Below are 121,896 nucleotides of genomic sequence, written 5' to 3' on the forward strand. Positions count from 1 at the left end.
TGTCTGGGCCAGACAATCCAGTGACTGAAATCATGAGCATCGGTCCATGCTATTGGTCGATGTAACTACTCGTTTCTTTGTGCTGTATTAATACTGTACACGGTGTGTCATGGCACGGAGCTCACAAGAAAAAGATTCGTCAAGTAGAACCAACTTCCGCATAACAGCCCCACGAGGAGTATGTCTTGTCAGGAACATGATGCCACGTGTGAACAGCTATAGTGTTCGAAGCATGTGCTTTAATCAGTGTAATATGTTTTAGCATGCTTCGGTGGTTATGCATTGCGTCCGTCAGAAGTTGTACCCTTATGGGAATCGAACCCGGGTAATCGGCGTGACAAGCGACCGCAGGCGACCGCCCAGGACCATATTTTTCACAACTTGCAATCCAAAGAGATGCTATTTGAAACATGCTATTTGACTGTATAAATGACATGTCAATAAATTAAATACTATCATTCGACGGGCATTATTTAGGTAAATGGCGTGAAAGGGCTGTGGGCTAGCTTAGTGGATACGTTGTTTGTTCGTCGAATCCTCTGGTTCGCCTGCCATCATGGGTCCTCTGTCATGATGTTGTATGGGTATTGCTTAAAGGCGGGTTAAAACCATATTCATTCATTGAAGGACATGGCGCTATTTTGTGCAATCCAGCTCCTCCGTATATGCTTCTATTTGTAACACAATGAACCATAAAGAACTTACAAATGCCCACGGTTGACTGATGCGGTGATACAGTATCAATTAGTGCTAAATGGCATGTCTCATAGACAGTCTAGACGTGCCATATTCCCATAGAGTATTACTGAATTGCACCGATACGTCCAGTCACAGTCCTGATGAAGCTCTTAAAACGGTCGTGTTGTTATTGATCTCATGGTAATTTCTACAAACGCCTGGTATAAGTGAAACCGTTATTATCAATACCCACAATACCATTTGCCTAAGAATCAGACCCATGAACAAATAAGGATATTGATGAAAGTGATCTGTTTTGCCCGAATTGAAAAGCGAGTCAATTGTTGCGTTCGGTCGATCCGATCAAGTATATGACCAAGACCTGGGTGTCCTAAACAGACTGCGCCAGCGTGTTTGTATGTTATATACATCGCGCAAAGTATGCTTCCGACTGTATGACAGCAGTCTGTAAACTTTCGCGTCTGGATAAGAAATCCGGGGGTTGACATAAGAGCACCTATCATAAGCAATCGGTACACGATGACATGTGGCAAGCAAGATCCCGTTAGTCGCCTCTCACAGTCAGTGTACGAAAAGTTTTAATGAAACTGTAAACTGATACAGTGAGAATAACAAAACGAAGCGCGAGGACAGAAACAATTGAAACTGGCGCTGAAACGATCTGAGTCATCATTGATCGGGGGCCATGAACGGCCGCCAAATGAGGAAATGTTGTAGATGGACGCTGTCGCCAAGGATTCTGTTGCGCTTTATGGAGGATATAATAGACCGTGGGATAACGACTAGCAGCGACTAGCAGCGTATAATCAGTGACAATTAGATATGAAATTAGGTACATTTATTATGAATATGCAGCTGTAAGATTCAACTAGAAAAAGTACAGTCCTCTCATTCTCTTAGGTTCATCCGTCATCGGCCATTAGATACTTGCGACGTACAGCTTGGTAATCAGTCTGGTGAAATTTATTATTTTCAAACAAACGCATTGCAGTTGGTACTCTGAAGACAAAGCATTGTCGGATACAAGATATTGTGACATTAGAAGAGACACGTCGTTTAGATGTCTGGGCGTTTGCAGTTTCAAATCTAGTGGCATTTAATAAATAAAAAAACAATCCCAAAACACATTTGCTGCTTAGGCGTGGCGTGACATGGGAATGACGTTGTGTCGCGTCGGATTTTGCTGTGTGACAAAAAGCACGTGATCTTTCCAGTGAAAATAGACCTATTTGAGTGGTGTGGTGTGGTGTGAAACCTCAGCGATTCTGATAAACCATGAACAGAGCGATTTCGAGTTTTGCTCAGCGGACCTAACTGGAGATGTTAGAAGCAGCACCTTAATTAGATAAAACGGCAACGCGTTTACACAATAATTATTCTGAAATTACATATTTTAAGCTTTACACAATGTTTAATAAGGACTTGCTATAACCCAAGCAAAACAAAGACAGCTGTGTAGTGCTACTGTATACTTGTTTATGTTGCCGAATATAACCGTCAACATGACTGGTGTTTATTTTCTCATTTACTTTGTTATGACAGGACAACAAAATACACTGTTACCATAATGTTTTCGAAAGAGGATCTGCACGTATCTGTTGTGTTGTTTGTTACAAATAGTTCATGGATGAAAACAGTAGACAATTACAGAAATAAAACATACACAATACCCCCGCCAGAATATACAGCTCGTGGAGTAAATCAGTTTATGAAGTCACATATAACAACCATAAAGTAATTAACGAAGTTTTTCAGCCGAGTTCCCCACTAAAGATTTCTTTCTTTAGATTTCCGACTCCAACTCTATGCCACACTGCAACTCTGTCTCTAACTCATGTAACACTAATATCTCCATCAAGTAATGCAAACAAACACACGCGTATATACATTATTGTATAAAGACTCTTTGCAGTCCTAGTCCGCACAGGTGCATCGTGTTGATAAGGTATCTCGTTGTGGCTTTGATCTTGCCGACAAAGAGATGTATGGTTGGGTGGTGTACACCCTACTGTAACAATACACGGACAATTAGGCAATGCCAATGCTGTGATGCAAGACAGTTTATGTACGTGGGCTAATTAAATCATCATATCCTTAGAACAACGCACAGCGTCAGCATTCTGATATTTGTCGAAGTACAGCAGTATTGGTACGTGTAATACTGTTAATGAACATGGCATATGTAGTCTGTAAACTCCGTGATCGCAAAAGATTTAAAAAGGAATGATAGAATATATGTATTTTATGGTAAGTACATAATATACGCTATAATCCATGTTCAGTGGGATAATTAGTAATTCATTAATATCACATGCACACAATGTATCACATAGTATAGAAAATCTCAAATCACAACAACTATGGTACATGTATATAGCTAGTAGCCCACAGTGTACCTGATGCCGTCGGGTGTTCCAGTAAAAGTATATTCAATCCACAAAACATGCCAGGAAAATACCTTTTGTCCACAAATATTTAGTTTCAGTATCAAAAGAAAACAAATGTTGAAAGGAAATCCGCTTCATTGTGGCTAAATGTGTGTTGTTCAACTGGGCCTCCCGAGCACCAGTGACTCCGCAGAGTAAAGCTGGCCTGAAGTGACTCAATCCTGCATAGTTCGATGGAGATAACATCTTCAGAAAGCGACATGTCTTTTATTCGTTATGTAGGCGACCGTGAATCATCCTTTGGCCCAGTATAGGACACTCGTGAATTTCTCAGTGCGTGGGAAGTGCCAGTCAAGGTGTAGGATAATTACTTTTGTCGTCAAAACACTTTTGTCGTCAGAAACTTAGGTGTGTCTGCGTGAAGATGCAATTAATCCGGGTAACACTTCATTAGTGTGGATATTGATTTGTGAAAGTATCGGTATAAGAGTGCATGATATATATAGTGTATTTATGTATAAAAATATTTTTTTACGAAAACAAACAACTAAGGCAAGTAATAATCTCAAAACAATGTTCACTTGTCATGCCCTGTTTACTAAATGCCACCCTTTCTTACCCCACTCGGATGACAGTGACAAAAGCAGATGACGTCACAGTGGCTTGATTAAACCTGTCGCGTTTTGAAATAAAGTGTCTATATAATGACATAAGGTCTATGGGAGGAGCATTTTGAAAGGGTGATAAGATTTCCCAAAGTTGTACTCAGTTCGTATGTATATATATATACTCTCTGTGTGGTATAAATACCTTATTCATGAACTACCGTGACGTCACAAGAACCCTCTGATACTCACCGGAAGTGACGAGCCGACTCACTGCTCATTTGCATGTGAACAGCTTGGTGCACATGAAGTCAACACTGGAGTAAGTTGGCTTATGTCTACTACACAAAGAGGATGTTCAAATACAAATTTCGTTTGAATGATGGCTAGTGAAGGGCCAAGGAGGAATGGACCCATGAAATTACGTCTTACAGGTAAAATCTAACAAGCATTATATGTTATATTGCCCTCTCCGTGGGCAGACCGAAAAGCAACACATTTGAGTCAGTCCAATGAAACATGGCTGCCATTCTCGACTGGTTGTTCGAGATATAGTCCTAACTTTCACATACTGATACTACTTTTGCCCACTGCCGAGCATGGTACAAGGACACAAAAGTACGTTGTTATATTTCTACCAGCAGAAGTAAAATGTCAACACTGTCATAGTTCCATCTTTCAGTAAGCAATAATCACGACAACCCAACTTCCGCAAGCAGTCAGCTATGGGCTTATTGAACGATTGAAAGATATGAAGTGAAGAATTTACTTGTGTTAGACGGGCAAATTATGAAACATACAACTTTAGTGAAGATTTTTCCGTGTTAGAACTTTAGCCAGTTGTTGAATATTTAAGTTATGTTTTATTGAGCGACAAGGATTCTAGTTATCTGTCACCCAGTGGAAATTCGTCCACTTTGTTATCAGGTATAAAATGACTTATGCTTGACCAAGAGCTCCGTCGTAGGAATTTGTGTTTGTGTACTGTAAATTCTTGAAATTTAGTAATTTGCCTGTGATTACAAACAATATTGTGTCCGCTTCAGCTCACCTGGAAAAGTGATTTCTTTCCTTGTGAGGATGTGGCAATTAGGAATGAATTAATCTGTCAGCAGAAAGTCATTAGTTTGTTGAATCATAGCAGTGTTTGGAAAGGTATGAAAGACAGCATGTCATTGGAACTTATTATTCCTCATGACAGACAATGGAGGTGGATGTAGGATGGTCTTCTGAAACACACTTAACTAGAGATACACAACACAAGAATTTTGTTTTTCTTTTGTCAGTTACTTATTGTTGATCTCAAACAGACATGTACGTGCTAAATTTTCATTTGATAATTACCTATCTCAGGCCCCCCTAAGTAATTGAAGGAATTACAGCAAATTTGAAGGAATTGCATCTCAAATGTAAACAAACGCAGCCCACTCGCGAAACAATTGCAGCGATATCGGTAGTTTAGCGGTAATAACAGAAACACATCGGCCCTATCGGAAGCAATGTCGGTAATACTGGAAACACGCTCGGCCATCTTCGGAGATTTTTCGGTCGCGAACGGAAACTCACGCAGCAAAACATGGCGTCGTTGGAAGAAACACCCGTCTCGGTGAGTTGTGTTTTTAGTTCCTATTATTACATTTTTATACTTATCCATCTTTGACCACCCGCGTTGAATGCGTTTAGGTATGAGGTGTTGTCGGGGCAATAGCTTATGCTTTTAGGAAAAGATAGTCACTCTAGAAGAGTGTCACAAGTCATGCCCCTGGAGATTGTTTACATCTGAACATCGAAGTCGTGCCGATGATTACGAACATCATGAACGTGCGCCATGAAGAAGTTGATCAGCCTTAATTTTTCTTTCTATGAAGTGCAATTGACAAATTTAAACACATTTTACAAAAAAATGATGTTATATCTAGCGCACGTTCGTAATCATCGACACGACTTCGATGTTCAGATGTAAACAACCTCCAGGGGCATGACTTGTGACACTCTTCTAGAGTGACTATCTTTTCCTAAAAGCATAAGCTATTGCCCCGACAACACCTCATACCTAAACGCATTCAACACGGGTGGTCAAAGATGGATAAGTATAAAAATGTAATAATAGGAACTAAAAACACAACTCACCGAGACGGGTGTTTCTTCCAACGACGCCATGTTTTGCTGCGTGAGTTTCCGTTCGCGACCGAAAAATCGCCGAAGATGGCAGAGCGTGTTTCCAGTATTACCGACATTGCTTCCGATAGGGCCGATGTGTTTCTGTTATTACCGCTAAACTACCGATATCGCTGCAATTGTTTCGCGAGTGGGCTGCATTTGTTTACATTTGAGATGCAATTCCTTCAAATTTGCTGTAATTCCTTCAATAACTTAGGGGGGCCTGTATCTCTAAGTTTCATAGACAACAAAGTTTTGTCAATTCTGGCACTTTGGATTTTAGGGTGCACAAAATGTTTTCTCCTCTACTGAGTTCATGTCTATGTGTTGTTTACCCATGTCTGACTTTGTTGGTCGCCATGCTGGTGACCATATAGTGTGTATTCCATTGGCATAGCTCTGAAACTAGTTGTCAGACAATTAAATGAATGATAACTTTAAACATGTGGAAAGAACAAAACCTGTCACATATATATTGTATGCTTCAGTTGTTTCCTTGATGAGCCAGTGTTTTGCATATTTATCAGAAAAGTCAAATGGTCCTTATAGTGTTTGATGAAGTGTTATTGGAATGAACCTATAGGCTTTCAAATAACCCCACTCTCAAATCCAGTCCATTTTCACTTTTCCATTACCTGTTCTATATGCCACTGTCTTCAACCATTCATCACACATTTGTCACACTCTGACATTGGTTCATCTAACATGGGGAGTTGAGGTAGCCAAGTTGTTAATGTGTTTGCTTGTCACATCCTAGACCCAGGTTCAGTTCCTCATGTGGGCACAATGTATGAAGCCCATTTCTGGTGTTGCAGCAGTGATATTGCTGAAATATTTGCATACTGATCATCGTATATCCTTGGTTTGTGTCAATACCAGGGTTGACGCTGAGGCACTCCGTCGTGTTACTTTACATCACCCACAAATAATTTCCTATTCAAATATGAACTTAACAACATGTTTTTTACCTTTTATGAATCAAAATTGATAGATGCACAATTCACCTGTACTTGTAGTAAAGAGATTATGTTCAACATGTTGAACATATTTTGTATGAACACTGAAGCTGTCAAGTGCTATCAAACCATGACATGCCATTCTGATAACCTCTTATTTACTGTGTGTAATCATAGCCGTTGTATGTGTCATGGATTAACTGTCAGTGGAACCCTAGTTATGTCAGTCAACAGTACACAAAGGTGAATGTCTTAGAAGATATGAAGTCATTTGCATACAAGAATCTTAGAATTAGGTACATGTGGTAGGAAGACATGGAAATATTTCTTAAGTGCAGACTGATTATTTCAGATAGCAATGAATATTATGACATTCTGATAATAGTATTATTACTATGGCAGTATGACATGAATTCGGTTATGTAGAATTCTTTATTATGTATACAGGGGACTTTTGCTTTTTTACTGAGAAATACAATGCTTGACATTTTACTGCATTTTCTGTTTACACCAAATACAGCGTATACCCTTGTATCCTGAGGCAATTTATAAGGCAGTGGACATTTGGGTTGAACTTCTGGTCGCTAGAGGGCCTTGGGCACTGATCCATGGAAAGGTCTATGTCTTTCCATCCTAGACCAGTAAGGGGTGATCTGGCTATTAATCTGAAACATCCCTTTGTTTTCACTGATAAAAAGTCACATGGTCATTAGTTAGTTGGAGCAGTGTGTAGGTGTAGAGACTGCCACATTTAATGTTTTCCTTTGAGCTAAATATACATCAGTTATATTTAAGGACTATAAGTACATTACAAGTTGTGTAGTCCAGGGTATGTGTTACCAATGTGTGCATGCAATCCCTTGGAAACATCCACATCATTCAGTGACCATGGTAACGTACTGTTTGTTAACATTGAGTTCAAGGATCCTACATAATATAGTGAATATAGATATGTTGACTGTACATTTTTTTGATTTGCTTGAAACTGCCATCAACATGGCATATCATACTTTGAATATGTAAGAACCACACTTCCTTTATGGTAACAATGCTGCCTTGGATTGTTTTGAAAAGGTTACATTTTCATTGGGTGAGTGAGTGAGTCAGAATCTTACATTATAAGGCATTCATGTACAGTTTGGCACTTCATCTTATTCTGCATAATTTGTCCCATTATCATTGAGAAGAATGTTACTGGGTAACATCTTCATAACATCAGTAATTACATGAATTGCTGTTTTAAGTCTGTATTGGTGGGGTCGCTCACATCGGCTTCAGTGTCTGGGATGAATAATTCACACACAGCTTTTAAGCAGTGCACTAAATTACCCAAACATAGTGATAACAAAAAGCAATATCTCCTAAAAATATTTGGTTGTCACTTAGGAAGTAGAATGCAAAGATATCTGTTGTTAGGACATGGGGCCTATCTTACTCTCTTGCAGGAGTCATTCCTTGTCATCAAAAATAGAGATCTGAAAGTTTCATTTTTTTGGTGAGTATAGTGTAGGATTGAGTTGATGCCCACAATCTAGCTATGTTATATCAGCCTCCAACCTGAAATTACCTATGGGCCTGTTCGATTGGATCACCATTACCCCAAACTCCTCACTGTTTGGATTTGATCAGTTTTAATTTCCTATCATGAGGTCCGACCTGCTCAGACATGTGTAATAGCAAGTTGATTCTCTATTAGGAAGTCATCTGGATAGGCAATTTAATATTGCCCATGTCTACCTGCACCTATTTTACATAACCGCTTCTCTGAAACCACCATGGACTACTTTAATGTGACCTGTCAAGCCATCGTGTATGTACAACATGTTCAGTTGTCTGTTTAAGAATGAATAACACATGATAGAGGGATCAGCAAAACAACAGGACAACACTGTTTCATTTCCTAAACCACCAGATTTGACCAATGATATTTTATCCTTATTAGTTATAATGGCTATGGGTGTGTTGTTAAACACTGCCTTAATTCTGCATGTCATCTTTTCAAAGATATTCATCTGATCACTAGCTGAACTATGCATTCATGCAACACTGTGGTTTAGTCATCAGCATGTCATTTTGTAAAGAGGAAATCCTCTCATTATGAGTAAAACATGCAGGTCTGAATAGGGCCTGTCTCTTACCATGGATATTATGGTCTACATAATTCAAAATTACATTGTTACTGTGTCTGACCCCCTCTGTCATGTTTGTTAAGTGGCATGTCAATCAATCAACATTTTACAGCTTAAATTGCAGTCATAATGGTAGGTCTGAACTGTTTGTGGTTTGGAAAAATACTTTCCTCTGACATGCTTGATGACTGATGCTTCAGGTGATGAAGAGACACAATGGTTCATAGTCATCAGAACCTTCTCACGTGTTTAGTGAATGGACAATTTAGTAGCAATAGATTTTGTTTTGGCCTCTTGTAGTGTCCCTCTGCTGACCCTGAATCACTAGTGTGCAGGTTGCTATGATATGGCTGTGATATTGTGGCTTTCCTACTGTCACCCCCCACCCCCCCCTGAACCTAATTGTCACACTGGAATTTATGAGGAGACCAGGTTCCTTGGTCTAGTGTCAAGGTCAATATGTTTTGGTCACCACCGTATTTGAAATTGGGATGCCATTATTTTTATTCGTTCAGATTACATGTGTGCTTTATAGGGACTCTAAAGGTGTGCATCTCATATTGTTTTTATTTTTTCAATTTAAATTGCCATTTGAACTTGCGTGAATTTTGTTGAATTTCTCTCACTGTTGTTATAGGGCAGATGTACATTTTGCAAAATTTCTCCATGATGATAGCGCAGTAGCCTAATAGGGGATGAATAAGGGGTGTACGTTATCCACTTCTTCTCAAAAACTACCTTATGGAATTTGTTTAAGGTTTAGATTATGTGTGTGCCTTATATGGACTATTGATTTTGGATTTATAGGTGTACGTTATCCACTTCTCAAAAACTCCTTTATGGAATTCATTTAGATTACACATGTGCATTATTAGGATTCTAAACAGGTGCATCTCATATTTTGAGTTTGTATTTTAAAAATTTTGTTGAATTTCTTTCTGAATATTGTGTCTTAGGGGATGAAGTCTATCCACTTCTCCACCAAAGCAGCTCAACAGAATTGATTGAGCTTCTGCATGTGTTTCATTGAGACTCTAAAGGTGTTCGTCTCTCTCATACCCTGTTCATACAGTTTCTTAATTTTGTCACCTCTACAGATGTTTGAACTTAGTTGAATTTGGTTCTATTCATCCTCAGTGGGGTGTACTTTATCCACTTCTCCTCAAAAACCACTGCACAAAACTCACTTAGCTTATATATGTTTTACATAGAGACTCTGAAGGTGTGCATCTTCATATTTTCTTTTTGTATTTTATATTTTTTATATGTTTAGACACATTTAAACTTTGATAAATTTTATGGAATTTCCCTCTGATGATAGTGAAATAGGGGATTGAGTCTTTCCACTTCTCCACAAAAACTGCTCAAAAGAATTGATTAAGCTTATTCATGCATTTCATTGGGACTTGAGAGGTGTGCATCTCATTCTCATAGTTGCATAGACACGTATTGAACTTGTTAAGTAGAAAGTAATCACCAGAGCACACTGGAGCAAATATATCCAAGAAGCCCACACAGGTCTAGAAAGTGTGGCAAGTCTAGATTTCCTTAGTTTCTGAAACTGAAGAAAGTCTCAGGGCTCCATTATATTATTTTTGTACTGTGAACTTTTTTTAGCAAAATATGTTCATTTCAGAGACTAGTCTAACTAATGTGGGTAATGCTTCCTACAGCAGCTGGGGTATCCATGTCCGTAGATACAATTTTGTCTTGTTTTTTAATGGGTCCAGTCATTGACAAGATTTTATAAAATTTTGTGTTTTCTGACCATTAGACTGCTGTTACTTCACCTTTCCCTAGCCTTATCTCTGTACAGTGTGAACAGATCTTAATGCATTTTGATACAATTTAACTTCCTGAGCTTGTTATGGGGTTGTTAATAGACTGTTATTCTAGCATTGCGTATTCAAAGCAGTAATCTAAAAGGATTGACAAAACGACTTTGACCCTTACCTGTTTTTATTTTGACATAAGATGTCTTCATTGAAACACTAGAAGAATACTGATCATGGTCGAAATGTTAATAATTGATTCACATTAATTACAATTTTGGAATACCTAATGCAGATTCGGGGCCTTATATCAGTCTGAGCAGGCGTAGATAAATACCTGATCACAATCTTAGTACGGAGGTATATATATTATGTTTTCTTCATAGTATATCTAACAAAGTGTGCTTTGTCCATATGTTGTGTGGTATATCTGGTTGCCCAGGGGGACATGGCTACCATTGTACAGCATGTGTTTTATTGGAATAAACCAAGCTTGTATCTGGTCACTTTTGCGGAATTGTTTGCAGAACTAACATAGTGCTGAACATATACTTTGATATTTCATGATAATTTGTATGTTACAAAGAGATGGACAACAAAACTACAACCAAAATATACAAACACTACAAGAAAGATCTGTCACTAATATACCACGTGATGTTCTGGAAAAACTGTTGAATGCCAGTGAAAGTTGAAAACACTTTCTTGTATATGAGACTGGCAACGATTTGTGAGCAGTGCACATCTAAGTGGGTGACAGTTATGAATTGTGAAAAATACTTAGGAGAACTTCTTTATTCAAGTTCATATCAAATATAATTTACTAATTAGTAAGTGGCAGTTTACTTGTCCCATAGACTGGTCTTTATTTTGCATTCTCTTTTTGTTAGTTTTCGTCATCAAGATGTTTTGCAGCTTACACATAAGTGTCCAAAGGTGTCACAATTGCTTCCTGTTGATACAAAATAATTTGTGTAGCCCGGTTTCATGTAACCTATGCCCTGTCAGTTTGCACCTGTGTGGCATGGTCAAGAGTGCTTCAGGTCTATTCAAAGCGACTTTTTATAGTTGGTTGTCCAAATTATTTCACACTCAAAACTATTATTATGTATTGTGTAAAAATGTTCAGAAACATTTGAAGAGGTTGGTCAGGCACTTGAGTTGTTGAGTCTTGATGGCAGCCTGGCTGATATTTTACTTTATCAAATCTTGCTTTCTCATAAAGGTTACGATCACCCAAATCTTTGATGTTTCATCTGCCAACTAAAGAATTAGGTGATACTTAGGAGATAAACATCATGTGTTGGCCAATTTCCGGGTGTTATTGAGTATTTGAAGCACAGGAATGCATTTGGAATGCATTTGGAACAGACGACGTCAGCCGGAGGTTTCAGATGAAATATTCCCGTGCTTCAAATACTCAATAACACCCGGAAATTGGCCAACACATGATGTTTATCGACATTGTAAACAAAAAAGTAAACCAAAGGGGCTTTACTGTCTGCACTCATTTACATCGAGTATGAGTACAGCAGTACAGTGTCATCAGCTGGCCGTTTCAGCTGGTTCCCATGGTAGCATCTGGAGTTGCTCATTTGTGACGTCATTCTAACTTTACGTCACAATATGATTTGAATGACGTCACCACTGTTGATGACACAACAAAACAATTGTTTACGTGTAAATTCGCAGTGAATAGTCTTGCAGTTTCCGGGAATCTAATACCATTTGATCATGTTTTTCAACCAATCAGATTACAGAACACAGTGACGTTTGGTTTCCAATTAACTTTATCATGTGATACAGTGAAATACTCATTTTACTTAAATCATGCTTTCTTCTGTTCATTTGTTTTTGAATTATGTGGCCTCACATTTCATAGGACATTATGTTTGACTGGCTTTCTCTTTTCATGGCTAAATGATGAGAAAGGGAGAGGCAGTTTTTCTCCCAATGCATGAAAGAAGATACACTCTTGAGTTTCCTTGTCTGTTATTCCTATGCTGACAGTGCATATCTTGGTATCTACATTTCTCTTGTCATTTCACACTGGTCTGTGTTATATGAACTATGTAAATCTCATTTTGTAAGTTGGGTTTTCATCTACCTTTTCTCCAAAATTTCAAACTTTGTTGAGTTTCGTAGTAACTATAAATAAGTTGGTCATGGACACAATTGATTGAGTACACAGACATGATGTTCTCTGTTTAAGTAGGCAGTGCTAGTTCAACACTGACAGCCTTCCTACTGTAATCACCAAACATGGTACACATTCCCTCTGCTGAAGTAGATCAAAGGACTGGTCATTTTATTATTGGGAGATGGTGGATAGGACTTTTAAGGAATATGGTTCACCCATCAAGAAAATATTACTGTCTGTTGGGGAGGGTCATAAGAATAATGCACACATTTGGGAAGGATTGTTACAAAATGTACAAGGACATGTGGGGGGACATCGAAGACTAGAAAAAATAATTGGAAGGTCATTATATTGCAGGCAGTATTGCCCAAGGCAGTGCCAAAGGTCAGTACAGTCTGTCAAGGATTGACCAAAGGCTCTTGACGTGGATAACATCTAAACAACCATTAAATAACATTTAATGCCATCCATTTATGATACACTTTGTAGTACTTGTGAGGAATATCAGGAAAATAAACATAACAGTATTCCTTACTTGCTATAACAATTTATGAATAGAAAAATAGCACAATAGGAATTAGACAAAAGAGTGGATTGTGGGTGCAAAAATTGTGGACTGGCACCTACATCTTATTCTTAGTAGATCTTAGTAGAGGGAACATATTAAGATGACTTACAGACTGGGACCTGTGAAGGTCTAGGGTAGAATAGGCCTTCAGCAACACCATGCTTGCCATAAAAGGCGACTATGCTTGTCGTAAGGGGTGACTGATGGGATCTGGTGGTCAGGCTTGCTGAGTTGGTTGACATATGTCACCAGTCTCCAATTGTACAGATTGATGCTCATGGTATTGATCACTGGATTGTCTGGTCCAGACTTGATTGTTTACAGACCACTGCCATATATCTGGAATATTGCTTAGTGTGTTATAAAACTAAACTCACTCACACACTTGCAGATTGGCAAAGGAGGGACAGTAGATGTCTACTACAGCAGATGCAGTTAGTCATTGGCTGTGAATAATTAGTTTCATTAACATTAAGAAAGTAACTTGTCCTGACCAATTTCCTCTTGCCATGATTTTTATGACATCATCATGATGATGACAGTATGAAAGAATAAATCAACATGGTATTTGATGTTAATGTTTATTGGACTATTTATCGAAAATGTTACAAATAGCCAAGAAAGGTAACCTTACTTTATTATCACTGAGAAATTTAATTGCTACATTTTGAGGAAACACGAAGTTTATTTGCAGCTTGAAACTGTAAGTGGAAATTATGTAGTAGACCAAGGACAAGTAAAATACAATTATTCCATTGCCCAAAATGAAAACTGACTTGTTCCGGGTGTCGGGTGATGGGATTTTGGAACCCTTTCTCTTTTTTTAAATTTTCTGTTTATGAAAAAAAAATGAAATTTGAGGAGTTTTTATTTGAAGTTTAATGTTCTTTTGTGATTCAATGATGAGTCTGAGTCATCAACCAGTGTTTTGTCACTCTTGTTCAGTTCATTACAGGTTGTTATTGCTTCTCAGCACATGTACAGATTTAATGATCCTGGTGATCATTTGTCGTTTGAAGTTTCTGCGCTTGAAACCAAGGATTTCTCAATTTATGCTCGAGTGGTTTAGGAATGGGTTTACACTGAACTCAACTCGAACTATTTGATTAACATCATAGCTGGAAATTCATATCAATCAATAAACTCTATTTCTGCATGACAACACGAATATGGGACTTGTTTGTTTTCAAACAAAGGATATTAATATCTGTGGATTATGGTGTCTGGATAGAGAGCAGGCTTGCTCTATCTATCAGTAACAATGAATTACCTCAGAATTACATTGAATACTGTTATTGTACAACACATAATAAATTGACAAGATTTAAACAGCTTCTTAACAGTGCACTTGGTATGCTGAAGCCTGTATTGAACAAATTCTGGTGGAAGTCCAGGTCACAATTCATAGCTTGTGATTGCAGGTTACGCTCTGATTAGCATCCAAGTACAGCTGTTTCCTGTTGAATGGCTCTTCTACCATTTGATAAAGCCATTAATGTGTTTCCCCAGCTAACATTTGATGGTTATAACCTTCAGCAGTCAGCCAGGCCGCAGAGTAAGCATATCACAAGAATGCATGTAGACCAAGCCTAGCCCCCAATACAGGCCCTTGACAGACAAGGTGACTATATTACATAAGTACCACTGTTTGCACTGGGTAGCCCAGATAAGGTGTTGCTGACCAGGTCGAAGGAGGCTAATGGTGTTGAAATGATTTATGGTATGCGAGCAGGGACAGACTGGCTGGCCTCTGATAATCAGGCCCAACTGGACAGACTGAGATCTTGACAGACTGTTCAAACATCAGGAGAATTAACAAGTACAATACCCCTGCCTCTTGGCTGTGTCTGGGACCAGGCCTGGCTGTTCTGTACTGTTACTGATTAGCTGGCCAGACAGGTCTAGCCAACATGGTCAATACACTGTGGCAGCATTATGATTTTTGGACAGCATGATTTATAGTCTTGGCCATGATTATTTATCGTCAGTATTCTGCTCATTTTGAAGTGGTATACTGGAAGAAGAGAATCATCATTGTTTGATTTCAAGATTGAATCTACTCGATCTCATCTCATCATAAACTGAGTCACCTATTCATAATTGGCTGTGGTGTTGGTTCTGTATACTTGATGAGGTTGAAATGTACTGGAGTGCCCTGACTAAAACCAGTTTATTTGTCTCCACTTAAAAAAGTAAGGTCACGATTTGCAAGACATGGGTAATCTAACCATCTAGGTTGTATTCATCTCAGTATTGTTCAGCACTGGAGGTTAGATCTTGTAGCACCAGTGTTGTATCAGCAAGTTTTGGCTGATTGAATTTGTTTTCAGTGTATTTTACAGTTTCCATAATTTGCCATTGGACATTATGAATTTTCATACAGAGCATATGCTATATACTTGTAAGATCCGTGGTAGAATAGGCCTTCAGCAACCCATGCTTTCCATAAAAGGCGTCTGTGCTTGTTGTAAGAGGCGGCTAACAGGATCGGGGGATCAGGCTCACTGACTTTGTTGACACATGTCATCGGTTCCCAATTGCACAGATCGATGCTCATGTTGTTGGTCACTGGATTGTCTGGTCTAGACTTGATTATTTACAGACCTCCGCCATATACCTGAGATATTGCTGAGTGAGGCGTAAAACTAAACTCACTCACTCACTCACTCACCAAAGCAGTAAGCATCTTAGACTTGCATCAGCAGGGACTTTCTTCCAACTAGAAGCTGACTATTTATATGCCATGGACATGCTAAACCCACTTTATTCATATGAAGTGATATTTGTCACCATTGTGTAAATTATTATCTTATCTTGCAGTCAACTCAAGAGAGATAGACGGACTGAAATAGAATTAGACTTTGGTTAAACTTGGTAAAAATCTAAAGGGATCTGTTATTTTTCATGAATCTATTTTTGAAACAAAGGCATTTAAAGAAAAGAAATTGATCTGACATTCCTTTGACAAACATTGGACAGTGATGTTTCATATCTTTATTTTGTTTAGAGGAAGCGCATGACACCATTTTACAGATCTCTTGTATTAAAACAGTCTGTAACGTACCAAAACAAAATTACACTTCCTGGTAGTGGTACAGTGTATCAGATGCATTGATATCAAGTATTATGATATGTGGTGTGTTTCATTGACAGAGCTCCAGACAAGCTGTATATTTGCTGAAAAGATGCAAACAAAATCACCATAAGCAAATCAGTTTTGCATTACTTGTCAGTGTACAACTACACAGGCCGAAACTTGATATACCAATAGTAAGTATAATAACACTGCACGACTCAATGCAGCATTTTCAGCTTTGTTACATGACTGTCTTTGCAGAGCTTTTCTTACTGCTTGAATTCATCACATCTACATGAACACTAAACTCAGCGGTTACAAACGCAGAAGTCTGTACCATGTGACTCAAGGGGAAGCACATGTATAAATGCAAACTCAAATACACCTAAATAGCACAAAAGTCACCATTTGCATTATGGACTGTTCAAAGTACAAGTTACATGACAGTTTTCGTTAAATGTTACAAATAACAAACTATTGGGTCTTTCTTATTCATGAAATGTTATGGGAGTTCTTCAGATTGAGGGTTCTTCAGATTGAGGTAATAAAATACATGTGAACACTGAGCAATAAAACTGGTTCTTAGTAACCTATGCTCACAATACAGGGCAACTGAAAGGATTGAGTATGAGGACTCGGTGACTCGTGGATTACGTGTCAAAGTACCCCTATTGTGTGGATAGATGTATTCAACGTTAATCACTTGATTGTCTAGTCCAGATTGTTTTATACTGCCAGCATTTTGCATAGGATTGGTGTGACATTAACTTGTAGACTTGAATAACCTGCACTAAATAAGATTCTTCCTGGATTCTGTACTAATGGATGAAATGAGAACATGTGAATGACCTGTGAAATGCGAACAAACCATTTGTGCACTGTATGGATTTATGCTCAGGTGCTGATGAAGACTATATCATCTGTGAAAATATACATTATTACATGCGCTCAGAACATCATGTCGCTCGCATTTCCGTTAAATTTGAACCATCTGTTGCAGATGAAAGCATTCTGTTTGCATCAACATCATGTGCTTACATGCATATCCTGAAGTCGCTGTGTTCATCCCATTTAACAGAACTGGGTAGTGGGAATCTTTTACCACCTTTGTATCAAATGTCACGTTGACCCAACTCACGTATACTTTATGGTCTTGTTAATCTGTTTGACAGCAATAATCCCTAGATAGGAATGCATGTCTACTGTAACTACAGAATGTGATTAATAAGTCGTTTGTGTAGCCTATACATGAAGCATTAATGACTGCATCACGCTACATGTCTAAGTGAGTTGTAAAGGCTCTATGACATGAGATGGCTGTCTTCTCCAGGGCTCCAGTGTGATCACGCCTACTTGAATTCCATAAGTTCTCACTTGCATTATATTGAAGGGTACGTTCTTCATTTGCGCAGGCCTGCAGGGGATATTTACTCAGCTCTTAGGTACTTCCTTGAACATGTTCATCTTGGCTTTTTATACCTGTGTGGAATGTTGTGATTTTAGAAATTGAGAAGACAGTGTCTCATGCTTTTTAATTGTTAGACAATTTGTTCTGTTTAACTTCTGTCAAACGTATGGAATATGATTTACTTCAGCTTGTTAAGTGTCCATATGACGCTAGTTTGTTCCTTGAGGAAATTAGAGTGGTTTGAAAGTATGAATAATCAATTGATTTTTCAAAATGTTAGGAAAAGATAATGTCCTTTTAAGCATGCCAGGCTGGAGACTCTTATTGTTGGTGTGTGTTACTATGTCATGTGACTGTTGTGGAGATAGTAGACGGTGCGTTCCCTTCCCTGTTACACCATGTACTCAGTTTGTGTACTCTACTGCATCCCTCAGATGTTTCAGTGATTACAAATATTGATGCGTCTCATGGGCTCATTTAGGTACAGCAGTGTGTAAATGACACTCTGTAAAATGAGTCTTGCAAACTTCTCATGTTGTTAGAACTTAGAACTTTCGTGAATTGAGATCTGTTGGTTACATTACAGTATCTGGCTTGTTAAACATCGCCATACTCTATAGCATGGATCATTGATCACATTACTGGTTTGTCTAGCTATGACTGCATAAATTGCTCTAAAACCTAAACATGTAGGCCACACCTACTTGTACTCAGAGGTCTTCTGATTGGCTTCATACAGACATAGCGTTGAAAGATGTCATCGTTTTTTTATTGTTTATCATTGTGATGATTGCATTGACAAATGTTTTGTTTTTTTATTGTCCGTCATTGTGATGATAGTAGATGTAGTCAGAGTTGGCTTAGTGTTAAGACTGTGTTCACTTGGCAAATAAATTGCATTGCAAGATACCACAAGTCTGGTACATGTATTAATCCTATTGCATAATATTAGGAGCTATAGCACTGACTGTGACACTGATTGTACATGCAAATGCCGTTTTCTACATACTAAGGCTATGTAAATGCATGTTATGGTTTTGATAACAGCAGTTACAAAACTAGGTCTCACAGTTATACCATATACAGGTTTTCAGAAAAAATATTGCACTTTGTATCATTTGAGTTTTAGCAATAATTCAGCAATATCACAGTGGGTGGCACCAGAAGTGGGCCTCACACATTGTACCAAGTGCCATTTGAAACGGTATACTGGGATTCCAAGTAGTATCTAGTATCAAATGTATTTGTATTTGCACTATCAGCAAATTTTGGTAGTTGGTAGTGGTTAGGTACAAATGTTGCAATTTTGTATTTGTAAAATCAAATACAAATGAAATAAATGAGTTTGGAAATTTCTGTTATACAAATGATTAAATCTAAATTTAGAAATCAAATTGCAGGAAATAAGTGTATCATGTAAAAAGATGTAATTTTTTTAAAAAATAGATCCTTTTCATGGAATGATAGATAGAGCATAGACAAGAGAGATCGTTTTTGTCTTTTTGGTACTATGAATTGTGAAAAAAAGGACCAAGTCTTTGTGGTTAGTGTCAGTCACTGTCTAACACACCAGCTTAGAATATATACAAAATATATGGCAGTATCTATTCCTATACAGACCACTGTCAGTCTTTTCATCAGTAAACAGCCCTATCTTTGAGCAACGGACATTGGCTCTCAACATATTTGTGTAATTGTTTCATTTGTTGTTACTATTGAGAGTTAAAACATTGGTTAGGTATCACAGTGTATGTACATGTTTGTAATCATGCCTACACAATGTCCAGTCCAATGAATGGTTACACATCTGTACAGTGTCACATAATATGTGGAATGCTAATCCTAGGTCTTTTTTTCTCATTTCAGTATTGTGTGCCAAAAACTTGGGCAAGAAGGACTTTTTCAGTAAGTACATTTGACATGTTATGGCATTTGTTATCAGTTCCCAATCGCACAGATCAATGCTCTTGATGACTGGTTTTAATTAATTATTTACAGACCACTGCCATATTGCTGGAATATTACTGAGTGCAGCATAAAACTAAACTTGCTCACTTTGCTGACTTTTGATAAGCTTGAAAAACAGTAGTGAGTGAAGTGTTAGTGGATGGCAGTAGGCAAAGGGAGTTAACTCTTCCAGTCCTCTCGGTCACTTCTTTCAGGTTCACATTCAGCTGCAAATGCCTGAAGTGAATTAATTCTTCCAAAGGTTTTAGGCTAGGATATATCTTTACAGAGCAATATTTGTAAACTGCCAGCAAGATGTTGATAAATCATTAGTGTATGTTTTAACATATTTGCTGACTTCATTTGTGTTGACATTAAAGTTTAACCCCATTGGCTGGATTATGAAACAGGTACATACTTGTCCTGGTGTATTTTCTAGCTGTATTGAATACAACTTACCCAATAAGCTCAACCTTTTGATCTGGGGATTTACAACTGATTTTTTTTGGTCCCCTTTGATATAATGGTAACTTACATGCCTTTGAACCTGTGAAGGTCCCGAGGTAGAAAAGGCCTTCAGCAACCTATGCTTGCCATAAAAGGCGACTATGCTGGTCATAAGAGGCGACTAATGGGATCTGGTGGTCAGGCTCGTTGACTTGATTGACACGTGTCATCGGTTCCCTATTTCGCAGATCGATGCTCATGCTATTGATCACTGGATTGTTTGGTCCAGACTTGATTATTTACAGACCTCCACCATATACCTGAGATATTGCTGAGTGAGGTGTAAAACTAAACTCACTCACTCACTCACTCGCATGCCTTTGTTTTTCATAATTTTGTTTGTTTTTTTTGTTCCAGGATTGCCTGATCCATTCGCCAAGATCAGCGTTGATGGCTCAGGCCAGTGCCATTCAACTGACACCTGCAGGAACACACTAGATCCAAAGTGGAATCAGCATTATGACCTGTGAGTTCCTGTGCAACATATTTCACTTATGTTGTCGTATGTCATGTTTATTATTATTATGGGCAAAGAATCTATATTGGCTCTCTTTTAGTTTGTAAAACTCAAAGTTAATTTCTAGACTCATGCTAAAGACAAATATAACAATTGTACTAGTCTTCCCAAGCTAAGTATGGTGCTGCAGTTTAAATTTTGTGCCAACTTATCTACGGTATAACCCCCTATAGGCTGGCTGCTTGGGATAAAACATATTTTGCTCATAGTCAGAATTTTTGGCAAATCTTGTTATCATAAATTCTAATGTGTTTTTATGTTTTTAATTACAGTATTGTAAACTAATCATTAGAGCAGCATCCATCAACTATGTTATGTGACACGAATTTTCTCTACAGGTCAATGGCAGAAGTTTTAGGGGATCCAAATATACATTTATTGCAGTGTTGGATATCCCCATCTGAGCATGTTTAGATAAATTCCCTCTCGAGTCTCATATGCTTTCTGCTAAGACACTCAGCATTTACTGAGGACCAAGGTCCTCTTCAGTTCAGGATGTTACCAGTGTTCACAAATAGCGTCTGACCCTCTGACAAATCTGGCATATTCACCAGTGGTCAGATAGCAATCACCAACCCGCCAGTCCCAGTGTCTGACTTAATATTTCACAATGTCTTTGTGTAAAGTTATCTGTGGCATGTGACACTTGTTTGCTTTTTAGAAATCTTATGTTTGTTATCATGTAATGTTAATAATTTCAATGCCAATCATGAGAAATGTTAAATCTGAAATGTTTGTTGAAATTTATTCTGTGGGTCTTGTGAAGTTTCAGTGGGTCAGACAGATATCTGAAACTTACAGGACCCAATGTCCTGCTACTTTGAAACACCATCGTGAACACTGTGTTACTTTTATCATTGTTACAGTTAATGTCATAGCATGATCTATAAACTTCGAGTTTATGCCCAGTTGACAGAAAATGATATTTCTGTGATGCTTACCTTAGACTGCTTATAAACCCAGATTACTTGTGCATTTAATATTTGATTCATGAATTTGTGGAAAACATTTCTGAACCACCTTAGTTTGTGGTTTATACACAATTAATTATCTCCATCTAGTCAAAATTATGATAAAAAAAATAGGCAGCTGTTCTGAATAGGAAATATGTATTTTCTCATCTGGGCTCTGTATTCTCAGAACAATATATTGGTGCTTGCTGCAGATGGGGACTTCATTTTTTTTGTGTACCTAACTTATTATTTCTTAATCCATGGCCCCAACTTTTGCATATATCAGTTAATCTCAACTTAATAAACTGTTGCATCCTGTTGGTCTTGAGAACTAGCTTCGGGTGCATACATTTGTTGAAATGCCACACTTAGTTTGCACTTTGCGGAACCTGTTGGAAATATGATCAAACCACTGCATCCCCAGCTTTAGTGCAAAGGTTGTACCTGTCGGGCGGTCGGGACCACAGAGAGTTGCGCAGGCACTAAGTGGAGCACAGTACATTCTTGTGGATGTCGATAGGGGATAAAAGATGAGGGTCTTCCAAACAGAAATGTGGCATTCTTGCCACAGTCTGCAGCCCCATCCAACATTACATAGAAAAGTGTGACATGAAAGAATCGAATGTTATTTTGGCTTCATACTCAATGGGAGCTGATGAGAGTGAATCAACTAAATGTCATGCAACCACTTGGAACAACATTGCGGACTGGGGTACACCAGAGATGGCTTCAATCACTGGCACAATCCAGCACAGCACAGTCAATATGGTCCCTATGAAGCAGTCTTTGCCCCTCACGGCATTAGCTTTTATGGGCTAACATGATCAGCCTGTTTCATCTCCATCCTGGTGCCACAAATAGTTGGGGAATATAATATTGTCTGTATATATAATAGATACCATCACATTTGTATACATGGTGCTGTTTTATCTTCATCTTAACGTTCAGTGTGTGGAGAATCTGTCAGGACAGTGAGTAACCAGCTTTAGCAGACCATGGGGGCTTGCTGTGTTTCAAGATTGGCTCTGACTTCAATAAACTATTTGAAGAACATATTAGATCTAGAACTTGGTTGTCACAGGATGAAATGTTATTGAAAGATATGCGGATGTAAATGTAAACTTTGAATTCCAAGTGTTCTGGGTTTCAATAGTGAAAGAGACGTCTGTTGAGATGAATAGCTCAATGTGTTGAGTTTTATAGACAGTGTTGGTGGTATTTTCACAGTTTCTGGTGATAGACTGGTCAGGTTGAAAGATATGCTCTGTTTACAATACTCAGTTGTCATTAAGACACATTAACTTACAAAGGCAACACTTCATAATATTTTCATTTTTAGAGTAAATATAACCAGAACTCTTGATCTGTATCACAAGATGACCTCAAACATGAAAACAAGAGTCTTAATACATAATACAGCAAAGTCAGAATATGATGCTCTGGTGTTAAGACATCTTTTCAGTGTTAAGGAATTCTTGAGGCAACTAGTAATACCTTAATTATTTAGTCTGAATTGTTTTATTTCTCCTTTTATATAATATGACAGATGTCTTTTGAAAGAGTGGTGTAATCTAAAAATCCAAACATTACAGTTTCTGTCTTTGAGAGAGAGAGAAAGAGAGATGCAGTCCAAAGAGATGCTATTTGACTGTAAAAATGACATGAGAGAGAGCAGTTTAACTACATTTAATGTTCATATTCCATCATGCTGCTACTATGTTGTGAGTTTGTCATTAGAAACGAAAACATGAATTAATGATCAAGCTTATGTAAGTAGTATATCACATCTAAACACAGCAGTCTACAATATCAGCAAATGTGTCACGAACACTATGTTTGCAGACATGAACTTTATTACTGACAGACAAAAAACATTATCATCTCTTGCTGGAATACTTAAAGAAATCAGTCAGAACTGAATCCATACAGGGGTTTTTGGATGTCCCAGGGTGAGTTTAATGTTGTGTTGAACAATGCCATCTGAACAATATTACTGTATGCCCATGCTGAATGTCAGTTTGCTTTAAAAAAACATATCCACAAAGAGCTGGGTTTTTTTGTACAAATGGGAAACATCATGGATTGTTTCTGGCAGCCTAGGTGCTGCTTGAGGGTAGAAATGGCAAAACGTTGGTATTCTTTGTCTAATTTGTTTGTCTTGAACTCAGTTGAACTGTGTTTTTTGCAGGTACATTGGACCGAAGGATTCCATCACAATCAGTGTGTGGAATCACAAGAAGATACACAAGAAGCAGGGTGCCGGCTTCCTGGGATGTGTGCGCATTATGTCCAATGTCATCCAGCAGCTGAAGGACACCGGCTGTAAGTGTGCAGTCATTCTTACATTTGTCAGATTTTGGAGAGCTGAAATAGTGTAAAATGTTACGGATGTCAACCCCTATGTCTCCCTCTTTTGTCTCCCTATCTCCTAGGGATGTCATGATACAGTTGCCTGATGATACTATTCGTGATACTGCATAGCTGACATATTTCGCATAGCAAACAGCAATTACCTTGATGGCAAGTTGATGGCAAGTTGATACCATAGCTCACCAGTTCCCAGGTACCTGTTAGCATTAATTAAAGTCATATCTTTTAGAGATTACTCATCAACCACACACACGCTCACCAAGTCAAGTCATTTTTGTTACTCTGTATACTGAAGTTACAAGAGACAAATGTGATAGGCCCACTGTTTCATAATATCTGCCCTCTCGTCATGGTAAACTGGAAACTTAACTTAATACTCACATGTGGAATATACTGCACTTTAATATTTCTACAGGAATATTATACTAGTGTAATGCTGCTAGGTGCATGATGTCATGACGCTTCACAGTTATGACATCACAATGCAAATGCCGCTGTCACAGTGGTACTAGACCTTGTTTGATTCATGGAAAGCTGAGAGTCCACACACTGCAGGAAATTTCTATCAATTTTTGTTGGAGAGTAATAAACAGAATACTAAACTCGCTTCCGTGAAATGTCATTTTTATTACACTAGTGAGAGGTTTAATATCAAACTCGCTTTCACTCGTTTGATACCAGATCATTAACTCATTTGATAAAAGTGGTATTACAGGGAGCGTTGTTCAGTATCCTCTATATATTTCTCAAAATAATTGATATGTGTCAAAATATGAATAGATTATATGCAATAATTAATCAATTATAAACAGTATTGTTCAAAGTTTGTCGATGATGCATCAGTGAATTTTGATGTAACAAGTAGTTTCCTCATGGTTTGATGTAAATAAACAAATCTGAAGACACATTGTATCATGACGTTGTATGGTGATATACTTTGTAATGTCACCTAGCCATTGTTTTGTTCCTAGTGGTCTATCGTGGATTGATGTCCTTTCTGTCAACCTTAGGTTTGCATGTGTAGACTGGTCTACTTACCGGCTGATGGAATACTGCTGACGGCCATGTAATACAACATCTGACAGTCTTCCTACTGATAGTGACACAGTTAACATGGCCACTTCACAATCAACAAATGTCTACCAGTTGTACTACAGACTGGAGTACATATTAATGCAGTCAGCTCAATGCCCTGTGAACACATCAAAGATACTTGTCTGCAGCTTAGGATCATCTTGCATTCACTCAACTCGTGAAGGTCCAGGTAGAATAGACCTTCAGCAACCCATCCATGCATTAAAAGGCAACTTTTCTTGTTGTAAGAGGCGACTAAAGGGAACGGGTGGTAAGGTTTGCTGACTTGGTTGACACTTCATCAGTTCCCAGTTGCGCAGATCAGTGCTCATGTTGTTGATCACTGGGTTGTCTGGTCCAGATTTGATTATTAACAGACTACCGCTATATAGCTTGAATATTGCTGCGTGTCTTTAATGAGTGGAGTTGGCATGGAGTTCTCGTCTTGTACTTTTTCATTAGACTGTGGGGGCAGAGTTCTGTTAACTGGACTTTGTAAGGTAGTAAATCTGACCTAAGACTGTTAACTAGTAGCTGATGTTGGACTGAGTGAACTATGTTCCTCTGTGTAGGTTCTGTAGTGACAAGACCCGTGAAGATCCTGGGGTAGAATATGCCTTCAGCAATCCATTCTTGCCATGTAAGGTGACTATGCTTGTCTTAAGAGGCGACTAACTGGACCGGGTGATCAGGCTTGCTGACTTGGTTGACGCATGTCATCGGTTTCCAATTGCACAGATTGATGTTCATGTTGTTGATCACTGGATTGTCAGGTCCAGACTCGATTATTTACAGACAGCCTTCTAGCTGGAATATTGCTGAGTGTGGCGTAAAACTAAACTCACTCACTCACTCACTCTGTAGTGACAAGGGCTAGGACGGGTCAAAATTTGCTATCCGGGTACCCCACCCACTATAACTCTACGTAGATACCTGTTATGTTAATCCTTGACATCAAATTTGTAAGAAATGGCAATATATTCTTCAGCTCTTGGGCAAACATTTTGATCTTTCCAGTGACTTTATTCAATATTGTATTCAATAGAAACTGGTGTAATTTGTCTAAATCATCAAAGACACTACACTGACAACCTTTTGATTGCGAAAGAATTACATATTACATTTTATAATCTATTAGTCACTTGATTAAGATAGGTCAAGGTATTGAGATGAGTAACTCATTACCCATCTGTCACGGGTCACAATTACATATCACAATTACGCAATGGCTGTGTTTTTCAGACTGATATTACTGTACCAATTTGTATCTGCATGGTGTTACAAATACAAATACATTACAATGGACACATTTAGGTAAAGAAAAAGACATATACACATACATTCAAACAAGTCTATTGTATTACCTGATCCTCTTTCAAGGGATGGGCTAATCTTGTGGCACAGGCAAAAACAAAGTAATTTATCTGAAAAAAACAGTGATGAATATCAATGTTAAGTTCCCAGCGTACTGTGGAAAAGTCTGCCTCACCCTAAAATACATTGTGATGGATCTTCAAAAACTCTGCTGCCTTTGAGGGTAATTTATTTTGCACATTTTGAATAAATATTATACAGATTATGTTGTATAGTTTTGTGAACTGAATGTTTACCTGACATAAAATGTGAAATTTAAATAGCGTAAAGTCATTTACTAGTGAGGAGATCCATGTAAAAGTATTCATTTGGAAAGTTATCCTGAAAAAATTGGAAAAATTGACAGCTGGATGACATTAGGATTTTATTACTGCTATAAGTAATTCTCCATATTAGATCTTTTTGTATTGTCAGTAAAACAAGGATACCTGCTTTCACTAATCAGTCTTTACTCAACTTGAATAGCAATATTTAACAAGTAGGTTTTTGAATGTCATTGGTCTAAGCCCAGCCTGACAAAATGTAGCAAAACATTGCTTGAAACTTTACCTTGACAAAGCAAGCAAGAGAAAACGTAACCTTTAGGTAAGCATTTGCTTAAATGAGCCACAACCCTGAATTTTCTCGAACCTTCACACAGGTAAATACTTACACCAACAGTGCCTCCTCAATATAGTGCTTCAAGGGTAATCACCATGAATCAAGACTCATGGTCATGCAGTGACTCAACTTGAAACAAAGCAGACTGGATTATCTTATCACCCCCTTGTTCATAAGCTGTCTGACTTATTTGTTTATAATTGGCTCTAATGGCAAAGATGGGGTGCTATAGCGAAGAAGAGGGGTAGTTGGTTCCAGCTTACAGGCTGTTGGTAATGCGATCTGTAGCTATATGCAGCTCCCAGTGTGATCTCCCTTAGTCAGTAGCTGAGGAAGCTCTTCATCTTGCAGCTAGCCAGCTTGCTTGTGTACAGCGTAGATACATACATACTGTTACATACATCAGGACTATCACACTGTGTTGTACCAGCACACTGGTCGGAACAACGTTCTGACTACCGACCTGCTGTCATGCTCTCACTTACACATGGAATTAGCACATTTCTACAACTAGAGTGAATGATTACGGTTACACAGCCCCAGAATATGGCCATTATACATTTTCGCCGGCGTATGAGCACACCTGCTGTTCATGTTTCAGTTCAAAGATTGGACTTGACGCGGCAGAGTCAAGATGACAGTGAGACTGTCCGTGGACAGATTGTCATCAGCCTCATCTCGCGGGACCGTGGAGGTTCAGGGCCCATGAACACAGATGCTACAGGGATACCTCCGTCGATACCGTATGATCCAAATGAACTGCCAGAAGGGTATGTACAGCCTTCACTCTCTTTTCTCATAAGGATATTGTCATTAAACATAAGTTACCTGTTAATAATGAGTGTGGCCATGTATTTGTCATAGGTCCATGACTATTTGAGATGATATTTTGACATTGCGTGTATAAAACAGGGACAGACCTCGTCAGATGATGATTTGGCATCATGTCTGGCTTTAAGAATCACAACAGTGGAGGGTCAGAGAATTGGTAGCAGGTCCAGATGTTTCAGCTTCTATATTTTCTGTGACAGCACTCTACTTTGTAAAGAGAATTCAACATAAATTTGAAGTAAATGGACTGATTATTTAGTACAGCCTTGGCTGAAGGCTATGTTGTCATGTACTTTGTGATGTAAATGATATACAGGGGTCCAGTTGGATTTGTTTACAGAAGTAATCAGGAGTGGTGTTACGGATGAGATGTGTTGGATCCCAACACTAAATTAGATTTGTTCAATCTGTAGAACCAGCACAGTGTCGTTCCTTTTAGTGGTGACAGCCGGAGTTTACTCATTTCATGGAATTTGTGCAACGTATTTCCAGCTAGGGGAAAAACTGTCATTGACAGGATGTTTTGACATTATGCCAGTCTTGAGTCAGCCATATTGTTGTTCGTTGAAGAACAATATAGTGGTACATTCTATCTGATACTGAGACAGGTATCTGTGAAGAAAAGGTTTCAAATAAAGTATTGGTACAGAAATGCATAAATAAAGTTAAGATGTCGCTAGTGGATCCATTGAGCCTTTCTCACCAGTACCTGTGTAACATTGGAATCTTGTCATGCAGGAGAATTGAAAGACTTCTGTTGTGATAATAATATAACCAATGTGTGTGTAATATGATGCCTACTAAATGAAACATTCAACATATGATTATAATATTATATGACCCACTCCTTACTGCCTTGTGCACGTGGAGTAGCACTGGTTGTGTGTCTAAACGTTTCTGAAGTATCTCACAGAGAGATCTCCCCATAGAGCCATGTTAAAGTATGGGTGTTATGTACACCTTTGTGTTAATATCTGTGGGGTAGATGAGGGTTGGGGAAGGGGTCCATTAGGTTCTTAGTAAAAAGCAGATGAAAGAGTTAATTTTTTAAAATTATTCTTAAAAAAATATTAATAGTTTACATTGCCAACATTTTCTTGCTGCACATTTGAAACACTGTACTTTGATCTTGATGAGCGTGAAATGATGCACACAAAATGTTTTCAGTGTAGTTCTGCCTCTTAATCTATCATTGATATTTGTGTTTCAAAGAAGGGCGATGGGGTAGTCTAGTGGTTTAGCAGTTATCGTGCCGAAGACCTGGGTTCGATTCTCCACATTGGTGCAATACGAGAAGCCCATATCTGGTGTTCGCCGCTGAGTTATTGCTGGAATATTGCTCGGGGGTTCAAACATTTTTTTATAAGCCACTTGCCACAGGGCAAGTGATTTCAAGAAAGTAACTTGTCCTGACTAATTTTCTGCTGGCCCTGATTTTATGAGACAATGTTTGATGTCAGTGTTTACTGGACTATTTATTGAAGAGTGATAAATTTCAGAGAACAATAGCTCTACTTCATTATTATTGTGAAATTTAACAGCTACATTATGAGCAGATATGGAACGAAATCCAAGTTTATTTGCAATTTGAAACCATTAGTGGAAGTTATCTAGGAGTCCATGGACAAGAAGGATACCATTATTTGATTGCCCGAAATGAAAACTTGACTTGCCCTGGGTGTCGGGCAATGGGATTTTTGAACCCCCGATTGCTAGAAGCAGCTTAAAACCATACGCACCCATTTGAAAGAAGAAGAAACATTAGCAACCTGAGCGGTTTCAACTGTTGGTACTATCAGTTTTGTTTGATATCCAGCTGTCTTAAGTTCAACCATCTGCTGAGGGATTAACATCATTTACTACTGATGAATCAGTTGTTTAAACTGCGGGAAATAAAGATAAGATATGCACAAGGAAGTGCAGAAAAAATGGCCCAGCAGTGAATCCTGGTGAGTCACAGTTTGGTACCGTTGATTGCCAGTATCAGATATTGAGGAGGTGATACGGGAGTGAGATAACAGCCTGTCTGGCAGTATTCTTAATGCAAACTGTGATATGTCTCCCTCCCATCTTAGTGATGTGCACATACATATATCTTGACTGGTTCTGTGGTATGGCAGAGCAGAACTATCATCATTTGCTTAACTTCCTCAGAGTGTTTGCAAGATGTATGCCCCCACCTAATAAGTCACATGACTGATTGGTGCTGAGAACACAAAGATTGTATTGTGAGGTGTTTTGAGTTGGTTTGAGTGATTGCTGATTTGTCCCTTCATACAGGTGACAATACAAGTGGCAAGCCTAATGTATATCTGATGCATGTCCTCCCCAAGTTTTGCATTGATACACTTTCCTTACATATCTAAAATTATCAAACATGAGGTGCATAGTCAGTTGAAGCTGTCAAAATAAAAGAAAATTATGCATATTGTAAATACTAATTTTTCTTTGTTTACATTTCAGACCAGTGCATTTTTTAGCACATAAGTTGTTTTGGCTAGATTTCACATAGACACTTGGTATGGATGACAAAGACCATTTGTTATTTAATGGGCAATAAATGGGGAGCTGATTTGTTAATCAAAACAAATACCTGTGATGACTAATAGATTTTTAAATGTTCAATTCTGAGTAAATATTCAATTGTCTAGATTATAAATAACATTTAAAGTTACTCAACAGTGTGTCAAGAATTAGTCTAATTTTGGTATTTTTTCCTTCCCAACAATGATTCTGAACTGTAAGTACATATATGTGCTTGTATTCCCAAGTTTAATCAACACCAAAGATAAAGAGCATTTATGTCAAGGTGACATCAGGGCATGTAAACAGTAGGCCTTGCATCAAGTATTGCACATGTGCACCTACTCCACTTGGAAACAGGTCTAATGAGGTCAAATGACATCATTTATCATTTGCCATCATTGATGCCATTTTGCAAGGACATTAAAGTCACATAAGCCAAGATGTGTTTATTTTGGAAAAAAAACTCCCTCTATAGAGACCAACATATGAAGTGAACAGGTTTTGTCAGGCGTGATATACCTGTGTAACTACTAGGGATTCCAAATTGTGGATTCATTTATGTCTATAAGCTTTGTGCTTCTCAATTATTAGCACTGTGTAAAACATGTATGCTAAATAGTTACTTGATTTTTATTTGTGAAAAATGCATGTTTCTGCATTATTTCAAAACTCTAAGGATGCTATGGCAATGGTTTTATGATAGTGTAACATAATTCGCCATTTTATCATGATAATGATATTACTAAGTAGATTGGCCATGGTAATATGTATGGGAATGATATTGGGATATTGTTTTGTGATGTATTATCTCTGTCATGTCTGAGGCAATATGGTTTTGTCATCATGATGCTATGTGGCTGTTACCCTTGAAGTTCTCTTTACATGGCCTATATATTCTTATTCTTGCTCTGGTTTCATCTTGTCACACATTTTTTCACATTCACAGCACCTTTCAGTAATTGTCATGTTAATCATATCAGTAAGCCATGTGCAGTGCTCTTTGTCAAGGCTCTGAGATATGTGGCCACAAACACTTGAGTAGGTAGTCTTGTACTACAGAACTAATGGACGTGGGCAGGTAGAGGTTCCATATGTTTACCTTCTACCACAAACCTGTCTTAGCAAATGTCGACACACATTTCACATCACATGTTTTGATCCCATAGTGAAGATACCTGGAGAGGGATCAAGGCAGATATTGGCATCCCACCAAGAAACCATTTGTTGCAATAACTCCAGCATAAACTAGCAGCATCAGGTGAAGAGTCACATATGATTAGAATTTAAAAGAACGTAGAAAAGCACACTATGAGGTTTGATGGCTTTATCCCATAGAGTTATGAAGACACACAGAGAAGCCACATCAAATGAGGAGTTCGTTAGACAGGGCTGCTTGTGTTTTTAATGAGCACTTGGCGGTATGAAGGAGAACGGCGAAATCGGTAATGGGAATAGCTTGTAATTTAATTGAACAGTTTGAGGAAGAGGTGCTGCTATATTGGCTAACAAGCTGATGAGTGTATTAGGCATGCAAGGTTGTAACAGCATGCTGTAGTTGGTGTCTTACTTGTAGTTTGTATGTGTAAAGAGCAGCGTGTTAATGGGATTTCGGTGTCAGTGTTTGGTTCGCTTGTATAATTGATGGCCATTAAAAATAACAGAGTTGTATTGAAATAGTTTGTTATTAAATGATTGTTACCATAATTGAGAACAGATTTGTGTTATTCTATAGGTTGTCAGTAAATCTAATTATTACTGTGACTAGGGAAAATATCAGTAGCTTCATGATACAACTGATAAGTGCTTTAATGATACACAGGTGATTAAAATGTTTGAAGCATTTTAATCGTTTTCAAGTTTAGTATTATCAAAACAATTTTAGAAATAACTTTTTGAGTCACATTTATTTTTCACCATTACCTGCAGAAAACGACTGTCGTAAAAGGCGACTAGCGGGATCGGGTGGTCAGGCTTGCAGACTTGGTCATCGGTTCCCAATTGCACAGATCGATGTTCATGTTATTGATCACTGGATTGTCTGGTCCAGACTCTATTATTTACAGACCACCGCCATATAGCTGGAATATTGCTGACTACAGCGGAAAACTAAATCCACTCACTCACTATATCCCACGTCACTATGGCTGTTACAGCCTACATCACCCTGACTATGTTGTAGCTTATATCACCCAGGTTGTGTTATATCCCACATCACTATGGCTGTGTTATAGCCTGTATCAATCAGAATGTGTTATATATATACTATATCAGGGGTAGTATACTATATCACCCTGGCAATGTTGTAGCCTTCATCAACCCCTCTGTGTTTTATCCTACATCAATGTGGCAGTGTATGACAGTGTGAAAATACCGCTACTACAATGTTGATCTTACTGTACTACAACTTATTTAATGGCCTGTGTCCTCATTTGCCTCTAATGTTTATTACCTGCACAGGCATGTAAACATGTTATCACATCGTTGTACTCTCCTCGGATGTATTTTTACATTTTGTTGTATGGATAAGATGATTTCCTGTGGTTGACACAATAGACTATTGAGGTGTTCTGATGCTGAGAAGATTATTACAGGGGCAGAATATAGAACCCTGTTCAGATGTGTTTTTCACATGTAGTGTAGACAGATCCATCAAGAAAGTATGTCACTGGTATCTGTGTATCATTGTCTTTGCTTGCCAATGCTTTTCAATAATTGATGTCCAATTTTGCTTGCACATGCATTTAAAATCTCATGTTTTGTTAGTTTTGAGAAGGGGATGTTCAGGAAGGACAGCAAGTTGAAAATTAATGTGAAACACACAAACTGACCAGTGAGTGTGTTTGATGATCTGACCACTCACTCTACAACTTTAGAAACTGACTCTTAAGCCAATGGCGTGAAGAAAAACTAGATTTTGGTTAAAATGGTAGCTGATCACACAAGATTTGTGTTCATTTTCCTATACGGCACAGTGTGAAGCCGTTTTTCCTTCAAACCCGATCAACTCACTCATGATCCACCTCCTCTATTTAGACCAGATAGAACACTAGAATGCCAAATACACATTTACTCGGCTCGATTCTTTCCTCAGTGCGCTTAATCAGCAACTTCTGTCTGCAGAGTGAAATGAATTAAGATGATGGCCAGATGCAACAGAAGCTGTAGATAGCTGCAATGTCAACAAACACTCTACATTCATTCCTTTGCTTACAATGAAAGAGGGATTGTCCTATTGGCATCACTGTGGAGAGCAACTGGGGTGGAATTGAGCAGCCTAACAACCAAATCTCTTGTTCAAAGCACTTGTGTTAGAAAAACTTAATCAGCGTTTCATCAAATACTGTCAGACATGTCTCCCTGATTGGTAATAAAGCTATCTGATAACATTTGCTTGTGCATTATGTTGTGTAGACATATATACACTGTCTTTTATGCAGGAGAGGTAATAGACCCATTTATACATATAAATACTTTTAAACCTGTACACATGCCTGGAAGCAATATTTGTAGAAAATATACCAGGAACCATGCATTTTGGGTACTTGTCTTGTATCCAGTTTTCTCTCTTGATCAGAGTAATTTTTGTGGATACATATGGACGTACTGATGGAATAGCCTTGTGAATATTTTGAGCATGTGGGTATTCCCATTTTGCATGTTAGCAACATGTGATAGTCACTGATAAGTGTGGAAACTTGTGGAAATAACAAGTCAGGTGTAAATGTATGGTCTATTTGTATATGTTATGGTGGTTTACAAGAGGTTTTCACATGTCCCCACCTAAGTGGCATACATTGACCCATGCCTCTTCTTGGTAAATCACCTTATATCCCTGTTTCTGCTTCATGTATGTTGTTCAGAAGCACTGCAGCTCCCGTTGCATAACACATGCCTGCTGTTTCCTGAAATTTTCATATGTCCATATCCGAAATATTCCAGAGGCAGTGCTTGGACAAAATAAAAGAATGCTCAGTTACCATGTATTTCTTCAACATCCACAAAGATGTAAACTTGATTTCCAAGAAAACTATCGTATTGGGTTTTAGCAGATGCTCATTGAACATTGTCTATCCTCTTGACTTCTGTAGGTGTGGTGATATTCCCGTGTGAAGTTGCTTTGTTGAAATGCTGGACTCTTTCTTGTTACATTCAGTTTGTTTGGAAAGGCCTACAAGCACAGCGGATCATTTGTAGCATTTTGAAAGTGTGAAAAGGGTCAACCCCTTTCCCTTTCCAACTTGCAGTATTCATGAACATGACGTAAAAGGTTTTCAGATCATCTGTAAATTTCATCATATTACGTATTGTTAAGATGGATTGAGCTGTCAATGTTATCATCTGCATCTATAATTATATGAATAGCAACAATCCAAACATTGTTTTGAGACTGTTGTATAGACTCACTTTGTATGTTATGTTAAATAACTACTAAAGAAAGACACGCTCCTTATATCAACATTTCTTTTGACAGACTCTTATTACAGAAAGACAGTAGTGTACTTGCAAGGCTTTCCAAAGTACAAATGGTGGTCTGTTCTATCTACACTTCATCAACCCTTGTTACAACAGCCATTAAATTCCAATTCTGTCATTCCTGAAACAACTTCTACTCATTCTCATTTTCATTTTCAATGCCTGAAAATATAGTAATGATTTGTTATTGACAAATGACTATCTTTCATGCTATGAAAGACAATTTGTTTTTTTCGAACGTGAATGTATTTGCTGTTTCATTGGCACAATTTTGCAGGAAATGGACTATGAATTCAGAGGGATGTCCGTGATAAAGATACTTTGGTGAATAAATTAGGTGTGAACCTTGCTGAACTAATGATAGATTGTGAGTGTATGAAACCTGCACTCTTCATAGTGTGATTTTAGCTCTGGAGTAAAACTGTCATTCATTTTGGACAAACTATTTGAAAAAAAATATTCGTATAATAATTAGACTTATTAGACAAATATTAATAATCAATAATATTTGTGTTGTGCTGTTATGAAACTTAAAGGTCACATGCAACATAAAACACAACTTACTACAACTTGTTACTACAATGTTTCACTGTTCGTCTGATTATTATTTAGAAACCCTGCATAACTTAAAGGTCACATGCAACGTAAAACACAACTTTGCAGATTCTGATACCTTTCGGTGTGCACTTACTGAAACAAATCATCAAAAATGCCAATTCAGACTATAAAGTTGAAAAAGAAAATGTGAATAAAAAAACAAAAAAAACCCACATGCAATCAGAGTTCAAACGATTCACTAATTTTCTCCCAGTGCTGGTGGAAAGAGTGGTTACAACAGCTATGCTGCACTGCGCTCATAACTCATGCACATTGAATGGGTTTGTTGAGCTTGAGACGGTATGCCAGCCCAGAGTATGAGGTCAAGAGCAGTAGTCTAATCTTGGTTGTGTACTCAAACAAGTAAATAATCTATTTGTAATGGTGCATTTTTCAGATGCTTTAAAGTCACGTGTAATGTAAAGATCAAACATAATTAATACACAGCTACCACATATTTATATCTAAAATGCATTGCTGATTAAGAAAAAACAAATGAACAGAATTATAAGTATGTAATCGCAAAATCAGAAGTGAAGTATTTTGTATTTGGGTTTGCCTCCCTAGAAACGAAGCACTCAGGAGACTGAACCCAGTCATCGCATTTGGTTTTTTTTTTCAGCTAGTAAGTGCATACAGAAAGGCATCAGAATCTGCAAAGTTTTGTTTTACATTGCATGTGACCTTTACAATAATAATCAGATAAACACCGAAACATTGGAGTAACACAGCCATTCGAGAAGATATGTCAGAAACCACATTTTATTTGTTTAAATTCAATCCCATTTTCTTCCATTTAAACTGTTTACAGCAACAAGAGAGAAACCATGAGTGAAATGGCATCACCTCATTCCATACGTGTACAACTTGGGCTTACATTCATGAGGGTCAGTTTTTCGTGCTTATCTGGGCACCAATTTCACATTATTCTCAGCAAGCATGAACAGATTACAACCTCAAAATACATGGACTCCAACACTGGCATCATGGACCCATTCACACTGTATCTGACAATTAATTATCTGACAATTAATTTGGCAACATTTTAATTTTACAATGAAAGTAGCACATACCGCCGAAAGTCAGCGTTGACTCGTCAGACTGTCTACTACATCATGCTGAAATGTATCCAGACCATATGTTAATAATTATGTTAAATATGTTTGGAGAAAACATTTATTATGCTTATACAATAGTAATATATAATATTTCTGTTAGAATTCTGATAATGGAATTGAAATTCAGAATTGTAATATCTGATTGTTTTACGAGAATCACTGGCACATTGGACAAAAACTAAGGTGCACAGCTGATTGCTATTTCTGGCTTAGTTGAATAACACTTATCACAACAGGAACAACAATTGTATTATCATTCTAGTGATGTTTGATTGCAAGATTCCCGTACATACATCTATTTTCATTTACAAAGTAGTTACCCGTGAAGGGATAATTAGGCTTGTCGCAAGAGGCGACAAACAGGATTGGGTGGTCAGGCTTGCTGATTTGGTTGACAGTTCTCATCCGTTCCCACATTGTGCAGATCGATGCTCATACTGCTGATCACTGGATTGTCTGGTCCAGGCTCGATTTTTCTTTTTCAGACCACCGCCATATAGCTTGAATATTGCTGAGTGTGGCGTAAAACTAAACACACTCACTACAAAGTAGTGTTTTTCACCTCTAGCCATTCTATAGTTTTGAAAGGGCACAATACACAAAATAAGTTTTGTTATTTTTGTGGAATAACACAAATGTCTAATAACGTGTGGCGTCCATAGACCCCAAGACCTGCTTTATGGCGAGGGATGACTGTACATATGTTAAGAAATTTCTACTGAAAAGCCACTTAATACTAACACTTCAAAGCGTGAAATTGAAAACACATTTGATTAGCATCTGTACTTCTTTGAAGTTGGTGGGAAGTTAAATACATGTCTGCAGTTTAAAACAAATTTCAGCTGTAACATAAGTTTTTGGATGTTTTGTTTGACAGTTTTGACTACAGTTCATAAACTGCCAGTTTAAATGTTTTGTTGAGTATTGTCATTCAGTCAAGTGATGTGTCCATGATATTGTAGTAAATGTTTGGAAAGAACTCTTACATCCAGAATTGTGACCAAAGTTGAAGAGTTTCTCAGTTAGCAAAACGTTTTTTCAAACATCAGCAGTGTTTAACCAATAACTTAAATGCTTTAAAGCCAACACCAATATAGCATGTCAGTCCTTATATCATGTCTGAACACTGCAGATTCCCATGATATCACTTACAAACTACACAGTAAATACTCGCAGTCCTCAAATTACAAAATCTGGAAACCAGAATAATAGTATACACATACATATGGCTGATGTGGAAATGATACTCGATTACTTGGTCATTTTTAGAAAGGCAGCCTACACAGAATGGGTAAAACCCTCCAGGATTAGTCATGTGTGTAGAACTTTCCTCCTGGAGGCAGTGCAATGCCATGCCTAAAATATTCCAGTTACCTGTCAGTACCATACAGTCTGGTGTGAGAATATTCTCCAGCTCCCCTCCCTGTGAAGAATGTTAACTGTGCTACCATCACTAGCAGTGCCAGACAACAGAATTGTTGTTAGACGAGAATAAATACAACAGTTACTAAGTTTTTATCAGTCTGTCAAAAGCTTGTAAATTGGCTAAAAATAACTACACAGTTTTCTCACACCTTTTCTCCAGAATGATTAATCATGGTTGCTTATTACAGAGGTGTGATTCATATGTTAGGTAGTGGTGTGTTATCTCCGTTGTCTTCATTGGAACTGATTGACAGATAATGGCATGGTTCACTTTAATAGAGTAAAAGGGGAATGGTATGTTATGAAAATGTTAAAGTGTAAGTAAGTTTATGTATTTTGAACATACTTCAATTTGCATGGGAAATGCACAGCAGCAATTTGGATGCAATAAATATGTCAGCATGAAGTCAGAACCTACTGGTAATTAGCTGTGAACAAGACAAGTTTGTTATTACCAAAGGGAAATGCCATTTGAGTTATTGTAAGTTGTGACAATATTTATATTTATGTACACAGTTAGGAATTCTATCAGGTAACAAGCAAAACCTGGGACTTGACTTGTATGATGACTGTTGGAAAGCTTTATCATTTCCTACTGTGCATGTTAAGACAGTGTTGGTCTAGTAGCTTGTTTCCCACTATTGCAGGTTTAGACCGTATGGGTCTAGTAGCTTGTTTCCCACTATTGCAGGTTTAGACCGTATGGGTCTAGTAGCTTGTTTCCCACTATTGCATGTTTTTTTCTTTCTCATTGAACTGCTCTGCAATATATTTGGCCATTCATTTCTTTCAGAAAACTAATAGCAGTGTTTTGGAAGAAATCACCTTTTCACTTTTCAATTTACAAATAAGTTTTTATGAAACCTCTAGCAGGGTAGTTCAATATAAACTGTGTGTAAGATCTAGTGATGTTGTTTGAAGAACATGAATGGATTTATTGTAGCTCTTCAAACTGCACAAGTAACACAAAATTTGTGCATTCTTTGTCATTATTGCATCTGAGAGTTAATGATGCCTTTTACACTCACAAACAATTTATTTCTGGAGAAGATGTAAATAGGTGATTTGTTCACTCGATGTAGATAGGTGATTGTTTTGTGTTGGTCTGCCAAGAATGTTATCTTGTCACTACTGTCGAGCTGGTTGTTTACTGGTAGTTATTGAAGATGTGAAGCATTCGTTTTTTTATCCTGAAGATGTTACAGGTTAGGAATCGACGTGATCAGCATGATAGTACATGTACATAAATTACTAGGAATTGATTAATATTCCAATATCAGACACTTTTTATTATCTTTGTAATTCATTTTCTGGATACTTACCCCTAACTGGGTTAAGCTAAATGTGATCTTGCACTTAACATGCTTTATCATGTTTGAAAAGGTGGCACATTAAAATCTCTGACTGTTATCTGTTGTGAATCCAGTAATGGCAAAAGCTGCAATCATAAAGATAAGATACAGATTGAGAAAAACAGGAACATGACTTCTCCCAGGCTGATGAACACATCAGAAATGGAAGGTGGAAAAACACCTATTTGTTACACAAGGATTATATTCCTGGACAAGTTTGAGGCGAGTAGGAACGGTGAATGAAGATGATGGTGAAATGATAGGCGCCCAAGAGAATGGGATGTAATTACCACACAACAAACTTGGCCTTGTGGAGTGGGAGGGGGAGAAAAGAGTATCTTGGGAGGGGTTGGAGCTTTGCCAATCTGGATATGTGTTAAATTTTTTTTCCATTCCTTGGTAGTCACCATAGTCTTGGTCTTATTATCCACTGTGTGTTGCCAGACCCTTTAATACACTGTGCTGTTGGTAGGAATGACTGCTTCGTACTAGGAGATGGCAACTTTTATCTGTTAGCCCTAAATGTTTATGGCTGACAGCTTTATTGTTTCCTTTTTCATTCTTACCAATTATATTTTTACACTCACTTTCACAATAGTGGCAGATATTAAACAAAAAATTGCAGAGAAGACTATATATTTGCTCTGCTTTTTTATGGAGCTATGATTAAGTTTGAGTAAGTTTGAGTAAGTCTTCAGTAACCCATGCTTGTCATAATAGGCAAGTATCCGGATTGGGTGGTTATGCACGCTGACCTATCTTACACCAATGCTCATGTTGTTGATCACTGGATTGTCAGGTCCAGAATTGGTTATTTACAGATTGTCACCATATAGCTGGAATATTGCAGAGTGTGGCATAGAACAACAAACCAAACCAGATCCATCCAAATCAAACCAGGCACATGGTCTCATCATGTGAGAATATTTATGTCAGGAGTGTGTTGTTCAGCAAATTTGTTGCCTGGTGTTTTTACAAGGTTAGAACTGGTCCCTGAATCATGGAGTAGATAGTCAGACTCATTGATTTAGATGATTTCCTAGTGGATCGTACTCCACAATATCAGTCAGATTTTAATGTTAGACTGCAGTCACCAAGCTGTATGACTGTTACATGAAGCAACAAACAAGCAAAATAGGTGTGACGAATGATGTGGCGATTTGTCTTGCTTAATTTCTATTGGCCATGTGATGCAGTAAGCTCTTGTTGATGACATCCTGCCAAGTGCTCTTGTAAACTCTCCCACTCTAGCAGCCTGAGATACTTCTGACTGTTTATATGTTGTAATAACAAGGCATTTTAAGCTCTTGTCTTGCCACACACAGAATCCGTCTACAAGAGTATGTTATTCACAGACCTACACATGATACGGTGCTTGTATGAAGCAGTAAAGGGCTGATGGAGGAGTGAAGTTGTTAAATCTTGTAACATGCCCACACCTCGCCAACAAACTGTAAATACTGTTCTCGGTGATCATATCACATTCTCACTTACTTTTGGGGGAGGTGGGTTAGTGTAATGGTTCAGCATCGGCTCATTCCACTGAAGACCTTGGTTCGATTCTTCACATGGGTTCAATGCCTTATCTCTTCCTGGCAACTTTCTTAATCTTAATTGCCTCCCTCTGCTCCCCCTGCCCCCCCGATGGTGTGTACCTTCAATATTGCTGAAAAGTGGTATTTCATTTGATTCAATTCATTTCATGGTAAAATGTCTATGCAAAGGAAGTACTTCTTTTGTAAAGTTAGCTATACAAAGGAAGTAGTTCCATGATACAGCAGTTAATTATCACAAGGCAGCAGCAGTATTGTAGAACATTACAAATAATGTAAAACATAGCTGTCCATGATGCAATCTTGTTCCAGTGCCAGAATATTCCAGTCATTGCTGGTGTATGGTATTGTCATGCCCTCAGTATAAACCTTATGGTACATGATGGTGAAAGCATCTGTACTGATTTATCTTCACTGCTGACAAGCCGTGGGGAGTCGCCTGTATGTATTGGTGGAACATTATTGTGCAGGTATAATGCGTTACATATTGTGCCACAGCTTAATTACACCATTGATGTGTCCATGACGAGGGATCCAGGTGAAAACTATGTCAGTCAAGTAGACCCCAGACTTGTGCATGATCCTTGTTGTGCAGTCCCTGGCTCACTAAGTGCTGGTGTTCTTTGTATGGGAACAGGGAGATGCATGTTTACTGTCACAATCTGTCTGTCTGTCAACAATCTGGACAGATGGAAAAGACCTGCTACAAATTTGTTGAAACCAGTATCAAATTTGACTGAAATCTATGCCCTGTTGCAAGGTATAAGACATGTACAGTTTATCTTCATAGCTATTTTGTGATTTCTTTTGCATCATGGAATGGTATATGACATTAACTTGTATGATAACAATTCTAACTGGATGCTCTTTTGTAAACACAGCCAGTACACAATGGGAGTCAGTGGTTTTCTGGAAAGTTGATTAGTGTATTGTGATGTTTACCATCTTTTACAGTTAAGTTTGGAGCTTAGCGTATACTACTTATTATCACCGTCCTCACATTTTCAGTATTTCCCTTGGATTTAATCTTTGCTATGTGAATTTTTTGTACAGAAAGTGTTTTATTATATTTTTGAGAAAAGGCAGGAGAACAGTTTGGGAAATTGTGATCCTGAACATAAACTTGATAAGAATGTTTGAAAGCTATCTGTGGGGATAGGATGCTGTCTCCTCCATCTCTTGTTATCATTCAGCTGCAGAAGCTGTGCACCCATGATAAGATTGTACACGTGTGAGGATCCTCTGTGTTGAACCTACACATGAATTAGTCATTGTAGGCTTGTTAATCACTAGTGGACTTCATGTCTGTATTCCAGGACATATCTCGATGGGGAAGGGTATAACGTAACTATAGGAGAGATGACAGGAGGGATAGTATCACTGTTAGAGGAGGGTGTGGAAGGGAGATCACTACAGGAAGGAGTCATAGGCCCTTGTGTCTTCGTCCAATAAAGATTAAACAAAAATACATCATGACAGGACCAAACACTTTGTTGAACACCACCCACCTGCTTTGCCGATTCCTAGGTATTCCCAGTTGCATCAATATACTACATATTTTATTCCTTGATGGATCAGGGGATGGTGGGGTAGCAAAGTGGTCACACTGAAGACCAGGGCTCAATTCCCTACATGTGTACATCGCTGTAATATTGATAAAAGCTACATAAAATCAAACTCATTCACACACTTGATGGACTAGTATGTCACATGGTGTCTTCCATGGTGTAATAATGTCAAACCTGTATGATTTAGTATTATATTTTCTGCTTCAGATGGGAGGAACGTCGCACAACAAGTGGTCGTGTACATTATGTGAATCACGTCACCAGGACTACACAATGGGACAGACCCACAAGGTAGGTGTGACCTGATATGAGTCACTGGATTGTCTGGTCCAGATTCAGTTATTTACTTGTGGTTGTTATATAACCGGGAGTGCAGCATTATGCTGCATATTGAAATGGTTTGTTACCACTTTCATATTTATGGTAATATATGATCAGTGATATCCTAATCAGTAGAACCCAAATCATACTGACTTCCTCTTATACAAATATTACATGTGGTGCACTTTGAGAATCCTATGATCTGGTACATCCCTTGCCCCCATGGACTGCTAACACACCTGGCTCCCAGCCTCCACTCACTCACCTGGCAACCCCCATCCCCCATGTACAAACAGATTACACCAGACTGCTATGCTTCTCCATTCACCTGGTAACCTTCCATCCCCTTCTTTCTCAGTCTCCCCTGACTACTAACATGCTTACCAACACTGACTACCATTCTGCCATTCCCTGGGATATGTACACTATGTGAATAGTACACACGTTATAAATCAGGTCATGGTGGTATTTCACCCTGCTATCTCTCTCTCTCTTTCTATCTCTCCTCCACCCTTCTCCCTCCTCACATCCAGAACCCTAATGAAGAGCTGTACATGTGACCTGGGAGGTAAGGTAGTAAGGTAACCTTCTGCTACACCCCCACAGGTAGAATGATAGGTTAGTGGCTGCGTCTGGTGTGACCTTTGCTACAGGTGTATTTACAGATATTCTGGATTTGTGAATGGCTGATGGTTAAGTGGTTGATGATGATCGTGACTGTTTATTAAATAAAGTTTGTGACAGTGGTTGCCATGCATCATGTTTATGTCATTTTAGGTTTTACTTTGCAATATTGATTTAATGTAGATTGATAATCTTGTCTAATTTTTAATAATCAGTGGTATTTCTGATGGCTATATTCTTTAAGCATGCCATGTTCTTGTACTGAATTATATTTTTCAATGGAATGTAAGAGAGTCTTGCCAGTTGCTAAGAAAAACCCACTCATTTCTACCTGTCCAAAGCTCTTCATAACTGAACCCCTACTTTCTGACACCACCTAGCATATTGACTATTGTTGGCAGAGCTTTACAGTTTTAATTGGACTTACGCTTCAGGTTGTGATCAATGTCACTGAATGGTGAAAGAACTGGAAAGATGTAGTGTACAATTCTGTGTTACAAGATCAGTGAAATTGGTCCGTCACTCAGCTGGAGACTTGGCGCAGTGACAGGATTCCTGACAGCTTTCTGCTATATGTTGTGACTGTAAGCAATGTGCAGAACTAAAAGCTGAGTCCCTGTGTAAATACATGGATATTAGTAATGTGGTATTAATACTCATACTCTCCTCCAGCAAGCAGATAATCCAACTGGAAAATGGTTCACAGTTTGAGCTGTTATGCTCATAGTGTATGGTGTATGTGCATGTATGCATCCATTCACTGATGGGTTCTTATCCTTGCCAAATATCAGGCTTCAGTGGAGCTCTCAGGTCGCTGTGCCCTGCCAACATGTCACTGGGACCAGATGGTGGTTACAGGCACTAGTCTCAGCTGTTAGGGTGGCGAGGAAGACAATACTGTGTTTCCTTACTGTGACATACAGTCTGGTTTGATTCCTTACCTGGTTACATGTTCAAAATTGAGAATGATAGTCCAGTGCTCCTTTTCATAAATATAGCGTAAAAAATTACATATATGAAGTCGGACAAGATTCCATTTGTAGTAGTAAACCCCCTTCAAGAAAGAGCACAGACTTCAGAGCCAGTTGCCATACTTTCTTTATGCCTGTCTGGCCTTTTAACAGAGGTATGAGTTTGAGATGGAGAATTCCATGCAGTATTGTGTATTTACATTTTGTTTGTACTGTGGGACAAAAAAAATAGCTAATAAAAATGCTGATACCTGTGTTACACATCTTGAAGGAGCCTTTCAACTCACATCAAATAATTCCATCGTCATTGCCCAAGAGCTAGATGATTTTTGACCCACGTCTCTGTTGGTGGTTGTGATGTTTCCTGTGGTGTATGCAGATGACATTTGCTGGTCTGATGTTGTGTAAGAATCTGCTCAGTTTTTCTACCCTCCCATTTCACACGCTGCCCTCCTTGCCTGGGATTGCCTAAAGGAGTCTGAGGTAGAATTGCTTGGATGTTAACAACAGTTACAATATCGGCCAGTCATGTTGGCAATAGAGGAACAGATTTGGTGATGAGGATGTAATTGATCATTGATCTGGTGCCATGTTTGAGGACTGAGTGAATGTTGTACTTGTTGGAATTGTGTTCAAAAGAGTAATGACATTTAGTGACAGTTAGTGACATTTCTTTGTGGATTCCCTCTTAAAACCATTTGGTATACAGCAGGATGGTAACAGTCTTTGTGAACTAGTGGACATAATGAAACCCTATTTGTTTCAACTTCAGTTTATAAAAGCTGAAGTTAAGTGAGGAAGACTGAGGTTTTGATGTGTATATAACGGTGAGGCATGCAGGCTGCAGTCGCCCCTGGAAGTAATTTTCATACACCCTGGTCTCGCTATGGCTAGGATGTAATGATGCCTTTGCTGACCACAGTCTCTTGTTCCATAACAGTTAGTAGTGTTAAACGGAGCAGAAGACTAGGTGCAAGGAATGGACAGCAGTAGCAGGAACCTAGTCAGTTGTCACATCTTGCTTAAGAAAATAGCAGCTTTTGGTGAATAGAAGATGGTGTTGACTTGCTGGGCGGTCTGGAATTTCCGTCCTCTGGGTTTACATATGCTACCAAAAACCTGGGAGTCATGTGTTATTCTTTACTTACAAACTAGTATTTAGAATGTTGATTAAGGTAATGCCATGATGGTGATAATGTTACTCGCATAATCAACATTTACTAAATCAAACATACACACAGTATACAACTACTAAAACTTGTGTAAATCTGTATGTGATGTGCACACCAGGCTGATAGGCACAGATCTTCATTGTGTGCTATCCATGCTTGCTTTGTAGGCCTGCAAATGAGAGTCGCCGCCCTGTGAGTGTGGTAAACCCTGTGGTGAGCAGTCCTGGCTCATCATCGTCATCATCATCCCCCAGCAGCACCCCCGACGACAGCAACAACAACTCCAACCACCAGTTCGTTAGGCGCAGGTCGACACGCAGGCGACAATATCTCAGTCGGGCTGAGCTACACAATGCTGTCACCCTACCAGAGGGATATGGTAAGATATCTAATGTGACTCAAGACTCAAGACATACAGACTCAAGAATGATTGCACAAAGTTCACCCTGGTTATGACTCCTGTTATGTCAGCTTCATGCACATACGCAGGAAGTTGACAAAATCTTTTGTAATGCAGTTTGTAACATACGACGACTATTAATGGTAATGTTATGAGGTTTATGGGTGCTGTTGCCAGAGGAAGCGAATGGTTTACGTGCAGAAACAGGAAAACCTTACTGGCACATGTCTTGTACAGATCCTGAAGCATGTTTATTAATAAAACCATCACCTGAATTCCATTCCCATCCCAGTCTACTCAAGTAGTATAGGTTATCCAGTTTCAGCCCTGAAGTGATCAGGTTTGACATTTTCAAAATGAGTCTTACTATGATATAATTACTGAAGCATGAGTTATCCTGCCCATCAGGTCTGTTGTCCTGCCTATGATAATGTGTATCATGTATGTTACAGAACAACGGACCACTCAGCAAGGTCAGGTGTACTTCCTGCACACAAGGACAGGGGTCAGCACGTGGCATGATCCAAGAGTGCCCAGGTAGGGTCAACAAACTTTTTATTAAGCTTCTAACTGCACAATCAAATAATCTGTTTGTTTAAAGTTTGACAATCTAACTTAATAATCGATTGAAAAATTTCCAATGGAAAACACTGTACTGTCTTCAACAATAACATAAATGATTGGTGTACATGAAAGGTTTGTAAATACCTCCAGGTGGGCTTGTAATCGCAGCCGTAATACAGAAAGTCAAGTTTTGTATAGCTTGCTGAGGAAGCAGTCATTTTTTTCTTGTGCAGGTAATGGATTGCAGCATAGTAACAGTTTTAGCGTTGATACATATGCTATTTAGACCATGTGTAATTATATGTTTGAATATGCAAGCATTGATTACCGTTTTGTAAATGTAGTATGTTATGAAAACAGTTCTGAGAACAACGAATACTAACGAAAATATGACACGTGATACGAAACAACCAATTTGATTGGCTGGTCAGATTGTCAACAAAATGCCTGCTTACCCGCACATGTGTTAGCATTGAGAAAACATTTTGTGTTTGTGAAAAGCTCAGTACTAGTCGAATTTATTAACACAGTTGGAAATGGGTAGCTTTCATGATATTTGGCACATCTACTCCTAGATTTATAGCAGTTCTATTTTGATTTCTGCATCAAATTTAACACGTAGATATTGAGCTCTTTATCAATTTTTGCACACACGAATAGTTAATGTCGCTTAACTGTAAAAATAGTGATCTAAATTCATATTAGTTGTCAAATTCGCCGTAACTTTTAAGATCCTTTTTTCAAAATGTTTTTAAGTCTATTTATGAAATAGAATTTGTTACAATCTCGCATCATATGACATATCTTTGTTACTAGCGATCGTGTAGCAGTCGTCTCATCAGCTGGTCATGTGTTCATAAATCCATATTTGTAGTTGATCATTTATTGATAATTGATCAACAGAAGACATTGATAATTGATTATAGTTTGAGGTCAATTCCCAACACTTTTAAGGAGGATAAGGTGTTTACATTATCAAATTTAATTATGATTTCCTAAAATCTGATACTCCCGGGGTAGAATAGGCCTTCAGCAACCCATGCTTGCCATAAAAGGCGACTATGCTTGTCGTAAGAGGCGACAAACGGGATCGGGTGGTCAGGCTCGCTGACTTGGTTGGCACATGTCATCGGTTCCCAATTGCGCAGATCGATGCTCATGTTGTTGATCACTGGATTGTCTGATCCAGACTCGATTATTTACAGACCACCGCCATATAGCTGGAATATTGCTGAGTGTGGCGTAAAACTAAACTCACTCACTCACTAAAATCTGATACTTACATTTCTCTGTGGGCTCCCACTTAAAACCATTTGGTACACAGCAATACGGTAACAGACTCTTTGCAAACTGGTGGAAATAATGAAACCTTAAGCCTGGCTACCAGTATTTGTAATAAGACCATGATCCTACCTTATGAATGACAAGGATTTTATTGAGTTTTTGTATTAAGAACCAGAAAGAAAATTTCCTCTGTAACTTATAAAACTCTGTATGAGAAGAAGTCAGTCTGTTTTTGTGGAGAAACACAGCTGTTTCATGAATTTTAGGAGATAAAGTTTAGTTTGTTTTGATAGATTTTTGAAAATGTGAAAAATGTTAGATGAGAGCTGTATCCCTCACCTACAACCATTGTTGCTCTATAAACAACATGTTTTCCACATGACATCAGAATAGGAGAATTTGAACTGCAGCTACTGACAAATATTGTAATAGCCTGGTGTAAACAAAATTATGGGAAGTGGTAAGATTTACCTCATATGTTTATTTTGCATTGTTTGAGAATGTATTTTTACGTGAGCACAATAATCACAGAAAGATAGCATACTTTTGAAGCCTGATTAAAATATGGCACTTTTTCCACTTTTAATTACAAATGCACCACAAATATCACAAGTTTTTGGCTTAGGCAAACAGTTAATTTTGTTACCAAATTTTCCTCTCAAATATTTAGATTTCTGATAAACAGGCATACAAAAAGTGTTTATTTAGATTCCTTTGTCAGTTATTGTATACCTTGGCTAGAGCAAATTGGAGTGTTGTTGGTGACTTGAAGTTTCGTCCAACCTTGAATCCACGTGCACATGTATTCCCATGCTATCAGTATACCCACTGCCACATCTATGGAAGGATAACAGTTGTGTACTCACACCATGTGCTTCCTATCTCAAGCTGTGTTCAGGAAGAATGGTGGCAGCATCTGGTCACTGTTTACAACAATATTACCTGTATATGCATGATGTTATCTGTGCATGTTTACACCAAACATCTTCCTCTGATGTTTTTACACCTCAGCTTCTTCAAAGTAGAATACTTTCTCCAGTATTTTTGTACAGTAAGTTTGTCATTCAGCCTGTGAACTGGTCCACACTGTGTTTTATTCACCCCAAATCTTTATGGTAACTAAAGTAGACCGTTACCCTCAGTGTTGCCCGAGTGCTTGATGCCTACACAACCAGACCAAGCCCCCATCAAGGGGGGCAGCATTTCTATACCAGATCTTTGATGCCTATACATGAAGACGTGCCCCTCTACATGTTTTCTGAGGTCTTGATGCCTACACATTTTGACTAGCCTCTTTGGTGTTTGAACATGGAGAGCTTGATGCCTACATAAGTAGACTAGTCCCCTTTGGTGTTTCCACATGGAGAGCTTGATGCCTACTCAGAGTAGACTAATTCTTCTTTGATTGTTGTGGCACAATTCCAGAATTCCTAGTTCTGAATTGCAGTGTAATGAATTAGATGAGACCATGGCTTGTATGCTTTATTCCTGTATTAGATTATCTGAGCAATGTGGAACAAGCTGTTTTCCTGATGCAGCTTTACTTACTCGTTATGCTGGCAGCTTTGGGGTATTCTGAATCTTTTTGAAATTAGGTTTGTTGTACCCATTTTCTGTAAAAATCTGAAAACACCACCACCTGCTTGGTCTGTTGACATGCAGCATCTGATGCATTGAATGGACCTGCACACGATTCACAGTTTTATAAGGAGGAATCCTGAAACCTCTCACCAGCAGTCAGATGACTATCAGAATACTATGTTATGGAAACCATACCTGCTCTTTAAGAGTACAGTTTACACTGCTTGTAAAACAACTTTGTCAACATTTATCTCCATTGTAGCATGTTGTGCTTGTCCACTTGTAACCACTTGCGTTTACAAGTTGACAGTGAAGTGTATCCAAAAGCTATGAAAGTAAACTCATGAGGGGTATTGACTGAAGGAGTGCAAGCGTAATGATGAAGACTGGGATAGGCATTATGACAGTTGTAAGGTGTAGGGATGGTTCTGTTGAAATGAAACAGAGCTTGTTTCCTGGGAACAGTTTAACCTGGCATTCATCACGGGGAACTGTTTCTGTAGTGGAACTAGATACTAGCGGCACTAACTTGGCCTTGAAGAAGAGCAGCACTCATATGTTGCCAACCGATTGTTGCTAATGTACCACCCAGTAGCTGTGTGTAAACTGCCAGTTGCCCAACATACCATCTCCGAACACTGCTGAGTTTGCTATTCCTTTGACAGTTGAGACTGTCTGACTGAAGGACTTGGTCCTGATGGCACACTATGAGACATATATAATACATATCATGAATAGTGGGTTGCAAGTATGATTATTAGGTAATGCAAGTCAATTGTTGATGTGTAGTTTAGTATAATCAATGAATAATTGAAGAAATGATTGACCATGTTGACAATATTGTTTTTACCATGACTAGTGACCATGACCTTAGTATTGTGTTGGCTAATGTACTTTATGGTTTGGACAGCCAGTTTACACATTACAATTTGATAAATAATTCCCAAATTGAAGTAAAATCACACCATTTTTAATAAAAGTAATGCGTATTCGATTCTGGTGATTTTGAATAGCAAATCGATTTTATAAAGATAAACATTTTGATTCACTGAATACGGCCCTAGTAGTGTAATGTCCATCACATATGTGTTCAGCATACAGATATGACCGACAGCCATTTTTAGGCAACCTGGGTTTAGCTACTTACTGTACAGAAGGAACACGGTCTCCAAGCAAGTGTACAGAAACCACATATTAGTTATGCTTTGAACAGATTTTGTTTTTGCTTATAGAAGATGGTTATAAAAAAGTTTCAAAACATGTTTATAGTGAAAGCTGTTGAAAAACTTGTGAAATACTGGTGCTTATCAAAACTAATTCGACGAATGAAGAATAGGTCTTCAGCAACCCATATTTGCCACAATTGGCAACTATGCATGTCGAAAAAGCCACAAACAGCATCGGATGGTCAGGTTTGCCGACTTGGTTGACACGCCATCAGTTCTCAGTTGCACAGATCAATGCTCAGGCTTTTGATCACTATATTGTCAGGCCCAAACTTGATTATTTCAGGCCACTGCCATGTAGCTTGAATATATTGCTGAGAGCGGCATAAAAAGTAATTTGGTTCACAAAATACTCGTCAGTGTCCTGGGTCATTAGTGTTGTCCCAATTAAGTAATGACACATGCAACCAACATCTATAGCAGTTCTATAGCTTGGGACATTTAAGTTAATTGTTTGGTGATCAGTGGATAGACAAATGTAATTCATTTTAGAGTTAGTTTAGTAACCTAAGATTCACCCTAGCTGAGTTATCCTAGCTGAAAAATACTCATCTCCCTTCTGCAGCCAAGGGTAGAACAACCGTGGGTGTTAGCAATGAAAGCAAACCGGATACTCAATGAGCAGGAAGCTCCAGCTGGTCTCATTCGTACCAAACTCTTAATAGTTTTATGATTGGGTATTGTGAAATCTTATTGTTCCCAAAATACCTTGTGGCTGCAGTTGTGTCAAGTTTTATGTATGTTGGTTTTTGATACTTTTCTTTGAGGATTTTTGGAGTGTTTAGAAGGAATAAGTACAAAAGTATGCTGGCCTCCAAAATTCTTTAGATCTCATATCTGTTTTCCAAATATTTAAAATGAATCATCAGTGAATTTCACATTTCATCCACCTGAAGTCCAGTTACAGTTTCATGTGATGTGCATATTCTTGTGAGGTTTCTGTTTTATACGACAGACTTATCTGTTGTAGATATCTTGTGTCAAGAAAATAGCAAAACCCTTTGAAAAATTCACACACCTAAATTTGAAATCCATCTGAAGTTGAAAAACATCGATAACCAGTCGATAAGCATTTTCCCTAGCAGTCTGACTGAATGTGTGAGGGCAACACCCTAGTGCAAAGTAGCAGGATCTGATTAACCTGTGCTGAGCCAGGTGTTGTGAGTCACTGTCTTTGTGGAAGCCGATATACATGTTGCCAGATGGCCCAACCAAATGCTGCCTGTTCTTCAGTTGTTCTTAAAACAAAAAAATCTATCCGTTCAAAATAGCTGATCTCACTGAATGTGTGCTCCAGCTACCTGACACTTCTAACAGACCAGACCGTGTACGAGTTTGGCAGCTTGCCCTTTGAATACGAGTTGATTTCAAGAAGATGTAAAACAAAAGTAATTAAATTTAAGGCTGTTGGGGTAATGAAGCATGATAGGAGATAATTAGATTTTTACTTCACTTTGCATGTTGAGCCTATGTTGTCGCAATTCTCACAGTTGAAAGTGTTTGTTAGCCGTATCTTGTGGATTTGGATGTTAACAAGAAAATACTAGCTTGTGATATGGCAAGGGTAATCAGTGCTGATGAATGCATATTTTTCAGTTACACTTGCAATTAGGAATATTTTTTTTTAGATTCTGGTGTTGTTTTTTGTATGGGAAACTGCATTGAAATGTCAGCATATCAAGAGAGAATTTTAGCTTGAGTTAGCTCAAATTTCTATGTCATTGGTGTACATTTTTGCTTTGATGGTTGGACCTCCTGTAGTTTTAATTAGGCAAACAGTTACCTCCTTGACAGACCCACAAGTAACTCAAAACAAATTAACTGACAATTATGGGCACTGCATTTAAGGAGCTGAGAGGTCATTTTGGCACTGAGGGTGTTTGCTAAGTGAGGCTGAGGTTTGAATCTTCTATAATCAGAGCTTGCTAAACACAGTGTAACCCTTTCATACTCATCTATGGACAATTTCTCCATGTCTCAGTACATGTTGTTTCAGGATGTTTATTTTATTTTCAGGGATATTTCCAATCTGAATCTTGGTGAAGAAGACCTTGGTCCTATGCCTCGAGGTTGGGAGTTAAGACAGACAGGGAATGGTCGTGTCTACTTCGTGGATCACATTAACCGTACCACCCAGTTTACAGATCCCAGACTCTCGGCCAACATCCAGCTCATTCAACAGAAATTGTGAGTTAAATATATGACCAGAAAAATATACCGTGTGTCGTGCATTGCTCAAATTCCACTGTTCAGTTAAGAGGACCTCATTCTGACCCAAATGTTAGAAGTTAAATGAATAGAGTCCCTGGAGTCAAATAAAGAAAAGCTAAAAGACCCTAGGGTCCCCCTTACTTTTTGAAACTGATATGGTCTTGCTCTTTGAAGAATGTTGCTTATTGCTGCAAGACTGTTTCAGATACAAAGATGTCCTGAGAATTTGGTAATATCATTGTTTGTGAGCATAGTGTGTTCATAGTGATTTTTCTCTTTTGAAAACATGTGATTGAGTTTTAGGTTGTGCCATATATGACTGTAGATGGTAAAGTAAAAGTTTCAAGTGCTATTGTTTTGATTGTTTTGTTTTTTCAATCACTCATTCAGAATTAATGACCCCGAAGGTCTCCGGTAGAATAGGTCTTCAGCAACCCATGCTTGCCATAAAAGGCGACTCTGCTTGTCGTAAGAAGTGACTAAGAGGATCAAGTGTTCAAGCTCAATGACTGGGCTGACACATGACACTGGTTCCCAATTGCACAGATCAATGCTCATGCTGTTGATCACTGGAGTGTCTTGTCCAGATTTCATTATTTACAGACTGCCACCATATACCTGGAATATTGCTGAGTGCAGCATAAAACTAAACTGACTCACTCACTTTAGAATTACTTGCCGTTACTTTATTGGCTATGTTTTAACTAACTCATGATTAGCTCAAGGGAAATGTAGGTACAGCTGATGGCTATTTCCAGCTCAGTTTGAGACAGATGTACAGGGTATTCTCAATCACAGTATATTATACAGAACCTGACAAAAATGAATTAAAACTTCCAACATAATTCATAATATCTAGTGATGATTCATTTGAAATCTTTACATGGTCATCCTTTTTACCACCACAAACATTAGTTTGATAAAAGTATAACCATTTGACAAGCCACCAGTATTTTACAGAATACTGCTTCTGATCCTACAAATTTGGCTTGTCTCCAGCCATATACAGTAGTTCAGATTTAGTTTTCATGCAGTATGGTTAATAACATATTTAGCACACATCAAGGTATCTTTGCAAAGAATTTGTTCGGTCTAAGCCACAGACACCATGTTAAAGGTTGGTTCTTCATCTCTCTATCTACTTGGTTCAGGCATGTTGCTTGTTGACACCTATTATTCATTATCGTTCATTACTTAAAGTGAACGGTCTTGCTTCTTTATGATCAGGGTCTTATCTTATATTGATAGTGATGAGACATTGGTTTTAATCGTGAATATGTATGATCTGTGTATGATGTATAACCAGCAATTTTGAGTGCCATAGATTAAATATGAGCATAACATTTTCCAGGAAAAATTCTGACAAGGAGAATGATGTGCCTCTACCAAAGTACAAGCGTGACCTGGTCCAGAAAATGAAGATCCTGAAGCAGGAGTTCAGTGCTCTGCAGCCCCAGGCAGGACACTGCAGGATGGAGGTCTCCCGGGACGAGATATTCGAGGTAGGTAGACACAGATGGTAGATGTAACCCAGACAGGTCACTGCAGGATGGAGGTCTCCCGGGACGAGATATTCGAGGTAGGTAGACACAGATTGTTGACGTAACCCAGGCAGGACACTGCAGGATGGAGGTGTCAAGGGCTGAGATCTTCGATGTAGGACACTGCAGGATGGAGGTTTTTCAGACAAGATATTCGAGGTAGGTAAACACAGATTGTCGATGTAACCCAGACAGGTCACTGCATGATTGAGGTTTCCAGGAATGAGCTATTTCAGGAAGGTAAGGGTAGATTGTCGATGTAACCAGGTAATGACCCCAGGCAGTTCACTCAGGATGAAGGTGTCCAGGGACAAGATATCTGAGGTAAGTAGACACAAATGGTAGACGTAACAGATCACTGCATGATGAAGGTCTCTGGGAACAAGATATTGGAAGTAGGTAGATGCAGATGTAGTAAACTGTTGTAAGCCCAAACAGGCAATATCTATTACAGTTACACTACTGTGATTGCTCTGTGGAATGGGGCTGTGGTATCCAGTGATAAGATACCTCAGTACACTTCTTGTTAGAACCAATAGGGCTTGAATGATTTTGATGGAAAAAAGTGCTTGAATTGGGACTCATTTGAACAGCATGTTCTCTTCAGTTGTCTTTACCACTGATTTGCCTGGACTACATCCAAGCAGTCAGTGTATTGTGATAGTACTGCAAGAGATTAACCCCCATTTACTAATCTATTTTAGAGATATTGTGACAGAAAACCGTCATCACTCTCTATATATACCTTTTCTACTGACTGCTATAGCATATGATTAAGCAATTGTAATAACAGACGTTGCATGGACTTTGAAAACTGTTTCATTTGGCAGGATTCTTACCGACAAGTCATGAAAATGCGCTCTAAAGACTTGAGGAAGCGTCTGATGGTGAAGTTCCGTGGGGAAGAAGGTCTCGACTATGGTGGTGTTGCAAGGTAATGTTCACTGAACTGTCAGTAGCAAAAGAGAATGTTGCCTACTGCTCATGTGGAACTCATTATCAAATTAAGCATCTTTGCATATTCAGAAAAGGAAAAGAAATTTTGTGTAAAATTAACTTTGGGTGAAGATGCCTGTTCCTAATGTTGTATTGTGTTGTGCAGGGAATGGTTCTACTTGCTGTCACATGAGATGCTGAACCCTTACTACGGCCTCTTCCAGTACTCCAGGGACGATATCTACACGCTCCAGATAAACCCAGACTCAGGGGTCAACCCAGTAAGTCTCCATTACCTTCATTGCAATGTTGAAGCTAAGTAGTTAAAGTGTTCGCTTGTCACCCGATGACCTGGTTCGAATCCCCACATGGGGACAATGTGTAAAGCCCATTTCTGGTGTCTCTGCCATGATATTGTTGAGATATTGCTAAAGGTGGCGTAAAACTCAACTCACGCCATTTCCTTGATCGGGACAACATCCCACAACTGGTTGTGGAGAAACTTCATGGATCGGGTGGTTAGATTGGAGACTTGGTTCAATAAATGTCATCGTGACCCTGGCAGCTTGGATTATGGTTCATAATACTGGGCAAGAAAAACTGAGATTTCCTGTACAGAATTAATTATTTTGAGACTGTCACCATATGGCTTTAATATTACTGAGTGCAGTTTTGAAACCAAAACCAAGTATCTCCTCCCCTTTGAATGAAATGGGGGCTTTCCCTTGACACAGTCTCAGTCCTACAGTAGTCTATAGTCCATGTTCATCGTACATTTATTTATACCTATTTTCATCATAAAGTCACCAGTAAATATTCCACACAAGAATTAAACATAACCTGTGTACACTGTTAGTTAGGAACTAATGTCATTGCTGTGTTGAAGTGCGTCAAGTGACAACAGGGCCAATAAGGTATGGGTTGAATGCTTATACATTATTGCAAATGCAGTGGTAAAGTTAAGCGTTCTGAACAAAAAGGACCCCCAGTTTCTGCAAGGGTGCTGTTAGTGTTGAATGTTTATCCTTGATGCAGGGGTGAGAATTTTTCCTGAATCCATGGAATTCCATGACATTCAATTAATGATTCAGTTAATATGACTCCAAAAATAGTCATCCCATTTTCTTCTTTTTTTTTTCAATCATACCCACTGTCATCCCTGTTGATGTTAAAGAATGGGAATCACACTACAATTGCTTTGCACCCAGCCATGCACAGTTGGCTCCTGTGTATGACTGTTTTGGAGATTACTGTGTTAAACCATTTTGTGCTTTTGTTAAAGTGGAAAATGTTTAGAAATAGTAAACTTCAGTGGTTCCAGTGATCTTCTAGTGAACTTATAACTTGTGTTGTTACATTTGATACTGATATAATAACACATATTGAAATGTATGTTTTCAGTTTGATAAAGGAAAAGGACCAGCTGCAGATGCAGCACAATTTATCAGATCAAGCAATGGTTTTGTGAAACATAGATCCAAATTACAGATATATCTGATTGTAAGTGGACACACATCCCATGCCTGTTTGCCAAACCAAGATCAGAACATATTTGTTACTTCATGTTCTAATGCAGCTCAATCCATTTGTTTCCAGGAGCACCTGTCCTACTTCCATTTTGTTGGCCGTGTAATTGGGATGGCAATCTTTCATGGTCACTACTTGGACGGTGGCTTCACCATGCCATTTTACAAGCAGTTACTAGGGAAACCTGTTGCCCTTGACGACCTGGAGAGTGTGGATCCAGAACTGCACAGAAGTCTTGTGTGGATGTTGTAAGTGGATATCCAAAATGGAATACACTCATTCATATCGTTTCAATGTAGCAGCAATTCACGATATTTCAGAGTAGAAATAGGCCACCAGTACAAATTCAACGTATTAAAACATGTGTATGGTGGTCTGGGTGGAGTCAGGGGTAGGGTAAGGCTAGGGATAAGGATAGATATAGAGGTACGGATTACCTAGTAATGTTGTTTCATCCTATCTGATTATGTATATTGCTCATGCTGTCAATCACAAGGCCATAACCCATTATATACCTGAAACAGTAATCTTGTGGGTTCCTTTATCCCTAACAGGGTTTCTCGTTGTTGAGTCGAGGTAATGGTGAATATTCTCTGTCCTTCAGAGACAACAACATTGAGGCAGTGCTTGACCACACATTTTCTGTGGAACACAACTCCTTCGGTCAGGTCCAGGAACATGAACTCCGTCCAGGGGGAAAGGTCATCAAGGTCACAGAAGAGAACAAGAAGGAATATGTCAGGTCAGTCTTACTGTCAGGTCACATGTGCTGCTATGGCTAGACTTTTCTGTAAACCTTAGTTTATGAATCCACAAATACATAAGATGGAAATGAGAATTTAAACAAAAATTATGGAAGTATTTTTTTTAATTGTTCCTCTAACCTGGGTTCAGTATGAATACATGATTTTAAAGCACTATCATTAAGTGATCTGTTTCTTTTGCATGTTAGAAGATGGATAATAGAAATGAATCATAGAACAATCATAGAACAATCATAAAGTAGTATACTTTTCTACTATCATTGAAGCCTATTTATGTTCAAAGCTTCTAAATTCAGTTAGTTGATAAATTGATCAGGAAGTAAAAAATATTTATGAAATTTGATAGATTTTTTTCCCTAGCATACTCACCTGAAACCTTATACTTGGGGCAAAAAATATTTAAACCAAAGTAACAGGCTGAAATGTTGGCTTTAAGTCCATGTAATTGACTAGTGCGGTGTTGATTCTGTGATGCACTGATACATCTTGATACATCTAGGTTTGATGCACCTTTCGATACAAAACAATGCACAACTTTATTATCGGTATTGTCTTAAACATGTTAAAATATTTATTTAGAGAAAAATAAGCAATGTATAATATAACAACAGTGTTGTTATACACAAATTCCTCGAAATAAATCACTTTGAATCTTGATACTGTTTCATTCTGTCGAGGTGTACGTATCATGATACATATCGTATCACAGGTAAAACAGTGCAATATATATCGTATCATGACAAAGTGTATCATCCCAGCCCTATAATGGACAAACAGGTCTTTGCCAGTGTACAGGCATGCTCATGGTATTAACCACAGGCAGTCCGTGACACCATTTACACACCACCATGATATCTGATATTCGTGGAATTGACTTAAATGTAACACAGGGTGTGTGTTCTGGAAGCAAACTGGGTGATGACACGAGAAAATGTAGTCAGTTTTCGTGGGAATGGTACTGACAAAGAATGTTGCTGTATGTGATCTCTATTGTGTTAATGACAAAAAACACTCCAGTTATCATGTGAACTATCTTTGCATGAAGGCCTAATTGTGGAAAACAGATGTGGTAAACTATCCCCCAGCTGCATACAGCTTACTCACTCTGGATCAGGTTACATCCATTACCAGTTTTAAACAGCAGTTCGACAACTTCTACATTGTTTTTCATCAAATTCCATTTCCAGTTGAACAATTAGTCTTTCTGCTGCTCATGTACTCAACAATAGCTTAGCACACTACCTCTGTACTTTGTAAACAATATCTGCATGTGGTGGGTCGTTGGATATATTTAGGTGTTTGCCATGGGACCAAGGCAATGTGTTATCTGTGTAAAATGAGGATGGAAAGTTATGTATCTAACCTGTTGTTATAAAGTCTAGTTGTACAAAATTCTGGTGTACTGGAGCTATTTCTGTCCTTGCACCCTGGCCTACCCTGAAGCACTCAGAACATCTGTGCAGTGTCATGCTGGGCTGAACCATATCATTGGCCCACTGCTTGGAATGGGTGTGGCTGGCTTATAAACATGTGCTAATCATTTGTATTATTCTAACAGTCTCTGCCAAGCATTGCAATAAGATAAAACAAATTGTGGATAATGTGATGATGCACAGCTCCATATGATTGTTGGTATAGTGTGTATTATATAGTTAGGAAACACAGAGTCTTTGAAATTTGAGTTCTTGAAGAACTTTTTTTATTTCATAGTTGATGTATGGCAGTGATTGAGTTAGGTTTCCATAACATGCTTATTACCTTTACTCTATGGTCACAGCTAGGTTGGATGGCAGTTTCTACTTGTCACTCGGGTATAAAAGTCAGGTATTTTGTTTCTTTCTTTTTTTTGTGCTGATTCAGCAGGAACACCAATCTCATGTCCTGTGTAAGCCTTACTTATGGAAAGTAGTGCTTGTATGTGTATAGTATATGAAACTATGAAACTAACTTCTTTTTGGATGCTTTCTTTGGAACATATTTGTCAGCATCATGTTAGTGTTTTACATAGTCCTGGAGATTGCACACATTACTGTAACCTGTTATTTCATCTGATTTCCATTGTTTTAATGGCCTTTTTTTTCAGGTTGTATGTGAGCTGGCGATTCATGCGTGGCATAGAGGCCCAGTTCTTAGCATTGCAGAAAGGTTTCAATGAAATCATTCCCCAGCATTTACTACGACTCTTTGATGAACGTGAATTAGAGGTGAGTAGAGGACACAGAGGACGAGAACAGAAGCTAAATAGTATGTAGTTAATCTGCATTGTTCAACTGCTTTGTGTTGTGTTAACTGTAAGTACAGTTTGCATTGTCATTCATGAATGTACGCTGTTAATCTAAGAACCTTTTTAAGTGGACCTGCTATATTTCAGTATACCCAAAGGATTATTCATGCTGTTTTTATTTGGGTGAAAATACATTTACAAGTCAGTCACTTACTCCACACCTATTAGCATGAAGCCAATTGAACTCCATGTAACAACACAGGTGACATACAGTGGAGTTGATTCCAACTGAATCCTCTTGAATTTAAGAAATTCCTGGATTATTATTTCATTTCTGCAGTCTTTTGTTCCATTTTTTCTTTCTTTTCTTTTGAGTTAGAGGGTTAGTGTTGTCTCTTGTGGTATATTGTAGTATCTCTATATGTTATAGGTACAGACTTTGTGAAATATGATCAATCATGGGCCACCTCAGATTATCCTCTGTTCAGATGACTGCCACATTTGTCTGTAGTATGCGTGACCAACCTAAATGAACTCTACCTCTCTCACTGTGCTAATTGTATTGCTTCTTCAGCTGATGATTGGTGGGCTAGGCAAGATTGACATTGATGACTGGAAGAAACACACCCGACTAAAGCACTGTACAGCAGAGAGCAACATCTGCAAGTGGTTCTGGCGGGCAGTCGACAGCTTTGATGATGAAATGCGTGCTCGACTGTTACAATTTGTTACAGGCAGCTCAAGGGTACCATTGCAGGGATTCAAGGCTTTACAAGGTGTGTACCAAGGATTTAAGAATGCATCCAAAATATACTTGATAATATGAAATTAACATGTCTTTTCTGAGACATATTTATGGCAACTAAATGTGTTACGGTGAGTTATTATATTTCATATATTCCAAATAGAAATCCCTGTTGTCTGGATACAGACACAGCAGATTGGGTTCCATATAACCAAAGTGTCTTAGTTGATCTCAGTATTTGCATTTAATCTGAGTAGTTGTAGCCCTGGTATGCTCTGATAATATCCCTTATTCTGTTAGCATGTCACATTCATGTATTAACTAGCTGTCTCTCTTTAGGCCCTGCAACATTGAGTGCTTGACACAACTGACATGCTGTGGTGTTGTGTGCCACTGAATCTGTTCCTATATGTGTCCTATACTGTATGTTATATGTGTAGGCTCAACTGGTGCTGCTGGACCCCGCCTCTTCACTATACATCAGGTGGATGTTCTAACAGACAACCTGCCCAAGGCTCACACATGGTAGGTCATTACCTCAAATACAGTCAAGGCTAGCAGCAGCAAATTACTTCGTTTAGACTGATTTAAGCCAGATGTATTAAATCTCTTTGTTCATATAGAAAGATATGTGATTTGCTCATGTTTGTATTCATTTCCTCAAAATTTGTGTTATTATTTATTAATTTTGGTACTAACTTGGCGTGTTACAAATTGTTAATTTTTATCGTGATTATGCAACTATGCTGTTTATGGGACTGTAGATAGAATTCTCAGTTGTCCTTATGTCCACTACTGGTAGTGTTGTTTACTTAGTCTTAAAATGGACGTTTTAGGTGAGGGTTTCACTTGCATAAAATAATTTTAGTGTTGCAGCAGTTGTAACTGCCCTCACACCAGGATTACAACTGTTACAGCATAAGGTAACTTTGAACAGTTAATCAGATGATTGTACCTGAATTACGTATCATATTTGAATACTTCATGTGATGCATGACTAACACTTCCCCTTCATCGTTTCAGCTTTAACAGAATTGACATCCCTCCTTATGAGAATTATGAGAAGTTTCTCAGTAAATTGACTTGTGCTGTTGAAGAGACATGTGGTTTCGCAGTAGAATAACACAAGCCACGCATTTTTGTGTGGTACAAGCTGTCAACAAATCTTGACTTGCAGTAGTGCTAAGGAAACCTAACTTGGCAGTCAAGTGGAAAGTGTCCGGTCCCACAAGGAAACACAACAGTTTTCAACAGGGACCAACTTTTCTGCCCAGCGAGTTGTGATTTGAAGAACGCAGGAGGTCCTTGTATACATGGACATATTCGCAATGTACCAATTGCCGCATAAACTGCAGACTTGCGAACCTCCAAGGTTGTGGGTGAACAAACAATGCAAGAAAAACGTTAACACCATTTGTAAATAGCGGTGGTGTACTGAATCCAGCATTGCACCATAGATACATTCTGTGTGCAGTCTGTGGCTATTATACATGTATTTATATGACCATCATGATCCAACATATAGGGTCTGTTATAGAACATCTCAGTGTAGAACAGTGTGCAAGTCTCTTTGGTTTCACCTGTATGTAGCTGTGTGAATCTGAATAGCAGGCTGCAGACAACTATGCTTGTGTGATTGCATATGATTGCATATGCAGTGTGAGAACTCAACTTTGTGAGTGGATATTTTATGAGTGGGACATACGTTACCATCAGTTATTTGTCTAGCAAGTTCAATCGAAATGCCAACATCTTGAACTAATTCACATCTTCCAAAATATTAATTTGCCAAAGATTGTAGACCTGTACATTTCTCTTTGGTAAATCTGTCCATTATTAATAATGAAAGCAATAATATTTAAATGGATTTTGTGAATACCTCACATTGAATTTCATGTAAAGTATGCATAGAAGATAATCCTGATATATTTTAGTCCCTGTCTGGCATAGTGTAAGGTGGAAGGGATTGTGTATGAGAAATATGGGTCCTTGACTCACAGACATCTCCAACACATGCACAATATTTTTGTGTGTAAGTGTGCCAATAGGCTACGTACTAATACCTCATGCAGCCATAAGCTTCTGTGTTTGGTGAAATTTTGTTGTACAGAAAGTTTAGAGTATAACATTATGCCTGTAATTTGTCATGTAATTAGAACAGTGGATAATAAGGGAAGGGAGCGTATGCTCAGTGAAAAATAACATAAAGTTAAATGAATTAAAAACTTCCATGTTTTACAATTAATCAGGTTAGTTTTAATGTGCCACTGCTGGGTACAAATCAGGACAGTAATCACACATCAACATTGACAGTTGTAGACCAGCACAAATATCTCCAGTCTGACATCTGTATGAATGGTGACGATGGCTTGAGTTAAAAAGCAGGTTTTTACTGTCAGAATCGTTTTATTTGACACACAGGAGGCCCTTCAAGCCTTTAAAGAAATCCTCTTATTTTTAATACTCAAGTCATACAAATATGATATTTAATGATTGTACACATGTATGTTTTCCTATGTACAGTTGCTGCTTCTCTGATGCATGTTATGTGATTGTCAAACATGCTGATATCTGTTTAACACATCAGATTTTAGATTTGGTTAATACTTTGTGATTTTATGTAGTATTTTTTTAAATGAAATCTCACATTATTCCTTACCAGTGTTTTAGCAGGATGAGGGTGATGGTTGGGTCATTTCACTGATCTTTTTCAGTGCTTGGGTTAGTCTGTGGAACTTGGATGTCTTATGTTCAGAATGTCTCTTCCTGGCCTTTTCAGTGGAGTGCAGGACTACTATCTATGTCTCAATTGAAATACTTACGAAAACAGAAAGCAATGTAAATAAATGGAAACAGTGCATGAACATGTCTAAAAAAGTAGGATTTATTTAGCATTGCTGTTTCAGGTCTCCATCGGGATCTAAAGCAGTGATCAGACGGCCATTTGTTTTGGTTCATTTCCAGACGATTTTGTCAACGAGTGTAACCATTCCTGACTGTCAAAACAGATACACATTTGGCAAACTTGTTTTGACAAATTAGCAAATATCTCATTTCATTGTAAATATTTTGTAATGTCAATGAAGGATTGGAACTTCACTTAATATGCTGAGATAAGTTTAATGACTTTTTGGGCCAGTAATTTTATAGAGTATTTAAGAAACTTCCACGTGACTTTTAGAACCTAGTTTGAGAGTGCTTTTAGGATGTGAGAGCTTGGTAGCCATTTATTAACAGCTAGATGTTTAGCAAGCACAGGATACCTGAATTTAACCACAGTTTACTTAATACTGAAGTGACATTCGTTTGCATTATCAAATCTTTCACACAGCCTGTTTTGATTTCAATGTGAGTATTTCAGTTCTTTCCACATCCTGCATCTGAACAAATCCTGCTGTAAATTGCTTTTCATAAAATAATTTTGTGGCATATTAGCTACCTTACTACCTTTTCTACCTGCATTTATGAAATGGGGTGTTCCAAGCCTATGTTTGGGTTGTTCCATCTGGTAATTCGGGTAGAGCCATTACCTTATTTATACTGACATAATTGTATATCATTTTGATTCGGTTTTGCCTTGAGCTAACCTCAAGGCGGTATAATCATTGTGAAAGGAGATCCTGGTAAATCTGTTTTACTTTTAGTGATCTCAATTGATGTACATGGTATTTTCCGTTTTTTTTAAAACTCATGAGTGGTTATATCTGATTATTCATTGATTTTGAGAGATGGGTTATCTCCCAGTAGACGTAACTGACTTCATCCCAAATATACACATCATTTGTTTCATGGACATTTTTGGATACGAAAGGAATGAAATATTCTTGTTGGATGAATATATTGGCTTGAGAAATGGTTCTGACTTTAGACTAAGGTGTAACACTTCCACTTCATAGATTATATTTGGACTGAGTGATATGTGTAAAGGGAGGTAACCCATTAATGATTTGTGTGCCTTTCACTTGAAACTGTACCTCAAGGGTCTTGACATGCTCAAAGAGTTATGAATCTGTTAGTGTGTATTGCCAGCCCCTCCCAAGAATCTTTCATACTGTAAAAGTGATCACTCAAGAGACATGCCATGTCATTATAAAGGACAACCAACATATTTTTTGGTATGTGCGAAAAGATTATTTCAGACCATCTATCATATTTCCATGAAACATTTTGAAATGTATCTGTTATGTCATAGGAATTTCTTCAGTATATTGGTCATTTTTATGTTTTTCATATTTGTAAACACAACCAGTTGAGAGACATAATTGTTCCATTATTCAGTACAAATACAGAATTGCAGTTCCATGTTAAAATATCTCTTTCACATACAGTTAAACAAACTTGTATCAAAGTCAGTACGGTCCATGGGTCGCCGTTCAGTGATGGGGGATAGGATGTGTTTTGAAAAAAAAAAAAAAGATTAAAAATGCTTTTGATACAATTTTTTACATTGTATAAATGCATTCACATGTTTTACCATGTTGTTCAAGTCTGACCACCTTTAGATCAGGAGGTGTCCCTTCAAGACTAATGTCATATCCTAGTCACTGGAGCGACTACTTGTTTCCTTCCCATCATGGACTGCGCCACGCCTCACGTTTGTCTGCCTTCACGTCCATCTGTCTAAAGCCCTCCTCTGTACAGTCCACACTTCCAATGTAATATTTTTTTCCAATAAGTGAAATAAATGTGGTCAGTTTTTACACTGGAGTTGCTTTGTTTGTGTAGTTCAGATGTCATTTGTTGAACACTTCAAACATCAGCATGCCAGGTAGAAGCTGGCAAATTGAGAGCAGTCTAACTAAACCGAAGTTGATGCCATCAGAGTATGATGACAAGGGTGTTATGATTTGTCAGTTTAGACTGTCAGTTTCAGTTTATCCTCCTTTTGTTTTCAACTGTCAGGTTTTTAACAAATATTGAAATGGTGAATATTGCTCATTGTATTGATGTGGGGCTTTGAAGCCCTCAGTGCGAGTGCACTAAATGTTGCTAAAAATATGGCATATGGGATAATTTGTATCAGAATGCACTATGCAGGTGCTATAAACTAAGAATAAAGATACAATGTGTACATCATTCAAAGTGTGCGTGCTACACCAATTTCTTTTTCTCACTGTCACGCAGACACTCAGATGACAAATAATGAGATTCCAGATTGATTGTATAAAATATATATTTTGTCAAATTTGTAAATTAAATGAAAGACATGATCGAAAAAAACATGTTGCCACACAGTACTGCCAGAATTCTACATGGCCACAGGAGACTGAAAGTAATCCAATAACAAATGGGGGGTGGGGGAAAAAAAAGAACGGTTTCAACTACTTAACAAGTATGATAACACAAGCTTAACTGTCCTTAGATACTCGTACACTCAGCATATCTTTAAATTTTCAACTCTGGTGCAAGTCAATGTATTTCGATGAATGTACTGAAACGGCAAAACAACAAGCTTTGAGGTCCGTCCAACCAATTACCAGTACAGATGATGAGATCGGGTGGTCTAGCTGAAATAATTCTTAATGTGATGACATCAATGTGATAATGAAGATATTAATCTCAAATACCTAAAGTAATCCTTGTGAAACGGTCTTATTAAGATATAGAATACATTTAAAAATAATACAATAAAACATCACAAAACAAAAGAGATTATTGCAATTGTTGCAATAAGGTGTAACAAAGTTCATCCATTAAACAAATTTCATTTCATGTCATTTGATCTAGAGGCACCAGTTTCATTTCTCGGTTTTGGAACAAAATGTACAATCAATAACATAACACAAATTAAAAATATTTACAGTGACCAGAGATGGCAGGTGTTGGCTTTGGAGCATTGATAATGACAATTTTAATGGCAATACCTACCAACCAGAAAGTAATTAAGTGATGGGGAAGTACATATACTGGACAAAATAAGTTAGGGATATTGGTATTTTTACGATTGATATTTCATCAGTGTGCCAATGATCATTATTTATAATTTCAAAATTTACATATATCCCTAACTATTTTATCCAGTATATTACCACAGATGTCATACAGTCCCTATAACAAACAAACGATAAACCAATTGAAGGTACAATCATTTCTCATATATAGTGTATCTTGACAAGTCTGCTGTAGACTCCAGGTACATTGACTGTGGTATGACTTACGGCACCATGAAGTACTGGTTGAAACTTACTGATTGTCTCTGTTAAACATATATCACTGTTGACATCTGACAATAAATCGTCAACTGGTTACAAACTGAAAAGTACTCGGATGTTGGTAAGTGTCTTGAAAATACATATCTTGAAACAATTGCTTGAGTGCCTGTGAACCATCCTCACAGCTGCCTCGCCAAGCGAACAAAGATGGTGGCCATGTTTAATGGAAAACAAACCCTGTCAAATCATCATCATTAGTTAGCATCCACCTGAAGAAGGGGCAAGGAATAGCCACGAAACGTTGTGCAAACAAAAAGGAAGTTGACATCCCAAACATTTTGTCTTATACATGATTGATGTCATTTGTCACCACTCGCCCCTTTTTGTAACCTCCAAGACAATGACAAGGTATTCAGTTTGTCCTGGAATAACACGAGTTGGTCACTAATGGTTTGATGTAACCAAGCACTAGCATCCATTCAGGACCCATGCGAGTGCTTGTAGGAGGCAATTGGGAGGGCGCTTGTGGTTCTGAACATTCCTCTGGTGACACAATGACAGGAGGAGAGATTGAGACAGATGTACTGTGGAAATAAGAACTCAGACAAACACCATGCAGATGCTGTCCAGTTAGCAAGTAAAACATTCGTTGACCGAGTGTGACCAAACTTCTAGGCAGAGACAGACATCTAAAATCCCGATGGCAGAATACATGGGGATGAAAAAAGGGAATACAGCATAGGTGGATCCAGAGGTGCACACCCCTTTTTCTTGAAAGGTACTGAACAACTGAAACTCTTGTGAAAACGGATGAAAACTATGCACCTGTCTTTCTGACAAAGCTGTATCTGCCCCTGTACAATATGCGTATCATACACACTTTGCATAGATAGAATTCATAGTTATTCAAGTGTTTCAAGGTCTACCTTTCCCAATTTTTTATTACAAATCACTACTAGTATCTACAATCTGAACAGAGTATCACAAATGTTGCATATTAGTCCAAACTAACATATCAAAATTTTGAACAATTAGATGCATTTTACCAATCCTGTGGAAATGTGTCTTAAAAAGGCCTTGGATCAATAGAATATAAATTAGTACTGATTTGGATTGTCTGCAAAAATGTACCTTTAATACAATAAGTATCTTAGCCAAAGAAATCATTAAACACATTTCACACATACAGCTGTGTGATGTCGCATGTCTGACCCTGTTCCTAACACACAAATAAGACTGCAATTTTTCGAACAGGGTGTCAAGAAAATACAAGCTACATACAAAAAAATATTTAGAAGACAAGATATAATACTACTTGTGGTTGAATATTTTGGCAATCAGCTATAACAACAGCATCTACATAACCCTGACTTCACAGTGATGCAATGTTAGATAAACATTATGTTATTGTACGTCAAACAGCACTGTACCAGCAAAAGAAACTGAAACAAAAACAGCACTAAATATGCAAGGTTTTGACAGAATGAATATGGCAGGAATATTAAAAAAATGACAAGAATATATAGATAGGCCTCAAATGGTTTGTGCATTTTTAAAATGTACATCCCTGAATCAGTAACAAAAGTACACATGAATTACTTAATGGACCTATGATGACAACACAAAGGGTAAATCTAGTGACGTGACTTTCTAGTATCTTTGTTTAACTATAAAAAATCATTGGAGTAAAACGTCTGGACACAATAACACTTTACAAAAAAAGTGTAATTAGTCGTACAAAGTATATCACCATCAGGTACTAAATTAACCAGTGCTGCAATGCTCTCTGTCATACACTGCAGGTAAAACAGTGTACCAAACTAGTAAACCCCTGTAACCTGTTAAACTTTGAGATGTGGTGAAATTATCCATGAATCTCAGTAACCGTCTATATTCTATTCATATTTACCTGTGAGTAAGTATGTGTGGGGCTACACTGTGTTTCACAATATTTCAGCAATATCATTGCAAGAGGACACCAGAAATGGGCCTCACACTTTGTACCCATGTAGGGAATCAAACCCAGGTGTCTGGTGTAACTAGTGAACACCCAAAGTACTAGACTACTCAAACAAAACAGTTCAAAAGTGATAACCCCAACTGACCCAATGACTGAGAATAATGATGAATAACTTTCTTAACCTTTCCATTCCTTTTGATCTCTTCATATCAGATATACAACTGAGTTACCTCTCTTCACTCTGACACAATCCTAAGCAAACAAACAAACAAACAAACAAACAAACAAACAAACCTAGCAAGGGAACAAATGTTTGACATCATAAAACAATCAGGAATTCTACAGAGAGCCTGCCTGAGTATTATAGACAATTAGTATTGCAACAGTTTAGCACTGTGTCATGATTCTGCTGTAAGTGTAAGTACATATGATATCTGAGTCATCACTTGCACTTTCTTCATATTTTTGATGGAAAGGCTATGGTTAAGCAATGAGAAAACCCATTTTAATACACCATACAGTAAGAATAACCTGTATATTCAATAGGTGGGTCATTAATGTTACTTTATTAATTATTTATAGCAATTGATATATGTGAGGTGAAATATAAATCTGTTGATGGCTTAGGGTGCCATTTAATACTATCGTATAAAATGGCCATGTGAATCTGTAGGCAATATCTCACCTAAATTGCACTTTCTTCATATATTAGATGGAAAGGCTACGGTTAAGCAAGCAGAAAACCCATCTTAATATAGCATAACTTAAGAATAACCAGTATATCCATGGCAACACATCACCTAAATTGTGCAACTCCTATGCATCCATTAAATCTTTCAGCTCATACAATAATGTTGCAAAGGATACAATGCCCTAAATGACAAGCACTAAGAAATATATATTACCTGATAACATAGTAAAGCCAATATAATGATTTAAGACTTCAAACGATGCCTGATAAAGGTGCATGCATAACTCTATGTGAGTGTACATAGAGCATGGAGCAACTGATACAGTATGGCATACAGTGGTGTGACGGATTATGTTCTGACATCAGAGGGTCGTTCTTGTTGAGCTTGGGGAACGTAGTTCCTGTCATTGAGCTGTTGTAATGCATCCATTACCACATCTGGGAAGTGATCCAACACCATGCTGGGGCTGATCAGTATTTCATTGAAGTTGTGTGGGTGAACCCATGAAGCAGTGTAGTCTGGGGTTCCACTACAAAATCTGAAATATAACCAAAGTAACTAACATTACAATACAGTGTCTGGAATGTAGAGGCAATAACCAACATCAGAGTACGGAGTCTGGACTGTAGGGGAGATAACCAACATCAGAGTACAGAGTCTGGAATGTAGGGGAGATAACCAACATCAGAATACAGAGTCTCGAATGTAGGGGACATATCCAACATCAGAAAACAGAGTATGCAATGTAGGGGAGATAACCAACATCAGAATACAGAATGTGGGATGTGGGGGGAGATAACCAACATCAGAATACAGAGTGTGGAATGTAGGGGAGATAACCAACATCAGCGTACAGAGTCTTGCATGTAGCGGAGAATACAAAGTCTGGAATGTAGGGGGGATAACCAACATCAAAATACAGAGGGTGGACTGTAGGGGGATAACCAACATCAGAATACAGAATCTGGGATGTAAGGGAGAACACAGTGTTTTGAATGCATGGGGGATAACCAACATCAGAATAAAAAGTGTGGAACATATGGTGATAACCAACATGGGAATGCACTGTTGGTGTTCTCTTGTTTTGAGTGTGTTTATGCAGCTTTCATTATTATTCTCTTAATACAGCGTTTGGGGGAAAATCGAGAATGCACAAATTGCATCATTCTAATATTACATGTACATTTTAATACTACAATCCTAGTTACCGTGGACAGCTGCAACCACTTACCCGCCTTCCTCCACTTCCTCAATGTGCAAGATCTGCCCTGGGGGAGTCATCAACCATTCTGTCTCAGTGCCGCTGTTCATTACTGCTTCACGTAATGCTTGCTGATATGAGACAAATCATGTGAGTGATAAATGTATCATAACAGATCATTACCATGGCCAAAAAGGCTTCTTGTTACAATATTAGTTTAGAGGATCAAATATGATGGGTTTACATCTAACTGAAACTTCAGTGCTGGATGACCATTACAAGGGGTATTGTTTCTCGCAAAAGTGGGTTGAAATCAGTTAAAAAATATTGACAAAGAGATTATTGTGACAGGCAAAGCATTGGTTGAGCGTGTGATTAGAGACAAAGTGTTACATTATTGAAGTGCTCCAGCATAAACAAAAAAGATCAGCTCCAAATCGTGCAAGTATGATTCACATGAAAAACAAGAAGAAATTAACTTTAATCCACTCTTAGAGTCTTTGTATTGCATTAAAAGAACATTTCATATAACAATTAGTTATAACAATAAGTACACAAATGCCAAATGAAACTGAGACAACACAAAAACTACATGCAACCCCTGTCTGGAAACAGTTCAATGAAGTCAAAACATGCAGCAGGTAAAAAGAGGACACCTTCAACCACCACGTTTTATCAGTCTGTTCCATTCTTTCTATAAACTATATTTTCCATTCATCGAAAGAAGAGTTCAATGTGTGAAGTATTGATATATGAATGTCAGAGTCTCAGTGAGTAATACTTATGGTATTAAAAGAACATTCTGAACACAATCACACTGAAGGCATGCAACAAGAAACATAGTGAGGATGTCATGATTTACCGATTCAACTTGGACAAGGACTGTTGCAGTCCAGTTTCGACCAAAGCATACAAGGCTGGAATTATGAAGTTCTGTTTGGTCCTTACTCACAATAGCTTAACTAACTCAGCATCCAGTTTGTCAACAACAAGGCAATACAGTGCACAATTCTGTTACCGGCAGAATTTACAAAGCATCTGTACCATTAACGAGGTGTTTTCTACAGTCAAGGTTCAAGTGATCACATTCATCGTATAAGGTAAAACCTTGATTATCAGTCAGATTGTCCTCACTTAAAGCTGCCTTTTTGTCTGAAGCAAATGCATGTGATAGAATCTGATTGGTCAAAGTGAGGAACATAGAAGGGACATAACTTAAGTGGCTCTACTACCAAGCCTTTACATTTCCAGCCTAATTTGGTAGGGTTGAAAACACTTGAATTTTCCAGTCAGTTACCACCTTCGGTTTAGGAAAATGCCAGCACAAAGGCACTGTACACTAACGTATATGCACTGAGATTTCAATGTTGAATCGATTCATATTCATATCTTGAATGGTTTCATGTGTATCCTGTATCCATGATTATCAGCTGTATTCATTACACTGGATTGAAGTAAGTAATTCTTATTTTCAAAGAGGAGATAAGGTATTCAAAAGGTTTAAAGATTTTTAAAAGTTTGTATGACCTATAATTAAATTAGTAAGTATAACAGTGATATACATTGCATAGTGAAGAAATACTGCAAAGTGTATGGTATCAGGAGATAGTGTGATCATGACATCCACAGTGGACTCCTCTTGACTCACCCATGCTAATACAGACAGGGTAAGAACATGGCATGTTCCTGTGTTACCATGACAACTAACATGCTCAAAACAACATATTAAGTTTTTCTTTCTTTATCACGAAGGTTTATAACAAAGTATCAAAGCTGATTTAAGCAGAATCTGTAACTTACAACAAATACTCAAAAAAAAGGACTCATTGTCTAGGGACTGTTCATTCATTATAGAGGTGAGGTTGGTGTTAGGGCTGTATCATATTTTCCAAACACCCCCCACCCATCCCCCTCAAATGCATGTAACATATTTCTGTGTTCCTGTCTCCGTATAATAAATGACTAGCCCCTAAATGATGTTAAACTTTGTAACAAGTTTATTTAAAGCACAGAGCTGTATGATTTTAAGACTGTCTCAACTGTAGATGAGACAAATTCCACCTCTTTCACTGTGTCATATTTTCATGTATATCGGACCTCCCTCCAAAATCCCCTCCCCCAAACCCCAGGACCAGTCATTATGCAACATGAAGGGGTAGTTTCGACACTGAAGAGAATGATGGGACAAGAGTTCACATTTGTCAGGACTGAGGGCTATACACAGATGAAATAGTGATTCATATTACCTTTAGTTTCTTCCGATGCTGAATCGATTAAAAAATATTTGGTAAATATTAGGAATATTTTTCAGCGTAGAACAGGAGCCTATCACATTCATCACTGCCTAAAGCTATCACATTTCTGCATTCATGCTAGGAAACATCTGATGACAGTGTACATAAACAAAGAGAAGAATCTCATTTTCACAAATGTCATTAGTAACAATCTGAGAATAAATATTTCCAATCCTTTATCAACATCTTTCCTCACATCAAATTTAATTAACATTACGAATATGATGATTGTGTTAAGCATCAGTGGCATAAGTAAAATTCAATACAAAAAGTGTGGTACAAATGCATTCTAGTTGCGTAACACATTCAATGGGAATCCATGCTCAGTCTTTGACTTCATAAATGCAGGAAATGAGTAATCTTTGACATGCACCATAACACACTTCACAGACAGCGTGATAATTGAAAACTGTACAAGCTGAGACATTTAAGACCCATTTTAAATCAGTTTACAAAATGAATACAAAACCAACCAATACCTGTCATAATCTAGGTGCAACCTATGCAAACATAGGTTGGCCATCTCATGACATTTGTGACATTAATCCCACCGATATGTCAGTAATACTGAAAGGACACTTGTAGTCTATTTCACAAAGCTATCTTTGCTCTAACACTTACGTAAGCCTAAATTAAACTATAAAATTAATGATTACAACACTAAAATAACCTTGTTGACCGTGGACCTGGAAATGACTTAACAATCGTCTTGTTGAATATCTGACTCTGAGACTCACATTTGGTGTTGCATCCTCTCCTGCAGTTGTGGAGTAGTGAGTACCAGATCCACTGTCAAGCAGAGGTTCCTCCCTGGCCGCCATGTCTGTATCAGCCTCTGGGCTTGTGAGACATCCACATGCAATCCGCATACACCCCTTTGCCAGGATCCGGTGCTGGCACACGGCAGATCACACAGAATTACAATGGCTATTCACTTGTCTTGTTTCAATTTCATTCATGTGTGTATAGTTTCAGTTTCCAGCTAAGTTAAAGATCACGAAATATGGGATAATTTTGTCTTACCAATTTATGGCTAACAAAGAAACACCGTAACATGTACAACTGCACAACAGTTTGATAACAGACCTGCTGAGAGGTTCATACAATCGAGTCATCAATAGTGTAAGCCTCCATACTTTAAAGTTACGGTATAAACCAAATTACTGAGTTTGAGTAACTGACAAGCATAAGTTGCTGGAATCAATTCCAACACTGAGTTCCCAGAGGTACTGACCTTAGGAAGCTTGCATTCATCCAAAGCCTGCATGATCTTCATCTTCAGGTCATTCATGGTGGGCATTCCCAAGCGTGGCACCAGGTCCTTGCCAACCACCACTGAGCACACATAGCTCTGGACATGGGCACTTGCTGATGGGCTGGCAGGAAGAGACGTGTCCGGTGGTAACTGCTCTCCAGCATTTATAACATTACATCAGTCATGTCTCCAACAATGAGAGCTGGCCTGTGTGGAGACCCGGGTTGTGTGACCAGTACCGATGCATATTGTGAAAGTCTTTTTACTAGGTAATAATACCATAGCAATCATGTTTACTTGAATATAATCAACATGCTGACAATACTTCCACTCTGCTTAAATATAACAGTGTAAACACTTCTGACAGTAAAACAACATTCAGTCACTCATAATACTTGTATCTCTAGGGCGTGAATAGGTCTAGCTAAGAAAAGCTGAGCACTGTTTACACAGTTGTGACTTTGGGGAAAAGAATCAAAATGTTCAGGTTTTTCCGGTTTGTTTGAACTATGAATAAACACAATATCAAATGTTAAGGTCCTGAAGTGAGTTGTAGAATCGACCTTACTGCACTGGGATGTGTCAGTCTATACATTCTTACACAATTCAGACAGACAGGAACTTTCAAAACAATGAAAAAAGTAAGGAACAATTTTCATGTGTGCCCCTTGGACACTGTTAATCTATTTATAAGCAATTTATATTGTTTGCTTTTCATCATGTCATCAGACACAAAACAGCCTGCTGTGTATCCATGATACTTCGGATGCAATGTTTTAGAGTGATGAAAGATTATATCTAGTTGATGACACCCTTATATATCCATAAATCAAACACGTACCACAAGTCACCAGAGGCATGTTCAGCATCGCGAGCACTCGATCCTGAACACCTGTGCCCAGAAGAGCGCCCGCGAACCATCCTCACAGCTGCATCGCCAAGTGAACAAAGATGGCGACCATGTTTAATGGAAAACAAACCCTGTCAAATCATCATCATTAGTTAACATCCACCTGACGAAGGGGCAAGGAATAGCTAAGAAACATTGTGTAAACAAGTTGACATCCATAACATTTTGTCTAATACATGTTTCATATCATTCGTCACCACTCGCCCCTTTCGTAACCTCCAACAAAGAGACGAAAAGCTAATCGGCTTGTCCTGGAATAACACGAGTTAGTCACGAATGGTTTAATCTAACTAAGCGCTTGCATCCATTCAGGACACATGCGAGCTCTCGCGGGATGCAATCGCGCAGGTGCTCATGATTCTGAACACGCCTCAGGTAGCTCCTCTTTCACCTACCTCATGAGTCCCCCTGGTGGTGAGTAAGCAAAGCAGACAAGGTCCTGATGCTGTGGTTTCAGCAGAATGGACAAGATGGCTGCCACACCTGCCCCCAGGCTGTGCCCAACAATGACCAGACGGCTGCATCCCTTTGAGATTAAAACACACTTGTCACCATGTCTGGGAAAGTTAGCTTGGTGATGGTGGTCAACAAACAGTACATGTTAAAAAGAACATCTTGTAATCATGTTCAAATACAAATGAATAAAGTCATCAAAATGGGGAAAATTTTAGTACATTATATGTCCACATCTGACCAAATTTTCCCAGTCTAAAGATGTAAACATGCCATCTCTATGACGCTGACTGCTTGTTAAATGATAATTTTGAATATGTAAAAATTTCGCTTTATTGTACATAACAACACACAAATGTGAACAAAAGGCCAGTTCTTCTTTGTTTGCTGGGAATTTGGGATCTTGTTCTATTTCCTATTCCTACTACATCCTATTCATGAAATATCTCCAACATACTGAAACAACACAGTCAACCTACTGGCAGCATGTCAAAGGCCTTGGACAGGAGCTGTAGAGCAGCAATCCTGTCCTTGATATAGTTAGCACAGTCCAGCATGGCTCCGTGGACATACGCATTCTCCACACCTTCAATGTCTATTGGCATACCCGCTGCTGACAGGTCCACAAGAGCATCCTGGGATATACAAACATTTATACCATCTGAGTCTCTGATCAAGGATATGTAAAAATCATCACTAAATTCAAAATCTACAAGAAAACAATACTAAACTACTTCGTATAAGGTACCTGACAAAGCAGCTGCTATGAACTTAATGTATATTAAATTCGCTGATCACTATTGTTTTACATTTTCAAACTGACTGCCAAATTGGTGGGATGACATGGAAGTAATCTACTAACCTCCAGCGACAACGTGCCCCTTATGCTGATCACTACACTCTTGTGTTCTCGGTCTACTGCCACATAGAAGGGGATTTCCTTGAACTGAAATAAAGGGTTGCTCCATAAAATTAAGATCCAGACATTTCAGGCAAAAACTAATGAAACTTCAAAACATATAATTTCCTTACCCAAGATATGGTGGAAACATTCCATGAACAGTAGAAAACATCTCACCCAAACACACTCCTCCACAATATCAGATGAAATCTATGAGGGTTCTTTAGAAAATTTTGCTGGCTTCCCATAATGAGATCTACAGGATCGCCAACCATTTTTTGGCAGCTCATCATGAGATCTACAGGGTTCATGACCATATGGCAGTTTACCATGATGAGATCCACAGGATACATGACCATCTGACAGCTCACAATGATGAGATCCACAGGGTCCATGACCAACTGACAGCTCACCGTGGTATCTACAGGGAACATGACCATCTGACATCTCACCATGATGAGATCTACAGGGTACATGTCCATCTGACAGCTCACCATGATGAGATCCACTGGGTACATGACCATTTGGCAGCTCAGCATGATATCTACAGGGTCTATGACCATTTGGCAGCTCACCATGATGAGATCCAATAGGTCCATGACCATTTGGCAGCTTACCATGATGAGATCCCATGGGTCCATGACCATTTGGCAGCTTACCATGATGAGATCCAATGGGTCCATGACCATTTGGTAGCTCACCATGATGGCATCTACAGGGTCCCCAACCACTTGGCAGCTTACCATGATGGGATCTACAGGGTACATGACCATTTGGCAGGTCACTATAATGAGATACACGGGGTCCATGACCATTTGGCAGCTTACCATGATGAGATCCAATGGGTCCATGACCATTTGGCAGCACACCATGGCGAGATCCACAGGGTACATGGCCATCTGACAGCTCAGCATGATATCTACAGGGTCCTTGACCATTTGGCAGGTCATCATGATGAGATCTACAGTGCCCATGACCATTTGGCAGTTTACCATGATGAGATCCAATGGGTCTCTGACCATTTGGCAGCTCACCATGATGAGATCTGCAGGGTACATGACCATTTGGCAGGTAATCATGATGGGATCTACAGGGTACATGACCATTTGGCAGCTCACCATGATAGGATCTACAGGGTCCATGACCATTTGGCAGCTCACCATGATGGGATCTACAGGGTACATGACCATTTGGCAGGTCATCATGATGGGATCTACAGGGTCCATGACCATTTGGCAGGTCATCATGATGGGATCTACTGGGTACATGAACATTTGGCAGGTCATCATGATGAGATCTACAGGGTCCATGACCATTTGGCAGGTCATCATGATGAGATCTACAGTGTACATGACCATTTGGCAGGTCACCATGATGGGATCTACAGGGTGCATGACCATTTGGCAGGTCATGATTGGCTCACCTTGTTGTGGAAACTGACAAAGATGAGATCCTGGTCACTGATTCCTGTGACCTTCTTTATGGCAGCAGTATGACACTCACAAGCATTGTCAAAATTAACATTCTCACTGGACCGCATACACGCACAACACCTGGAAACAAACAAAACCAGCACTTATCTTCAATTCAGTAAGTTTCAGTTAGGACAGGAGAAACAAGTGAGTCAGCTTGGATTAATATTTGCTGTATTTTAGTCACATCACACTGTGTCATGCTTTAGGTTGGAGGAAACCCTCAAATTAAGTAAGTATGAAATAGATTACAAGGAAACACAGCCTCCAGTAAGTGGGAGCAAGTAAATGGATAAGTGTATTTAGCTTCACACTTCCTTAAACAATATTACAGTTATAGGATGGTGCTAAACATGGAAGGAACAAGGGATGCAACTCTGCACAGCAAATTATGGTACTTCACCTTTGACATGCTCCCATTCCCCTATCATTGTGTATTTACTTTTTCGCATTGACAAACCAGATGGGGAACTGATGTACTACAATACTACAATAGTCTGCGGCCTGATTTCAGTGATAGCCATTATAATTGTACACCAGTGGCTAATTCAAATTAAGATATTTCACATGAAAAAAAGCTACTTCAAAATTGACAGGGTTTGATCAACATTCTTACAGCTGTTTAAAATGTAGCCTATATGGAGAGAAGAATTTATAATGCATATAAATAAAATACCAAGCAAACACACACAAACATACTAAAATAATGCATACTACAGTTAATCTTTAAACTGCTTGCTGATGTTTCTCAACTGATGAATGTTGAGTCTTGTATTTACAAAACGTGAGCGAGAGAGTGAGTTTTATGCCACTTTTAGCAATATTCCAGCAGTATCATGATAGGGAACACCAGAAATGAGCTTCACACATAGTACCCATGTGGGGAATTGAACCAGGGCCTTGGGCATGATGAGCAAATGCTTTAACCACAAGGCTATCGAAATGCCCTGTATTTACAAAGAAGAGGGTGGAATTGAATGTATAAATATGAAACATCAAAATATATAAAACTGATTTTAAAATTGACAGTAGAGATATGCACTTCTATATCAGAGAAGATACTGAAAGATACTGAAGACCTAACTGCCAAGGTTAGGTGATTCTGCTGGGTGCACTGAAGTATTACTGAGGTGAGTAAAGAGATGTCAACATAAGAAGCTGCACCAGTATAATATGAATGATAATGAGGTACAGAAGAAGCTGACAGTGAATTAAAAGAAATAATTTGGCTTGTTACTGTTCACAACACCATCAGTTCCAGCATAAAATGCACAAAGATCCATTCTCTTCCCACAGGAGTTACTTGTCATATCTTTCAACTAATCTCTGTTCTAATACGGCCATATTTTCCGTTTCTCAATTAGTATAAGTAACAAGGGCACAAGATCAGTTCATACAAAAAAGTACTTAATATCAATAACATAGATCTAGACCCCCTTTCAAAAACACTAAACCCAAAATGACACAACCCGTCTCCCTTTTACAAGAGCCTTAAAACCTGCAGGGCACCACGAGTTTCGGCAATCCAGTTGTGTTTCGAGATTTTCCAATTAGATATTGGTGCCCACGTAGGTATACAGCAACCTATCTATATTTCCAGAAATATGACAACCGAAGCAACTTTCGAAAATATGGGCTTGCTCCCACTGGAAAATACCTGTGGGAAGCAATCTTCTGCCAGACATTGCCCATGTAGACTCGATGGCAGTCTAGGCAAAACAAACCTCCAACCACTGGAAGGCCTACCCACGTTTGTGGACGATATATACGTATTTGGCTATCTTCGGCGAAAAGACTGTGTCTATAGAAAAGGAACCGTGTATTGTACCATTGGAGAAAAAGGAACAGCATCTATTGTAGTTTCCAATTTAGCGAATGCAGTACACGAATCTTTCGAGCAAGAGGAGGGCTGTATGCAAACCAAAATTGTACATACACAACAATATGCCATAGATGCACCCTCTGCAATACAGAGTACTGTACAAAGGATCGAGGAAGAAACGAACTGTGCAGCAAAGACACAATGGGAATCTATACACGTGGGCCCTCCAATATTCAGGATATTTGTAGCAAAAGTGGATGTCTTGGAAATACCCACAGAGCAAATACAAGCCAATATTTCCAAATTCAAACAAATTCTGTTGGCACATGGCTATGGTCTGTATTCTATCGACTATACAAGGGACTTCTCTGGTTCCCTAGATAGAAAGTCTCTCGTGGAATGCCTCCAAAGGATACACGACTTTCGAAACCAAAGAGATCTTGCAACTGCCATGGACTGCAACGGACCCACCATCCTGGACAATACAAGGAGTGTAGGCAACCATGTCTGTACTTGGGTTGGAACCTGGAATGGCTATACCATGCGAACACAAATCTACGACAAGGTAGTTTCCAATTTCAAAGCCGAAGAAGTAAGAGAACACATCGGTGGCCATTTGGACGACTATGCAGATTGTTCCAAGGAACACCTGCGGAAAACCTTTCTCCATCTAGATGTCCAGACTAGAGGTTGTACTCGCATAGAGGTCTCTTTGTACGTGCATAGAACCAACACCGCAATGGGAAACAATTTGGGGAACATCTTCGTGGGTTGGTATGCACACACAGGCACAGGAAGATTATCCGGAATCCAAGTACAACCAACCAAAGCCAATGTGGAAGACGATGCTAGATCGAACCATGCTGTAGAATGGGCTATAGCTGATTTAGGATTCTGCGCGTGTCCTTTATTCTGAGTAGACATTTTGGCTGCCACAGCTATAGGAGTAGAAATAGGACCACTACGATGCTACACGAAAGCTCTCCATACAAGAACTATACTATCTCGAAGTCGTAGGCCAACACATCCCAAAGGTCCAAATCCAGATAAGATGCTACCTCCAAACAAACATGTTGCTTTTGAATGGCGTGAAAAAAACCCCAAAAAATGACATCGGTGTAGAAAGTTTGAAATACGAGATAGAGGAGGTACTGGAAATCGTGGTTGGTCATACTATACTGTGCGGCTTGACGAGAGATTGTGAAAGACGATTGGAAAAGATTTTTCATGCTGCCAATGCAGAAGAATATCGTAGAGATGCATGGAATCATCTAGAGTCGATGCCAGAGGAATACAAACAGAACAAAGAAAAAACGAATGGAGGAAGTCCATCGCCTCGAAGAGATCGTTGCTGCCCAAAAACACCATGCAGAGATGTCGAAAAAAGCACTGGGAAGAGTTGAGAATGGTCTCTCCCACCCTAGTACAATCCACCTGTCTTGTCTTTTGGAGACGAAAACCTATTCCATTCTCGGATGGCGCATACAGAAATCCAAATGGGACTCCAGCAAGATTTCCTACAGAGTCCTTTTGGAAAACAACGATGAACCAATAGCAATTTGGGCAAACAAATATACACGTATGATGTTACCTTCATATCCCTCCTCTGCTAGTGTTGATGAGACACACAAAACATTTAATGGCTAGCTTTTCCAATGTCAATGCGTGGGGTGGAGATGCCATTGATCACCATTAGATGACTGAATTCTGTGTAGAAGACACATTTGTGCATTACACAAGAGGTTCTAGTTTTCCCAAAGCATATGGAAATTACCGAAGCCTTACAAATGATCACTTTAGAAACAACACTGATGACTGCACACCACAACTAAATCTGATTACAACCTATCACGAATCCTGAACACTCACACCATGAAAGGGTTGTATTAGAACAGAGGTTCCTGGGAAGATATGGGATGATATTCCCATCTGTGGGAAGAGAAATTTATCATGTAGTTAAATGGTGAACAAAATAAATTGGAAATACTTAAGTTGCTCATCCTCCTCAACATCCTTAGGGTAGTTTTATATAGATATCTTTCAACATGAAATAAACAATGTGCTGTTGATTCACAATCCTTCAGTCATCAATAATCAATCTCCTGCTGAAGCTTTAGACCTGGTTTAGTAAAACTAGTAACAGAAATAAGCTTGCCTCTGTTTCACAACATTCTATTGCATAGATTAACCCAGACCAGCTCAGAGGCAGATATCTGGTTCATGTCTACAGCTAATGGAGTTACATTTTCCAATTCATGTTACAATATTTATAAGTATTGTTAGAGCATAACACAGTTGACAGATGTGACTTATAATCAACTAACAAAAGGACCTTGTCTCAGAAGGAAAGACTTTTATGCTCATTAGTAAACTGAACAACTGACCATGTTCACATAATGGAGTGGTGACATAAATCAAAGACGTAACTAGCCTTTCAAAGGTTTGTGTTTGTCACAATGAGATGAGCTTAAGAAAGATATGTAGATATAAAACCACCCAGGATTTGAGGATGCAACCTACTCTAGCCTACAACTCACTCATATGATTGATGTCGGGTTTCATCTTCATCGTCATCTAAAACCTCGTACCATCGACCATGCTTATAAATATTAGGATTTCCAGAAATCAATGGCGAATAAGATTTTTTTTCAAATCTACTCATAAATGATCTCAGGGAACGAGGCAATTTTATATGACTAGAAGTTGGTCTGAAATACAAATAAAAAAAAGCCAACGATAATATTAATTTCCATGACAGCAAAATGAATGAGTGAATGAGGTGGCTTTTATGCTGCTTTTAGCTTTATTTCATAACTTTAAAGCAGGGAACACTAGAAATAGGCTCCACTGGCTGAACCCATATAGGATATCGAAACTGGGTTGGAGGCATTATGAAAATACAGATTAACCATCAGGTTACCTGACTGTCCTTACAGTAAAGCTAGCACAAAGACAACACTTTTTAAACTGATATGTAGATTGAAATGTAGATTTATGAAAGATATTTAAAGTCAACCGTCATTTCACAAGTGTCCTGTTTCTTTTGAAATATTCGGAAAATGTCACATTTGATTCAAATGCAGACATTAACCATGATTAATATGATCAAGAGATCAGAATAACATTGACATTGACAAACCTCATTCAATATTGAAGTAACCAAGCACAAAACATAGCATGCAATAAAACCAGTTGACTGTGCACAACATAACCACTGATAAAGCTATGATATGTAATACATCAACACATCTGGCTTTCCTTAAAGCATGTTGGACATTGCACATGGTTGGTTGGATCACACCAACCATTTATGCATCCAAAGAGTGCACACTGACCTGGGTAATTATGGTGGTACAGTTCTGACCATGCATTAATGGATGGACTATAGTCCATTACAAATGCATTACTGTTACTGGTCATGACTCAGCTGAGCTGGGTAAGTGAGTGAGTGTGTTTAGTTTTATGCCGCACATAGCAATATTCCAGCTACAATGTATAAGGCGGCAGTCTGTAAAAATGCAAGTCTGGACCAGACAATCTGGTGATCAGCAGCACAATCATCGATCTGCACAACTGGGAACCGATGACATGTGAGTCAGGTCAGTGAGTCACACCATCTGCTCCTGATGGTTGCCACTTACGACAAGCATAGTCACCTTTTGTGGCAAGCAAGGGTTGCTGAAGACCTATTCTATCACGCATTGTCTCTGGCATTGAGCTTGGTAAACATGTAGACCTTCTGAATAAGCTGAGCTTTCAGGACTTGAGCTATGGTCTCCTTCCAAGGTGGATACCCAATAGATCAAGGTGAATCTTAAAACCATTAACTACTCACTTGCATTTGGTAGCCAGCTTGCAGAGTCCTGTGACCAGATTGGTGTACATATAGAAGGGCCATCCATAACTCCCCAGGGCATAGCTCATGAAGTGAGCCATCATCTTGACAGTCATCCAACTTTCAGGCACAGGACAACTTGGAGCAGCCATGACACCATTGACTGGCTGAGATTCATCTGGATGTGACTCCCCAGCTGACCTCTCCACCCTTATAGACATCAGCTCACGCCCACGACGCATCTGCTGATGGTGGATTAGGATGAGGCCTGCTGCTATGTCAGTGGGAACCAAGTCCACATCCTGCACAATGAACACAACTCTGAATACATTAGACTTTAGAATAAATGCAAAAAGAAAATGATATGATAAACAAAAACACTTATTCCCTAATTATTGTACACCACAAACATTTTAGGAATAAGTTTTAAGTAGAACAACTGACTTACTGAGCACTAATTTTATAGGAAGGTGAATTTTGTCACGTGACATGGGAAAACTTACCTCTCATATGTTCTCAGTAAACTTACCTTAGAATCTCAAAATTAGTATTGCAGGTATACAAAATTTATACATGTGTGAGATTTCTTACTTTTTACTGAATTAGTGTTAAAAAGACAAAAACATGGGATTTAAGATCAAATGAGTTCTAAGTCTCATGCAAATGTAATTACAATTCAATGCATGAATAATCAGTGCAGCTCGTATCAGTGTAAGTTTTTAATCCAATCAACTGAAAAAACATTACCAATCCACTTGATAAACTTTATATTACCTACTTCATATATCGCTATGTTTCAACAACTCGTCAGCTGTGAATGTGATGACTTGTCAAGTTGACATGAAATTAGGTGCTATTTATAGACGTGACCATTCAGCAAAACTGTCATCAACCTGAGTGATCTTGCGTGAGGTCTGGACTGCATCCTACTACGAACAATACCGATGTTTGTGGGAAAGATCACTTGCCACTTGTCATCCAGTTCTTAAATTTCTGTTAATCTATTTAATTTATTCAATATAATTTATACTACATGTTTGTCCATTCTAAATAACAAAGATAATGGTTAAGTTTTTCCATGTTATTAAACAATGTAAGGTTTAGTTTGGCTCTTGTCAGTTTTCAGCATTATGATCATATCTCATATACTGAACCGAAACGGCCCGAGCCGAAGGCCTTGTACTGCAACACGTACATACTGTGATGAGTGCGTACCATTTCACCCCTGCTTAATACCTACAATTTCCTGTAGAATCTCTCAGGTACCTAGATCTCTTCTAGTTTAGATCTTTTGGAACGTATTTAAGTGTCCATCTACAAAGACAATAAAAACGCTGACAATATCTAAGAGATCTTAGAGAATTACAGGGACACTTTAAAGATCACATATACTCAAGGGGGTGCAAATACATAAATCACTTATTGGCATCATTATAAATGAAACCGCATCATTAAAACTACCCATTTCAATCTTTAATTACCTTAAATCAACGTTTTTGATAACGTGCATAATTCTCAGCTGCGAATGAAATTTCAACCAATCTGAGCGGCACGACTCCGTGACGAAATATGAGGTATAGATATGAGGGCTATGCAGAATTCATCTACATTTCAGGCGGTAAACTATTTCGTTTACAGGTTTGTACAAACCTGAGATCACAACAGCTGCTATGAAAAATGAAAGCTATATGTTCTCACAATCTATCATTTAGTTTTGTTTCCTGCTTTGCCTAGTTTCCAAGTTACAACCCTTGTTTTCATAGACGATTCTGTCAAAATCACTTGGTGTCACTCGGTTGTAACCCGTGTTAGGTGGTATAAACCTACACGTTAGTTATTTGTCATCATTCACTTGATGCTCAGTTAAAGGTCACATGCAACGTAAAACACAACTTTGCAGATTCTGATACCTTTAGGTATGCACTTACCGAAACAAATCATGAAAAGTGCCAATTCAATAAAGTTGAACATAACGCGATGAAAAAAACACCCGTGAAATCGGAGTTCAAACAATTCACTAAATTTCCCCCAGCGCTGGAGGGAAAACTGGTGTCAACAGCTGTGCTGCGCTGCGCCCATAACGCATGCGCACTGAATAGGTTCGCGGAGCTTGATACAGTGTGCATGCTCGGAGTATGAGGTCGTGAGCAGCAGTCTAATCTTGGTTGTGTACACAAACAAGTAAATAGTCTACTCATTACATAAACAAGCTTGTTGATTGTAGTAAGCAGCCTCTGTCACTGAGAAAGCTCAATGTCAGGTTTATTGACACCTGTATGTCTGCCTGCCTGTCTGCTAAAGACAATATACAATGGACAGCTTCAATCACTGACCACAATGCAATTTGAACTTAACACCTATCAGGCTATACGCCATAAACAAAATAAATTGATTTATGACTCGTGCACCCGAGTCTAGTCTCTTAGGCAGGTGTGATACTTGTACACATGACAAACTTTCATGTCTGTGGGTTGCAAACAAACTACATCCATGTTTTCGGATGACTGGATTTGACGGAAACTGGTGCAAACTCTTTTAAGCCCTGCTTTGTACTTGGACGAATGACACTTTCAAGTCACGCAGTAGTTCACCATCTCTGCTGACATGATTTTTTATTTGATCAAACTCAAATTCAGAGAACGTGTATTTACAAAACCCAACATCTCCATATACATTATCTAAGGATAACAACTTATTCTAGTGTAAATGATTTTGTTTGACAACGGTATATGAACCCATACTGAAACGATGCACCAAGTACAAAAAAAGAAGTTGTTATTCATAAAGAATCTTACTTTCTTGTGACTAGCCATACTTATAAAAGGCCCAGCTCATCTTTATGTACACACAATCAGCCCTCAGCGTATCAGCAAATGAACCAGCCAATCGGAAATCGTCGTTACCCTTGAGTGCACAGCCACCCGCTATGACTGGGTTCTATCTCCCGAGGGCTTCGTTTCGAGTTAAGTAAGCCCAAGGACAAAATATTGCACTTTTGAATCGCGATTGTACACTTATAATTTTGTTTATTTGTTTTTTAACAAGCAGCAATGTATATTAGATGTCATGAATAAGTGATAATTGTGTTTTAATTACGTTTGATTTTTTGGTTGCATGTGACCTTTAATGAATTTATAACAGGTATAATTAGTGGTACCACCACTTAGATGACCCGACAAAAGTGCCCATTTGGAATATCTTGTGTCTGGATCGATCAAAGGATTAAGCGATAACAAGCTGTTGGATTAATAACTTTATGCGGATTTAAATGGGGATTTGTCAAAAGGTAGTGTTTATGTATGTACATTTACTAATCTATTCTGAGTACACTCTGTCGTGTCTGTGTCTGTGTACAAACAACACCCTTCTTTCAAAGCATTAACAGTCATTACATTGATTGATTGCTAATTAAATTACTTTTATAATAGAATAACAGACATTATGCAATTAGTTGCCAGGTGTGCTATCTTGGCAGATCAATGAGACTAGACAGCAATGTGAAATACCTGAAACGATACATCACTTTTTCAGACATTAGACCATTATAAGACACAGTCACTTGAGAAATCTGTGGATGAATGGTATATCACTCGTTTTTGTGGATACTGATGGATGCATTCCTCAAACAAGGTAAAAGCCTGACTTTGTTCCCATAACTTTAATTTTTTTTTTTTAATTTTAATACTTGCATTTTGTTTTTATTATGTTGTTGTAGCATCCAACAGAATCATTGTTTTCATCATGAAGTGTAATAATACAGACAACACACATTACACCATGCGTGCGAATTATGCTTCACACAGACAAACTATAATACATGTATTATATGCCTGTAAGTACAAGTATGAGCAGATTGCTTGTTTTTATTAAGCTTCAAAATGCATACAAGTAGGATTATACAGTAATTAGGATTATAAGACCAAATATAAAGATGTACATTGACAAGTGTCTACATGTGAACATTTACAAACCAAGTGAATTTAGCAAGTGAAGAAATTAATTGCGCAGTATTTTCACTTCGACCCCCGACCTCACGTCCATGGAAGAAGTCGTTATGTTACAAGTTATGTCATACAAAATCCTTCTGGCCATGAATCAAATACATATTTAACTACTAGTAAAAAGTAGTTTTGATTTTCTTTTCTAACTTGATGAAAACAAACCATAATCTCAATAATTCTAATGGACTTTAGCCCGTGACTTCAGGATTTTAAAAAATGGTGGCGCTCTGTCTGAGGATAATGCTATCTAAGTTTGTTTGCACTGACTTAAAAATCAAAATTACATTCTTCTGATAGTAACATGTGTTTTTGATTGATGGACAATAGGATTTTGCATGACATTGCTTGTAACATAACAATTTCACTCTTGGAAGCGAGACAGGGGGGTCAATTTAATATTACTTACAATAATAATGTCACCTCTATCGCAACCTCGCTTCCGAGGAAGAAATCGTTATGTTCATGCAAAATCCTTTTGATCAGCAATTAGCAGTAAGTAGTCTTGATTTTATAACTTGAAGAAAACAAATCTCCATAGCATTTTCTATCCTGGAAGTACAGAGATGCCAACCCCATCTGCTTCAAATAGTATTCATCACAAATAAAAATAGTATTTTGGAGAAAAAAATAGTAACACACTCATCACAATTACTTTTATGTGTCCAACTGTTTGACGAACCTGAAACAAATTATAATGTTATTGTAACTTAAACAGGCCTTAACATACCTTCATCTACTGTTGTCTGCAATGTTAACGATGTTTTACAATGCATTCCATATGGTTTTGACAAACTGGTTGCAAAAGTTATATACACAAGTCAATCTGCCGATAAACGAAGCTGTATTTTTGTCTTTATTTACGAGGCAAAAAACCTGGGTAGACACATAATTAGAAATCATACAAATTTACTACATGGTCGTAACATCATATTTTCACCCCAGAATTCGTAACAAATACGATTTTTTTGTAACGGTTGGCATCTCTGGAAGTATATACTACAGGCTTCAACGACACTCGCTCTGCTCTCACAAACAACCCAATTAGCACAAACTACGGTGTCCAGTGGAAATCTGTGCATAGTGACGCGATCAACCAGCCCCAAGGAGCAATCGACGGCAACACAACAATTCAGCCTGTCTCTGTTGACCTTTTTGGCAACTTTCAATCGCTCCGTATGAATTAACCACAAGCTTTTTAAGAATGAGTCTGGTGTTCTGCTTACGACTAAGCACAAGTCTTTCATGTGTAGTGGTTAAAAGAGTACAAGAACTTGAGTTTATTTGACCTTTAATCATTTCTGATCCACAAGATCATACTGGTGAATGCCATGACACAATTTCTATTATCTCTAAGAACTCTGATCAATATTAGTGGGACTATTTGTACTTTTAATGCCCACCCTGTTCCCTCTCCTACTTCAACTAATTTCTTGTGATTTTCAGCTTCAATGATCTGTTGATAATACCTGACAGATGTTAAAACATCTCACATGTTAATGAGATGTTTTCTTTTTTGACAACTAAGAACATGAAGGCTTTAAGAAATGTTACCTGGAAGAAATCTGCCACAAGCTTAGAGACATCTGTGAAAGCATTTCGGTTGTCCTGCTTGAAGGCTACACAACAGCACAACAGGCGGCATCTGAAAGCAATATACATGTCATGACTGCTTGACTAGGTGCAACTGACAATGATAAAATGTCATGTTATGTAATGCCTAATTGGCATAACAGACTAGACAAGAGTGAGTGAGTTTAGTTTTACGCCACACTCAGCAATATTCCAGCTACATGGCGGCAGTCTGTAAATAATCAAGTCTGGACCCGACAATCCAACATGAGCATCAATCTGCACGATTGGGATCCAATGACATGTGCCAACCAAGTCAGAGAGCCTGACCACCCGATCCCATTAGTCACCTCTTATGACAAGCAGAGTCACCTTTTATGGCAAGCATGGGTTGCTGATGGCCTATTCTACCTTCACGGGTCTGATTAGACAAAAACAAAGATTTACACCAATAGACACTTTGTACCCATGTACAAATCAAACCCAGGTGTCTGGTGCAACAAGTGAACATTCTGAGTACTAGGCTACCCAAATAAAACAGTTCAAAAGTGATAACTCCAACTGACCTGATGATTGAGAATAATGATGAACAACTTTCTTAACCTTTCCATTCCTTTATAATTCTTCATATCAGATATACAACTAGAGTTACCTCTCTTCACTCTTGACACAATCCCAAGCAAACAAACAAACAAACAAACCTAGCAAGGGAACAAATGTTTGACATCATAAAACAATCAGGAATTCTACAGAGAGCCTGCCTGAGTATTATAGACAATTAGTATTGCAACAGTTTAGCACTGTGTCATGATTCTGCTGTAAGTGTAAGTACATATGATATCTGAGTCATCACTTGCGCTTTCTTCATATTCTTGATGGAAAGGCTATGGTTAAGCAATCAGAAAACCCATTTTAATACACCATACAGAAAGAATAACCTGTATATTCAATAGTGGGGAATCGAACCCAGGACTTTTGTGTGATCAGCAAACGTTTTAACCACTAGGCTGCACCACTGTCTCTTACCAGTCATGATAATCTTTAATGTTTGACAATGTACACAACACATACCATAGCAGCACACACTGCCTAAATGTCATGCGATGGGAGAAATCTGCTCATAATGCAATGCTACACAGCACATCAGCCTTAGAGGATACTAATGATGTCTTATTTATAAAACAAGTGAATCGTGTGGTATCTTACAAGTGAAAGAGAGTTAGATACCAATACCATTCACAAGTTTCAAAAATATGGTATTACACAGGGTATAGTTTATTATTATTTTATTCATTACTCACCCAACACTAGAAAAATACGATCGAACAAAGTATGAAATACGAAGTAAGAATTCAACAAGTGTGATGACTTTCAGCTTTCTGCTGGTCAACTAAGGTCTAATACTACTGTGAAGTCACAACTGTAAATCACTTTGACATCACACATACAGCATCATGCAGTGTTATTACACAATGGTTGATAACACTGAAAATTTATTAAACAGTGATATTTTCAAGAGGTGAGTAATTAATGTCTTTTCAGATAATTCAGAATGTAGTGTCAATGCAGTGTTACCTCATTTCCCACACTTTGCTGGCAGCATCCACGGAATCTGACAGCCGCATCTCAGATCCATGGGTCATCCTCCTTGCAATCCTGTTCTTCTGTTTCTGTGTTCCAACAGGATCAAATACCAGGAGGATTCCAATCAGCATGAAGAAGCCTGCCACCCAGGCAAACAGCGCTGCTCCTTTCACAGTCCACACCACTGCTGAATCACATTCATAGGATTTGCCAAATGCCCAATATGTGCCCAGCACTACCCACACAGTCTCTGGTACTAGGAGTCCTAACTTGAAGTACAGCATGATGGGAATACCACGACGAGGCTTAACATTTGTGATTGTACCCTTCATGCTGGTGTGAATGATAATTATGTTCATGACAGCACTGGTAACCAGAATAGTGATTACCCCAATGAAGTATATACGGAGAAGATGGCCACTACTGCAGTCAAAAGCATCTTTGTTCACATGGAAGACAACGGATATTGCAATCAACCTGAAAAGAAGATAATTAAGTGCAAACTACAAATTGAAATAAGCCAATTATTCAAATTATGTACAAACAATTGGAATATCAGTAACATAATCAAATGAAAGTAAATGGTATTACACAGGCAGTACATACCCCCCAGCCTAAACCTTTGGTGAAATAATTATTATCCCTGCTGGGTGTTCATAAACTTCTAAGTTACTTTCATAAAGAGGGTTTTCATCCTCAGCATAGCCTGTCTGAGTGAGACAATGACGACTCCTAACATCTCTTCAGCTTATTATCAACGATGTTATTTTAATCATCCAGTTCTAGGTCCCCCAAGGATGTCAGATGAAGGAGATCTCACTCTCTCATTGTATATATTATTACAGATTTGGCTTTCCTGATCAACAATTTGTTAATAGACATAACCATAAGTGTGAGGTCTGAGTGTTTTGTATCCTTTTGTGTTTGTGGGATAGGGTTCATAATATTTAAAGTACAGTGGAAGCTGTCAAAACTGGCATCTGTCCAATCTGGCAAGTTGTCAACACCAGCATAAAGTTTCAGTTCCACCTGCGGCTTGTACATTTATCACCAGCTCTACAATCCAGTACGCTGTTGAAATCGGACTATTTCTTCAGCCCCGATGAGTGTCGGTTTAGACAGCTTCCACTGTAATTATATACAAAACATTTCAATCATGCTACCTCATTTCAGTTTGAGTGATATATCTGTAGATACACATAATGTATCATTACTTCTTCATGGTTAGTGACATGTTACATAGATCTTCATCTGATAAGCAGGAAAACAACTGATGTTTCTTAAGTATCCAAAAACGTGGAACACAAGGATGCAATTTACAAGTGTAATGTACGCTTTCACATACAGTTAACACTACGGTCATTTGAAAGCTAAGGATCTCTAGAGATTGTAAAGGGGTGTATGCTTGTAAACTGAAAGCTAACTAAGACAAATTCTAAACATATCAAAGCCTCTGCAGCTTGAGTAAGGGTAGATATAGCAGGACAGTGGGAGCTATGACACGGTGATCACACTGCTCAGAGCAGGCTTCATCCACACAGGATGCTCACAATAAACTGCACTCTAGACCAATTTACCATATACAAGTTGGTAGGACTGCTGAACAAGTTTAGTTCTGTGAACTACTGGGAAACTATATCCTTGTGGGCATTAAAATAGTGAAAGGACCATCACAAAACACACACAATAGAAAGGGTAAATGAACTGTTAACTTTAGTTGCATTTCCTAGAGTAAGCCAACATAATAACATCTACTTAATGGTGTATCTGTATGGCAATACGGTGTATGAACTGTTCTGCTAATTTGTGTGCCATCCATCCTTCAATCAACATGTCTGCCAAAAGTTGTAATCCTATTGATTGTGTGGCTGGGTACTGCCATCCTAACAATAATTTATGTCATACAGACTATTACCAGGTAAGACATCCTCCCATTCCTCTATCCAAAATAATATTCATAAATTAATATACACTAAAATTATTAACACACACTAACACAACAATTACTGGAGAACTCAACACACATAACTAAAAAGCTCCCAAACAAAATAAAATATAAGGGGTCAAACAGCGGACATATCGAACAAGTTCTTGGCACTGTACATATGTTGTTTAACTTGTTGCCATTTGATGAATAAGCAAGGGAAAATTTAACAGAAATTGTGAGATTGTAAGTAGGATAATTCCTCACAGATGTGCAAAATTTGACTTGGTTCTTACAAACATTCTACACTACAATTCTACCCTAGAATGTAATGCACTTTCAAAACCTCCATAATTCTGATCATAGCCTTTAAAATAAGGCTTGTAACTTGTCAAGCGGACCACTGTCTGCTAGAGAGAAAAGCCAAGCATAAACATCACATGACTCCAATGGAATGTTGCCAACATATTAAAAAGACTATGAAAGACCGAATCGGTCATCTCTTACATATTTTTATTTCATGTTGCAGCATTTGTCCCTGGCTTGTGACTACTGGGTTGATTTTAAATACTACTGCAATGTCACTAAGCTGCGCAGATGAGACATATTTTATTGTCCCGTCCAAGGCATGCACAACTGAAAAACTTGCCTGTAAATATGTTTATTTTTAACAGTTTTCACCAAAAATACCACACTCAAATAACCAAGAAAAAAATGACCAGACTTTTTTTTATAAAAATGCCACATTGTAATTGTTCCTTTCTATGGAGCCGAATGTGTCACATGGGCTTCCATACATGGTTGTGACCCCGCTCTATAATGAGTAACCCAAAAACATGGTATGTCACTTTTCCTGCTTGAACTGGGGGACATACATGAAATGTTTGCTGCATTACAATCCAGCGGACAACAGAAAATTCGGGTAAACTGCACTTTACGGGTCCCTGGAAGTGTACGTGACAGGCATGCGCAGAAGCCATATTTACATCGAAGCGAGCACTAACACTGACGCCATTTTTGTTTACTCTGGCGAATAACTGCCGCTGTTTTATGGCCTTGTTTGACCTATTAAATTACCTTTGGATTATAATCGAGAATCAGCTCAAGACCTTCATTTCTCAACATTATTTTAGGGTCAGTATTATGTCATTGGATTGTCAGTTGCAGTGTTTATTCATTTTTTAAGATCACGATATACAATTTCCCAGTGCTAACCGAATGTATGATTTTTTTGCAATCTCATATTTCAACAGAATGGGGGGTTTAAGGGGGGGCAGGTGCCCCCCTACATTATTTTCACATATTACTTATCATTTCTTTTCTATTCCTAATAAACAAAAAGAGGTGAGTTTATCTGATGTCTAATATCAAAACGCTTCACTTACATTACAAGAACAAACCTCCGCTTGCATTAAATTCATCCGAATCCTGAACACCATTTTCTTGATATTCAATTTCAATCATTTTAAACTATGCATGGGTTTTTGGGGTCAAACGCAAGGCGGATAAACATAAGAAATGTAACAAAAGGATCATCAAAACAACGTAAATATTTTTACCTCACGATGAACTCCACAAAATAACTATCATACAATCCTTTCGCAGTTCCATACCTGGGCAGGGGCGCTTTCACCACTCTCCACGTACTCGCAATTTTATTAGTGCAAGCACCATTCACTCCATTCACAAGTTCCTTACTATGATTTACTGTCACATGCTCGTATCCCATCTCATTCAAGTTGTGGCATTCCTAGTAACCCACTACCTTATTTGGAACATTCGACACGTGCGTCCACATTTGACCAATCAGAGAAAAGGAACGTCATGAGGATTTCCCTTTGATTACTTACGATTGGATTGATGTTTTCGAGCATTACTAAAATTTGTGTTTAAAACTCTCATCTTTTAGATGAAGTTTTAAATTAAACTTTCGCCAGTAAACACGAAAATGACCTCTAAATTTGTCTAAAATGCCTTCTAACGGAGATCAGCTCGCTCTCGCATGCTTTTCTTTTATCTATGACGCGCTGTGCGCGTCACTTACTGCCAAAGGCAGTAAGCTAGCGCCAAAGGCGCGTACACGTTACTATAAAATACATTTCTACTTCCGGGTGACTGCCGAAGGCAGGGACCCGTAACCTGCAGGTGTCCCGAAAATTCTAACAATAAATTTACAAAAGGTGACATAATATTTACCTACAGAATTACAGTTTTGATAATCAACGAGATGCAATAATTTAGATGATAATCTTTTGTGTAATTACCCAAAAACGTGTTACATTGTGGTAAGTCTACTGGCCAGCAAACAGATAAGGTATCAGTTAATCACAAACGTCTGGTAGTAGCGCTTGATTTGTACTTTTGTAATATTTCACACATTGTAACATCACTACGAGAGGCTACGAGAGTGACAACCAAACTGTGTTGACATGTGCTACAGCCAGGGGTTTGGCTGATACAAAGTAATAACTAGTATGGAAATAACGTCAAGCAGTCCAATATAGAGATCGCAGCCGCCGTTAGGCCAGTGTATATGTTTTGGAGAGCTCTTTCCGGTTATGGACACCGTTATAACTGCTTGAAACCCACCGAAAGCTTAGTTTGGATTGTTTACGCCGCACTCAGCAATGTTCATAATCTAGTCCTAATCTAACAATCCAGAGATCAACAGCACGAGCATCGATTTACTCAACTGAGACACGATGGCGTATGTCAACCAAGTCCGCGAGCCTGACCACCTGATCCCGTTAGTCGTCTATCGAAAGTGTAACAAATAAAACATGTCATTTAGCATTTACCATGCAAATCTGAAGCAGTTTTCTATTATGATGGGGAAGACAAGGTCATCGCTGCCTATACCCCAGCGCCTGTTGAAGGCCACGAGGCCAGGCATGGTTGAGGGCTTGACGATTCGCTCAGCGTAGCGGTCGACAGCGTTTCCCCAAAACAGTAGCCATCTTGAAGGTAACGACAAGGATTGATTTATTATAACACTTTCAATTGGCTGAAATGCGAGATGCCTTAACAAAATAACCAATCGTGAAAGGTATATAGACTAAAGGAAGTTTATGGTTATACATGCATGCGCAGTGGTACTGCGTCAAACACGTGGGTTTGTTGATATAATAGTTTGAGACATTGACATGTGACGCATGATGAGTATATATTTTAAGTACAGCCTTGGTTAAATTACCCACAATAGCAGATAGTCTGAAATATGTAAATCTTGTGGTTTATTTCTGTGAGACAACCACTGTTAGAAATGAACAATGTGAATAAATCATCAAAGTGTGTGTATACATACGAACATGATCTTCAACATGGATAATCTATAATAGGGATAGGTTACTTGGTTCCGTTCTCAGCGCAAGTTTGGCAGCGCTTAGCAGTACTGTATATAGTCTCCCTGATACGAACTTTTCAGTAAATATAGCTTGAGGGAGGGAATGCATAGTTAAGTATGTGAATTGGCTTAATTCTTCACACTGTGCACTATGCGTGGCTGAAGTGAGCAATACACAAAATCTGAAACATTAACAGCTTGAAGACCAGTTGTAATTATTTGTAAATGCACTAAAAGCGAGGTAACATCTTTGCTATGAAAGTAACATCACATGTACATCAGACTTTAATATGTTGTGCACTTTATGCCTTTGTTCATGCCTGTCTTGAATTAACAATTTAGATAGCATTGGATGAAATAGATTCACTGACTTGTTTTATCATTGTTCAAGTTTATATAGTCATTTTTAACATGCAATGAACAAGGCTGTATCATATAAGCACACAGTGGAATTTGATGTATTTTCTTGGGAATTTTAACATTTTGTAACTTACGTCAGTATTTGTATACATTGTTAAGAAAGTTATTTTTTTAAAAACATGACAATGAGAATGTTAGAGTGTAGTGTATGAAAGTTTGGGGTTTCTCAAAAGGAAACATTTCTGGGTTAGTGGCATACTTGAGAGCACTGTATTGCAGAATGTAAAACGCACAATTGACAATTGTGTGACTATGTACATGTATATGTATATGCAGTGCCATTTGTTTAACTCAAAACCCAAGGAATTAGAGAAAATGTTTCATGTGCAATCACAGACATTCGGTAGCCTGTTAGTCTGATTTTACATGTATATGATTGTTAATTCAGGTGTGTTGATTCTACAGTGCCAACATACACTGCAAGCAGAATGGGAACTGAAGCAGCAACAAGTTGTATCAGCAAGCTCTTTGAGCTGTTGCAAGTTCACAGATTTGTCATGTCAAGAATATGTACAGTGAATGGAACCGAGGCACACATGTACTCTTATGGAACTCCTGGGGTGCTGCTTAGGAAGAATATACTCCATGAATGGTAAGCGCATTCAGATTGTATTATTTTTGTAGGGATAAATTACTGACATTTTGACAAGCTTTTGTAGGTTGTCGCCTTAATGCATTTTATCAAATCTAAAAATCTAGATGCTTAGAATAAGTGTTAGCAGCATTGGTAACCTTTTCAGAAAATGGCTGCCATTTCTTCAGCAACAATTACAGTGTTTACCCCAGCAAGGATGAATTTGGCCAGTATATGTGAAAAACAACAATTCTATCGTGTAAAAATAATGATTTAGACAACATTGTCCGTTATATTTTTATATTATATATCTCTGTGATTAAAATCTTACTGTCATTACAGCTGAAAAAGACATTCAAGACAACCACAGATTTACCATTTCAGGTGGAATCACATGGTTTCTCTCCAAGAAAATACATTTCCAGTGGAAGCATCAGTTGTCTCCCCTAACTTGTCAAACTCAGGGACTGGTATAGCATTAGGACTCAGGTATAAGTTTATTAGTTTTAGTTTCTGTTAGGGATTGTAGCAGGATGTAGAATAATCCCATACATGATTTCCCAGTTGTGTTGTTTTGCTGACACTGTTCACCTTCTTTGAAGTGATTCATTTAGTTCCAAAGGTTATTTTGGCAACAGTGACACAAGGGCATTTTGGAAGACTCCCTTGAATTAAGTAAATATGCTTGGTATGGGTTGGATAGCCTTTATGACTTTTTGACACATTATCTACATAATGTTCAGTGTTTGTTTCCAGTGATATCAGTGCAAAATACACTTTGGATGGCTTCTGAATTGTGGAATGGTGCTGGGGTAGTCTACTGGTTAAAGCGTTCTCTCGGGATGCTGAAGACCAGAGTTCATTTCCCCCAAAGGTTCAGTGTCTGAAGCTCATTTGTGGTGTCCCCTGACATGATATTGCTGAATGTTGCTGAAAGTGGTGTAAAACTCACTCGTTTTGATGTGTTGACATTTCACTGAAATCCATCAGTGCTCTGGTGTATCTAGAGAGGGAGAGCAGTGTGTGCACACCATCCCTCTTTTCCAGCTTCTTTACATGTTATCTATACCCTTTTCCAAGTCACATCATAATTTTTGTAGATAATGTGAACCTATTATCTCATTATCATGTATTTGCCTCTGAAATGCTTATATCCAGAATGTGGTATGTGGTATGTGTATGGAAATGGATTTGCAGAAAGACACACTGTTAGATTGCAGACTTTCACAAGCTTGATTGGTGGATGATCTATGTGTGGTGTGATAACTATCACAAATGATTGTAAACAACATTTATATGTATGCAAATGTAACAATTATGTCTAAGTATGAATTTAATTTCTGAATTAATGAAATTGTGCAGGATGTTTGTCAGTGATTGTGTATCAGTGTAGAAAGTATTTCTTTAATTATACTTCTGTATTTTTCAGGGAAGAAAAGACTATGGTTGCGGATGTTGGCCTAACGTCATCTTTGTCTAAAAGTAAATACATTATCTTGCAGTCTTTCTTCTCGAATTTGTTATTATTACGTTTGTTTATCTTTTTGTCATGACTAAATAGGAAGAATACACATAAGAAACATGTTTGATTGCAAGTTTGGTGCTGATGAGGGGATGCACCACTGAAGGATTGCATAACTTGAATATTTCAGAGTGATGCAATATAACAGAAAATAGAACACATATATATGCACGCAAGCACACACACATGCAAGCACACATGCACACATGCATGCACGCACTCCTGGTGAGGGTGTTCTAAGAGAAAAACCAATTCTTTTATTCATTTTCAATAAAGCTTCCTGAGTTATTTTGATCAATGTATTTGCATGAGTTTCCTTGGAAATATATCCACAATTGTTTTTTTTTTTCAGATTTACTTGGCAGTTACCTTCACAGTCTGGAACAAGTCAATAGAAGACTTCCCCTCGCACAGGCTGCAGTCGGTACCTGCTTTCAGTTCCATCAGACTGAGTCTGAGGACAACAGCTCACCCCAACACCCACTTCTCTCACAGTAAGTTGTCCTAGCACTTACTGTTAGGGCTATGCAATCAACTGCGCTCAGTAGCTTTCTTAACACTGGTTGATCCTCACATGGGTTTGGATACCAGTGTTTCCAATATTCTCATTCTTGGTCAGTTCAACTCATGCTCTTTTATTATTTTAATCTGATATTGTTACAGAGGTCTGTACCAGACACACCTGGTCCACCATTATTACTGTGCCCCAGGCAGTGCCTCACAGAACTTCGATCACTGGCTAAGTCTCAGACTTCGATGGTGGAGACAGGTATTGAACCCTTAACTGTTTCTTGGTTTACAATTACTTACCAAGGTGAACACTGCTGTAAAGAAAAACTGCTACTGTTGAGATTTGATTTTCTAAATGCATCAACAAATATTTTTACAAAAAATTGTGTAAGTTCTCAACAGACTTGAGGACTCACAGAAGAAAACATATGCAGCCCATGTCATCATGAAGTATTGTTATCAAGCCAACACAGTATGGATGTGATCTGATGACAGTGTTATTCCCCGGGAATGTGATATAGAGTGCTCTGAGCTGTGGACATACACACCTGGAATGACATTGTAGAAAATAACTTTGCCTCTAAGAAGTAAATACATGTTTGTGCTGAAAGATGTGATTGGTTGATTTCTTTCCAAGCTGTTAATATATTAGCTGAATTAAACAGAAACATGTAAATTTGCAATTTCGCAAGTAATGATGTTTCAGAGCATGATTTTTTTGTCATTATCTTCAGTTCTCCAGCAAGCCATCACAGTTTGTAACTAGCAACAACGATGTACCTAATGGGAAAACTTCTTCATCTATAGAGTATAAGTTTCCATGGGGACAGAGTACAATAGAAACAGTATGTAACCATGGTGATCATGACATCAAACAGTTGGAAGAGCAGTCAGGAATAAACCATCAGGTTAGTAAAATATGAAGTATGAAAATGACTGCAGCTAGTAGTAGTAAGTCTGTGTATATTATAGTGTAGAATAGGTTTCCAAGGCCAGAGCAGATCTGATTATACTGTGACCTGGTTTATTGTGTGACATTGATGTGATAGTACTAAATGTTTCTTACTGTGGTATAAATAATATTATCACATCCAGGCAGCTTCTGTTACATGAGATTCCACAAAAGAACATTTCTCCTCAATATCTTGTCTGTCACTGACTCACAGAGGCAGTGAATACTTATCTCCTATCAGTGCAGACAGAAAGTTATCATGAAAACATGTCATGAATTTTGCTGCACTGACCATTGCTGCACTGACCACTGCTGCACTGACCACTGCACAAAACAATTGAATGACCCAGTGTGAGTGTGCATTATGCAGTGTGAGTGAGGTGATGCGGCGTGTGCATGTTCAGGTTTGAGCTTGATCCAGTATGATTATATGATCAGTGTGGAAGTGATCCCTTGTATATATGATCCAGTGTGGGCATGATCCAGCATATATGTGATCCAGTGTGAGCATGATCCAGCATGTGTGTGATCCAGTGTGAACATCATCCACCATTTAAAGGTGGTCCAGTGTGAACATGATCCAGCATGGGTGTGATCCACTATGAACATGATCTGTCATATGCGATCCCTTGTGTTTATGATCCAGTGTAAACATTATCAAGCATGGATGTGAGCCAGTGTGAACATGATACAGCATATATCTCTGATCCAGTGTGAACATCCAGCATAGATGTGGAGCAGTGTGAACATGATCTAGCATATATGTGATCCAGAGTAATCATGATCCTGCACATTTGATCAAGTGTGAACATGATCCAGCTTATATATGATTCCATGTGAACAAGATCCTGCGTAAAAATGATCCAGCACGAACTTGGTCTAGCTTATGTATTATCCAATGTGAACACAATCCAGTGTATGTGATCCAGTGTAAACATGATCCAGCATGAACATGAACTATCATGTATGTGATCCTGAGTAATCATGATCCAACATATGTGAGCCAATGTGAATGTGATCCACCATATAAATGTGATCCGGTGATCAAACATGTATGTAATCCCACGTGAACATGATCAAACATGTATGTAATCCTGTGTGAACATGATTCAGCATATGTGATCCATTGTGAACATAACCTAGCATATGTGGACCAGTGTGAACATGATCTAACATTGATATGATCCAGCATGAACATCATCCAGCTCATATATGATTCAGTGTGAACATGATCCAGCATGTATATGATCCAGTGTGAATGTTATGCTGCATGAACACGATCCAGCATATGTGATCCAATATGAACATGACCCAGCATGTATGTGATCCAGCGTGAACATGATCCAGTATATGATCAAGTGTGAACATGACCCAGCATCTATGTGATCCAGTGTGAACATGATCCAGCATATGTGATCCAGTGTGAACATGATCCAGCATGTGTGATCCAGTGTGAACATGATCCAGCATGTATGTGATTGATCTTGGTTCTTGTGTCTGCTGCTTCCAGGCCCGAGCCAGTAGGAAAATGGTGTATCCCCATGTCATTGAGTGCCAGACATCACTAGAAGACGCTATGGCAGCTTTTCTGGCAGATGCTTTCCAGGAGAAACAGACCTTTTCTACAAACAAAACTATCAAGCAGAATGGTGCCAGAATGGTAGTAGTGAAACTATTTTACTGAGGCTTTTTAACACTAGTTGAGACAGGCATGAGTAAAGGTGAGGGCAGCGGCAGTTTGCGATATGAGAAGCATCTGAAACATGTTACATGATAAGTAAGTGAGTTTAGTTTTAGGCTTTTCATCAATATTCCAGCAACATCACAGTGGGGAGACCACACATTTCACCCACGTGGGGAATCAAACTCAGGGTGTTGGGGTAACAACAAATGCTTAAACCATTAGGCTAACCACATCCCCCATATCCAATAAAAGAGATCAGTCATACAAAGTAATGGGCCAAGGTTATAGCTCTCTCAGTTAAATGATTCAGAAAAGGTTTCTATGACCTTTAATTATTCAAAGTAATATCACAGAAACTTTCAAGATTAAATCAGACATGATACAGCAAGATGATTTTTACATCTCACCTTAATTATAAAATTTCCCAAACTCAGAAAATGTTGAGAGAATGTTAGACCTAAAATGGGATTTGTGTTTTTTATGTGATTACAGACAATATTTTCATTAAATTATCTTAAGTCATGTCATAGTGCTTCATGTACTGTGTGTATGAAACTGCAAATGAGCCACTACGTTCAGTTTAATTCCTGATAGATTGTCTCATAAAAGATCTGCCTAATTTTAGGATAGTTGAGGTAGATAAACCACCCCACTAACTTGATCCTTAAAATCAGGGTCAAAATTTTATATTTCATACATAAGTTGCCCCGGAAGAGCAGTGACCCGGGAAGGTCCCGGGGTGGAATGGGCCATCAACAACCCATGCTTGCCATAAAAGGCGACTATGCTTGTCATAAGAAGCGATTGACAGGATCGGGTGGTGAGACTCGCTGACTTGGTTAACATATGTCATCAGTTCCCAATTGCACAGATCGATGCTCATGTTGTTGATCACTGGATTGTCCGGTCCACACATTATTTACAGACCGCCACCATATAGCTGGAATATTGCTGAGTGCAGCATAAAACTAAACTCACTCGCTCACTCATGAAAGAGCGGTTCCTAACTGCGATTAACTCAGAAGACATCAAAAGTATTTGTATTTTAACCATAAAAAATATAATAATGTATGGGAGAGTCAGTATGATAATGTTTTCAATTTCATATTTTCTCAGGTTTTACAGTTTCATCCACATTTAGCTCCATACAATGTCTCCATGGTGAACACAGGCTCCAAGTCCAGAGAGTTACGGCTTATTACTACACACTGGTGCCAGGAGCTTCGAGAGGCAGGCTTGAGGGTGCTGGACACGGCCGATGTCAGCTTGACACAAGAAGCTCAGTTCAAACGGTATGAGTCTATGACAAACTAATGTTGAAAATGCATGATTTATAGCAATCAGTGGCTGTAGTAGATGATATTGGATTAGTGTGACAGCTAATTGAAACCATGCTGTTTTTTTCTTGTATGTTTCATAATTTGTAGGTTTCAGAAGAAAACACAAAAGCAACTAAATATTCACATTAATAATCTGGCCAATGGTGTATCTTCTTTTGATTCATGTTGCAGGTACAAGTCTCAACACACATAACAATTTGTCTTGATTTTTACCTGTCTGCACTATTTACAAACCCCCTCCATTATTCACACTTCTATAGTGCATCAAACCTGTATATTAACCAAAGTTGTAACACAAATTAACTGTTACAGGTCATCCTAAGGATTTTATTGTTAATCACCTTTCATTAATGGTTTGAGCGAGGCAATGATGGTGTCCATGTCATAGAATCTCTATTTGAGTTACTCTCAGTTGTTGTGGTCCTATACCTTCTACTGCATTATTGAAGAATCATCACTTTGAATAGCCTGATGACATTCCCTATCTCGGTGTGTTTATAGATTTGATGTGGAGACTTCAATTCACCACATGATTAGTCAATTAATATTTTTGGGCAACAGATGCAGATTTTTCGCAATGATGCAAGTGTTCAATTCGCAGCATTTGATATAATTTATTAAATAGTAGAATGGATCTTATTGAACTTGTCTAGAATAAAGAAAAGTATGTAACCAAAGGCAACACAGGTGTTTCCAGACTAGGTCCCAGGCACCCCTTGCTTGTCACCGTGTCAACCAGTGTGTATCCAGGCAACACAGGTGTTTCCAGACTAGGTCCCAGGCACCCCTTGCTTGTCACCGCGTCAACCAGTGTGTATCCAGGCAACATAGGTGATTCCAGACTGGGTCCCTGGCACCACCTGCTTGTCACTGTGTCAAGCAGTGTGTATCCAGGCAACACAGGTGATTCCAGACTAGGTTCCTGGTACCCCTTGCTTGTCACCATGTCAACCAGTGTGTATTCAGGCAACATAGGTGATTCCAGACTAGGTCCCTGGTACCCCTTGCTTGTCACCGTGTCAGCCAGTGTGTATCCAGGCAACACAAGTGGTTCTCTATTTGGCCCTTGACCAGTAAACAGAAACCCTTTTAATACTTTGTCCATCTGGATTCATAGATGAAATAAATGCTGCATAAGTGTTATGTATGATCTGTCCATAATAAAACAGAAGTTGTGTTAGATGTGATGGTCTACCTACATTATTGGCACAATTTCTTGACTTTAGCAGGGGCTAGCTTGAAAAAATATTTGTTGCTATGTTGCCACTTAGTTAAAATATATATTTTGAGGTCAGTAAGCGTATCTCATTCTGTGGTGACCAATACACTTTCACTACTTGTTTCTGAAGTGAAATCGCAACCAGTTTCTCTGCATGGGGACTGGATAATTCACAGGGCACAAGATAATTTGTGAAAATATGTGTGCCAAAACCTTTTGATGATCAAGACTTGAGAAATAACAATTATGTTTTTTAATGTTTGATAAATCAGAAAACATCAACAGGACACAATACCTGACCTGACTAATTTCATGTCAACTCACAGCAAATATTGCTGTGATTGCTAAGACCACCTGATTACCTGACTCAGAAATTATTGTTTCTAGGACACCATATTTAAACAGGATATAGCTGCATACAGTCTTTAGTCACTCTCTATATCCCAGTTAGCATATCCACCTGTTACAGAAATGATGAGCTGGGTGTACCATATACTGTAGTGCTAAATGATCAAACTCTCGACACTGGGGTCATCACCATACGTCATCGAGACACCATGTTGAAGGTAGGTGGAATCAGTGACTCCGTGATTAATTATATGGTCCCTGGGGGAATGCAGTTCTTGCACTGAGCTTATAGAAAATTAACTGATGTTGAAGTGTGTCTTTTATCAATCATAGTAATCGACCATTTAACTAAAAAAATTGTCACAAACATCATTTCATATTATTGTTCTGAACAAACAGATCCTAAGTTTTCTATAAGCCTTCAATTACATATTCATCAAATATGAACTATTCTACTCAACTTTTGACAGGGATAATCTGATATGTTTAAACACCAACATGACATACAAGGTTTGAGTATCATGGAGTGATACAAATGTCTTTATCAAACAGACCCGTGAAGGTTCCAGGGTAGAACAGGCCTTCAGCAACCTATGCTTACCATAAAAGGCCACTATGCTTGTCGTAGGAGGCGACTAAGTGGATCGGGTGATCAGGCTCGCTGACTTGGTTGACACATGTCATCGGTTTCCAATTGCGCAGATTGATGCTCATGTTGTTGGTCACTGGATTGTCTGGTCTAGACTCAATTATTCACAGACCGCCGCCATATAGCTGGAATATTGCTGAGTGCGGCATAAAACTAAACTCACTCACTCACCTTATCAAACATTGAGTGGTACACAGGAACAAGATGTTGCATGCTGATCTTTGTAGCTCATTTATGGAGTTAATAGTAAACCACATCCTGTAAATAACTCTGTGTGACAATGAATATCTGAATACTACCACATGAAATTAGACTGTATTGATCTGGGAGGCATGTGGTGAACACAATTGTTCCACCATGTGTTACATTCCACGATACGGTGTATGCTTGGCTGGCTGTTTAAACTTTAAATATGTACACGTCATGAAACAAGGCTTATTGTCAGGGTTAAAACAGGGAACATCACAAAACAACTCTTATCTTTATTACTTTGAGTTGTTTGTAAGTTTTATGTCTCTTCTAGTCAAGTGGTTCAAGCTTTTGCTCGTCATGCCATAGACTCTGGTTTGATTCCCCCTATGGATCCAAAGTGTGAAATCCATTTCTGGTGTCCCTTAGCGTGATATATAGAAGATACTAAACGGTCCTCCATGTAATAGCATTTTTATAAATGAGTTAATGATTTGGTGTCAAACAAGAGAAAGCTAGTTTCATACAAAATCTTTCACGAGTTTAATGAAAATGGTATTTCATGGAAGCGAGTTTAGTATTCTGCATATTATTCTCCAGACTACCACATTATGTCTGTAGTCCATCCACCTTACAAATTTAGTGCTACTGCTAGACACACATTAGATGATCCTGCGCACTAAACGCATTTGTGACAAGAGAGGCGGTACAACGAAGTGGGGGAGTACACTTGGCTGCTACAGGTAGCTTGATGATTATGCACGTGCAATACATGCTAACCGTGACATGAAATCCACACCGCATATTCCTTCGAATGATAAGACTGCAATTTCAGTCACAAGATACTGATATTCCACGCTAACCTTTAGTTAAGACGAAGACAAATAGATGATTGGGGCATTGACAAGCATTTTAGATGTTCAACAATTTTGTTAAAAAAAACCCAGGAAAATGTCATTTGCTTCGTGAAATGGATCGGTGGTCCTAAACATATTTGCTCAGTAGATTGTGTTGATTCAATTCGTTAGGATTGTACCTGTTCCCAAATCGAGTGTGCTATAACAATTCATGCGTGAAACGCACGGTGAAAATGAACTTCTCGATATTTATCACAGCCTGCCTCCCTCTTGTTTCAAGTGGATCGTTCTGTGGGGCGTTCCCAAGTATGCAAATTGGGGTCATTTGTCAGGTCGTGGATCATCTTATATGTGTTTACCAGTAATCAACTCCTGGCTTTCATGTTTTACTTTACATATAGCTGTCTCCTAGTCTTTCATTCACTTGATGTGATGTATACACATACACCAGAATGTTGTGTTCTTCAAATAAAAAAGCTGACAGTCATCAAATTTCGCCTTTATGTGTATCAGTTCTAAATGCCATTCAAAGACTGTTTTGCACTAGTGTTATTACTTTTAAACCACTCCAGTTATGTTTAGGGGCTAGGCTGTCACTGCTGGGTCCCTTCAACAGTCAGGCTAAAGTACTGCTGGAAATAGAAATAGCAATTATTTTAGGCTGTTAGTCTACTCTGTATCCCTCAAATTTATACAACCGCAAATAGGATATGTTGAAATAACTGACTTCGACCTAAATGGGCATTCAGTGTGATGCGTAAGAGGGATATCCAGAAATGCATGTTTACTCATAAAATCAGGCAAATCTTAGAAAAAAATATGACTAGCTGCTGAAAACAATAGATTAGACCATAGATGGCATTTAGATCGTTCAGCCAGGTATGACAACAGAAAGTCGACTCACCAGCCATGACATGCATGTGCTGCCTACAGGTGCAAGGGGTCATCTCAAAGGTGTTTTGTGCCTTTTCATGTGTGTTGAGTATGACTCATCTAATATTCAACATCTTTACGCTGTCTTTCTGTCATGAAGTTTATGTTAAGATATGTAAGAGAATGATACCTGTTACCCATTGTAAAGCATTGTATTAAATGTGTCAAAATATATAGGTGGCCTGATCACCTAAAGATCGACAGGACTGGGTATTGTTTTATGTTAGGACATGCCATGTACTACTCCTACTTCAATTCCTCTATCGGATTATCATATCTCAGCTTTTATCTCTATCCCCCAGCCTGACCCCAACCATCATCTGCCACTTTAACCATCCTGGTTTTGGTTTTGAGATGACACCTTCTACCTGTTTCCTTTTATAGTGATAGTGAGACTCCATGGTAGCGACATGCTTAATAGTTACAATGAAAGTTATTATTTTCCATGACAGATATTGTTTATAATGAAGCGAAGTCTAATTTTAAAAAGGGCATTAAAAAGTGTCCTTTGTAATAAAGTATCATTGCACACTAATTTGCATAACTGTAACTGTAGTTAGGCTGAACTTACTTTAACAGATATTTCACATTGTTGCACATCAACTACATAAATGGTAGAAACAAACGTGACAAAAAACATTTTTCTATGTCTGACAGTCCTATAGCATGTGTTGAAGCAGCTACATGCACGATGAGCCCTCTGAATGAATGGTCACGGCCTTGAAGTAGAGACTAACTACAGCGAGTGAGCGAGTTGTTATAGAAACATTCCAGTGATGGCAGGGAAAAGACAGAAATGGGTTTAACACATTATCTAGCCTCATGTAAGAAAGTCGAGATTTCATTGGTCCACGTGACTCTGATAAAATACCATGTACAGCCATCATGAATCGGGACTGATAAAACCCTGTGTTTCCCTTGACACGATGTGATAACTTATATTGTAACCATGTGACAAACAAGTGGAACGTGTTATGTGAGGAGTAAATATCTGATGGCTCAAGACACTGTCCTTGTTTCAGGAGCAAGTTCACATTGGCAAGTTTAAGGAGCGTTTGGTTCGCTACTCAAGTCCAGTCTGATTAGCAGCGTGAATGGTGACAGTGCATATACACACATCTTTTACCACAAGGAGCTCCCTTTTCAGTAACTTATACTGATAATCAATATCTTTGTGGTGCTTCAGCTGCACTTGAATGGTTTCAACAGATTGTTTTGTCTGTTATCCCACTGAGAGTAGACATAAGATGAAAAAAGTGAGTGTGTAAAAGGAGAGATATATGTGCATGGATATAGATACATACCACCTGCTTTCGTAAGTGCCTAAGGGGGAATAAAACGTAACCCTACATGTCTGCCCTACATACATAATTATATGTATGGAGAAATAAAACATCGTCTGCATAGTGCCATTTAAGCAGGGAGCTTACTATCTGTAATTTCCTGAATTTTTAGTCTACAGTGATATAAATTTAGAGCTCAATGGTAAAGCACTTCCATGAATAAAATGAAGAGAGAAAAACAATATAGTTAAGTGTTTGTCTTTATTTATACAATTCATTTGTTGCTTACAGCAAGTTGGTGAAAGGTTTTTGACAAGATGTCACATATCATATAATTTTAACAACAAAACCAAGAATGACTACTCTATTTGCATGCAACAGTCTACACATGGTTCAGTATGGTAGATTACAGCTGTTATGAAGAATCAAATCCAGGCACCATTATGAAATAATGAATAAATAGTCTGTACAAATGAATGAAATGGCAAAAAGAGGAGACGACAACAGGGGTCCATGATATCCAGTGGTTACAGTACAGATAACTACAACGTCTGATATGGAGAGTACCTCAAAAACCCATGTGTTGTTGAGTACATCAGCAGTAAACATAGCTGTGAAAATGATTAGTTCCATGGATTCAGAAAAAGAAATACCACACCTGTTGAGATAAGAAGGTTTGAAAGGAACAAAAGATATGTGTGAAAGATCCACATGGATTCAGACTTGGCTGAATGCTGTCGATGCTGCAGGACCCCTGTCTCGACAGTTAAGCGGGATGCTTGTACAGTACAGACTAGTGGTAAAGCTGTTTTCATCACTGGGGTAACAGTCATCTACTTGATGCCCCAACATGAGTTCCCGTTCTTATAAACCATGGAAAACAAATTCCAAAGAATTCACAAGCATTACATCATGCCTGACAGTACCTTAATGATATCAGTGGTCGAAAAATTAAGGCCTGTTAAAACAGGCTTACAATCTTGACATATTGCAGAATTTACATACTTACTGACAATAATTATTTTTCTGCATGATTACTTACCAGAACAATACAAATCAGAACAATATGCATGAAGTCCTGCCTGTTTGTAAGAGCAAGATTAACTAACAAGAAACAGTGAGTTGATCACCAACATAATGTTTTCCATCATCATTATCATCATCCCTGGTCCCCATAGAGACAGCAAAACACAGATAATATGGCATCAGTAGACATGACATATGTACAAAATGCACCTATTAAGAAAATAGTATTATCTTATATCCCTCATGGAAGTCAGATACACTTCACACAATCCTACTGCTGGTTGAAGATTTGATGTTAACATGACTCACAAAACAAGTGTTGAACAACTTTACATTCACACAGACCATTCTAGACTACAGAATGATGCTCCCTATGTCCAGAATCATTTCCTTGCTCACAAAACATCCTCAATTTGAATCACTGGTAGTCAAATACAAGCAATTTTGTATTTCTTCACCTGGCAAATTTTGAACACGGGAGTCTGATACAAAGTCTTATCTTGTACCTCTTGTGTGTATCCTATCAAACAATGGAACCAACAAATGCATATCCTATAAAATAATTGTAACAAAACTAAAACTATTGATAATGATAATATAGAACAATAGAATTGATAGTAACTGTTCACATCACATACCTGAGGGGCACATATCTAATTTGAAGCAACAAGCTATTTGACCAAGAGAACCAGGCCTTGGCATTTGTAGTACAGACCAATTTGGCCAAACCAAGTCAGACATGTGCCCATCACATCAACATACCAATGAGAATTTCAGAAAAGAAAGTCCAATGACCAACTGGCAAGTTACAAAAAAAGCCCAAACTCCTTTTATAAAATACTTTTCATTATCTTGCAGGCAGACATACACAACATACATTCTGATGGCTATATTAAAATACCGCAGCATGATCAACTTCATAGCAACTTACCAATCAAGTAAAGCATGCTCCTTTGTTGACACAACTACCAGGGAAGTGTACAGATCTGGTGCTTGTCAATGATTATGAACCTTTCATGGTTAGTGTTAGTAGGTACATGATCATGTACACAACTGCTGGTGTGTCCTAGTCATGTGAAGACCAAAATTGCTGGTTACTTGCAAATGCACAAAAACAAAAACTGAGAAGCAATTGTTAAAGTCATTTACAAATATCATTTCACCAGTCTGATAAAACAATTGCTCCAACTACCTTAAACAAGAATGCTAACAATCATTGTTTATAGTCAATATTCATGAAAATATCTTATATAGGATATAATTTACAGCTATGGTCTGTAACTGGAGGCAAGTTGATATCCAATTTCTTTCTGAACTTCCAGGAGGCTTCTTGAAGCATGCCTTACTTTTTCCGTCCACTAACTTTGACCCTTTTCCAGCCCTCAGTTTTCACATGAGGAAAGTTTCTAGACAATATCTATCCTCAAGCTGGTAGGCTGAGTTTCTTCCCCTTCAAAACTGAAACAAAAAGAAGTAAAATGAAAATTGCATGATAAAGAACACATGTAACAAGTGATTATCACTTGTTAATTACTCAAGCTCAAAACATTTCTGAAAATGCTCCAATATAACTAACACTGACATCCTGTGTTTCAGAACACAAGTGTACTCCGTTCTCATACTTGAAAAGTCAAATCATTTTAACTTCTAACAGTATAAAGTTGGTGTAACTTGACAGAATCTTTATATGTACTTAATCTGATATTAACACTGACAAAAAAAACCACACAACTGATAAATTTGATATATGCTACTCAAAAGACGTTAAAGGACACTGATTAGTAGTTGTATGATTGTACTGGATACTAAGAGGTACAGCGGCTCACTGTGCGATAAGTCACATGCCATTTATACACATCAAGAAACACTAATTATTTTGAACCATACAATTTCATCAGACTTCATGTTTCTAGGTGACGACACCATTGTAAGCAGGAAACTGTGACAAATGAATACAAACAGATACACAAATCAACATGTACACCTTATTTACATTCCCAAACACATACAGAAACAACACTAAGTCATATAGTCACATACAATGACCATAGGGAAACTCCAACCATGGGTGTGGTTACAATGAATGACAAACTAATTAAATTATAAACGAAAGGTAAACAATGAAAAAAACAACATTCGTCCTACAAATGATTGGCATGTAAATATTGAATGTAGTGTTTATGTTTGTTTAATATTATAATCATCTATCTTGGGGGACACAAAGATGAGTCAACAAAGGCACCAAAGCCTGATCAATTGATTCAATAGTTGCCTCTCATATACTGTTCATGTAGAGCACAGAATATAAAAACAGGAAGCAATATGGATTTTTTTTCCAGAATTGGACAAATCAATCATTTTCATGAAAGTTTCCTGTTGTAAATTGATATACTTTAAATATTTTTGCCTTTGTTATTAATATTATTACAGAAAGTGCCGTAAGAGTGGGTTACTTGACCTTGACACGTCTTTTTGGTTTTGCAATTGCCTAATCTCCAAGCTCAACATCGTCTTTCAAATGTGTAACACATTGAATATTTGATCATCAATTACATAGCTGTCAACAACACAGGTCAAATATGATATACCTTGGTTGATGGACCTTGAACACAACCTTAGTGTGAAAACAGTACCAGTAATCTATCATGGAGAATAATATGCATTTTGCATCCTGAAAATGTTGAAGCATAAAGCCCTTGTTTCTGAATTGTGGGTTAGTATACACTACAGCATATTTAGAATGGAAGTCTATCATGCATGTGGGTGGGGAATTTAAGTGGGAAACCATCTGTAGTCCAGGACTGTCTTACACTTTATGAACTAAATATGGGACATTTGCAAACTAGAACAGCCATGCTTATTATAAGTACTTTGACAAGATGGATGCCTTGAATGTAATTCTATAAGCAGCAGGTATGCACAGAACCACAATGTGATTTGGTGTATCATTAGGCGTACAATGTCATATGACAAGGTTAAGATGTGAGTACATTGTGCAAAACGCTGAGAAGGGACAATGGTGTAGAGGAATGCTCAGTTATCATGGATGACATGATTAAAGGGTGTTACAAAATACCATGAAAGATTGAGTGTTATATTCAAGATGATGTGGCTGGACAAGGCAAGGTTTAAATCCAGATAATTTGATCAATATTAAAGAAATTTGAAAGTGGTAACAGGATAAAGACAAACGTCTTATTACAAGTAACAAAAAATGTGGAAATGTTCCCAGAAAATTTGTCTCCAGTAAAATTTTTTTTTTTTGAGTACTTTTAGGGAGTCAAAAAAAAATAAAATAAATAAATAATGAAAACATATTTCCTCTGGAATATCCTGGTTCTAAATGCAGGTGGGAAAACTAGAAGGCTGAACCAAGGAAAGAGAGACCCAAAGCCACTTGTGTCCTAGACTGAATGATGCTACTCTAGCCATGCAAACCAAGAAGGCAGCAACATGTATCATTCCCACGGATTTCGTACCTCATTTCCTTTAATGCTTTGAATTGACCTGAAAATGATTAATTTGAATACTTTCATGTCATCTGTTAGAAGAATTTTTGTTTGGGATGGCATCAAAATATATCAACATTCAATTTCCCCTTTTCAGAATAGACCTGCTTTGTGATTTTCTTAAATGTGATTAAATGAACAGGTTGGTGTACATCTTTCTTTGCCTCTACAAATATATCGACTGCACAAATTTTCACAAACATCCAAATGATGCAAACCAATTTGTCATAGCTGAGTACATATTCATACACTTAGGTTCCTGGTGGTATGTTGATATTGACTCAAAAATTAGCCTTTCTTTCTGACCCACAAAGGCTGATCTCTGGTAAATGACACTTCAAAGACTTTTTTCAAAATCAACATGAAACAACAAAATGCCTTTATCACATCAATCATACACTCATTAAAATGTTATCGATGAGTGTACTGGTTTAGAAGTATTTTCTATGTAGCATATAGACTTACAGAAACAATCACCATAACCATTTTACCTGTCACAAGATAGATTCAGAAATATGTGTATGAAATATGAATTGACATACGTTACTTTCTCTTGCACATACTGAATGACCCTAATTACAGGATACAGTACAGTTTAATCTGGATGTGTGACACATGAATTACGTACGCCTATCATAATGCCTGCTATATGTCACAACAATCAGGACATTCATTCACAATGAGATGAAGCTATCACAACCCAAGCATAATTCCAGATAAAAAGAAAAAGGAATCAATTGTGTAGAATAAAACAAGTGGTAGTTGGTTTTACAACCTTTTCACAATCTAAACTGTCCCAATCTTTCAAAGTAACACAGAATTCACCATCTGCAATAAATTAATGCAGTGCTGCTGACACTGCCAATTCAACATACAAGTCAGACAATTTGCCAAATCAGTAAAGTATCTAAAAGTCTAAACTAATCAATTTCAAGCACACTGTCATTCATGCTAGGTCAGGATCATAGGATGCCAGCTACATCTACTTGCCTAATCATGGGGTTATATTGGAGCACTTTCAGAACACAGCACAGAAGACAGCACCAAACAGTTACCAAACCAAAATCAAAAATATTGCTAAAATACCCACCTTTCGTGATGTACAAGTAGAAGAAATCGCAATACAATATTGTCTGTACACATCCAGCGACCACAGCTATCAAGTCAAAGAATCCCTCAAAGTAGTAACGGTACAGCCAGTTGAATATGTACAGAGCTCTGTAGGATCCCAAGGCAAACAGGTAATGGCTGGTAATGGTCTCGGCCTCACCGGTCTTGCTGACCATGAACAACTGTGGCAGGATGGCAACTGACTCCAGATAGATGGAGAAGGTCCACAGAATCTGTACAATCAATGACATTATCAGAATCATGGCCAACAAACCATGGATTTGAACACAATATGTTTGTAACTAAGTATACAAGAATAAATAAATGAACAATTAATTGTACCTGTTCCAAAAAAGCTTCAGAAGCTTCATGACGCAACATCATGAAACTATTTCCAATTTATGAAAAATCATACTGCTGTGATTCCTTGTATTGACACTTCATCTTCCACAAAAAGACCCAAACTTTGCATACTACAGTAATAAGAATGAATAGAATTATATCCACCCTAACTCTTTCTCCTGTAAGAGATGGCAAATAAACTGACCACCAAAATCAATAACAAAAGCACAAACCTCAAGGGGAGAGAACTCGTGATTGACAAGGAACGCCAAGCCACCAACTGGTACCACCAAAAACTCCATTCTGAATGTATCATGGTTACTGTCATAAGTGGCCCTGAACTTCATGAACATAAGGTAGACTGTGAAGAATGATGATGAAAGGAAGAAGATTTTCATGGCTGTGTTGTAGATAGAGATGAATGATGTGAACAGGTCCAGGTATCGTGAGGTGAAGACCAAGGCGAAGAGAATCTGACTTTTGCCAGAGATACCTGAAAATACATTAAGGGATAAGTATCAGTTTGTTAAAATTATTAATGATGGATAAACCCTTATTAGTCTTAACTATAGAGCATGCATTGTGTGTAATTATTTGTCATAATGTCATAGAAACTGTACACAAAAAAAATAATGCTTTTTGGAATAAACAGTATTCATGAAGGGGTTAATGACAACATTTAACACTTCATTCACACTATGCGGTCAAAACCTAAATTACTGATGACATGAAACATTCTATGTAGCAACCCCTTCACTGGATGTAATGGCATTTCAGGGGTTCTTCCTTTTCATCACATTATTATACTCTACCTTAATACATCATTTTCAATAAATTCCTGTTGTATAGTTTGCCAACCTGAGAAACCATTTGGCTTCATTTGCTTTCTGTTACATACTTACCCAGCAGAATAGAACAAAACCCACAGCATAATAAAAGCCATTAGGCAGGTGCCTTTATCACAACAGACTGAAGAATCATTGAAGGTTTTGTTCCACATATATAGTATTACTGAATAAACAGATAATTATTTTGAACTTACTGACCATTATTCTGTCCAAACATCCCTGATAATATGCACACAAAAAACAACTGGACATGAAGTTAAACCAAACCCAACTAATCAAAGATACTTGTCATGGTCGTTCAAAATTCAAATTCTGCATTTTGAAGTCTATAACCTCTGCTAAGGAAAAATCCATCTGGGAAATGTCACAGCATTAGCACGGCCAGATTAAATGTATTTCTTCTGATGAACATGTGAAAAAGAATGAAGATAGGTTATCACTTTAATTTTCGTTACGTTCATTAAATGATGTACTGTCGTATATCATGATCATTACTGGACTGCTTTCCACAAAAGTAAGGGCACAAACTGATGTGAATATTTTATCAAACGGCAATCAGCATGGTGCAGAGTTGGAATGTTACTGTTTGTAATTCACAATGGTATTGTTGGTAATCTGATTTGGTTCAATGAACTGATTATTGGAAAAATGTCCACCCGTAACCCCCATTTTTTTCAAATTATTCTATGTCTAGTAATAGATGGTTTTATAGAAAGCCTACCCAAACCTAACACTAATCCTAACCTAAACCTAACATAGTGTTATATCTAAACCCTAGAAATAATCATAATAAATAGATAACATTTCAACAGGGGGAACTCTTGCCATGTCGTACATTTGGCGCTAAAGAAACATGTGCAGCTCTTTACCTGCATGTACCTTGACAATGCTGATATGTATAAAACTCATTCAGCAATGCACAAACATAGGGTACACAAAGCAAAACAGACAAACAAGACTCATATCAATGAAAAGAAACATACCATGAAGGTACAATTCTAAATGGAGAGGGACTTATTTTCAAATGGATTTTCTTGTAAAGAGGGTGGGGTGGGGGTGGAGGGAACAAGGGAGAAATAACACTGTTTAAGTTGAGGTAAAACAAACATTCGATCATGCAATGTCCATACTGTTCTTTACTTCATGGCTTCTCAGATCATGCAAACGCTTCCACTACTTTAACAACGTGACAAACGATGAAGTGTTGTTTTGCGGGTGTTTTGTTTAAAAATGGTAAACGATCGTGCCACGTCAGTGCCACTTGCCCGTGGGCAAAGGGTTGCTACGTGTACACTGGAACTTCTCAGGACTTGACTCGGCCTGGGGGATCAAATTACACTTGGTTAACGAAAGATATATCCTGCAATTTACTTTACTAAGCACCCTCAAATGGAATAGTAATATTATACTTCACAAATAACATTAAAAGGCAATATTTTCACAATATAACAATGCATGCTGCTGTTTAAAGTTCCTCAGTGTCTTATTTACAAACACCTATTGGGACCAAGCAACTTTGGCAGCTAACGTGTCACCGGTGTATTCGCCGGTTGTCCTGTCGCTATTTAAAGTCCCAAACCACGCACAAAATAAAACAATACTTCACCTGCACATGATCTTGTCTTCCACATCTTTAGCAATAACAATATTATTGCTAAAAGATGGGACATGTCACCGCAAAGTCTGAAGATATTCATGTTTGATGCGTCTGCTAGCTCTCACACGTTCCACTATGGCGGCTGCGGACGTGGCTCGAACTGTATTATGGGAGAGGAAGTAATCAAGGGAAATAATTCACAACGAATAGTCAAACTGACCTGTAAATAATGCACGACGCGTCATAAGTCGTTCCACGTCTATGGTAAAGTGGCGTGTGTGTAATAGAGAGCTTAGGGCATTTCGACGAACGTATACATCGTCCGGATATGTATTATAAAGGTATACAACAACAATGGAGTTTTATATATTTCCTTCCTCGAATCTTATGAAGAATGCAATGATGCGCATGTCACTTGTAAGTTGTAAGTTGTACACGTCGGCAGTCGGTGGGTCGAAAGGAAATACTATGCAGTTTATGGTGGGTCTGATTACAACGACAAGTGGATGATAGATGTTGTGCCATGTTACCATTAGTTGGAAATTACGTGTCTCTCTCTCGCACGCACGCACGCACGCACGCACACACACACACACACACACACACACGTCCATACTAATGTATGTTCATTCGAATGAAAAGCATAACCGTACTTATTACCCACGGATTCCCAATCGTTTTTTCGGTGAAAAGAGCGAGTGAGCTGGTATCAAGCCATTTTGAGCAGTATTTCAGTTCCATCACGGCGTGTTCGCTTTCGACGCCTTAGAAGACTGCAACACCCTAACGTGAAGAGGTTCCTCACATGCTATGGTAGACAATCGTATATTATATAATCAGACTTTCCTCCGTTGTGCAAATACGTGTTCGTTAATAAACACTGGTGAACAGACAAATTCTCACTAAAGTCAACCTTGACCGCAATGACAAGACATTTTGAGGACACATGTAGAATGAAACAATTTAGTAACGAAGCTCGTTTGACCACGGCACAGATGTGGCAAATCGACTGTTGTATTCCAGACAGTCTTGGGGACTCCATATATTTCGCAAAACTGTCTCCACGTCGGCATGTTCGTGATACCCTGGAGAATCTAACTGTCGTAGATTGTCCCTGGTGATACCATTGGGGATCATGTCGAAACGCATGCAGTTATTGCCGACCATGAATTTACAAAAAAACGTAAAGTAACTTCAGAGATGGGTACATGAAATCACATACTTTCAACAACATAATCCAATCTTTGGTTGCAGAATTTGATTCATATTTAGGACATACTGGACACCAAAGAATCAACAGACAGTCTTATGTCTATATGACCTCCTTCCTTTAAACACACGCACTCACGCGTAAAATGCACGCACGCACCCACACATCCACTCAGGTACCAGCTTCTTATTGACGTAGTGTGACTATAATCTTACAACCTTAAACTTCTGAGACACAACAATTAAAACAAAAACACGTTTTCTCATTGTTCCCGTTACACAATCGTCTTTGAACAATGGCACGACTGTCAACACACTTCTTCTATTTTGTAAGCGGGGATCTCAGTTCCTCAACTTCATAAGACCGTCTGGGTATCCTTTGTGAACCATTTCATTGCTGATACGAATGACTCTAGAAGAAGTAGAAAACGAACCACAGTGTGCCAACGGAAACTACACAATCCCCTCCATCGTAAATCCAATGCTACAACAAAAAGAACAACAAATACTCTCCAGCAATGTCAGTTGATCCTCAAATCATTTACCACAATGACCATCAGCCACTCTACATAGCATCCTCTCTGCACTTTCAGCTTCTTACCCCCGCGCTATCATTAAAGAGGTCCACACATCCATTCACGTTAAAAATAACTGCCAACCTGTGATTATATCTCCTCAGGGAATCAGCCCGTGGGCCGGCCGCATTCACTACCGACTCCCAAGTGGACTGTGACATCAGCTGATGGTTGACGTAGTTTGTCTATGATGTCACAACTTTAGGGCACACATCACAGGCATCAATTTAGAACGACAGGAAATAGACCATACACTGTGCTACGGACAAATACACAATCATCGCCAATGTAAATCCAAGGCTACAATAAAGAACAAGAAACAATTTCCAGAAATGTCAGTTGATCTTCAAGTCCTTTATGACAGCAACCATCAGTACCATCACACATCTACCTGTGCATAGTGATCTGATCTTACCACTTTCCTACGATTACTAAGGCTGAATAGAAGGCATGGCTTACCCGTGCTGACAACGCCTTCCAATCACACCCGACCTGTGATTATACCTCCTCTCTGAAACAGCCCCTGGGTCGGCCGCGTACGCTGCCGACACTCAAGTGAGCTGTGACGTCAGATGATTGTTGACGTAAGTTGTCTATGATGTCACAACTTTGGGGCACACAATAAGCTATGACGTTGCACCATTGTTCCCTCACAGATTCCTCTTTGGACAATTGCGCCACTGTTGGCAAGGCCGTCTGAGGCACTTCTATTTTGTAAAAGAGGCTCTCAATTACTCTACTTAATGAGACCTTCTGAGTATTATTTGAGGACCATTTCATTGTTGATAGGAATGAATTTAGAACAAGAAGCAAACGAATGACAGAGTGTGTCAACGGAAACTACACAATCCCCTCCATCGTAAATCCAATGCTACAACAAAAAGAACAACAAATACTCTCCAGCAATGTCAGTTGATCCTCAAATCATTTACCACAATGACCATCAGCCACTTTACAGAGCATCCTGTCTGCACTCTTAGTTTCTTACCCCGGCGCTATCATTACAGAGGTCCACACATCCATTCACGTTAAAACTAAATGCACAATTACACTTTTAAACATCACAAAACATTACAAACATGTCGCCGACTCGAAGAATATTGGTCAACACTCGGGGATGGTTTTAATGTACATGGAATTCGAAACGAGGAGACATAATTTATCACAATGTACACGATCCATCGCAGTGTGAAGAAAAGGACGTCTCCTTATAAGACGCAAGCCTGTTTCTTTCATACAATTTTGCCTTCTACAAATCAAAGGAGAAAGATCCGGGCTTGCCTGTTCCGAAGGAATCTTCCCATCACACCTGATTTGCGATTATAGCGCGTCAAGCATGCGTCCCGTCGTGCGGCTGCATTCACTACCGACTCCCAAGTGGGCTGTGACATCAGCTGATGGTTGACGTAGTTTGTCTATGATGTCACAACTTTAGGGCACACATCACAGGCATCAATTTAGAACGACAGGAAACAGACCATACACTGTGCTAGGCTACAATAAAGAACAAGAAACAATTTCCAGAAATGTCAGTTAATCTTCAAGTCCTTTATGACAGCAACCATCAGTACCATCACACATCTACCTGTGCAGAGTGATCTGATCCTAAAACTTTCCTACCATTACTAAGGCTGAATAGAAGGCAAGGCGTACCTGTGCTGACAACGCCTTCCTATCACACCCGACCTGTGATTATACCTCCTCCCTGAATCAGCCCGTGGGTCGGCCGCGTACACTGCCGACACTCAAGTGAGCTGTGACGTCAGGTCATTGTTGACGTAGCTTGTCTATGATGTCACAAATTTAGGGCACACAATAAGCTATGACGTTGCACCATTCTTCCCTCACAGATTCCTCTTTGGACAATTGCGCCACTGTTGGCAAGGCCGTCTGAGGCACTTCTATTTTGTAAAAGAGGCTCTCAACTACTCTAGTTCATGAGACCTTCTGAGTATTATTTGGGGACCATTTCATTGTTTATAGGAGTGAATTTAGAACAAGCAGCAAACGAACGACAGAGTGTGTCAACGGAAACTACACAATCCCCTCCATCGTAAATCCAATGCTACAACAAAAAGAACAACAAATACTCTCCAGCAATGTCAGTTGATCCTCAGATCATTTACCACAATGGCCATCAGCCACTTTACAGAGCATCCTGTCTACACATTTAGTTTCTTACCCCGGCGCTATCAATACAGAGGTCCACACATCCATTCACGTTAAAACTAAATGCACAATTACACTTTTAAACATCATTAAACATTACAAACATGTCGCCGACTCGAAGAATATTGGTCAACACTCGGGGATGGTTTTAATGTACATGGAATTCGAAACGAGGAGACATAATTTATCACAATGTACACGATCCATCGCAGTGTGAAGAAAAGGACGTCTCCTTATAAGACGCAAGCCTGTTTCTTTCATACAATTTTGCCTTCTACAAATCAAAGGAGAAAGATCCGGGCTTGCGTGTTCCGAAGGAATCTTCCCATCACACCTGATTTGCGATTATAGCGCGTCAAGCATGCGTCCCGTCGTGCGGCTGCATTCACTACCGACTCCCAAGTGGGCTGTGACATCAGCTGATGGTTGACGTAGTTTGTCTATGATGTCACAACTTTAGGGCACACATCACAGGCATCAATTTAGAACGACAGGAAACAGACCATACACTGTGCTAGGCTACAATAAAGAACAAGAAACAATTTCCAGAAATGTCAGTTGATCTTCAAGTCCTTTATGACAGCAACCATCAGTACCATCACACATCTACCTGTGCAGAGTGATCTGATCCTACCACTTTCCTACGATTAGTAAGGCTGAATAGAAGGCAAGGCTTACCTGTGCTGACAACGCCTACCTATCACACCCGACCTGTGATTATACCTCCTCCCTGAATCAGCCCGTGGGTCGGCCACGTACACTGCCGACACTCAAGTGAGCTGTGACGTCAGGTCATTGTTGACGTAAGTTGTCTATGATGTCACAAATTTGGGGCACACAATAAGCTATGACGTTGCACCATTCTTCCCTCACAGATTCCTCTTTGG

General features: G+C 38.4%; 4 protein-coding genes across 7 annotated transcripts; 2 read left to right on the plus strand and 2 right to left on the minus strand.

Annotated features, from left to right (window-relative positions):
- Nucleotides 1–3,963: 3,963 nt before the first annotated feature.
- Nucleotides 3,964–65,476, plus strand: LOC137283633 (E3 ubiquitin-protein ligase SMURF2-like). The gene is made up of 18 exons (XM_067815228.1): nt 3,964–4,125; nt 19,767–19,805; nt 20,712–20,820; nt 24,013–24,146; nt 27,844–28,012; nt 42,893–42,976; nt 45,941–46,152; nt 46,626–46,710; nt 52,845–53,015; nt 54,391–54,541; nt 55,411–55,514; nt 55,683–55,797; nt 57,113–57,291; nt 57,648–57,785; nt 59,891–60,011; nt 60,606–60,807; nt 61,217–61,301; nt 61,800–65,476. The coding sequence occupies exons 1-18, from the start codon at nt 4,071–4,073 to the stop codon at nt 61,897–61,899; spliced, it is 2,253 nt and encodes a 750-aa protein (XP_067671329.1). The 5' UTR covers nt 3,964–4,070; the 3' UTR covers nt 61,900–65,476.
- A 455-nt stretch (nt 65,477–65,931) lies between these two features.
- LOC137283634 (diacylglycerol lipase-beta-like) lies at nt 65,932–95,761 on the minus strand. Of its 2 annotated transcripts, XM_067815229.1 has the most exons (13): nt 95,600–95,761; nt 90,869–91,354; nt 89,276–89,366; nt 83,724–84,025; nt 78,018–78,147; nt 76,556–76,639; nt 76,173–76,328; nt 75,636–75,766; nt 74,310–74,451; nt 73,813–73,968; nt 73,028–73,045; nt 70,812–70,912; nt 65,932–70,118 (listed from the first exon to the last, which is right to left on the minus strand). In XM_067815229.1, exons 1-13 carry the CDS (start codon nt 95,692–95,694, stop codon nt 69,929–69,931), a joined length of 2,082 nt encoding a protein of 693 aa, XP_067671330.1. In that variant the 5' UTR covers nt 95,695–95,761; the 3' UTR covers nt 65,932–69,928. The 2 variants fall into 2 exon arrangements, with proteins under 2 accessions (XP_067671330.1, XP_067671331.1); XM_067815230.1 differs by lacking the exon at nt 73,028–73,045.
- Nucleotides 95,762–95,883: 122 nt separating this feature from the next.
- On the plus strand, nt 95,884–108,866 carry LOC137283635 (DNA polymerase subunit gamma-2, mitochondrial-like). 2 transcript variants are annotated; one of them, XM_067815231.1, is made up of 11 exons: nt 95,884–95,909; nt 96,970–97,156; nt 97,523–97,627; nt 98,568–98,620; nt 99,013–99,154; nt 99,324–99,429; nt 99,905–100,078; nt 101,633–101,782; nt 102,923–103,098; nt 104,835–104,931; nt 108,364–108,866. In XM_067815231.1, the coding sequence occupies exons 2-11, from the start codon at nt 96,993–96,995 to the stop codon at nt 108,421–108,423; spliced, it is 1,227 nt and encodes a 408-aa protein (XP_067671332.1). In that variant the 5' UTR covers nt 95,884–95,909; nt 96,970–96,992; the 3' UTR covers nt 108,424–108,866. The 2 variants fall into 2 exon arrangements, with proteins under 2 accessions (XP_067671332.1, XP_067671333.1); XM_067815232.1 differs by lacking the exons at nt 95,884–95,909; nt 104,835–104,931; nt 108,364–108,866 and adding an exon at nt 103,318–103,420 and having other exon boundaries at nt 96,976–97,156.
- A 5-nt stretch (nt 108,867–108,871) lies between these two features.
- Nucleotides 108,872–117,264, minus strand: LOC137283637 (ER lumen protein-retaining receptor 2). Of its 2 annotated transcripts, XM_067815233.1 has the most exons (5): nt 117,066–117,228; nt 114,845–115,104; nt 114,250–114,502; nt 113,130–113,157; nt 108,872–111,108 (listed from the first exon to the last, which is right to left on the minus strand). In XM_067815233.1, the coding sequence occupies exons 1-5, from the start codon at nt 117,154–117,156 to the stop codon at nt 111,057–111,059; spliced, it is 684 nt and encodes a 227-aa protein (XP_067671334.1). In that variant the 5' UTR covers nt 117,157–117,228; the 3' UTR covers nt 108,872–111,056. The 2 variants fall into 2 exon arrangements, with proteins under 2 accessions (XP_067671334.1, XP_067671335.1); XM_067815234.1 differs by lacking the exon at nt 113,130–113,157 and having other exon boundaries at nt 117,066–117,264.
- Nucleotides 117,265–121,896: the final 4,632 nt, after the last annotated feature.

The sequence above is a fragment of the Haliotis asinina genome, chromosome 5, assembly GCF_037392515.1.
Source record: "Haliotis asinina isolate JCU_RB_2024 chromosome 5, JCU_Hal_asi_v2, whole genome shotgun sequence".
NCBI classification, from domain to species: domain Eukaryota; kingdom Metazoa; phylum Mollusca; class Gastropoda; order Lepetellida; family Haliotidae; genus Haliotis; species Haliotis asinina.

What these genes read in the sequence shown, in the direction of transcription:
- LOC137283633 (XM_067815228.1), top strand. Translation starts at nt 4,071, where the DNA reads ATGATGGCTAGTGAAGGGCCAAGGAGGAATGGACCCATGAAATTACGT. An exon ending in CAATGGGACAGACCCACAAG is followed by an intron (nt 42,977 to 45,940) that starts GTAGGTGTGACC and finishes CTTGCTTTGTAG; the next exon opens with GCCTGCAAATGAGAGTCGCC. An exon ending in CAGACTCAGGGGTCAACCCA is followed by an intron (nt 55,798 to 57,112) that starts GTAAGTCTCCAT and finishes ATTTGTTTCCAG; the next exon opens with GAGCACCTGTCCTACTTCCA.
- LOC137283637 (XM_067815233.1), bottom strand. Translation starts at nt 117,156, where the DNA reads ATGAATATCTTCAGACTTTGCGGTGACATGTCCCATCTTTTAGCAATA. An exon ending in GAAGACAAGATCATGTGCAG is followed by an intron (nt 115,105 to 117,065) that starts GTGAAGTATTGT and finishes ATGTATTTTCAG; the next exon opens with GTATCTCTGGCAAAAGTCAG. An exon ending in CTACTTGTACATCACGAAAG is followed by an intron (nt 113,158 to 114,249) that starts GTGGGTATTTTA and finishes AATCATTTTCAG; the next exon opens with GTCAATTCAAAGCATTAAAG.
- LOC137283634 (XM_067815229.1), bottom strand. Translation starts at nt 95,694, where the DNA reads ATGCCTGGCCTCGTGGCCTTCAACAGGCGCTGGGGTATAGGCAGCGAT. An exon ending in AACTGCTTCAGATTTGCATG is followed by an intron (nt 91,355 to 95,599) that starts GTAAATGCTAAA and finishes TCTTCTTTTCAG; the next exon opens with GTTGATTGCAATATCCGTTG. An exon ending in AGGCCTTTGACATGCTGCCA is followed by an intron (nt 75,767 to 76,172) that starts GTAGGTTGACTG and finishes TTAATCTCAAAG; the next exon opens with GGATGCAGCCGTCTGGTCAT.
- LOC137283635 (XM_067815231.1), top strand. Translation starts at nt 96,993, where the DNA reads ATGGGAACTGAAGCAGCAACAAGTTGTATCAGCAAGCTCTTTGAGCTG. An exon ending in AACGTCATCTTTGTCTAAAA is followed by an intron (nt 98,621 to 99,012) that starts GTAAATACATTA and finishes TTTTTTTTTCAG; the next exon opens with ATTTACTTGGCAGTTACCTT. An exon ending in AGTCAGGAATAAACCATCAG is followed by an intron (nt 100,079 to 101,632) that starts GTTAGTAAAATA and finishes TGCTGCTTCCAG; the next exon opens with GCCCGAGCCAGTAGGAAAAT.